Below are 129167 nucleotides of genomic sequence, written 5' to 3'. Positions count from 1 at the left end.
TATTTTGGTAGATTAATTTTTAATTTAATTAGTCCCTTAATAATTAATATAGAGTTAAGTAATTCAATAATAACTTTCTGTATATATTATTAAGTTATTATATTTTTCAATTGCTAAATATTTTTAGTTACAGTTTCGTTACATGTTATCTAATAAATAAACTTTACAGTTTTCATTTTACTATATTATGTAATTACTAAATTTTGTCTTAAATACAAGATAATGGTATCTAAAGATAGATCACGAAATGCAGAGTTATGAGTATGCATTACTTTTACAATACAAACGAGTGACCGGACATAATAACAATAATTCAAATGTAGTAATAATACTTAAATGTACTTACAATTAACTTCAAACCGGTTTTATCTTAGTAAAACATATTATTTAAATGTCATTAAATGCAAATCTAATTCGACAGGCGGTTTGTCAGAAATAATTACTGACATCTCAATTAGATCTCCGCTAAATAGATTTCTTGAATGGAAACTTCTTAATCAACAACTCATTGTATTTAAATATGTACATATGTTAGCGATTGGTAGATTACTTATATGTTGATTGTCTTTAGATTTTATCCCTTTTGTTTCTTCCCTGCTTATTGTTTTCTATTTGGAGCATTCAGCAATTATTCAAAATTGTACAACAACGAACTCTAATACTGTAGATGCTAGCAGTTTTTCTCTCCACAAAGGTCCGATCGAATTTGTCATTTTAAAAAAATAATACTTTATTAAAATATCGCAAATCTTAACATAAAAGTTGGTTATTAATTAATAAAATAGCAGTAATACATAACAAAAACAATTAAATTGTAATACATGTAAACAAATAAATACCTTATTCGTATCCAAAATAAAATCTCGCAGCGGTAATTGTTTTTTGTTCAGAAAGAGTTTCATAAATATTCATGTCGGGGTATTAGCATGCAGGGAGGTAAATCCCCGTTGGTTGCGGCCGTGTATGGCAGTCATTATTTCGCCATTTGGACACAAAAACACCGCGCAACTCACCGGCTCGCTGCCGATACGATTAAAGATAATGTTTACATGCTGAAGGAACGCCGTAACAAATACTACTAAAGAGTCGTATTTAGGATAATTTTAGTTGCTCATAGATACAATATAGTGCATTTCACTCCTACCTGGATGGTTTAGGTATCAGAGTAGTGTATTGGAAAGTAAGCATTGTGATGCCCATTTTGAAGAACGCAAAATCCAGAGTTCATTATGCGAATGAAGAAAGAGTGACAAACGGCCAAGACCGATTTCAGCAAAAACACTAACTTACTTCTCTATCTTCAACGGCCTGAGCCGAGGCTCCTGAGGGAGCCCTAGAGTCTTGTAACTTTTAAACGAGGTTTAAGCTAAGCGCCATCTGCCCCCGGCCACCTCAAGCCCGGTGAAGCTGCAAATGCCTCTTCAAGGCAAACAGTGACCACTCAGTCACAATAAAAAATATCTATATGTTGTTTGTCTTAATTGAATAAAGCAGAAGAAGATATGCAGTAGGAAAAATTATAAAGTTTTCAATATATATTTCTTAAATAGAACAAGGGTACACAGTTCTACCTAAATCTTTTTAAGAACATTTAAATAAATAAAATTCACAAAGACTTAGAATCGCTCGAGCGCGTCCCTGAATTAATAAAGGAAACCCACGCCCACTAAGAAAAGGGTAAAAGAAATTATAATCCTTTTCTTTTAAAATGCAATGAGGTGGTTGTTAAAAACGTTTGCGGGGAAATCTAAAATGCGTCTTCCCCGGCAATTAGTGATCCGGGAGAAATTAAAACAATGAGAATAGGGTCCGGGAGCACGCGATGCGCGGCCAGCCAGTCGGGGACGAGGGTAGAATAGAATACTTTTTTACTCTATTGCTTATTCATGCAGTGCAGATTCATAAATATATTCTTTAACTAGACAAATGTACAAGCGATACACCTGACCCATTCGTGCAACAAATGTTATGGCGTACCACAGTTAGAACTGAGTTTCTGTGAATGTTCCGTCAATGGAAATCAATTTAATATTATACGTCGCACAGAATACACCCATGAACAAATAATAAATGTATTACGTACGTATACACACAGATTATGAAATTACTGTAATATTTTGCTAATGTTTCGTAGATAAACTCACTACAATAGTGTTATTAATATAATCATAGATAATCGCATAATGTTCAAGTAATTTGTGTTATTATTTAAAATGACATTATTTGTCTTTTCAGATTTTAACTCATGGAAAACTATTGATGTTAGAGAAGGATGTTTTTTGAATTACAAATTAAGCGAATACATCGATGTTTTGTTGCGATATATTTGAAATAACAATGACTGCCAGCGCTTGTTACCCGATTGTCATCGGAGATGTCTATCGCAAAAGTACGTCATCATTGTGAGATAATAAAGGTGAATGACAAAGTATTATTTGAGGTTATTCATACAACTTGGGCACGATTCTAAGCAATCTCAGCGGGAGTCCGAATTATCGGCAAAGGGATCCAACACAATTGGATTTTTGGTTAGGAAACCGGAATAATACAATCGGGTATCGTCCTGAAATCTCCTATTTGAATCGCTTAAAGCCTCAGCGTGAATCGGAGTGGGAAGTGTTATTTTTCTCACTTTCAGCTGAGTCACCTTGCGCGTTCGGCGTCGGAAAAACCTCGCCACCGTTTTCACAAGAGGAATTCTACGTAAACTAAATAATAAACAGTATTTCAGTTTGTAATATGTTTCATATAGAATCTCTACTGCTTCAGGAAATAGATTTAAAATCGAATGCAAACTTACATCTTTTTATGGAATGTCGTCAAAGCACATTTACATTTGCAACATTAATTAAATACATATCTTGACACGAGTTTATTACGCAGCAAAAGTTGTTGCAAAAAAACTTATTCTTAGTTTTTCACACTTGATATACTAAGGTAACAGTAATAGGTAGTACACGATTGTTACCTTAACATTGTTTAGTCAGAAGAGGAAGGGGGCAGGAGGGGGCAGTGTTGTAGTGTCGGGCGGTTGGCGGCTCGACGTTCCCACGCGCCGGGGTCACGCCTCGCTCTGACCACCGGCCAGTATTACCTATACACGCCTGATGAAACCGACTTAACGGTTACAACTCACCACACCGTGAGATGTTTCAATAGATGTGCTTTATTTCATGAAATAAAAACAAAATTGTTTATTTTCTAAAAGACTAACACATATATGTTCAATAAAGACGTGTACAGTGTGGTACAAAGATTAAGGCGAGCGAAAAGAGTCCTCTTTACAGTTTGATGGTACAATTTACTATTTCAGATTTGGAAGTTTCAATTTATTTTTAAATATCGCAAAAATCATATTTCATACTAAAAAAAATTAAGATTTTCTTTTTTTATATTTTTATTGTAATTCTAACACCACCCGTTACAATATTAAAAACCAATAGAATTGGTATAATATCCCACATTAATATCTCTTTACTTAATGTAAAAACAGTGAACTAACTCTATAAAATCTATATTCACGGATGAAACACATTTATAAAAATATATTGCTATCCCTCTCAAGTATCTTTATAGAAACAGAGACAGAAATATGTTGTAATACAAGTGTTACTGCAGTAGAATAACATGTTATGAGTATCAAAACGTTAAGAACATTTCGTAGAGTCGTAGAAAGAAATCAAAGCGTAGCCGCGGCACGATCACAAAGCCCGCGTTATCCCAGTTGAGCGCGTCTTTGTGGTGCCGCTGTTGTCAGATAAACTTAATGCGTGTACACTGACATAACATTACTATGTAAATATAACATTATTTTCTTGGAAAATATTTATGGCTGCTTCCATTAACGGCTATATACAGTTTAACATAGTTTCAATCTAGCTGTCTCCAGATTTTTTTTGTCTACTGAAAATTATCATAATAATCATGGCAATAATTTACCACTTTATAGACTTACTAGCTGTCGCCTGCGAACCCGTCCACGCGAAATAAAAAAATATATTAAATAACCTATTTTTCTTCCTGACAATGTTCTACATCTCTGCTGTGCCAAATTTCATAAAGATCCGTTGAGCAGTTCGGGAAATACCATCTAAGAACATCCAACCATTCATCCATCCATCTAAACTTTTGCATTTATAATATTAGCAAAATAAGATGTAAGAAGAGAAGAGGATAGAGAAGATACATTAACCACGAATTAAAAACAAACTTCTAATGACGAAGTCAAAGATTTCAATTGACCAGTCAAGGTCGACAGAAAAGTCTTTTATGTCCAAAATATGTTGTAACAACAATTAGAATGGCGTTCCACATTGGAGTGGCGAAACGTTTAATTCTATTATGTTCCGACCTCATCAGAGAGGGTTAATGTGGGCTCGCTTCGACGCATATTGATGACAGCTATACGTCATCGCCACAGGCCCACGGGCTATTCAGGCACAATGTTTATCATAAACTTTTAAGTTTAACACCATCGACTAGACTTTTTATCGAGTAATAAAATTAATTAGATACAATTATTCATTACGTACAGACAACCTTTAACCGGTATTAGCTGTATCAGATAATAAATAAATAAAAACACCCTAAAATAATCACAAGAATGATGGACTGCTGTTTCTTTCATAATTTCGTAATGTTTACCAATAAGATTCAATTATATTAATTAAAAAAATATCTGCTTTTAAAATTTTAAAATTTACGTAAATATTTCAAAATAATTAACTTTAAATATAACTATCTTCACTGAATTTCATACATAAAATAATTCATTTATAAAATCATAAAATCGTTCTTAGTTTTATTCTTAAAACTTCAAATGATTCATTTCAATCTACAATTACGACACATAAATTAAAAAAAATCAAATATGAATTTACTATGAAATTGGCTCCAACGCAAGTGTCAAAAACATAATACATCCGTCTACTTAACGCGGTCGTAATTTTTTGCATATAGTGAAAATATAGTTACCTCATTATGATAAAAAATTGGATGTATTTAATATTATAGATAATTAGCTACTGGCATAAGCCAGGTGAAGTCTTTTGCCTACAATCACCTGTCTATTTCTTTTACAATTTTTTTGCAAAACCGACACCTTTATTTTAAAATATAATTTATCAAACGATATAAAAATTATATCTTTTGCTATTATACTTACCTATTATTTACGAATAATTACTTTTATTAAATTTTATTACGACACATTTAATTCTCTAAAATGTAAGTAACGTGTACTAAACATTCATTTGTAGAGGAATCAAAAGTTTCAGAACAAACATTAGTCGCGTTAGTGCCGGTTGCTTGATGAATTCGTTCACTCGAAATATTTTCATTTTTATTATTTCATTTGATTCGGGTTTATAAAATGGTTCTCCATGTCCCTCTGGTGCGTTAAATGTAGGGTTACCAGATAATGTTTATATTTTAGGGATAATATTAAATTTTATTTTATAAACGCAATGTGAAAATCAACACTGCGTGGTAAAAAAGCATCGCATTATAAAAGCGGTATCATATGAGATACATTGCAATGCATTTGTTCTATTTGAGCTCTTTTTTAACGCTCGATAAAAAAAGCGGTACGAATGAGAGTTTACGGTTGAGCACAGCCTAGGAACAATAAATGCAGTTATTTTGTTTTGACAACAACTTTTACATAACATGCCATGAAAATTACCCAGTGCATGCCAAGTCGCAAGCAGTCGCTAAAATCTTCATAAAAAATTTATATTTTAACAATTAAAATCATTTGTCCTGTGAAATCTTTTAGCTTGGTGTCACTAATAACGTGTCAATATTTTGTCACGAGCAGCATTAGGTCAGCGACGTGAACTAATGTCGTCATTAATTTGTTGCTAACAAAATTAACCAGGCGTCGGACACCTTTGATGTCCTGTAACCGAGGCGCGTTCCGAGTCACGCGGCGTGTCTAAACAATATGTTATTCTGAACGCTAATAACCGCATTAACATGTGAACACGTCTCTAATAATTCATTTACATATGTAATATACATATACTTTTTTCATAAATCAGACATTATATTGCCTCAGGAGGTAAGAAGATATTTGCTAACATTTAGTCTTAGCTATAGGTCTAATTTTGAAATGTGAAATGACTTTAGAATAGTATTTCATGTGTTATTGTTATAAACTGTTTATTATTTGAATAAAGTTGAATAGAAACAATTTCCTTAAATAAGGCTTCGATCGACCACCGATTATACGAAGTAAAGGTATTTTTGCTCGGTGTACGCAGCGAGCGCACAATATTTTAATTGTAAACGAAAAGCCACGCCTCCTCGTCACGCGAGATCGCGTTCCGACCACCACCGAATTTACACACAAACGAAACTAAAAAAAACATTATTCACCGATAAATAACTTCTACACGCACTATACAAACTACAATTATAATCTTTGATCAAACAAAGCCAAGTAACAATACAAAAAAATAACAAAAACTAATTCGTAGTTCATGGACTTTTGGAATCGACCAATAGCAACAATCGATTGTATATCGATTACATAATAGATTACAACGTCTATAAATTTTATTTCATTAAAAAAAACGCTATAATTTCCTCACGCCCAATGGGAAAAAGTTTATTAAGGTTTGTGATAAAAAAAAACAACGTAGACTCGTGCAGCCGCAGTGGGCGGACCGAAGACTCGGCTCCGTTTCAACTACAACCTGTTTTTGTTTTAAATGTTCAAGCAATACCTCTCACGATTCATTTTATATACACCTGCCAGCAACAATTTGTTTTTTATATAATTTTGTAGAAATGCAGTCAACATAAAGTTTGTAACGTATTCCATATGATGGTTGCGATTAGAATATTGAGGGAGTTAAATCACGTTTCCCTTTACATTTTTACTATACTTATTAATTATTCAATTTATCTTGTGTTTTCGATAAGTATAATATGCGGTAATAAATAAACTTTAATAAACTATCTAAGAAAAGTAATCTTAGTGCAATATTTTCATATTTTTTCTAACTTGAAAGACACGCGGCCGAAGCGTAATCTATAAGTATACGACCTATAATGTTTATCAATATATTCTTATGTCAAATAGATACAGAGGTAATGAAAGAAGAACGTTTCAAGGGTAGGTATATAAATAGATAGCCAGCTGAAAACTTGTCTGTTTGTAGAATCTAGCCATTGAAAGACTGATGGTGGAAAATTATATATAATTGAGCGATTACTGAACCGGCCCGGGGCGTCTCAGCCCCGTAAGTCCGGACGTAACGTACTGATTATAAATGGTACCAGACATGTAATAGCATCGATTTCGATCCAGGATTCAGCGAGGCTTATTATGTTAAGTGGGGACCGAATGCGGGATGGGTGACGGCGTAATCGTCCGTAATCATAGTGTCGGACCAGACTGATCCGCACCAAGTGGGAGTCGATTCTATCCGTCACCGCACTACTTCTTTCATTTGTAATTATTCAAAGAAACATATACTGTACATAAATGTAGCAATAGTAAAGTTTTTCTGAATAGAGTCGGCTTTCAGATTTCTCTTCATTTCAGACTTAATATTTTACAGATTCACTAGAATAGAATAATAAAACTCACTTTTTATGATAATATTTAAGATTTTCAAAATTGAAAAAAAAAACTTCTATAATTTCGTATATAAAAAGGTTTAGCTCGCGTCCCATGAAGAATCTTCTAATATAGTTTAGTAAAACCTCTTTGAGCTCGCGTTCCCTTAAGGGTCAGCCCTTTATTTCTGCAACAATCGCTCGGAAATTGATATTGATGCGCAAAGGGCAGGTTTTCCATAAAAATAGGGTTTATTTGAATAAAGGATGACCGGGCCGTGCGGACCATAGCCTGCCTACTTAATAACATTGTCGAGCCGGGTTGAGGGCTTCGGGACTTGATGGATATCTTAAGATAGTCTATAATTTTAAACTCGTATCTGAATAACAAACATGTCTACTACTTTAATATTGTGCATTGCAATTTACCTTATAGCTAATTGTGGATATAGGTAGCGGGTAAATAACATGTTAAATGAGAGTCTGACCCCGTCAAGGTCAACGATAAACGATATTTAATATTAGGCAGGACAATTGAATACTCGGTGTTGAAAATAAAACTGATAGACATCGATTATTCATATCAAGTTTCCATTACAATTGACTAACCGTGGGTTTCTGAAACCGAAATCCCCATTTAAAAGACATTGACTTGTCGAAGACAATGACAGAGATGACAACATGTTTTATACAGAGATTTTGATTTCAGAAACCAACGGTAAAAGCGTTAAAGCATAACAAAATTATAAGATCTATTAAGTATCAAAACGGACTGAGTGGACAAATCGACGGGAACGCGGAAAGAATAAAATATTAACGTCAACGGAAGATATATCGGCAAGTAATAGGCGTAACATTAGAGACGCGGTGACCCCCGGGAATAGAATCCGGGACTGACACATGGCGAGTGAGTCCGGCGGCAGAATTAGTTTTACCCCATTTCACGGAAGTTCGCCATGCCCAACGCTCCTAGCGGCCGTCAAAACAAAACTTAGTTAATGGCGCGCTTGACGCATTACTGAAATTTAATTTCGTTACATTTCATTTATTTCGAAACTATCACGAATTCCGACCGATACGGTTATTATAACACCGCGCTATGAATAATAACCACATCAATTTTAGATGCTGGATAAAATAGTACTTTTTGTACCTGCAATAAACAAAAATATTTTAAATAACCATGAAATCGTTGACGTCCATTTCTAATATGATTTCTGTTGGACAAATCACGAGGTCTTATTAGATATTCATAAATATAAATTTCTTCATATTTACTCGTTAATGGACAAAGTTGTTTATTACTTTTCTTTAATATATAGTAATGTCTCTTTTTTCAAAATTACTTTTATTTAAATAGTTTTGTTTGTTCTACGAAATAAAAATAATAACTTTGTTGAAAGTATCGAGTTGTTAAATCTGTATCGATCGTTCAAATTGCCGTTCATTTCAAGAACCTTGAAACAGATAATTTACATTTTCTTACTGTGTACAATAATTTACATGTATTTATATCACAAAAGCTATCAAAACAAATTATTACTAATATTTATATTGTTTGCTTTTAAATTGATTTTTATACACATATATATTTTTGAAATATAAATGACAAACGCAAATCTTAATAAATCAAACTTTGTACAAGTTGTTTTAGGATTTCCATCCCTCAAATTCTAAGGGAAACTTATTAAGTCGTCATTTCCAACATAACACTTATGCAAAACATACCGAAGTATGCTGCTCATGTTAATAACAAACGTAAAATCTTTACCTCAGAAAGCTACAAAGTAAAATTAAACTAATTATAAAGGAATAAGGCACGAAATCGATTGTATATTGCTATAAAGTAGGAGCAAAGAATTGACATGTACACCGCAGTTCAATTAGGCTAATGGGATAGGGCTCAAAGGGATTAAATTAATTAGTAAAGAAGTTTTGCTCCATTTTGTAACGCCGCCTTTGTTTGTTACTATCTTCGTATATTTTTCCACTTAGGAAATAGAATTCAACAGGTGTTTCCAACTAGATTAATTGATTAATTTTTAGTGTCTAGTACTAAAATTATACTAAGTAAATTGAAATGTCTCCCTAGGATAAAACTTATATTTCGCTTATTTACTTTCTGAATAATTCTAGGTTCGATGTTACAAATATTTAAGAATATTTGAGAATATCTAAAGAATTTCTAATGCTGTCTAAAACGGCTAAATAGATAGGTAAACTAATATTATGTTTTTATATTAATAATATATATATTAAATGACAATCTTATACGTTTAGAAATTCAAAGAACCTTTGTATTGTTGGGGAGAAAATCCGTAAATGTATTAGTGTATTGACGCAACACTAGCCTTACTAAAATATCGACGTTTATGTCCCCTCACTATTCATTCTGACACTGGACTTTGAAACGAAAGAACGTCATTCACGCCAAATGATCCTAACTAATAATGTCTAAAAGTATACAGTTATAGTAATTAAACAAAAGCAAAGGACAGATCGTTTAGGCGCTATAAGCACTTCTAAAACGGTCGTAACACCTAATTAACGATATTAAAATACGCCGGAGACCGCAGAGAGGCGCGTTGCATTCGCACGTTGTAAGCTATAAAACGCAAACGCTACCCTCCTTATTTATACGAATGAGAATTTTAAATTAACTGCGTAAAGCATCCCTAGCTAGAGCGGACGCTGCCCCGGACCGCTAGAGGTGTTCTGTCGTGTTCCACTTGGGCCTATTGTTAATATTTTATTTACTAGCAAAAATTTAAAAATGGAATATAGTATTTTACTAAATAGAAATTATTAATGAAGAAGAAATTGAAGTAAACGCTTTTTATCGTCAACTTTAACCAGATCTGATGGCAAAGTTGTTAAGTAAAATTACCACTTACATATCTCCCAGACAATACTTTTTTTTATTACTGGCTGCATGTCATAGCAGAGTACAAAGGTATATTCATTGGATCAGTGTGTAACATAATATGAATATCGTAAGTGGGGAGCATTATGTCGCGTTCTTGTAAACAAGTCGCAGCCACTTGTCGCTGATATATCTTAGCGCGGTCAGCGAGCCCGCAATAAACCTCGCACCTCCCTCCCCCCTCACTAACCCCTGTCCCGGACAATGCTTTATTGTTTATACCAATACACATTCCGGACCGTTTTCATATTATAATTATTATATTCGAATTGTTGGAACCTTATTTTTTTTACAATTATACCCCAAACTTATATGTTTAGATAATTTAAACCCTATTATATGTTTATGTAAACAGAGTAAGCGGTTGTAAACCACTACTTATTCTTATTCGAAACTGTTTTATAATTAAGCATAGAGAAACCCATAGAGTTTGCTATAAAAATGCTTCTGTGCTACTTCTTGTGTGTTTATAATGAAAAGAAATAAAGTAAAAATACTGGGGTAGCATCAACGATCCATTTTATTGAGTAGCAAGAGTTATGCAGCAAAATGTGACCCGACGCGACAACGCTCAGTAACTCGGGGGCGCCCTCCTATCAATCATTGAAGGATTTTTTGAATTTAATAAAATAAAATTTGTATTTTGTCATCGGTACTTCCCTTTCATTTCAGACAGGGAAGGACTCAGTGTATCATAAATTATATTCCTATTATTTATTATAATATTATTATTTATTATTCCTATTTCGTACTACTGTATACGTATTACATCAATAATATTGTATATATTTAAAAATAATATAAAAATAATACAGAAAGTTATTTAATTGAAATGAACTTACAAACATTTTTAAAGCGATTCAATTTTTAACGAAGGGATTTTAGTGTAGTTGCTTTTCCTATTTTTTCTAAAAAATAAATGATTCTATAATTTAACTATTAAACTAAGCATTGAGATACATTTTTTTTCGATTTCAAAATTAAATTCAATTACTATTAAAGTCAAATTTATATTGGTGTTATTTAAAATTTACATTTATATCAAGTGCCTCCCTGTGCGCCGGCAGGAGTTGGCACGGCGGCAATGCGGCGCATCTGTTACCGCGCCGCCCCGAGCGCCACCATTGTGACTGCAATACCGCGAAAGTGAACTGAACTCAATGTCCTTACACAAATACAAGCTACCCAAATATTTTTTTTAACTAAAAAAATTCACGTAAAATATTAAGGGGCCAATCTTGCTCATGAGATAAAGGTAACTATATAATGCGCTGTCAAACCCCCTTTTACGTACTGCATTTTTGATGTCATTAAAAGCTTTTTTTATATTAAAAAATCCATTTTCTAAGAAGATGGCAACTGAAATAACCAAAGCAATAATAAAACTACCGTGATCATAACTATACCTCTTACTTGATTATTTTTAATTTTTATTTAGAGAATCAATGAGCATCTAAGGATTGCAACATATTTGCAATCTACAAATTATTAGAAGCCAAAAAAACGTAGAAAATCTTTTATAGTAAAGAAAAAATTGATGTTACATTCGCTTTATTGTATGCGCATTAGGTCTGCTGCCTCTAGGTCTTTATTGTCGGTGCGGAAGAATGATATCTGTCCAAATATACGGCCCGTAAAGATACGGGGCTACTGAGCAATGGCCACTCGTTCCAGCTTGTTTTCATGCTACATAACATTTCAAACAAAGTCTTTGCCGTTTATAAAAAAAGTACAGGGTATATGGTAATGTTCAAGAGTTTTATTGTTTTTAAAAATGATATATAAAACCTTCGTGTAACTGTAGCTATATCTGGCACAAGATAATATGTCAGCATATAGTATTTGATTCAACAATATTTAAGAAAAAAAATCTTCGAGATTACTAATAAATCTTGATGAAGAAATCATTAGAGTTAGAATATATTCTTCAATCAGCATCCATATTAATTTATATATCTTAAAAACTACTTTTCACTACTGTTTATACTTTTCATTGTCGTTAATTAATTACTCATATCTCACTTTTGACGTGTCACAGATAACTGGCTGTTTATAAAAAACACAAAATTCCAGCCGGAAAAAGAAGTAAGTCCCAAAGCGTCAAGCGATAAGGTATAATTTGGAGTCACATTACGCGACATGTGCGCTAAAGGGTTCTTGCTCATTAGCTTCAAATGTTACAGTCGGAACAGTGGCTGCTAAAATAACATTTTTGACAATATTAAAAACAGACATTGGACTCAAATTTCATAGTATTGTGCTCGGGATGCCAATATGAATGTATGATTGACTAAACTTATTAACATCAATAGATATGTTATTTTTAACATTCTGTTGTTGCTTAAATTTTTTCAAGTTTGACATATTTTTGCCACCCTTATTTATTGGATGCTTGAATCCATGTTTTGGTCTTACTTACACATTCCCACCTTTTGATCCTTTTCGACATCCAAAAATCTAGTACAAGATTTTGAGGAAAATAAACGAATTTTCGTGGATAGGTTATAATTATAATTAATACCGCCGGCAACGCATCTGCGGCTTCTTTGGTATTGCTCGTTTGCCCTCTTCTCTTATAAAAAAAAAACAAACAAAGACCAGACGTATTATCAGGAAGACAGAAAATTAAATCAATAGCATATTTACATTTCCTGTGTATAAATAATTAATTATTAATGTTGATTTGTACGTCTGTAACTGAGGTTGGCCTAATTAGGCGTCGTTTCCTGTAGATTCGTTCGGGCACCTGCGATACCTGCGAACGACGCTTCTATCGAAGCCTACTCCGCAATTAATTATGCGAACTGATTGCTATTCATCACGACTCAGCAAAAACTTCATTAAATCAATATTATTTTGGTTACATCGGATTTGCAATCTTGTAGTTTTTCTACAAGAACATTTCCTTAAAGAAATATTTATAAAATTGAAGTATATATTTTTACTTCACAATTCTTATATGAGTAACTAGAGTGGAGTTTTTTGACCTGGATCGGTGATAGAGTCCTTAGAAGCAGCGGTTGAACAACAGATATTTTTTAAATTTATGAACTTGCCTTTATCACTTGAAGATTTTTCCTAGGTAAAGGCTATCTCGTGATTATGAGAATTTCCTTAATTTTTTTGGTAGCATAATTTCAGATAATCTGCTTCCTAGTTATTTTTTCCTTCGAAGTAACGTAACGATTAGTTAGTAGTAATCTTCGTTTACTCCTTAAGGCTATATATCCGTTATAGTAAATAAATAACAAATATTTTTGCACATGAAGAAAATGCCAATGCATATCCAACCTTGGGGCATTAATGCGCATCTTATACTTGGAATAGTGTTTTCAATTTTAACCTGTGTTTTGAATTTTCATGCAAAGTATGTTCTTTCGTATTTAAAGTGTGTTGGCGGGCGTGCGAGCTCGGTGCATCTCGGTTGATGCACTCGGCCACTTTTTGCGCCAACAGCGCGGCAACACTCACCCGCTTATTTGCGATCATTAATCATTATTTGGGCCCAGCGTTGGGCCGGCGCGAGCGTTTCGCGTTTTGAGAAAATAACCCTTTTTTGTGAGCTGGTGTAATACGCTCGGTTTGCAACCGCCACGGATCCTTGGTGCGTGGCGATTCACGCTTATTATGAATTAACTGTTTGTACTTTACACTTTTGTTTTACTCGACTGTTAGTTATTTTAAAATACAAGGAAAAACACAAGACGTAGTTTTATTCAAAGTCGCGCACTCTTTGGTAAAATACATTCACTTTGCAATTCATTTAACATATTTTTATTAGGCGATTCGTTGCTCGTTTGCCCCCTTCTCAAAAAAAAAAAATAATATTCGTATTTATATAAAAATGTTCGATACCATAAAATATCTTTCATATCATTACAAATCATACGATTACTGTGGAATTTTAAACTATAACTTAAACATTTACTTTAAAAGTAAAAATCCATTAACAAGTAAAAATAGATCGACATTTCGATAGTAAAAAAAAGCTTATTACATAGATAAAGTCAAATGAACTTAATTTATTTGTTATCTGTGTATTTAAAAACAAAATGTCGGTCCGTGTCTGTGTGAGATCGGTATCATCTGTGGGCATGTATATGTTTAATTTTTATTCTACAATTAGGGAAGATAAAATTTACAGTGGAGAGGTAATGTTGGCAATTTTACTGCAGCTTACAATCATCAACTACTCTGCCCAGTTCGATTGTAATTATACAGTGAAGCTGAAGGTAGGGTTATCTAAAATCGCTTAGTTCAGTGGGAAACACTAACCATTGGTTTCTGAGACTACAATATATGTATAAAACATATCGTCATCCCTGTCTTTATCTTTTACAAAACAGAGATAACGATATGTTTTAAACGGGGATTTTTGTCTCAGGTTGTTTCAATTGCACGGTGAGTTTCATCGGAATTAATGCGAATTTAGTAATTTTGAAAAAAGAATAAAACCTTTTTAAACAATAGCCATTTTATGATTTATGTGATTATAATTGGTTGAATTAATTCCAAGTATGCGTGAATTTACGTATAACGAATTTTATTTTAGCTACAGTTTAAATTGTTAAGAGTTATTTTTTACATAATCACGCTTTTTATTAAATTTTCTATCTCAATTTTGGCATTGGAATACCAAAATCATGATATTACGCATTTTCGGTGTACCCAAAATGAATTATTGTAGATTAACCAATGGATACGGTTGCCTTATTGACTTTATAAAAGCAAATGTTCCTGACAAATACAGTGACAGAACTTAAAAAGTCAAAGCATTGAACTTTTACCAGCGGTAGATTTCAATGTTAAGAATTCTATTTAATCATTAATTCAGTAAGCAACATATAAACAAACTAGCTGTCAACCGCGACTCCATCCGCGCAGTATTAAAAAAAAATATAAGTAGCCTATGTGTTCTTTCAGACTACGTTCCACATCTATGCCAAATTTCAGAGTGATCCATGCAGCCGTCCATACAAACATTGGAATTTATAATATGCACAAAGCTTTTAAAATTCTTAAGTATTCTCTATATAAATACTAGCTGTCGCCCGCGACTCCGTCCGCGCGGGATTAAAAATAGATGTTGTCCGATTCTCAGACCTACTCAATATGCTCACAAAATTTCATGAGAATCGGTAAAGCCGTTTCGGAGGAGTATGGGAACGAAAATTATGAGAATTTTATATATAAGATAAATGCATTATGCATACGTGCAGATAACGTGACTACTTTCAATTATACTTACGCCATATTAGAAGCATATACGCAATAATTATCTATCAACATCGCGATGTACATTAATTACACGCGAGGGTTATTTGTATTCAGTCTTCATGCAATTACTTTTCCTATTGCTAATTGTAACAAGTTTTGTTCAACACTTTCTTGTTATTTTTGTACAAATCTTCTGTGTAATCCTACAACTTTTGAAACGTACTTATTAATCGGATAAAGAGGTAGAGAAGATCTCCAGAGTTAAGTAATCACTGCCGCCATGAACAATTATAAAGTAGTCTAAATGTAAAATAAATTAGAATTTCTGTTTTTTTTCAACGTGCCTAGTTTGTGTTTACATATATCTAAAAAGGTCCCTGTTTTATATCTTACTAATATTATAAATGCGAAAGTTTTAATGGATGAGTGGATAGATGGATGGATGTGTTAGAATGTGTCTATAGAACGGTTTCATGGATCTCACAGAAATTTGGCATAAATGTAGAATACAATTTGGAATAACACATAGGCTACTCATGAAGTTTTATTTATTCTGCGCGGAAGTCGAGCGATAACTAGTTTCCAACAAAAAAATATGCTGAAATAAACCAATTAGTTGAGATATCAATTCGTTTTCCATAATATAGGCTACGACTACAACATGTAACAATTTTGTAAAGGATTTTACGTTATGTGTATACGTACCCTTTTATTTTTAAATAGCTAATGGCGGAAACGGACTTTGAATAGCTTATTTCTAAGTACCGTCGCACTGTTGAATACTTAAATAAGTTTTTTAAGATCATTTAATTATTCCTTTAAAATGTGTCATGAATATTCAACGACATCGTAAGTTATGGCTTAAAAATGCATTTTAGTAGAAAGTGTATTTTTAAAGCAAAGAACTTCTGAAGAAGAAATGACAGATTTTGTATTTCAAAGTTCATATCAAATGGATAAATTAGTAGTCAACTTATATACCTTAATTTTAATAGTAAAATAATTTTTCGGGTTGGGTGACTTCACACATATCTTTGAATTTCTTCGTTGATATATGCAGGTTGCATCACGATATTTTTCTTTGTCATAAAAACGTTGGATAACATAGTCGGATAAAAGCTTAGATATTAGATGTAAATGTGGGCAAGGTACTTAGTAAAGTATCCTATAAGGTTATAAATTCTAGTACAAACTAGATCTCGAGCTGACGTTGTTATCCTTTGTGATCGTATACGTAAGGGAATTAGTGAATGTCGCGCAAATTCCTCGGACAAGGTGACACCTTGACCCAGATTTATTATTAAGACCTCGCCGGACAAGACAGTGGCTGATTGTTAGGTGACAAATTGCCTATCTCAACTTCACACCTCACATTATCTAATACAATGTTATATTGGCTACAATAAGTTTCATTATAGTATCTTTTTGTACGTCTAGAAGTAGCGTAAATATAGATTATACATTGTTTTGTAAAAATTATCTCCGTTAGTTGTTGGTGCACTAGATTTTTGCCTATTCTTTTTTTGTTGGGGCGACGCTATGCCGCCCTGCTACTCCTCCTGGCATGTTGTAGCCAGAGACTTTTGCGTTATTTATTATTAATCATAAAATTCTTACGCTAGTTACTTATAACATACATGATTCCTTACTTCTAATTTAAAAAACTTACTGCTATATAAAATAAAATTAATGAAACGGCAATTTATTTAGTTTAATAAATTTAGTTATTATCTATAACTGTGATTTTTGTCTGTTAGATCGATGTATCTTAGATAGAAATTCATATATTGAAAATTACTATACAGTTCTTACCCTCCACACAGCAAAGGCATTGACGGTAACCATGACCTAGCCATGATTAAATAACTTTAGAGTGATGTCTACATTTTATTTGAAATTAAAGATACAAAAGGTTTCGTTTGTTGAATTAAAATCTTTGACCATGTAATACAGAGAAAAGAAGCGGCGTCGTCATTGTAGGCTGTAATTAAATCGACCACCCACCACAGCGACCTCGGGGCCTTGACCGACAGCGCTAATGAGTTCACATCGACGCTCTGGCGACGCCTGATAGCCCGCCATACCGCCACAACCTCGTATTTGTTTAAAAAAAAATATTTTCAAAAGGCAAAGTTTCTGTGGCTGTCACGGCATTTATGCTTTGTTTTTTTTTTATTAAAAAAAATATTAATACTCACACTATAATATATTTATTTTATCTGTATAACAGTAATAAATGTATTAGTAAATGTAATAAATATTTTCAAGAACGGTAAGTAAATTGAAATACCTAAAGACAAATACTCGACGCCATATTGTTGCATTTCTCATGCAATGTCCCGTTCACGAAACAAAAATCAAACAACAAAAGGAAAATACCGACAAGCCGGTTACTAAACTTTTTTCTTTATTTCGAAGAACTAACGCGAGCACGACGATCGAAAAAGGTGCTATGTCGCTTCGGAGGCTAAACTTAAATCCACTATACGTAAAAGGCTTAACTTTCTTAAAACTGGTTTTCTTAAAAGACATTTTGTTTTTCAATATAGAAGCATCGAGAGCTCCGCCTACACTCGGTTTTAAAATTAGAACTCTTGCATGACAAACGCCGGTAACTTGGCGTTAAATGCCAAAGAGTTAAACTTTATTCACAGGTGATAGAGCATATTATTCTACTGTATTTTATTCTCTGTAAGGTGGGTCGAGCCGTAAACGCCATTGGCCCAATCATACTACGTGCAACAAACAAGAAACATCGGAGGAAACGAGACGGCGCTATTCAACTTGCATCTAGTGTTGTACTCAAACTGGTTTTCATCACTTACGTACAACAATAATTTAAGATTTATTTCCTCAAAAAATATCTAAAATATTATTCTAAAATTATATTTTGGTACGGAAATGAATAAACAATCAAAAACTAAAATTTGAATTTTTCTATTCTAAATTCAAACATCAAAGAAAAAGACAGCAATATATTCGATACAATGAGAAAGAAAGGGAGAGAAGACTTTTGTCTAGATGGAACAATTTACTTTTTAACATTATGTTTAACTCGAACATCAAAACAATTTGCACTTTATCTCTTTAGGATAAGACTTGATTTCATTTTTTTATTAATTGTTCATAGGACCTTTAGTTAAAAGTAAATGTGTGGAAATGGGCATGGCGGCAAGCGAGCAGTGACGACTCGTTTAGTCGACAGTTGACAGTCGCCACGCTATACTGACATTCCGATAGAAGCACTGATAACAAATATTGATATATATTTTTTGCTGTCCGTACCTTAGTGGTTTGTTATATGATTGGACGAGATCGAAGTGGGAACAGATAGTTTTTTATTAATTTACTTTCAACATTTATGATAAGTGTGATAAGTGTAGTGTTGTGTTTATAATAATGACTAAAATAAAGTTGTTTTAGACATTTTAGTGGCCGAAGTGGACTTTTATGTAAGTTAATATTTTCTTTATGAAGTGATTATAAAAGATTTCAACGCGTTTTCACTAACATGTAAGTAAAAAGATTTTAAAATACATAGTCATTATTGTATAAGTTTATTTCTTAATTATTAAATTAAACAGTGTTAGCTGCATTACTTAGTTAAAGAATTAGCTGAGCACTAAAAAAAGGGAAGCCAAAAAGCACAATTACTGACCCTAATTGGATTCTTACTATGGTTATAAACGTTCATTGGACATTTATAAGTTAGTAATAACGTAAAGGCCAATATAAAGTACCTCACATATCACAGTTGACCATATTGCATTCCGGTATGTTTCATGTTTAAAAAAATATATCTCTTTGTACCATATTTTAGGAAATAGTAGTAATATTAAATAGGATTTTCGGTAATCCAATAGATAACAAATAACATAAAATAATGATAAAGTCAAAGACATTTTAATAATCCTCTGTTAAATAAAACTCTTAGCTCCGTAGCTGTAAAACGATAGTTAATATCAATGAGAAATCACTGAATTTTAAACGCACGATATTGTTTGTATGCTGAGCGAAGACAGATTACCGTCATGTTATATTTAATATAATTTTATATTAAAAGCTGTTTATGCATAGGTATGGTTAATCTTAAACTATTCGAGGTTGCCAGTCTTAAGAGACAACAGATCTGGTCAAGAACACAGTGGATGCACCTTTGTTTCGTTTTTCAAATTGTTTTTTTTATAACAGAAGGGGGCAAACGAGCAGCGGGAACACCGAGGTTTTTATTTCGTACTATATTGAAAACTGACCTACAAAGACATTACCTAGAAAAACAACTGAGCATAGTTAAGCCAATACATATTTTTTAAATTTCGTTATACATATGTGATCTTTCTTTACCTTGCCTACAGCCTATAATCTCTCTTATATAATTGCAAATGTTTGGATGGATGGATGTTTGTTTGAAGGTATCTCCGGATCAGCTCAACAGATCTTGATGAAATTTTGTACACGCGTAGAACAGAATCTGGAAGAAGACATAGGCTACTCATTAAGTTTATAATTCTGCCCGGACAGTGTTGCGGGCGACAGCTAGTAAACAATATTTCTGCAAGTATTTGAAAGAACAAAGTATACACTTAATATCTCTTGTTTTTTAAATAACGCCAATGTATTACCAACCAGTATCATAAATTAAAGATTCCTTGGTAAATTTGTTTTTAATTTATAAAGTATAAAAATACCTAAGTTATGAACTAGGTAGTTGTAGGCGACCCGCCTCCACGGCTGGGCGGTTTACTTTGGACACGCCCATCGTCGTCTCGTCGCACTATATACAACATACAACTTGAATAATTTACATATAACTTGGCATATACGAACCCCGCAATATGCTTTATGAAAATAGTTAAGAAATTATGAAATACCTCGTAGCACTTATTCGTAGCATCATTCTAACTCTTTATTTGTTCTCACTAAAAACATTGAATTGAAATATTTGAGCACGATAAGATATTGTAATTTTTATATTGTTTTTTGTTAAATGGATAACATAATTATTGTATGACATAGTAAATCCACATAGTAATGTTTTTAAATCGAAAAATTACTTTAATCCTTTATAACATACAGTATGCAGGTTTACAATTCCATGTAAAAAAATCTGTACCCAAATAACAAACTGACTATTTTCTTAGAGACTCATAGAGTTTTGATCTTTTTTTATTCTAAACAATAATATCCTCATCTTTTAATTTTAGAATATTAAGTAAAGGCAGATTAGACGGACACCTTGCCTAAACGCATTCTCTTCAAAATTCAATTTTAATTTAAAGTAAATGAATTTATATAAATTTCATACAACTCTGGCTAAAATAGACATATTTTTGAGAGCTTCGACTATATAAAGTTAAAATAAAGACTTGAACACTATTTCCATCATATAAGTTATAATTAACTTGTAATAATTAATAAAAAAAACAAGTTACAAACAAACAAGTAGAGTGAATAGGCACTTATTAAGCTAGAGCGTATCATCTTTCAACCAAATCTCCGCTAACACCAGGTGGGATAGTGGTCAAGCACTGGCTTATCAAAGGTAAAAACAAAAAGTTAGAAAATTAAATTATGTTGGATAAGTTAGTTATTATACATAAAAAATAGTATAGAAAAAAATGGTTAGTACATATTTCTTTATAACTTTAACATAATGCTCCAGAAGTTATAAAGAATTCGGAGACAACACGTAATAAATAAAGTATACAAGCCGCGACCCCCGCCCGGCGCACATGCTCTGAATTTATAGTAACATTAACGTCGCAACCGGCATGTAAGTGTTTTCACTGTACGCCCAAGAAAATGTTACGAAACCTCAGACACATTGAGTTGATAAATATATAAGTTTCATATAAGTTACAGCAAAGATACTTTACATGTAACAAAGTTAAATACATTAACGTTTTGAACTACGATAAGCCTCCCGATGTCCTGAATTACACTTTAAAATAATAATAGCGATAATTGACGTATTAGCTTTTTCCGACCATATTAAGCGTGTAACAATCATTGACCTCAAAATTAGACTAGAATGAAAATTAAAAAAAAAAAAATTTTAGGATTACCTAATTGTAAAAATCTTTGTTTGTTAACCTCATAGGTAGTTTAAATTGTTATTTCATCTTAAATAAATCATAATGGGATACTTATCTAAGTATTACAATCCACTTTACCCAGTAAGATAGAGTTCCCTCCGCGATCCATCACGAATCACGGCGGGTCGCTTGTACTCCAGACATTTACGAGCCGAATTATGACGTATGCCTTCCGATACACACCACTCCGGCACTATGTCACTACTCAATTTAATATTTGTCTTGTTACAATTATATTAACATAAGTTATATCAAATTTTCCAAAAATAACACAGAATCTATATTAGAGGAACACTTTAATTAACAGGGAATACAATTATACTTATAACATACAATTATACACACAGTTTACAAAAAAATAGTGATAAAGAGAAAAGATTGGCAGCCTGCGATCGATTTTAATACCAAAAACCTTCTGATAGGTAATTTCTAGATAGAACTGAAATGTTTTGTCCCCATTCCTAAAAAATACATGTCAATAGCTTATTTGTGTAGTAATTATCAAACTCTAATATCAATTATAATTCCCTTCGTTTCTATCTTAAATTATTTTCCTTAAAAAAATACGTAGAGTTTATTCATGCTTTATCTCGCATTTCTATTTTTATAACGTGTAATTGGAAATAGCAATAAAACCTTTTTTCAGCTGCTTTCATTAGAAGTCAGTTCTCAATCTTGCGCGTAGTAGCCATGTCACTCGGCTCGATGTAGAAAGTTAATTGTGAAACATAAATACGAGTTCTCCGTAGGTACGATGCAATTTCTAATGGTGTTGGCGCACCTTTGCAGATTTTCTCTTCAATCCTTTTTTGTCCCATGTCTTGTCACCTCGTAAGCTTATTAGGCACACGATATGGAGGTGGTAAACCTGCTTTACTGACAACTATCGTCGATGGAATGTGACTGTTGACATATCACTTAAAGTAGGCTTTCACTGATGGCATAAAAAAGCATTAAGTTATGCAATAAAAATGTGATCCAACTTCTCGTTATAGTTAACTTTAATCTATTAGAATTTGTCTTAAAAATGTCCCTCGGTTTTTAAAATATTAAACAAAAAGTAGATTCACAAAAGTACACAGCTATTCTCATTTTAATGTCGGATACTTTTTACGCAAGTATGTTAAATGCGGTTTTATTTTACTGCATTTTTATTCTATTGAACTTAGGCGTGTCACACTGTTGCAATACTGTAATACAAATTGTATGTAAATATCAAATCAAACTATTTGATGGAAAAAACCATACAATAATAGACCTTAGAATAAAAGTGTGTTACAATATGTCTATACCTATAAAAATATAAGTTCCTTATACTTTTTAAATAAATACAAATAAAAGACATTGTGCCTGGTCCGAAATCATCTTGGATGTCAGTTATTGCGTGCGGGCGTTTTAATAATATACAATAAGCTGACCAGTCTCCGGCTCTGATCATATGAACAATCCTTCGCAATTATTGTATAAACAGATATATAATGACGTCACAAAGATAACTCATGCTAGGCATTGTAGCCACAAAAATAGAATAAAATATGCGGCATGATGGAGTCTTGCACCAAAGTCCTTACTAGACTATACACTACACTTCGATATTGCATATTATCTTACTCCGCTGGCGCAGCGACACAAAGTGGATCTTGGCCTACGACCCAAGAGATCGCCAAAGTCCCCTGTCTTGCGCCTTCTCCTGCCAGTCCATCGCTTGTGGGTCCTTCAGGTCCAGCTCTACTGGGTCTCGCCAGGGGTATCTGGGACGGCTGATGAGTCAGCGGCCATTATTATCTTGTATAACTCAAATTATCATTAAACAAAACTTGGAAATTTATGAGTATTACGAAATAATTATGTCAGTCAATTCAAATAGTTAGTATGAATTATTAGTTCCAGAGTTCATTGCTCTGAGAAACACATATGCACAATGTTCTTGTCACGAACACTCCCATAATACAATATAAAGGCTTGTACACATGTTATACAATACATATAGCATGTCGGTACGTCCGTGAGCACGCAGTGCTGTGGGCGGCATCCGCACGCCATTCTATTCCCCGAAGAGGAAATCGTTATGGCCGGCAAATTGGACCCTAACCACTAGTTTCAGCCGCGGCCCACTCCCGGCACGCAGATGTTATTTTATATACTTCAATGCTGACTTATATACAAGTTAGATATGACGTGTTCACATTTATAAAGTTCTAAGAATTTTTTTCTTAAAGCAAAAAGTCGACATGAAATTATTTTGTCATAAAAGTTATAAATAACAATTTAAAAAGAAATAAGTATTCTAAGGTAGCTTTCATCTGATACACAAATTTGATTTTTGTTCATAACAAAATCTTTCTGCTCTCTATTTCCAAAATTTAATCACTGCATAATTTATTATAGAGTTATATGAATTTCATAAAATTGCAGACGATAATTTAAGTACCAATACAAAAAATAAAATTCGCTATTTCAATAAAATTTAGGAACATTAAATTAGGTATATTGTGATTCGCAAGCTCTGAGGGCTTTGGGACGTCGTTACTTCAAAATAGCGCCATAAACAAATTCATAAGTAGTCCTTGCTGCCGGCTTTATGCGTTTTTAAAACGGCACTCCCCGTGGGATAAACGGGAAATGTAGAGCGTAGCGTAAAACCTGCGACTCCCCTGGAACAAGGGTACGAATCGTGCATTCACGAAAATTCAAATTATCTGGCGCCTTATGTACGATATGAGCTCTTTAAAAGGTAATATTGAAAAAAACTTTCCTAAAAATTAAAACTGGTTTCTTTTACCTTTTACGAAGTGTAGTGCGTGTAGGAGTCAATTTAATTTATCATCCCCCTCTACCATTGGATTTAAGTAGATTTATCTTGTTTCATTGTTTGTGTAGTAACTAGGCTGGATACAGAAGCTAAAAAAATATTTTCAATAAGCCGTAAAAGTACGGGTACATTTATCATCACTTCTTTGTTTGATATACCTTTTAGTAAGAAATTAAAAAATGCTCGCTTTGATGTGTTAAAAGGCTTTTGATATAATGGTATAGGAGCACTTCTTAACTGATAGTGTCTACATAAATTCATCAATATACTACGTGTTTATTTAAAATACACTCCAAATAGAGTCTCATGTCAATACATGAAAAAATATATGCTTGGTGACAGCATTAATTTATCAAAAGGAAATTACATTTCATTGTCCGTTGTCGCACGAGTGACGTGTACAGTAAATTTTAATTCAAAGCACACACGTCGGCCGGCTCGCATTAAAATAGGTTTAACCGGCAGCCGGTCCGTTTTGAAAAAAAAGTATAAAACAAAAAGGCGCGATCCCGCCATACCTCGGGGCGCGCCGCAAATACCACTGGAAAAAATCGTATTTCGCACGCGGTTTGAATTTTAATTGACATTCAAGTTGAGTGGGAAGCCTACTGTCGGCATACACGTAAATGTCTGACTATAGAATCGCGGTGAGGCTTGTAAATATGGGTCCAACAAGTTATAAACGAAAAACTTTCATGATTTCAAAGAAATGGTAGATTCAATATTCGTACATAAAACAATCAAAAAACTATTAATTTTATCAGTGTTAAAATATAATCAACTGCTGGATATAGAAGCATCGAAATAAAAACTCTTATTACTATTAAATAATTCTGACAACAAGAAAAAAGAGTATACTTCTAAAGAATTATAGTAGTCTCCAACCAAGATCTTGTATCATCATTAAAACTATTTACGTGCAGCAATTTCATGTCTTTTGTTATAATTTTCACACAGCATTATCTTTCTATTTTTCCCGTTTAATATTTTTTTTAATTTTCACGCAGTCATTTACATCGTCCGTCTCTGTGACATTCAGTAGAGTTCATGACAATTATAATAACTTTATTGTCGAGCCAGTATTACGTGCGACTGAGTCCATGATGGCCGCTAAATTATAATAAACAATTCTGTGCGCTCATCACCGCTCCGGCCACGAAATTATTCGACACAAAACCGCGGTAATGTCGAACGTCCGCGGATAATTGCGAAATAACCACGAGACGGCCTCCTGTTACATTTCATTTGGCGTCCCTCTTGATTTGAGGTTATGTTCGACACGAATTCGTGCACAAATTAAGATTGCTCAAATTCATGTTAGATTATTTTTTGTTTTATTCCTTATTTTACATTTATTACAAAAATGACTCGTAGTAATATATTATACGTTATGCAATATTAGTTATAGGATAGTAGGTACTTATATAGGAATACCGTATGGAAAAGGAAACACTTCAAAACTCATACGAATCGAATGTGGCTACTTTAAAACTAAAGCACACACATAGAATATTAAAAATACTTCTTTGTTTACAGATACCATGATTCATATTGGATTAACCACAGACACCCTAAAAAATTAAAGCCTAAAAAGTTCTTCGAATGCAGGCAAAATGTTAGCGCATGCCGCGAAACGGAAATCGCAGACAACACGTGAATGATCGGCCTGTGGGTGGTGGGCGACCGTGGCAGAGATGCAAGAGATATGCAACACCGCCGCGCTGCCGCTCGATAGCAACCCTCTGGTGCGCAAGATAAAATGTGAAGAGTTCCCTGTCAGGAAGCAGCCGAGGGTCGGTATGGGTGTGCGCGATGAGATGGAGGACGAGTTCGCGGTTAAGACGCGGAACACTCCGCCGATGGGACCGGCGGCTGGGGTCGATGCTCGCATGGAGCACGGTGGGAACGGGTTCTGGCTGGCCGCCGTAACTGCCGCTGGCGCGCCACACCCTATGCTCGATACCTGCACCGAGACAGGCTTCATCAATAGCCAGCCCTCGATGGCGGAGTTCATGACGGCGCTACCACAGTTAGGGACTGGCGAACTTAGCCCGCAGCACACCCCTCCCGGTTATGGGCCCGACCTGCCATCACCTGGCGGCGGGCTTAATGTCCCCGAGTATCCCTGGATGAAGGAGAAGAAAACAACAAGAAAAAGCAGTCAACAAGGTCAGTACCCACCATGCTATGTATACTTATTATAAAATAGATGACTACCGATAATTGATAATTTGAAAATGACAATACGGCAACAGTATGACACTTTCATGATAATCTAAGCATTCGTAGCCCTATCTACACATATTCTCACGGAGTTTTAAGAATATTACGATAAAATATATTCATTTAATAGGTATGTAAGCATAAGCAGTTAGCTCACATCAGCATCGCTTAACGGTGACGTGCAACAGTACGCGGTGGCTCACGAAACGACCACGTTTCGTAAGTGCGCCTAACTGCCGCGTGAATAGCGGCCGAGGAATTATTATTGTGCCTTTCAACGGCAACAACAAATGGCCATTCAACCATTGTGTTCTGGTTCACGGTCCCAGAGTTTCCTTAATGAACATCAAATTATGAACTCCGAAATATATTGAATTGTGCGGCGCGACGACGTCTCGTGTCTGTAACTGTTGGCAGTGGGAGTGGGTTAGAATGGGGGGGAGTGATGGCCGCCTCTGGTGGTATTACTCGAGGCACCGACCTGCCACCAACAGGCCGTGTAACGGAACGGATATTTGTCATGCACTGTAACCACAAATTATAAGTGAGAATATTTTATAACATGAATCTTGTACGTTTCTTATTTATATGTATAACACAAGCTTGTCTGCGGCATATTAGTAAGATAATATAATTTATCCTTAATATTATCCGCACCTTTTCTCTAAACATATTGTATCAAGTCTAAAAATGTCAGTAAAATATAGACGTAAAAGGCTAATACAAAGTGGTTATTTATAAAATATGTATGTTTTAATTTGAAAAAGTTGATTTCACTGTGATGATTAAAGTTAAATTCATGCTCGATCAGAAACAAAAATGATGTGAAGATTTTATTTTTTTATGGGTCCTTTTGTAGCAACGAATATGGATTGAATTAAAACGTACGTCAGCCAATTTTTTAGCACAATCAAACGTCATAGCGAGTAAAAGACGGAGTGACCCCAAATTTGTCGTCGGTGAGACTTGTAGAACAAAGCGGGCGCGTGATCCGTCATCATCCGTCGGCCGAGTCTCACCTGGCCATACATCATGCGCCATATTCATCTCCCTTGATATAATTATTGTCAATCTCTTGTACCTTTTACCGAAAACATTTTTATAAATGGAACATAATAAACTAAATAACAAAGAAATACAAAGGTATGGTGTGAACTTAACAGAAGCATAGATTAATGTAGCTTCATGTATCTATATAACAACCAACTATTCAAAAAATAATGATTGCTATAAAAGTAGATATTTGAACATTAAAATGTCAAAATTGGTAAATACGATTTACGAGAACATAGCACATATAGCTGGCAGCCATCTCCAAAATAGATAAAACTGGATCTCTTTATTGATAAAATCCTTAAAAATTAAACGCTAAACCAAATCACTCTAGTCATCGCTAGCACTTAACACATTATAATCTAAAAGTTTGCATATAATTTAAAAGCGTGTGATATGAAATATTTGGTTGTATAACAATTACAATGCGGAGTACGGCAGCGGCCCCCCGGAGCGCACGGCGGGGGTCCGGCCGGGCCCGCCGCCACTGAGCGGTGTTAACGCCACAGACCGGCCACTGTGGGTTTATCTCTTACAAATTGACACTAACCTTACTCATTACAAGGTTCTCGAAGGCTTTCACAACTTACGGTAAAAAATCTTCTTTACAATTTACTTTGAAATAAAAAAAAACATTTAGTAATACTATTAACTAAAATACTACCCGGAAATCTAATGTATAAAATCGAAGCATTAATCAACTGGATTGGAATTTCGTTTTTAATTACTATCAACAATTAAATGTTCCAAATCTAGTACATGTTTGCCGAACATCCTCCAAAGAAGATCACTATTATCAAAATCAAAACTTTCTCATCACATTAAAATCTCAATCGCATTCCTGTCTGTATTTCGCGAACTCAATAACCTGCTCGCGAACGGCCGTGAACCGTACCAGAGTACCGGGATACCGGCGTACCAGACTATCGTGGTACGGGGGGTAATCTGTCACTGTCAGCGCTATCGAGCTCGCCTCTATGCAGCCGCTACAACACACCGTCACAACGCTTTTATACCCGCTCCCAACTTAGATATTGGATTTACAAAGTTTTGACTGATTCCCTAAAGTGACAACGTATCTTACGCTCTCACTGAGTGCTACAAACGCGGTAGACGTATTCTATGTTCTTTCTTTACTTGTTCTGTTTATTTGCTGTGTCACATTTGATGACACTAAAAACAATCAAAGAGAAGAAACATCTTGCCTTCTCACTTCTTATACTTTTTGTATCAATATTAAAATCGATATCCCACAATTTTATTTCGATTTCTTGGCTAACATCCATCACGTTTTAGCAAGCGCTGTCTTCTGACAAGTCTAGTGTGTCAATATATCTGATTGACTTCATATCTCCCCAACGACTTCTGCCGACACTGTCAATCATTTTAAAATAGTTTTGTTCATTTTTGCTTATTGCAAAAAATAAAACGTTTCATATTATCGCAATTCAACTAGGAGTGGATAACGGTGCAATGCCAGCGACGCATCTTTAGTTCGGAAATTTGAATGATGTCCTTATTTTGGAAAATGATGAACATAGCCAGTTTTAATTACTATTTGAACGACACTGATCCTTAGCCTCAAAAGTCACTTATGCAGGATAAATGGGAAAAAGTTCAGACTGAAATATTGAAAATAGACGCATAGACAGTCCGATGAATTTTAAGAAAATCTTAACCTTTGTGTTTGTATTCAACGTTTTGACCAAAAGTCTGTCACCAACACAAGTTCACATAAAAACTATTCTGTTGCACGGTAAAGGTATAGGTATCTAGGGACGTGAAATAAATTGTTCGCCGGACCACGCCTCCGGGTCCTATCTCGAGAAATCGAAATTAAAATGAACGCCCTACCTCGATCGATCATTTCGATTCATCTTTAATACAATGCCGTATTATTTTTACACTGTCTCAATTTGTTCGGGCGCGTCTGACTGACGTATGATACAGACTCTCCTTTTATAAAATTCGTTATTGCTATTAAAATTGCGAGGACCGTTGCGAAGCGATGGAAGTGTATTAACTTTTTCTTCAATGCATTTTGGCTAACAATAATAATTAAACTTCTTAAGCTGAAAGAGAACCCTATGCTAAAAATTATTTTCGCGCGAAAGAAAATAAATATAAATTATAAGTACCAATAAAATAATCCAATGTGTTGTTGTAAGAACGTGTACTTTAATTAATTTTATTTTAAAAGTACAGTGCTCCTGATAAACAATAAATTACTGATATAATGATTTCTATATATAAAGATTCCTTATTTTTACATTGAATAGTATTAACTTATCTACCATCACGTAAATAAACTTCCTTGCTTCTTTACTTAGGCGAAAAACGCCTTACGTTATTATAAAAAGATGTTTATCTAACCATTTATATTTCTACCCTTCCGTTACTTTGGTGAATTAACCCTACCCAAAATAAAGTATTTACCTTGTAAAATAATAGGAGAGGAAATCGCGTGAGCCATCATTTATATCGCGCTCTGTAACTAAACAACTGAAATATTTACTATAATACGAAGCTATTATACGTAATGATGATGGCTTGGGAATTTTGTCATTCCATGCCTTTGTTTATGAACGATCCTTATTAAATATCGGCGATCAATTTAAACGTACATAAAACCTGATGTGTTGACATTATATAAATTCCCACAATAACATACAATGTCGGACTTAACATGAATATCAAGTTATCTGAATTTTAATATGAACGACATTAAAAAGAACCAACAGCATAGTGCAGATAGTACAATTTATCAACATTTTGATGTTGTTTTAAAAAGGCTTAAAACGAAATAAACAATTCTGATGCAAAAATAAGGTCATCAATCAAATTTGAAAAGTAATATAAAGTTGACAATATGTTGAATTTGCCATTTTAATTTTTAATGAAAGCTTCTGTTTACTTTAAAAGTGCAAGTTATATTTGGCAAATTTTAAAAGACGAAAGAATAGGGCTGATAAAAAAATGTTTACACTTTCATTTTCGTTTAAACTTTTCGAAATTGAATTAAGCGTGGTATAGACAAAAAAAATTGCAAAGCGTAATAACTCAGGTAGTTTGATCTTTGTCTATTCCACCACTAACTTGACCATAGACAGCAATAAATCGTTCGGCGAGTTCTCTTTGATTTATGTGAAAAATGACCGTAAATTTGAGGTTGAGTCGATAGACCCGGGGCGGATTCTCAACTTGTCTCCAATCATGGAATCTCACAAATTATCTGTTGTTAGGCAGGCTCAGCAATTTACTAAAATGTATCTTACTAGAAGTAATTTTGAAATTAACCAAATCATACAGCCAACGAATACATAGACAATCATAAACAATTAGAACAGGATGAAACTTTTTTATATGTGTTAATTAAAAAAAGCTCTTTTAAATTCATCATGGTAGCTATTAGATGTCACTAGTAGAATTTACATAAATTATTCATTTTATACTTCTTTCAAAATTTATTAATACCGAAATAAAGTTTGATCATGGATTACTGCGCTTTTTTTATGAACTTTTCGTATAATTATTATAAATATTTTAAATAGTAGTTAAGTGCGTTATTTCAGCAAAAGACTTCAACGACTACATCGTTAAACATTAACTTTATTTAATTTATTACTCATAATAACTTAGTATACATTTAATATCACACCTGCCAATACGAGAAGTTAACCCGGTAGCGAATACTAAATTCCAATATATCCTCGTATAATGACGGTATTCATTGGCTGTCAATACATCGTCGGTTATGATTTACGCCGGTAGATGGTAACACTTTCGCCTTCGCGCCGCCGCCGCATCATCCCCGGGGCATAAATCAATGCGGAGAAGCGGCCCGTGCCCCTTTATCGGTCACCGAACGCCCAACTTCTGAAGGTTAATTTCGAACGTGTCGACTGACGAATCCTGTGTGACTTTAGGTGCCAAAATTTATTTCAAATATTAATTAAATAATTAAAATTAGTATTATAGTTAAGTGGAGGATTGAATCGTATTAAATAGGTAACAAGTTTTTGATAATATTTCGCACTGTGGCTAATAACAATTCGATAAAAATAACAAAAAATTATAGAAACAATATTTCTTAAATGGTCTGCTTCTAATACATTAAACAATAACCAAATAAAACTTAAATCTATTAATACTAAGTAGCGATGTCTTTTTTAAAAACATGAAAATAATAAAACCTTCATGGAGTCGACCTCTGTATACCTTCCAAAAACCTGTAAAATAAAAATAAGCTACGATGCTCCACATCAAATCTATTCATCGTGAGCAAACGGAAGCCGCTGCAAACAAACAAATAAAACATAATCCGAGTAAGCCGGCATAAAGAACTGGCCACCAATCAATAAATCACTTTCGGCGAGGGCGGCCGGCGCCGGCCTTTGTCCTTTACATTGTCGGCGTTAGTTTAACAGCAATTAGACAGTACCTGCTCTGTGTGAAGCGATGTGCCTAATCCTATTACATGATCGAAGATTCGTGGGAGGCCGTCCCTATTGTAACTATTTTTTGAAATCTCTAATACTTTAATGAATTCTAATGCTCAGTATTGGAAATGAAAGTCCCATTTTTATTTGTATGTGTTTCATTTTCATTAAATGATATTTTGTGACTTTAAACTTAAGTTTTGAACTGTAATTTAACATTAATAAAATAAAAAATATAAGTATTAGTATCCATAATATTTTGACCCTAAATATATTAAAAAAACATAATTTAGAAGTATCATAAAACATGACGTAAAAGAAAACAATAAAGATTTATTTAGCGAGGTAAAAGCAAACGTTGTTAACATATTTTGCATAATAACGTCGGAATTTTACAACCCTCCCACGATTCTCAAGTGAGCCTTTGAGTAGTTGTAAACTGATTTATCATATCAGCCACTGTTCGCCAAACAAGCATCATCTTACACGCATAAAACCCCCATATCGCAAACACGAAGAGCATTGTCCGACCGCGCACAACATTCTCGACAATATGTACTTAAACTTGGGGTCCATATTTGGTTTACCGCGATAGCATATCTTCGAAACATTACCCAGCATTTAAACGGCTTAACTCAGTTTTCAACACAAAGTAATATAAATCTTAATGATTGGACTTAATGGTGATATTTGCTTGAACAAGATTGTTTGTTAATGTTTTGTAAGGGGCAACAAGGTCGACGTACAGTGGCTTGTGAGACGAGGGTGCGACTGGCGACGTATCGTGCTGTCCGGTTTCCGGACACGACACCACTCACTCGTAATTAACTAAGTTTCTAAAGTCTCTATAACCGTTTATTGATAAACTAGACTATCTTAAATATCGTCTAACTTTGAATTGTTGTTCTTAGTTTTCGTCCCATACTCTTTCAAAAATATTCATAATAAAATAATCTTGAAAAAATTGTAAGAGCAAATTAATTCTTTGTCTATGTTTATAGGTGTATTATCCAATGTAATAAGCCATGCATAAGTTTAATATTGCTTATTACTATAAGTGAAATATACATGTAAAACACGATTAAATTTTCACATCTCATATCCACATATGACCAAGCCGCAAGAGCATATTAAGCACAAGATTATAAATCAAAGACGAACATCTTAGAGCCAACCCGCGAAATCCGTTTAATCATTTCACACGTTATTAATAACTCCTTTGAAATTAAACAATAAATTTGGCGGGGCTAATCGCCCGGCGCGGTCGCAACCGCTCGCTGACTAAACATTTATAGAGACAAATTGTAGCGCCACTAACACGGCCTCTACGATGTATTAATCTTAGCGTAGCGCTGCTACGCCGTACCGCAGTGGGGCGCCTCCCGCCACGTCTATCGTGTGACAGATAATGATAGGAGGAATACACCTACGGAAAAATAGCGAAAGAGACGTCGTAATTAAATGAACAAGAAATTGTAAAAAAGATAAGTACATTAATAATCGTTCAAAATGTATTTGCTTTTTACATCAACAACTCGAATTGTAATAATGATATGGCCAATAATTCACGTTAACACGAAGGCAAATTCGATTACGCCTTCCTTGAATTTCATGTAATGTAAACAAAATAAAATGAACCATGTAGGATAAAATGTTGTTAATTCTATTCGCAACTATCCATGATATCTATCAAATGTATTATCAAAAAGCACCTTTACGGATTAGACAATAAGTCGATAACTGCTAGATGTTACAAATCTTATCGGTACGGGAGAGTGATGGTAAGGTTTCCTCCCCATTTCCCTCGCATGATATATGGCGTGGCGGCGAGGCGGGGGCTGGGGCGACGGGGCGGCAGGACGCCGGTGGCGAATGCGACACAACTATTAGTGCATCCGTCATTAGTCACCGTCAACGCAGCGTTTAGCCACGACTGTCGACCGACGACCAAGCGGTGGGTAAGCGTCGAGGTCGCCTGTATAAACTACATCTCCCAAGGGGCATAGCATCTTACGCTTTTGTTATCTATCCTACTGGTCTTAAGGAATATTTCTTTTGAGATAATCCTAAGATAATCTTCCTTGTCACACGTCATACTTGCATACCGGCATATCAAGGTCGTAAAAGACATAAAAACATGTTATGACATAAGTTCAAAGACTAATAAAAATGACAACAGTATATAAAACATTAGTACCTAAATTATAAACCATAGGACGAGAAGTTTTATAAAATTACAACTAGAAAAGGTTATTTTGTTAATTTTAGCATCCTTTACTATTACACAGTTTGATGTTAAACGATTTTCGCCTATAAAACTATAACGCGAAGCGGTAGAGACGTCCAAAGTTCGAGTGCATCGTTAACAAATATACACGTCTTGGAGGGCTCGTCACGAGGGTGTTAATTTGCTAAGACTGCACGCTAATGAAAGCCACGGCTCACCGACATCCCCGATCCCCGGACCGATAAACGCTCGCAAGAATTTTACCAGGAAATTGGCCCTTTCAGACCACCAACTCTTGCCTTAGTAAGTGGGATAGTATAATACATAGGAATTATCAATTATAGAAATTTAAAAAATCGTAATTATTTACTTATATCCCTCATATAAGAGCATTTCCCACATATTCTAGTTTGGACGTCAGTTAACCCCTTAATAATCTCAATTCGTCTTCCCAAGACGATCTTTACTTTTTTGGTTATTACAAATCAATCGTGTACCACTAAAAGGCAGCATCAACAACTGTTACGACTCCGGTCTAATTATAATATTATACTAACTTAAATGAAACTTTGTAATGAATAATGATTACAACATCGTCCTAGTAAAATTTTAAATGAAAATAATTTCTTTTATTGAAATTATAAATGCAATATACAACAAAATTTCATTCAACATAAGCTATAATTAACGGGAAACACTTTAAAACACACGCGGTCACATTCAAACAAGACGAGACGTGGGGAGCGACGAACGCGGTAATATCGAGAGTGGCCAATCGATTGCCGTGAGGGAATCACTCCGCTTTGAAACTAATTTGATTTTAGCATATTAAGGGTGGGAAGGAGGTAGGGGGTATGTCTAGATATAAGGAGCGCGTCTTAAACCCACCCCGCTCGTAATAACCGAAATGATGTAAGGTGCGCCCTTAATATCCATCACACGCGTCCGTATTTGCTTATCTATGACAACACGGAAGTTTAAAAATCGTCTAAAGCCACGGAGGGCTACGCACACTGTTTACTTTGACACACTTAAGTATATTAATTTTTATAGGCTATTATATGATAAGCAAGATTGACTTACCCATACTCTAAAACGTGGATGACTTAAGAATTATTGATTGAAATACATTGAAAGTTATTTTAATCAGTGTTCTCTAAACACAAAATATTAAGTATTTAATCATTTGAAAGAAAAAAATGAAAATCGTTTATTTGTTGGATTATCTACCCAAAAATTCTTTATTTAAATATATCGTCCAATCGATTTCCTCCTTATCGTTTCTGTCTTACGATTGCATTTATTTTGTTCATCACTGCTTAAGCAGCTTTATATGTAAAGTACTATTATACAATTCTGGGTACTTGCAAGTTTAAACCTATTGAGAGCAATGCGGGGTACACAATCAAACGGCAGAAACGTCGCGCGGAAATAAATGTTGGGAAGGAGGGTAGATACGGCTAAGTGAGTGCACGCAAATGTTACCGGCTCTTTGGAGACCTCTCAATCGGATGTAGGGCTACATAAATAAAGTCGGATGAAGGTGTTTCTTATCAAACGTTTCACCTTACTCTCGGTAATATTTTTATATGTTAAATTTAGCGCAAAGTTTATATATGTACTATCCTTAAAAAATTAAAACTAAAATGTTGTAGTCAAATCATATCAAATTATGTATGATGTATAAATGACAATGTATAAATTAATTATGTCAAGTAAAAATTCGTTAAAGTTTCGCCGACTTTTTAATCTAAAAACGGTAGGTTTAACAAAATTTCGCATACTATAAAGAAGTCTTCGAATTGATGACGAAACCAAAGGTTTTGTAGCATTAGTTTCTGAAAAAATCAACAAAAAACCTAATCTAAAACTAAGATTCATCACTTCATTGAGTAGGTGCAGTGTGTAGGTGAGATTAAATTAAAATTACAATACTACTAAACTAAACTAATTTAATTTATTTAAACGACATCTTTACAAATAAATAAAGGAAATTGTATTTTCATTTGAAAGTGTATAAAGTATCTAATTCATCTAAAACGCGAGCTTTGAGCGCGGGCTGTTTATTGAACCGCGAAGCATTTGTAATCGTTTAATACCCCAGTTCTTTATCAGCTGTGGGGGAGTGTATTGCAACCCCGACCCCCGGCCCCCGGCCCCAGTTCCCCGGGCCGCAGCCGACACTAATCTATAACCTGACGAAATCTATCTGATCATCCTCCTGGCTAATATTTGGATTAAATAAATTTAATTACAAGTAGTTTAATTTTAGACCACAATATGAAAAGCATAAGGTATACTTTGGATGCTTACTATTTTGTACATTTAAAAAAACTTTACCGAATTTAAGATATATCGATATTTTTTACCCATTCCATCACTATGCTTGGTCATTATCATCATTATCAAATTTAAATGAAAACACAAGTTTTGATATTTTCTTAAAGTGCTAATATTTTCTCATAAAATTGGACACCCTAATGCTCGTAGCGTTATTTTCAATGAAATGGAAAAAGAACGAAACAACTTAAATCAATTCGATAATTACATCATTTGCTTATCAGTTGACCATTACCGAAAATCGAATTTAACATTACAGCGTCCGAGACCGTCCTAACTGTAAGAATCAACGAAATAAAAACATCTTATCGATGCCCTGAAGTCCAAACTGCCAGCAACGCACTTTAAAGAACTCATAAATTCTTGCCATTGCAAAAAAAAAAACATTCAGAATCTTATCGTCTTCGATTTTTAAATAACGGTGCGCGATCGGTAGCTCAGTTGGGTACACGGTTTTTGTCCTCTGTTCCGCTTTTTCCGGGGGAAGGGAAGGGAGGTTTCTTTTCGACAATTTAGAGGCAAGCAGATAATAAAAGGGCCCTCTAACTGCTCCAATCGCACCCTAATGAAAATTTCAAATACCTCATTTCAGTATCAATAACTTCTATTTAGCTAGACACGTGATACTAATAGATAAAATTTTATTACTAAGAATTATTCAAAATTGACACCTACCCTAGAGTCTATTGTTATTTAAATTATACCATTTTTGCTATCATAAGGTTTATTGTTTTTCAATAATAAAAACTGATAATAGTGCAAATATAGCAACAACATAAGTTTGCTTTCACAACAATATCTAACAAAACAAGAATGCTGGACAGGTAGTTCGATATGGAAGCCAGACAATTAAAAAAATGTAACATAAAATTTTAATAGTACTACTCCTTTCTCATACATCAGAGATGTTTTTAATACCCAAATACCTCTGTATGGTGATCTTGTTGGCCAGCACTTGACCCACTTATACTAAAGCGGGAGCAAATCGAAAATCGATACGGCAACGACCTCCTGCCGCCACAACGCTGACACCTCAACTCCCGCGCTTACCGTCCTTGCTTACCTTGCACCTCTTTGTCTACATACTCCGCTACGCTATTGATACCTGTCTATGGTTATTAGACTTATATAATGAAATGATTGGTTAATACAAATAACTTTGAAATTCTTTTATATAAACTTTCATAGAAGTCCTTATGTTAGTTACATCTAAAGATTGTTGATAATTTTAAATTCCCGCTCTTAGTCTTTTAAAACATTACTTACCTAGTTTTGATAAAAGAATTTGTTGTTTATTTATAGTGATTAATTTATTTTCCATTCTGCTACTACGATTTGATTAATTAAATTAATTAATGGAATATATAAATTACATTTGGTGTGATTTTCTTGAGATAAGCGACCTGAAGTCTTTTGACCATTTCGATTTTCGTTATTTATTTTTTAATTTGACTTGTATATGAAACGAATATTTTAACATATAAGGAATACATATAGTCATATATATTGATGATTATTTTGTGTGCGTCACGGACGTAGTTTTTGTGACGAAGGTTGTTCCCCTCGTCCACGTGGTGGACCTTAATTGCTCAGCTGGGACTATACGTCCACGTATTGTTTTTAACTAAACTAACTACTTAATATAACCCTCACATTTGAATTCATTCAGGAAATAAAACTAACAATTAGGTATCATCAATATAATCCCTGTCTATTCGTTTTTTTATCTTAAATTCTTCCCTAATATTTGGACGTAAGACGTTTTTATGAAGACGAAATTTGTCTTATCTGGGCAACGTCGATCAAGAAATGTTATAGACCTAAATGTTAATATGTAAAGTTTAAGATCTTTACTATCACATTTTACACACCGCCACAAACATTCTGATTAAGGCGTCTCAAACTTTACCAACCGCCGAGAAAATTAACGCACAACCGCCATATTGAGATTGTTTCAACTCGGAAATTATGTACAGGCGAGCACATGTCCTTTCTCGGAACCCGCCAACTTCCATGCGTATTCGAATTCCTGTATGGAGTAGAAATACGGCTTTATAGGAGTAAAATCATACTTTCTCCGCAAGGGGCGCGAGGGGTCCGCGGCACTAATGACCGCGGGAGGCGAGGTGCTGTCTATACTATAGCTGTGTACAGTCGGCACCACAAGCACGCTTTATATTGCGTTTAGCTCACCCACACTCCACCAACACTCACACACGCCTCTCCCTTCGAGAGCGCTTCGTTGTTTTTTTTAGTTATTATTTCGACGTGCACTATTTTTTTGATGTGCGGTCTGGTCTACCTTGCGGTTAATTTTTATACAGAACGAAGGCTTCTTCTGTGATGTAAAACTTCGTATTATTTTAAAGAAGCTGCGTACTCTTTGATATAGATTCGAAATTCCAAAAGTAAATGAAGTTTGCTTTGAAAAAGCTTTCAACAAGACTATACAAGTTGGACTCTTATCATTCATGTTCTGTCATTATCACCATTGAGTTTGAGGTTTGAACCCTTTTTTCGAAGATGCAGATACAGGGATCATTTTACAAATGACATTACAAACAGTCGAGTTTCCATTGATGTTGTAATAAATTTATCGTGAGAAGGTTGGCTTGTATTGAATTGTCTTCGGGACCAATTAGAAGGGCCTGTCGCGGTTTTGCAAGTCACGTTCGGGCGTGCATATGTTAGAAGTCGGCTTCCGTGCGGAACGCTGACTCACTGGACCTGTGTCAAATCTCAATGGACACGAGCCGGCCTTCTGCTGGCCATGTGTATACTGAACAATTATTATTTTATAAGTATTTATTACAAATTATAAATGATTTAATTTCAAAAGTGAATGAAGAAAGACTGATAAGAAAAAGATATGTGGGTCGAAAAACTGTACGTAAGCTGTACGTAAGTAGTCCTACGGTTCCATGTATAAAAATAAAAAGGACGTATGTAGATTGCACTTGTTTTTCGAGTAAATTGATCGCAAATGTAATCGTCCCTATTCGAACGAGCGCTTTTTTAACGCGCGCTACAAAGCGTTCAAATAGTAGAAATGCATTTCTACTATTATACTGTACTGTATGCCGAACAGAGGTTCGGCAACGCTTTTTAAAAATTGTATTGTTTTACAGTACTGTGTTACATTTTGAGCGCTGGGCTAAGGTAACAAGAGTTGTTTTAAAGCGTTCATCGCTCGATAGTCGCCATGCCGAAGTTTACGCGGCGTCATAAAATCGCTAGTGTGAATGCGCTCTTAATCTGTTACCATTCTAAAGGAATCACACTTCATCTAGTGCTACCTACATTTCCGTCTATGACTTTTAAATCCTCGATCCTAAATCAAAGATTTAAAAGTATTTAGCAATCTACTTTGTACTAAACATAAAATATTTATAGGAATTAATTCGTGTAGAGAAGCAATTTAAAATTTCAAAACCTTTTTTTTTAATATTAAATCGTTTTCAATGTAAACGAATGACAAGGGAAGTGATATCTCGAGCTTGTGACTGGCACCGCGCCAGACTTTGATGTCAATACTTGATGATTGAATTACACAACAAACAACTAACGTTAAAATAACACAAAAAAACTTCTAACTCTCTATGATATAATACTTTTCGACGTCTCTTTTATTAATAACTAAGAATTGTGACGATTAAAAATACATTTTACATATTATGATAGTAATTTATTAAACAATATTAGTATTTAATTGGTATATTTAATTTATAAAGATAGCTAGATGAAATATTTCTATAAATTCGTATTTCTTATGTTTTTCGATAGCCAGACTAAAAAAGACATTCGCACGGCATACATACACAAATATAGGGCGGGTTTATGGTAGGTAATTAATTTCCGTAAACTCTCCCTATTTGTTCTTGCCCTTGACAAAATTATTTCAATAATATCTGCATCTTACGAAAACTAGACAAGATTAAAATAACACCTCTTCGTTCCTAGTATACTGACGATTACGAAAATTTAATTAACTAAATAATGAAAGAAGTAATACTACTTAAATTTGATTTTTGATGCTCTTTTCATTAAAATTACAATTACGAATGATTGGATGTAGAACATAGTCTGGAAGAACACAAGCATAATTAAGTTTTTTTTTTAATTCCGCGCGAACGGAGTCGCGGACGACTGTTAATGTAAGAACAACGCGTATGACATTTCCATTCACATGTACGTACAGTTATTATTAAGAAGTAGCAATGTGCTCACAACTGCACATCACATTACTGTTTAATACGACACTAGCTTATTATCAACGTGATGGAATAAGTTAACTACATAGACATATGTAGTAAATAATCAGTTTTACTCATTTTCTTATATAATATATTAATAATTCTCGAGTATAACTATAATATGATAACCTCAATGTTATAAAATAATAAAAAAAATCTTCTACCCAAGCTCGTAAAAAAGTACGGATTTTCATTCTGATTTACTAAATGCAATTAAAATAAAACATTCGAAATGAAAATCGTACGATAGTTAATTAAATTTTACTAAAACTAAAGAAGTCATATCGAAACCAACCAAAACAGAATTTGCATGGCATAAAATCGAATAGAGTGTAAAATGCTTAACATATGATGCTTTATTCAAAAACGTTATTGGTATAACGCATCATCCATCAGTCGCGCGACCATCAGTGGGGTGGAAATATTGCAACGAGCAGGATGCCTGTACATATATCAATGCAAGATAGAAAAGGAAGGGTATAGAAGTTTAGAATTTACATAATCTGCTCGGGCACTTTATCATAGAACCACGTGGCGGTGACTACTGCAGGGATTATATCGCCACTTCTTCTGCCGACTCGATTGCAACACGCTTTCAAGTTTTACCGAGCGTGTGTAATATTTCAAATTACTTATATCCAACGAAGAACAGCACATAATAAAAGAGGCCCAAGTCGGATTAAAAGAAATAATAAAGCTAACAATTAGATTAAACGTTCAAAGTCCAAAATCGAAGGAGCGTAATGATTCAAGTTTTATACGAAATGATAAATATCACACCGACAGCCAAACTCGTCCAAAAAACGCTTAACTTGTCCCGGCTACAAAAGGAAAAAGCCAGCGTCTTCCGTTCGACCGGGCCAAAGAAAAAATCTTCGCGAGGGATGCCGGGCCTTCCATTTATCATATTCCATATTCATTTATTCGTCAAGTTCTGGATTCATTTATTCGTCATGTCTTGATTTCGTCTCATTTATTATTAAAAATGAACTGTCCGGAGCACGCCGCGGCTACGACATCAGGCCCGGACACTGTTTCAATCTTAGAATAATTTCGTGCTGAATTAGGTCGTTGCACGGTCCTCTTTTTTGCTACAGAACCGACACAAAAGATAAAAACTACAATCAAAATCAGAATAAATAAAAATATAGTGTAAACATATAACTTATTTACGTATTTGACACATATTGAAAAAAATCGAAAAAAAATCTCGAAGTATTTGACACATTTAAGCCGATATAGAGGTCAGTGTTGGGGTCTACCGGCGCGTCGCCGCTGACCCAGGGGTCCGGGATGATGGATAGCGACGCCTATCTGTAACGCAGTATATCAACCAAGCCACGATGAATACCATTTCACCTGGGTATGTCTTAATTCAATATTATAGAATTTATTAAACGAAAACATTCATTTATATTAAAAAATGTTGTCACTTTTATAAACGCAAAAGTATGTTGTGAATTTAAAGTTTAAGTAAATTTAAAGTCCAAGTATTAAGTAAGTACTTTCAAGAGTATGTTGAACAGGAAATTACTAAGTATACATCACTACTTAACATCCGCTATGATCGTGGTCAAGCGCTGACTTATTCATTGTAAAAAATACATAAAAAAAATCACATTTATAAGAAAAATATCTGAGGATATGAGTGGGGGTCGAACTGGGAATATATCCATTTGTAGGCAATCTCAACAATAAAACGTCGGTCTTTGTGTTCGCTGTCGACGCGACGTAACGCGGCCATTCCGCCGACATAACAAATGAGGGCGCATTACGAGTGGCCCGCACTACATACGTCACAACATTTAAGTCCATGCAATGCTGGGACAGGTGATGTATGATTTTGAATGTAACGACATTATACTGCTAATAGTTTAATGATTTTCATATTTGCTTATGTTTTGCATATTAAAGACTCAAAGGGGTTTCGAGTTTATAGGTAATTATCAATTATCAACATGTCAGAGTACAAGTCTTTATGTTCTAACTCGTTTCGTACTTTCCCACCGAGATGTGACATCAATTTTAAGTGCGGCGGCAGTAAGTGTCACATAGTAAATGTGACATGACAACATAGAATTGTAAATTGTAAAGATATTATTACAAAAACGTTATCACAAATTCTGAATCTCAAACTTACATAGATACATATTAGAAACGGTTTGTATTAGTTCACGTCAGTCCAAGGTCAACGTTCAATACTTTCATCACACACCGTCTCGAAAACTTCAAACAAACGTAAAAAAAATGCCAGTATCGAGAGCAGGGCTTTGATGGGCATCGCGGGGACCCGCCCCGGGCGCCGGCGCGACAGGAACAAATGACCCCCACGCATCATAATAAATAAAACAATTTGTTGTTAATTAGATTTCGTGAATTTAATTTTCATGCCGGTAATTGGTCGGTGGCCACAAAGAGCCGGCGCTCTATCGGTGATGGATGATCGAAAGGCGCCTTCGTACTATTTGCCTTCGACCGATCCGATGTAATTAGACGCTTCGGAAGTTTGCCCGTGCTGTCGACCATAGACATGTTACTGTTACCTGTTACTACACCTGTCATACTATAATACGCCAGTTTTGACAGCTGAAAAGACGAAGATGTCCACATAAAAATCTTACTAACGTGTATTATAAATGCCAAAGTCCGCAAGGACGGATGTTTATATTTGTTATCACGTAACTTCAAAACGGTTGAACGTATCTGAATAAAATTTGAAATACAGATTGATGACTCATTGAAATTAAGCCAGTTTCTACGCAGATGAAACCGTTGGCATCAAGTTGTATAAAATAATAGGTATTAAATCCGGTAATCTGTTAGTGTAACTATTTGAAAAACGTACCTCTGGCATAACTTTTTCCTAATTGTGGCGTCTGGAATTTTGATTATTGTATTTTAGATAGCTTACCCTACATATTTTTATTATTATTCAATAACAATTCTTCAGTTAAAGTAGAACGGAGCGAGAAAACGAGGAGAACGAAATGACAAATCGGTATACGCTTGCATTTATATACTCGCTACAAAACGGCGCGGAGCGTAAACTTTAAAAAAATAAACGCCGAAAAGAAAAAATCTTGAAAAGTCACGGACGCTTAACTTTCTTCCCCCGTTTTATTTTCGTTCCCTCTTTGCAATCTGTTGTCTCTACTTCCCCCGCATATTTTAAAATAGCACCGTCCCGTTCTATTTAACTGATAAGTTATTTTCTTTTTTAAACTGCAGGAAAATCGAAGTCGTTCACTGGGCGAAATTAAATGCTGCGAGTCGCAGACACGAGTCATAAAAACAAAATATGCTGAACGTTAATCATGTTATTTATATTTATTTTGGTTTTAATGTTAGGATTGTTTTATAATTGTTTATTATGACTTTAGTAAATTGATTTCTTTGTTTAATAATGATTAGTTCTATTACTGAATCTCATCAAAAGTAAAGACAATTTTCACAAAACCCGTTGAGCAAACAAGTTAGTAAAATAACCATAAACACGAAAAGTTATATTTTTTCGAGCAATATAATCAAGTGAACTAGCGTTATAAGTTTTTATTTGCAAAGAGAGAAACGTTGCAACACAGGGGTGATAGTTGCAACCTCACTGCGCCCTCAAGTATGGTTAGCAAATAACGAAAACTGTGAGATATATTACAATTTTGTATCCATCCCTACATGTTCTTTGTAATCAAATACTTAATACCACGATATGAAAGTTCCTACAATCCATAATTACTAAGACAATAATTTTTATGACTTGTATAAATTGTAGTCTTGTCAATTTTACAAAGCGATTTTGTATTGTCTTAAAATTACTTATTCAACAATTTGAACTATTAGTATTAGTGTGAGTTTTTCTCAATGCCTTTTATAAACCATGTCGTATTTTGCACGTGACCGTACCACGATGCAAATGTAACGGGCTGCCTCGTCACCGCGAGGGCAACGCCGCGTTTCTTTGAATAAATTGCTAACCAAAGCCTGATCCCGAATGCAATTCGCTTTTCCTGGAAAGCATACTTCCTACGACTACCATAATTTTCATCGCACACCTGGATTTCCCGCTAACTATAACATAGCAAAAAACATATAATATCCAACGCTCACCTTAGACTTTCTTACAACAGATCATTACTCCACAAATATCGAGATCGAGGTGAAAGTCCATATCTCTTTACATATTTTACGATCATACAACGGTATACTTTGTATTTATTATGCGAAAGCGTTATATAACATCCTATATATCAAGTTCAATACCAGGGCTTTTCCTTGTAAATCAATGAAGACTATTAACGAATCTCTTAATTCTGTCTGTTTACATTCAAAAATTATTAATTATACATATGAACTGTCGCACGCGAATCCTTCCGTGCGAAATTAAAAGAAACAACTTAATTAGTAGCTATTTGTTCTACCAGACTATGTTCCACATTCATGACAAGTTTTATCGAGATCCATTGATCCGTTCTAGAGATGCCTTCTAACAAATATCCCTCCATCTAAACTTTCGCATTTATAATATTAGTAAGATGTATTTTAAATGAAATTATAAAAAAGTAATTATGTAATTACGATATTGTAGCTCTAGGTAGTTGTTAAAGTCGGTTTTGTATTATAGTTTCTGAATTTACTCATCCGTATCAAACAATTTTTGTTTGAAATGAAATTCTTGAATATAACATTACCTATCTAATGAAATTTACCATAGCTTACGCAAAAACTTATAGAACAAAACCGTCGGAGCAACGATGAGTCGCATCGGATATTGATATGAGTGACTTGCAGTTAGCGCCCTTTTGTCAAAACAGGGACGATGTTATGCACAACTAACCCAAGCTTTGCTCCCCCAACCGAGCACAAGGATTTACTTAGCAAATATTGTCATCGTTTATGTTACATCTACGTTATCATTTCATTAAGTAACAGGTTTTCTATGTAATAATCTGATTATTCATGTAACTTAAACTTGAAGAAAATTGTTCAAGGTTTTTTTTTAATCCCCAATATTGATTTTTAAGTCCACTATGTGGCCTTTGACAATAGGTATTTATTTTATACGTAATGATCTTTGTTTAAAACGCCAATAGCCTAATGGATATGGATTCGAATTCTGCTATTTCACAATCGCAACCCTAACACAAGCCAAGAGCTTATTGAAACTGTACAAGTATTTAGTAAAATTCTGTTCTTGTTAGGAAAACGCGAATTGTGACCCCTATATTTGCTTTTCTTGGTATTATTATATTAAAAGGTAAATAGGCCATTTAGGGCGTACTAAAACATTATTTAAATATATTCTTGTAACTACATAAAGTCACTATCAAACTAGTGTTATAAAGTTGACACCATAAACTTGGCCAGTAAAATGTCCCTTCTTCGCATTGAGGCGGTAAATCTTATCGGGCGACAGTAAACGGGCCAAGCGGACAAAAGTTGGATAGGCCACAAAACCCCGCAAATTGCCGCGGGAATGTCCATAAACAAGTGAAGGAAGCGCGTGCGGAATATTCAAGAGCAAAGTTGTCCACTCCGAGTCCAGTGTATAGGCAACACTTGCATGTAACTGCCGGACTTTGGATATATACGTCACCGTGCATTGTACCCTTAATGAAGCCTCTTGCTAGTTTGCGATGGCCTAACTTATTGTTATCTGAGCGCGTTATGATTGCCACTTTAACTGTTCTCGGCCTCCTTACACTTTGATAAGTTTGTCCATTATAAAGTTAGATGGAGATAGATAATGTTGTACGCTATCTATAACTATTGTATAAATTAAAACTATTAGAACAACATGAGAACCTTTTGCGTAATGATCTTTCCATAAGATGGGTTTAAAAGCAATAATTAACAAAAGACTGTGCTACTACAACCTTGACAAGATTTTTAGTTTAATCTCTATATTTTGATGGCATCAGTCTTACATTATTTAGGTAGATAGAGATATAAGGAAGAGTAAAACATTTTGTGCCAACTCTGGGTATGGGGAAAGATAAAATGATGATCATAATTCTTACATTCTTTGATGAATATCCGATCTAGCGACTTAATTTGAACATGTCTTAGTTAAACCAAACGATCACCTTGGTACAATATCTAAAATTCCTTTAGTGCTCTTATAACAGATTCTCATCAAATCTTATACTGATATGTACGGCTTAATTTTGATAATTTATAGATAGATTGCTTTAATTTTTTGTCTAGGAACATGTTTTGTTAACATAACACAAGGTCCGTTCTTGTTCACATGGTGTACAGTGAGTGACAGGCCGGTCGTGTTTGTCGCCCGCGTCTTTCAACACGACGTCCGACGACACAACTTTGGCGGATACGTCTCTACATTTAGACATCTATCTTCGGCACTGCCTCTAAATAAATATAAACTCATACTGCCGATTGCCATCGCAATACTAGATATTTTTAACGTTCATTTCCTATGCCAGTGTTTTTCTTGATTCTAAATATATTTTAATTATTACTCGTAAAATATAAATTAACAACTAAGCATAGAATTTGCCCGATGTAAATTATTGAAAGTAATTATGATTTTATACTCTGAAAATATCGTTGCATGTGAATAAATGTGTTCGGTAGTTTGTTCCAAAGTTGAGGAAAATAAAACGCATACCGACGATTGTATAGACTTCCGTTTACCAGAGCTCGCCGCCGATCGGCAGGTTTCTTTTCTTCTGTAACCGGTGAATGAGGCTAATGATGACCGACTACGGTCACCAGGTCAATCTACTTATTCAGGATAGTTTCAATTTAAAGAATGTTAAAATTTAAATTTTTAAATATTTAATCTAATAATCTAGCTGGCACACAACTTTGACATTAACCTTAATCGTATTAGTTCTAATATCAAAATAAAAATTTAATAACATTTCTAATAAATATTTCAATATTAATTCAGCTGCAAAACAGTTATATTAAATAAAAAAATTAAAATAATAATTTCAGAAACAAAAATTTATGGTGCCCATACATTTACCCGGTACCTACAAACGGTCATTCATCAAGACTGTCAACGACATCTATTGACAGCCATCTTCAACTGTAAGCCGACACGGAATTTATTAAACGTTTTTACTTTTGATGCTTTGGCTATTAGCAGTATTGTGCAGTATTATAACAGTTTTCACATTTTGCAATAAGTTTCAAGAGAAACTTCCAATTTTAACGTGTTAATTATCTAAAAAAAAACTATGTTGCGATAACATCAATGAAAGTAGTTACGATTTTGGCAGAGTAACAAAAATCTATTTATAACGACTACAGATTCCTGAATAGATTTACAAAGTACCATTTTATTGTTTCATTTTACTCGTTCATTCTAAAATCATAATATCAGAACATTTTTCATATGGACCAGTATAGTAATATACAATATCGGCAACATTTGGTCACTCACCAGACTAACTCTATAAGAATGCTAAAGAAAAATAAACCATTATAACAACATTAGTCATTGCGTCATCTCCGTGGTAGGCCGAAAAAAAACTAACAATCCTGAGCCGAATTCAAATGAAGAATGATTCTTATATGAAAACGAAATAACAGGATGAAAGGATACGAAACAAGCACAATAGAGGAAGCGGCTACCGAGCTGCGAACCCAAACACGAAGTAACCTTGCCATATATTAAAGCTAATTAAAAAAAATAATAAACAATTATTAATTAACCTGATATATAAACACGGCTAAACACTCACGTATATACGTCCGGTGGCGGCACTGACTAGTTTCGAGCCCATCTGGGGCCCTTCATCAGGATGAGTGGTACTGGTAGTATTTCGCGGACGCGGCCCGTCGCTCACTAGTCGGTGCCGCCACCGGACGTATATACGTGAGTGTTTAGCCGTGTTTATATATCAGTTTAGTATAATGCCTCACGAAAGTTTGAATAATTTAATTATTAATTAACATTACCTGCCACACAGAAACATATCATGGGCACTACACGTAGTTTCATCAACACTAAGAGTTTGCTTGTTGGATTTTAAAACTTAAGCCCACCTATCATCTTGCTAATATTATAAATGCGATTGAAGGATGGATGGATGGATGGATGTTTGCTCAACGGATCTCGATGAAATTGGGCATATGTACATATACTAAGTATGGAAGAACACATAGTCGAGTAGACGGAGTCGCGGACGACCGCTAGTAATATGTATCAAAGACTGATATTTTAAAAATAATAAGTCTTTGGGTTTAAAATTAAAAGCATAATATAAAACGTCTCATAGAGCTATCGCCACAACACCATGACATAAAATATGTTCGACATTCAAAACTGTGACCTTATCTCGTAAAAAAACGGCAATTACAAGCTACCCTCGCTATCAGTGCGAGTGAACTCCGCTAAGAAGCAACGGGGCAATGAAATTAAAAATATGTCTTAAGGGCAATTAGCTTTAACTTTTACAGTAAGTGCCCTATCTGGCTGCGAGGGTGCCTTCGCCTTTCAATTGCGGGAACGTCAGCTTTCCTTTCGCTGAGTTTTATGAACTCGCCGCGCCACGCTGTTTTAAAGAGTTCACTTACTCTTGTTTTAGCTTAATACTTTAAATTCCTATTAAATTGTTTAATTGTACTACCGTTTATCAATTTCAAATGCCATCTTAATGACTGGTCGTAGACGTAACTTGCTAGAGTGTAGAACACTTTATGATTCTTCGGCCAACGCAGTATCACAACATCGCAACTTTTTATGTTATAATTTACTTTATTGTTCAGTATCAATTTGTTTCTTGTATAATTTGTCAGTAAATAAAATTCCTTTCATAGCATCAGTAAAAGTTCACTGAGCAAAACAAAAGAAGTAAGTGGACAATCATGCCGCGTCGTGCTCTAGGTAAAAATTTAAACACGCTTCACGGGAACGAATTGACGGAGTGTTTTACAATAAATTTCCATTTAAAAAGCCACAAGCAGCCGAGGGGAGGGTAGAGGAGGCCGCGGGGAGGGAGGCGCAGCTTCCGCCGCTTTTTTCCTTCATTTCCTTAAGGCCGCGTGGCTAGCGCCGCCCGCCCCGCGATCGAATTAAACGCTCGCCTTTTCTCTATTTACAAATGTACACTTAAAAACATTTCTTATAACAACATAAACAGTTGAAATATGTGAATATCAATAAGTAAACCTTCACTCTTTTCGATGGTGGTGACATTTTTCAATACCCAGCTATAATCTTATTAAAATTAAAACATAGATAGACATTAAGCCTTTTATCTTATAAACTCTAAAAAGTTAATATTTAAAAAAATGTTTAAGTATGTAATGTCTATAAAATTAAACATATAGCTTTATACAAATGTTCTAAATTCACAAACAAAGACAGTAGCAGAATCATAGTCGCAGAGGTGATAGTGAACGTCGTATAAAATATCGGCGGGATAATAATTAAAAGAAGCGATAATGTCCCCAGCGCGGTGAAAAACGAGCGCGCCATCCTTTTTATTTGATAAATAAAATTTATTTCCAAGCGCCCATGCCTTCCCCGCTTCTTTGTGGCTTTTAGCTTCCTATAACCGCTATTCTTTATTTTAAAACCGCTTAACAAATATTACAACATGAATTTAAAGGAAATTTTCTCATAAGTTCCTAGTAAGTATGTTGGAACTCAAAAGATATTGTCATTTTGGGACTCAGATCGAAACATTTAACAACTTTCTTAATCTTTGTCACTATTAATATTTCTTTACCTTATGCAATTACATATAAGAACAAAACAACTATAAATTGACCACGGAAAAGATATAGATATTGAATTGAAATTATAAATGAAACTTGACATATAAATGTTAAGAAAGGAAATCTTTCCCCTGCATCACCTGACGTCCAGTAACTAATGAATAGAAAAGAACTCGTAAACAGTACGTTTTCGAGCAGACGTCTTCATGCGATCCTGCGCCCCTCAACTATTAACCTTCCCGCCGCCGCTCTCTCCGGGGATTGCGCTAGGGCTACCATTTTTTAATGAGAGTGATTTGCGAACGACCCAGCCATACTTAAAGAAATTTGTCTTATAATAATATCGGTTATGAATATTCTTTCTACTTTCGATCTATTACAACGAATTTGTAATTTATTTGAATGTTTTTTTCTTCTATATAATTCTAACTACAAAACTTAAGAACAATAGTTACATAACATATTTTAAAGAGTTTAAATAGACGATTACTTTTTCAAAATATGGATTGAAAGTAAAACATAATAAATCTAAAATATTTAATATGGCTACTTAAAAGTGATGTATTAATATTTTCCCGTCGTTATTCTAATGAGTAGTATAATCTGTTGATAAAATACATGAAATGAAGAACCATGGTAACCCTAAAACGCACCGCTTTAACTGCGCACTAAATATTCTCCCGGCGACAATTGCGATTATGAAAAGTGCACCGTTATTTATATCCTACGCCGTTTATTTTTTGTCGCCCCTTTCAAGGGCAATTAAATACCGCCAGTCTTAAAGCACTTTGCATATTCCAAGGAGTCGAAGCTTTATTATCAACTCCCTAATAAAGATAGAAAAGGTCGACATTATAATTTTTAAAAGAATTTCAGACCTTTAGCGAACTACGGCGAAGTTTTTATTTAAAATCCCTTTATATATTAAAGTTATTATATATTATAAGGTCCCTTTTTCGAATATCCATTTTGAATTGCTCAGTTTGAAGCTACGAATAAACAAAACAGCCATTTTTAGTACTGATAATGGTATCTTATGTCAGATTCTGATAGCGTCTCCCCTCTGAGAGTCTAAGCAACAACCACCCGTTCCCAAATTGAACCGCCTCGGATCTGTCTTCAGTAATCCATGCTTATAATTGATGTGACAATGTCAAATAGGCCCCCGATTCGGCTAATCGGAAAAATACAAATCTGTCTCCTTATGATCGATTGAAGTGTCTTCGATGTTATAGTCAATGGTACATTTAACGTATTTGTTACATTTATTTTTTTATTATGAAAAACAAACTAAGGAGATAAAGGTCTTAGGTTAGTGGGATATTTTACTAGGATACGAAAATTTATTAGTAAAGCATAGAAATCGAGTTGTGTACTGTTGCTTAAGACAATTTCAGGATTCTTAATTCCTGATAATTATTATACCTATAATGATGAGAACTAACTTGATACTACATTCTGTCCTCAAATGATTTTCATACCTATTGTTTAGAAATATTTTGGGAGGAAAGCTTGAAAAAATAAAACTATATTTCCATATGAATACATATTTGAATTACATTATCCGATATAATATAGGTACCCAATATAACTATTTCACACCATTACGTCTCGTACAACGCTCTAAACGAGAATGCGACGAGATATGGCGGAAAAATTTACTTTTTTCGCTCTTGAAATATTGGATTTTTACATTTATGCCTTTCACACCTCATAACGTAATATTTCTTGCCGTTTTCCCCCTTTGATAACTTTTCTGTTGCAGTGGCAACATTCAAAATAAATGTTTGGCAGTTTATCATAAGAAGTCGACACATACAGGTACTGAGAGGTACACGCTTTTTACTGTTTATGTAGGTACCTACTTTCCTTAAAGTGTTAACGTTGAAGTAAATAACTTTGGTGACTTTCGTAATTACATAGTAGTGTTTGAACGTTACCACACATCAGCACGATTATATGTATGAATATAGGACGAAGAAAAATAATCTTGGTTATAATAAACAAAATTTAAATTCACAATCTTTGCTCATTTGTTTAAATTATTAACTGCGACTTTACTTTTTTAATCCTCTAACATTGTATCAAAATCAAAGAGTAAACAAGCAAATTAATTAAAGAGCTAAAACGAATGTTACCTCGAGAGGTCGACAGGAATAATGTGACCGCAGCATTTAGCGAGGGGCATCGAACGTACTCTAATGGCATCCAACCGCCAACTGGCCACCGCATTAATCCTTTACCGGCTCAAGATTAATTATTCAAACTTGGCCCGGGCCTCGTTTCGCACACGTCCTTCGCAAATTGTTTACAACTACGTCGTATCGCGTCGACTAAATGATCATCGCCTCTTTAACTTTAACGTCTTAACTCTAGCTCTAGGAATTATGTATTTATAACGTAGAAACAAATCCAGCGTCCTATATGGTCTAGTATAATATTAATTAATTCATTTGTTTTCAAATTTGACATGACAACAGTGCGATTATTAGAATCCAAACTGCTAATATATTACAGTGGTGTAAAATGTTCCCTAATTTTACCTTAAGGTTCAAGATTTAAGTATGAATTTAAAAAAATGATAGTCACTCTCTTTTCCAAAATAAGAAATAAGATTTTGTTTTCTCTAAACAATGTAGTATTGTATTATTTAATTGAATAAAACAAGGGTAACTGTGCGATATGATCAAATGAAGTGCGGACAAGGCGACTTCTGACTTGACCGATGTAAGTGACCCTAATCCGCAGTAAATCTTCGCCGCTGCTTACCCCGGCCGCTAGAGGGTTAAACGAGCACACGTCGTTCTACAACCATTTATTACCCTACTTGTTTTATATCTGAACAAGGGTTTGTATTAATATTTTAAAACCTCGCGAGACCCTTTTGTGTAAGTTAGCTAAAGCGGGTGTTAAAATCTGTGTGTTACTGAATTGTTTATTCACATTTTTAACAAACAATATCATCAATTCCATTATACCAATTATATTATGAACAAAAGAAAAAGCTATAATTTACCGATATTTATTGTTAATGCCATACACATCATTATTTCTAGATGAAGCCCTTCCTTGTGTTTTTTCCGTGTCATGAAGAGTCGTTCAACATTCTTGAATTCCTAATTCATATTCTTACAATCCACTTTTAACCAAAATTTGAAAAATTCAATTGCACCATAATTTATTTTTCTAGAGTAGCAACCCTAGCAAAAGATAGTGTTGTTCAGTGATGCGTAAGGATAGCATATCGAGATAATGCGAACATTATACGCGGCACCTCTCAAGCTCGCATAATCGCCTCTCTTACTACGCTAACGCAAAAACACAAAGCCAACTTGCATCCCACATATTCATAATAGAAAGTACAGTTCGGTATAAAATATTAGGGTGATATTAACTGTATATACACACCGTTAATATTTAAGTTTAAGTCGTTCTTCAATCTTAAATTAAATTTTCTTGACATTTGCATGTTACCTTTCTGCTGAGTCGTCTACAATCGCTTAGGCCATAGTCCTGTCTGGTAGAGACAGAAGAAAAGATTGGCAGTGAATCCTGTCATTTCACTGTTTTTTAAAGATATGATATAAATAGATACAATTCTGTAAAACATTTTTCTCGATAACAGAACGCCTGAACTTATATTTAAAACAGATGACCAAGGGCTATCGCAATTCAAATTTTAGTTAACTGATGATAATTTAATGCAGTTAAGTTGCGTACGGGCGACAGTTATTCCAATAGTAATTTTAGGTTAGTAATAATTCTATTTCTTAATATTATTCTTAATATTTCTATTTGGTAATATAAAACTGCTTTCGGTTAAAAAAAATGGAAAGTGTAAGGAGTGATTCCAACTTAAATTACAGAAATAATTCTTTACATATAATTAAAACAAACATTTAAGACAACTATGTACTCAGCGCCATTACATCGTATGATAGTTATGCGGGGCGGTAAAATGCAGCCGAGTGGAACCGAGACTCGTGTTTAGTTTGATTGACAGCAGCCCCCGGCCAATAGCGAATACGAAACTGACGAATTACGTCAATCAACCGCCGCCACCACCGAACTGACCGAGTTACTACAACATTCGTAGCAAAGCATTCTATCCCTTATTACGTTCAAATACGATACACCACAACTACTATAATTATACGAATGCACGATATACCGAGTACCCGCCACGCGATCGCTAACCCCCCATTATTCGCCGCCCTTTTGTAATTTGAATTTCGAATTCCAATTCTTATTTGTGGTATAAAAAAAATAAAAAGTATAATGTTTCGACACAATGGCGTCAAGGGCGGTTCTCTGACATGCGATCAAGTTATTACATTAAAGGAAAGCTTGCTCGCGATCGCCGCTAGCCTGTTATTTAAACTTTCCAGGAATCATATAGTATAGAAGATTAATACGAAGCATGACATTCAATATAGACCGCGATAAAGTCGACGATTATTGAAAATTACATGCATTACATGGAATATTTTTAAAGTTTAATTACGTAGTAGAAAATATTTTCAAACTAAAAATATGATTGCTCGCGCTTTACTAGTGTACCCATGGAACAAAACTGATCGTCACAAAATCTACTGTACATGTATACCTACTTGCAAGTAGTTAACATACAGTATTGACTTATTATTGTTTTTTTTTTCAGAAAATGGTTTACCCCGGAGACTGCGAACAGCCTACACGAACACACAGCTTCTAGAGTTAGAAAAGGAATTCCATTTTAATAAATACCTATGTCGACCCCGACGTATCGAGATAGCAGCATCCCTGGACCTAACTGAGCGACAGGTAAATAGTTTTTATATCTTCTCATCATGAATATAAATTACATCATTATCTAAGAATTTATTTCTTAAAGTCCAAAAAATCAGCATTATATCCATACATTCCAAAACATTCATGTTGATAAATTTCATAATTTATATATGGCATAGAATTATGACCGACCCATCATTTAGTTTTAACGTTTTGTTTCAGGTCAAAGTGTGGTTTCAAAATAGACGAATGAAACATAAACGTCAAACCCTTAGTAAAAGTGAAGACGGTGACGATAAGGATTCAACAACGTCCGAAGGAGGGAAGAGCTCAAAGGCACGGGACAAATTTCTCGACGACGATGGTCCTCTTTCAGGGAAAAAGAGTTGCCAGGGCTGTGAGCTACCACCAGGGGCCTTATGCTCGCCTACTGAAGATTTACCGGAGCTCACGTCGCGAACGAGGAATAATAATACGCCCAGTGCGACAAACAATAACAGCTTTGCGAGTGACGGCGCTTCGAGTGTGGCTTCATCGTCTTCTCTAGATAAACTAGCAGAAGATGACTCTAGAGATGCGCATCCAACTGCAACGCTCGCTCCAGTACCGCGAAACTTGGCGAAACGAATAAAACAAGAATCCAGAAAACGTTCACCGTCGTTGGATGCGACGGGTTGCAAAGTATCACCGTCTTCTTCGAAGGATGGTCTGGTAGTGCTCGGCGGAATGCCGGACGGCGGCAAATTTTCGTCGGTAAGCTTAACGCCATCCTCAACACCCGGGACTCCTTCAGGCATACACCAAAGTCCTCTCGGTCATTACCCTAGGCCATCGCCACCGAACGTTCCGCCGGGAGCACCACATCCTCAAGCTGTGCCTAATGCGATGCCCCCGTATGTAATACGTGGTAACGTACCACCAGGCCAATTCGGACCCCATGCAGATTTTCGTATGGATTCGAAACAGTTCGGAAAGTTAGCTCAATACCCTCAAGGCAATAGGTCTTTTGACGCTTACGGGCCAGCCCTCCAGGGTGTTGATCAACACACTTACACGCGCAGTCAGCAACACACTAGACCTCAAGAACCTTCTCCGTCTACAAGACCAAGCAACGGAGTGGGCAGACAAGCTTACCCGCATGAGATGTATCAAAACTACGGTTACACTGCGTATGGCAAGGAGCAAGCGACATACGGTCACCCTGGCTACGAGCAGCCCCAGGGATATCCCGGCGACCACATGACATACTCAAACAGTCACTACGGCTATCATTACCATGAGAGCGGGCAACATGAACACACGCACGGTTACTACGGTGCAGAAGGACAAAAGAGTGCATCTAATGAATACGGTAGATGGAACGAGGCAAGTAACTACAGCCAGCAAGCAGCTGTCACTCCGGCGGCGTACGGCCCGGCGGGCTCACAGCCGCCAGCACCGACAGAGGCTTACCCCAGCGGGGCTGAATGCGCGGACGGCTACGGCTCCTTCCAGCAGTTCTACGAAGCAACGCACGGCTCGCAAGCGGCCGGGGAAAACTCCAATTCGTCGTCAGACTTCCATTTTTTGAGCAATCTCGCTAACGACTTCGCACCCGAATACTACACCATTTGAGATAAGGACTTCGCCGAACAGGCGAGCGATCTATTTGTTTGAAGCTTCAAAATACGTTTAATACAACTTCATCATAATGAGAAATGGTTTTGAAAGAACTCAGTGGCGCCATAGGCGATATGGACTTCGTTTACTGTATCTTTGTACCGATTGAATTAAATCTATTGTTACTAATTAATATATTCTAAGTAAATTTGTAAAAATAAAATGTACATATTTATGAAATCTTAGTAATACTTTCTAATAGATTACATAAAATATAAATATTTTTACTGATACATACTCGATTATTGCTAAGGTGCTGTTATCAATAGACACCCGCCACTAACAACAGGCTCTGGTTATAATTAATAATGTAAATATAGATGTATACTGTTTCTTATTGTTTAATATGACGAACAATCAGGTTACAATTACGCAATGTCTTTAAAAGCTTGGTATAACAGCTTTCGCCGTCTGTTGGCGTCTTACGTGTTTACAAATTTAATACTCATGTAAATTTTATATTTAAAAATTAAATTTTACGCATCCTCCTCGACCTATCAAGTGTTCAAGTTAATAAAAATTGTGTAAAATTAAAATTTTGATTTGAAAACTTACATATTAAAAAAAATTGTTTAAAAAATTAAGGGATAGTCGTTGCCTTATTTAGTTAATATTATTTTGTGACTATAAGACATAATGTAGATATATACTAGTAAGGTAGAATAATAAGCGACTACTTATAATGTAGATACCAGTGCATCATTTTGGCCTATTGAAAATAAATAATTTGGTGTCGCACACGCTTTTTACTTTTTGTTTTCCCCCAATATAAAAAAGTACTTACAATAATAATATAATACGATAAATATGGTTTACGTCACATTAGTAAATTTAAAAAAAAATCTTCACTATTATTGAAAAGTCTTAAATCTAATATTAAATAAGATATTGAAAACGAATAATTTACTAAAATGCATTATTAAAAAGAGTCCTTTTAGGCAAGGTTCCGAAGATACTGGCAGCATTCCCCCTTTGGATAGCTAAACTAATTCTTTGTCCGAGGTAGCTGCCAGCTCTTCGGTCCCCTGTGAAGTGTTATAATTTCATCCATCACATTATCCAGCTAGCTAAGCCCAAGCTTAGTATAAAAATACCCAGTCTACATCAGTCTAATTATCAACCCTTATTGTGGCAAAATTTCTTTAAAAACTAAGTTAAAAATTATTTTATGTATGGTATACTACACAAAATGAACATAAGGGTTAACATATTTTGGAATAGACAATAATCCCCATTGAAGCGATAGCCTTTTCTGACCCTTCCATTTGCAATCTATATCTTCCCTAAGATTGTCTATTCTTGCAACGATTATGTGGCAAAGGTATTGGTATCACATATAATTTCAGACTTGCACAAAGAAAATAGTGAGTAATTACAATAAAAGTCAATGTTAATTTTAATAATTTTTGATTTTTAACAAAATTATGTTATTGTGATAATAAAACTTGACATGGTGTTGAGCAGTTCATTTTCAAAGAATAATATTAAATAAATATGAATAATCAGAAAATCGACTTTCAACTCAATACTAGTGCTAAGGTTATCTTGACTTGAGTTACAACTAAACCACATTTAACTGTCGACTGTAGTTTGTTAGACTAACAAAGTGTTAAATAAAAGCATTTAAGTTTTCTCAGTAAATATTATGATGATGAGGCTTTCTGGGTCTCAGCCTGCGCTTGCAATTTCATTTCCATCATCATGCAAATAGCATCCTTTACTTTTGTCTTCTCTATACCTAAAACTTGGATTTTTTCCATCTGTTCTGTTACAAACGCAACTTTCCGTTTGAAATAATCTTTCGCTCCATCAATATCCTGTAACAGTCAGATTACATTCATACAAACACACAGATTCGTTATAATGGTACACTGTTAAACAATGGTAGATGTCAGCAACAAAATTTGTTACAAAAGTGGTCGGGCTCAAACAGTGAAATACTATGACCACACAGAAGACAGGTGTCAAGTGAATGTCATTCCACATTTCATCTGATAAGTGAAGTGGAGATGGGAATTGCAGATGTCTATGGGTAAAGATTACTTTGCTATAACCAAAAATTCAGACGGGCAATTGCTCATTTACCACCTTTTAATACTTGTTACGATCAAAACCAATCAATTGGACATGAAAATTTATAAATATCAAATTATGTTTTAGCAAATTACAAAATAAAATTTCCAATACATTTCCATTTTCCATTTACATCAAATATTGCAATGATTACCAATAAGAAATAACTTATTATAAGAATAAATAACTTACTTTTTGCACATAGTATCCAGTTCCAATATCAATAATAACATTTTCAGTATCTGCTATTGTTCCAGACACATACATAGAGCTAGTCAGAGGAACGAGGATGGTCTTCCCCTTTGTAGACGGAGTTAGCTTCTCAACAGTTTCCCCGGAGTCCACAAATTTGCCTTGTGCTATCTTTAGCGCTTGTAAAGACTCTTGGAAGACTTGAAGATCCTAAAAGAAAATAAGTAATAGGTTAAAGAACTTATGGTTCCTTTCAATACAATACATAGTAATATATTATGAAATTAAATTACATGATCCACTTGCTGTTTAAGTTGAGCCAACTGTCCAATATTCAGCTTTGACAGGTCAATCTGCTGCATCCCCGGTGCCGGAGCCATTGAAATCGAAGCCATAATAGTATAATTAAAATTTCTATAGCCCAAGTATATCAGATAACATTAATTTAACAAGACAATTTTCACTGCATAATTATAACCTCTAGTCTTAATACTCCAAAAACAACAATGCTCATTGCTCACCGAAAAAGAATTTTCAAACTTCAAAAGAAAGGGCAAAGAGTAGGTATAGGCACTGAAAACTGACTTCTATTGATACGGACGGGACGCTTCTAAGATGTAACAGCTTTTGTTTGGTTCCGATTTAAAAACGCCTGTAATTACTGTTGGTTGAATTTCTACCTTTATTATTAGTTTGGATTTTCACCACTGCATACAATCGTTACCATCAGCGCCAAAATGGAGAAAAATCAAATAGGCGTAAATACCATGGCATATAGCCTATCCAAGACAGAAACGTCAAAAAAACCATAGACAAATTGTTTGCACTGCATTTTATATACTCTTTGTCAAGAACCACTGACCCAAAGAGTAAATAAAATACCTCTAAACATGGATAGGCTACAAACAATGGTATTTTGTGTCATTTGATATAAGGTTTCTAATTAATAATCTAGATTTCAGATACCTTGGTGGCCCATAACTATATATCACAATATTTTCTATAAAGGATATAGATTACACTGTCAGGAACTTCAAAACTCCCATTGCAGTCAGAAAAAAGAAGAAAGTAAAGCTGTCATTTCCAAGCAATGCTTATCCATTTATAAAGATCAGTGATCTAGAACATTTCCTTTCCTTACCTTATCTATCTTGTACCTACTCTTTGTTCGATGCAAATGCAACTGCATTTAGGTAATAAAAAAAAACTGAAAGTAGACTGTCTTTCCAAATAAGATTTATACAAAATAACAAATATAGGTAGGGGACAAACTGAAGAAAGTTAATGTAATCAAGAATAAATTTTTCAACGTATATAACGTTTGCAGATATAGCTGTATAATTTGAAGAACATAATATAAATCTAACCTCGTTACACAATGTCTGTTATTAAATTGGAAACTGCCGACAATTTCGTTAATTTTATTGGGTGAGACTCTAATTTTTTCATATTATTAACATTTTGTTACATAACCTCTGGGGGTGTTTAGATAACATGAATGTTTTCTAAATATTTTAACAACAATAAGTGATGTATTTTTAAATTTTTAAGTTCAATACTAAATTTACTTTTTCAGCTCCCCTCAACTAACAGTAGTACATTTTTCCACTGATTGGGCAGAACAGTGCCCTCAAATAACAGCGGTGCTGGAAGAACTTTCTGCACTTCCTGAAATTAAGTCAAGTGGTAGTAAATTTGGAGCCTGTGATGCTGAAGGTCTCTCAGAAATCTCACTTAAATATAAGGTTTGTATCTCATAAAATAATATACTGATGAAAATGCTTATAACATAACAACAAATGAAAACGAAATTAATGATGCTTAAGATAGTTCCCTCTCAAATTAAATTTTTAAAAATTTGTCACTACAATAAATTCAGAAAGACAATATTACATAAAAATAAGAATAAAAATATAGATAAGAAACATTGTTCATACAATAACAATAGATAACCTACAAAACAAAAACATTTAAGAGAGTTCAAGCATATAGCAGATTTGGTCTTTTCCGAAGTCCATTTAAAGATAGTTTTAACATAGCGTTTTCTCATACTAAATTGGACTGTGATTCACACTAAAATATTATGTTATAGATTTGTAACATAAATTTAAACCCTTTCCAACATTTACAGGTTGATTCAGTTCCAACAGTGATATTATTTAAAAATGGAGCACAAGTGGATAGAGTGGATGGGGCTGATGTATCACAAATTACTTCTAAAGTAAAAGCTCAAAGCCTTGGTAAATCTGCTCCAGTTACAACAGCTAAATTGCCACTGAAAGAAAGACTTGAAGCACTTATTAATAGGCATAAGGTGATGATTTTTATGAAAGGTGACAGGCAGAAACCAAGATGTGGATTTAGCAGGACCCTCATTGAAATTATGAATGAAACAGGGTATGTATAAACACTGCTTTGTAGGTCAATTAATTTTAAACTACATACACATTTTAAAGTAATTTAAAATATGGATCATATATGATTTTTTTTCTTTACAGTGTACCATATGACACCTTTGACATCCTAACTGATGAAGAAGTCCGTCAAGGTCTTAAAGAATACTCTGATTGGCCAACCTACCCACAATTATATGTAAAAGGCGAACTAGTTGGAGGATTAGATATAATTAAGGAAATGAAAGCTAATGGTGAATTAGAATCTACTTTAAAAGAATAATGTGTTCATGTGGTGTAATATTTTTTTTATTTATTAAATGAATAATTTGGGTACTGAATTTTTCACTCGCTTGTAATGTTTTTTTTAATCCTACAATTTTTCAAGATTGTTGTTGATTTGAAATTTATTTTAAACCATAGGCTTTTACCATTCAATTCAAATTCACCAGTTAATAGATACCAGCATACTAGAATGAATGGTGAACTTAGCTTGATCAATGATTTTAGTCTAAAATTACAAAGTATTAATGTAATGCAATTTGCCTACAACTAAGAAACTAGGATTTAACTGTTTTTTTTTTATTATGATAGAAGCTAGTACCATTTATTAATGAAAATTATTAATAATATAAAAGTATTTTTGATTTACAACACAAATCCAACAGAGGAACTAGGTAGACTAAGATAATCTTATTAATCTGTGGTCCTGGACTTATATCTGTCATCACATGTTTAGTCAAGTGTCAACAAGTCATTCGACTTTGAAGTTTTGCTAAGATTTTATTTACGTGATTTTGTGATTTGATTGTAAATATTTTGTTGACGTATGCAATAATTTGCTATTGAAGTGTTATTCCCAGATAAAAAGAAAATGGACAAACCAAATTCTTTTCGTGCAGGTATGGTAATTGCAATTAACTTTTTGTCATAACGCGAACCATAGCTATTTATTTTTCTAATATTTGTTTTTCTATAAAAAAATAATAAAACGAATTGTTCCAGAAATGTTAAGCAAAGCAAGAACCGCAGGCGATGGCATGGAATCTGCTGATAGTGTTGTTGAAAATAAGTCCAAACCTGAATATAAGCGTAACATGTCAATTAACAGTACCGATTCACTTTTACCTACACGTCTGATTCAACTATATCCATCTAAAATAGTGACGTCAGAGAAGAAAACATCGCATATATACACTAAAAATACAAAATTTGTCCCATATGAACCCTATCCTGGTGCAGTTAAACCAATTACCTCACGAACACTGTCTAAGAGTACAAAAAAATCTAGAAATAACATGGATATCAACACATTGATATCACAGATGTCACAAATGGATACAAATTTAAATGAATACAAACCTAGACCAAAGTTAGCTTCTCTTAGTGATAAATCAACAACAGATATTGAAAAAAACGACACTGATAATGACTTGAAGAAAAAATTGGAAGATGCACAAAAAGAAAATGAAACCTTAAAGGAGCAACTAAAGCAACAAGTTCAGGTATTATAAATTTAAATTTTACTATCTGTTGCTTCCGACTCCGTCCACATGTAATTGAAAAGAAATTTAATTAGTAGGCTATGTGTTCTTCATCTATGCCAAATTTTTGCAAGTGCAGCCGTTCTGAACATACCATCAAACAAACATACATCCATCCATCTGAACATTCGCATTTATAATATTAGTAACATTAAGAAGTATGATGTCCTAAACATACCAATTAATTCACTAACTAGATAAAATTATATTTATTTCAATTCAAGTCAAATGATGTATATGTATTACTTTTAATGTGTAAACAATGTGTTACATACATTTTTAGGTAAATAAGGAACTAAAAACAATGTTAGTTGCTTCTATGGGAGAAGACCTTGAAATACAAGTTCAATCATTAAATGAGGATAAAAAACATCTAGCAAATGCTTTGATTAATTCCGCACAACATCTTTCAACACATCAGGTATAGAAAATTCACTTTTGTTATTTTATATATATTATATATTGAGTCAACTATTGTATGAAAAATTGACATAAATTTTTTATATTATTTAGGAACAAACAGAGTGGCTTGCTGGACAATGTGAGGTATGGAGGAGTAAATTTCTTGCTAGCAGGTAGAAAATAGTAGTAGTGTTTTGATATATATCATATAATTATAATTTTATCTTTAAATACTAAAGTAATTTTTTTTCTTAGTTTAATGGTAGAAGAGCTGGCTAATTGTAAGAAGTTACTTAATGAAAAAACAGTGAATTTACAACAAGCCATTAAGAAATTATTAGATGAGAGATGCAGAACAAGGGATATGATGCTAAGCACATATAGAAATTTATACAGTCTTCATGAGAAATGGCTAGAAAATATAGCTATATCAGACTATATTAGTAATACTAAGATATATAGCAGACCAATAGGTAATTTAAACTTCACAGCGACATTACCACATTCAACAAACATTTTAGACATGGCATCGGTCAATTTGAAATTATCAGAAAACATAAGTAGCTCAGTTGATAAGCAAGATATTAGCCATTTTAATATATTACCTTCGGCTACTGAAGCAGAAATATATGCTGAAAATGTAAGTATTTAGTATAATATTTTTATTCATATAAATTGAGTTACTTTTTAATAGACCTGCCTTATATTTTATTTTGAGTCTTACATAACAGACTAGTTAAATATGTTATATGCAGGCAATTCAATATGTTCTATTTTCTAGCTTAGTAAATGCCAATTCATCACTATCACATAACATTATAAATAAACACAATAGTACAATGGAATAGCCTGGATGTGATTGCTTATAGTAATAAGGCCTCGCTTTTCATTATCCGTTTAAATTTGTTTTAGTAATTTTTTGTGAATTTGTTATTAAATAAGTTATAATAAATAATATTTTTTTAAGGTCATGGCAATGCCACTAGAAGTAAAGAAGGCAAATGAGGATCCAGTGAATGCCTTAGTGAACCATGCATATAACAATAGCACTAATGTTGCCCCACCTGTTGCTTCCTGCGTACACTGCAACGGAAGAGTTCAGTTACTATAATAAATTTATAGGGAATATTTTGTATTAGGATAATTTACTTACTCATTATGTGTAGTATTTAAATAATCAGGATATTATTGGGTGTACAGGTGCATATAAACCTGGGTGTTTTCTGTTGGATTGGTTGGCTTTGCTGTAATGGACCAATGGGATTTTTTTTTTACAATATACTCAATCAGACCAATGGGGAATATGTTAATTGTTAGACAGAACATCCCAATAGTAAACACCCATTAGCCTATTGTTACAGGCATATTATAATTTCTATTTATATCATTTTGTAATGCTCTAAAAGTTTAATTTGTATTTTGGTTTCTTAATGACCTTTTGATGTAAATATATTCATTTTTTATTTGCATAATATTTAGAATAACGGGTTAATATCAGCTTTAGTAGTGATAATTTTACTATCATAGAATATTAGTTGTTATTAATTTTAAATTTTTGCACTTATTGCTTTTTGCCATGAATTTGAAGACGACAAATTAATCAACAATTAATTTAAAGTAAAGACTTTGCTGTTCTGTTTTATTATTTACTTCTTTTATGTAAACATGTATAAACTAAATTGGTGGCATTACAAGGAAATGTAATCTTTTATATTTGCGTAACAAATATATGTTAATTTGCCTATTTTTCTCATTATTATAAAAATGTTTTTTAGTTTTCCGTTTATTTATATCTCTAACTGATGAATATGTAAAAAACAATGTCACTAGACCTATAAAGTTAATATCTTAATTCATATCATTCTTTAGGTCATGTATATAAGACCTATAGATATAAAATTAGTCTGATTTGAGATGTTTTTTTTAAACTATAACAAAAATGATAAGTCTTAAACATTGAACTTTGTTTTAAAAAGATTGGTAATTGTTGGTACAATGACTGAGTTTCTGTCATGACACATGTAACGAGACATATAGTTGTCTTTGGTTTATCAAAGATAATGTAAGAGATGGCAACACGTGTCAATACAATGTCATTGAATATCATCAGCATACAATGTCTCTTTGATTTATTAAGCCACAAATAAAAATGTTATAAAAACAATACAAAACATATTATAACTTGTTTTTCTATTTATTAACAATATGGTTTTGTTGTTGATACTGATGTTAGGTTTGACTAACTTCTTATAAATCGATACTAAAGTAATTTTATCATTTCTTTTAAAAAATTGTACAATATACCTTTAGACATGATTAATATTTTTATGTTGTGTTCGCGGTTGTGATAATTAAACGAGATATTTTTTTTTTAAATATAATTTTGTTAGAATGTTGTCAATGTGTTTTGTAATTATGGTTGTATATTCTTAATTTTTTGTTTTTCACAAAATATTGTTTTTTTTTTTATTGTTCGAATCTTAACTCATTTTTTTTCTCGCGAAATTAATAATAGCTATGTACTTACTATAATTTAATTATATTGTTAAATAAATAATACAATCATTTATTAATATAGAAAATCTTTATTTTAAAAATAATGTAACAATTACTTTGTAAATATGTATTTATTGCTTGTATAATAAAAAAACTTATCACAAATAACGTTTAATATTTTCATGGGACAAAGATCATACCTTCACCCATGTTTTAAGAGAAATGGTTTGACTATTACTCTATACTCGTCTTCGCTTATTTAAATGGAATCATAAACATTATTTCAATTGAAATCACATGAAGTGATAGAATTAAATACGACAACAGAGTTTTCTTCTGACGAGAAAAGTTTTTGTCTGTTTCTTCTTTCTACTTACTGCTTTTTTCCGTGAACTGTCTTCTTATTTTTTATTGTAGGTATCCATGACTTCTGGGTCATTGCGAATGGGTTCTCACTCTAGTCATTGACTTGCTCATTTGGGTATTAAAAATACTAGGAGCATATATTAGCAAAAATATCTTTTACGCTATCACTTTGTCTTAAGATTTAGTTGTAATGTACTTACATTACGGTACAGTAAAAGAATTAAATACACTTCCCACTTAGGATCAAATATCGTACAACCATCTTTCATCATAAGAGAATTTAGCAAGTATGTATGTAGTTTTTGACGTAATTTACCGATGCCTCAGATGACATTTTATCGTAGGAGGATATGAAATAAATGTCCTCGACTGTACATATAATAAAAATGTGATTATAAGTGCAAACGATTGGAGTAGTGCAATACTTCCTCGCCGGTGTAGTTGTATGCGAGATAATCTTTCACGGAGACGTATTTAGCGCCGCCGAACCAGTCCACCATTGCTATTTGAGCTATCTTCATCTTAGCCACGAACCAGTTGTGGTCTACAATATAATAATAAGAGATTATATTAACTTAATATAAAAAAAGATAAATTAATAAATAGTAAAATCATGTACCAGGGGGAAAATGAGCCATAGCTGGATGCCTTTCAAATAACGCAGCTTTAGCGAATGTGTATTCCGGTGTACCTTCTTTGACCTGAAACAAATTTAAATCCAATGGCATTGTTTTGATTAAAAATAGTAAACGCGTAAGAAATACACTGAATATGTAATTTTGTTATTTCTTTTAAAAATTACTAATATTTTAACAATTGGATTAAGGATATAGTTGGTCAATGACTTATATTTGTCATTGTTAATATGCAATGAAAAAAATATATAACCTAAAAGTTTTAAAAATTAAAAAATGTAATAAAATCTCTTCTTAATAATATACAATCAAACGAGTGTACGATTATCGGATTAAAGAAATAACTCAAGATAATTAAGATAGAAATTATCAAAATAATATCAGGTTATTGTTAAAAACATAAATTGTATTGTTTGAGGTTATGATCTCAAACGATCCATTATTTTATCATTTGCGAGATAGTAAAGTTGATAAGGGGGACGTGTGTTAACTCATGTAGAGTGCAAATGTAAACACGGCTAAACCGATAACTGGCTTATCTGAACAGACGTTGCCACGGTTTTTTATGTCATTGGATATTAAAAAAAATCAGCGTCCATGCGATTTAATGCATTTGGACACATGTGCGAAACTAATTGATGAGCTTATTAAAATTTGATACAATTTTATAAATTCTCTAGCAGTTGCCATTGACTTTTCTGCGCAGAATAAAAAAAAACTAGTAATAAATATAACCTAGGTACAGCGTGTCAACAGTGAAACAACTTTTCAAATCCGTTCAGTAGTTTCAGAGGCTATCATATTATGAACATTAATATTCGGATTTGGTAGGAGCTACAAACATTTTATTTTATCGTCTACTTAAATATTCAGATCGCAATAAATCTTGGCTAATTTCCAATTAAAAAAAATACGAACACAATGTTTCGTATAACAAGCTATCGCCCGCGAATACTTCAAAAATATTTAAATAACCTCCTTCTTTTTGAAGTCGGCTAAATAGTTTAAGAGTAGGCTGTGTGTTATTCCAGCCTATGTTCTATATCAGTACCAAATTTCATCAAGTTGCCTTTGCGGAGATAGCTTCTAACAAACATCCATCCATATAAACTTAGCATTTATAATATAGTTAAGATATTAATTACCTTCTTCATTTTTCCTGACAGCATGAGCCTGGTGCAGCGCGGGTCCTCAGGGTCCCACTTCTGGCTCTCGCAGTATCGCGTCTCTTCGAGGGACACGAGCACTGTCGCACGTGTGTTTTTCTGTTAACAGTCTTATTGTTACTCAGAGTCGCTTAAAGCATGCTCAAGCAGCCCCGCATTGTATTTTTCGTACTAAATCTATGCTAAGGGATTTTCTAAGGGTTGTCTGTGATTTTTTTAAAGTTCTACATATTCCAAGTGATTATTTATAATTGCTTTTGCTCAAATATTGTGTGTATCGGTTTTTTAAAAATGAAAGACAGGGATGACGATATATTTTATAGAGAGATTTTGGTGTCAGAAACCCACGGTAACAAATTTAAAGTAATTCTTACCGCTAAATCGCGTGCAGTAAAGTCCAACGGTGACATATAAAAGTACGGCATGCCGGTAGAATTTGCCATAGAACCGTCCACTATGGATTTAACATTTGTGAAAGGAAAGCCCGAGATAGCCGGTTGCGTTGATATTGTAGCGATAGACGCCCAATCTGTTAACAAGATGTATTGTTACAAGACTAATGCGAAAAGAATGCAAACTGAAACTATTTGGATTAAAATTAGTAAAGTCACAAAATACAAGCGATTTGTTTGCTTTTAAAAAAGTTTTTTGGAATAACTACTAAAGCACCATTACATATAAGTCAAAGAATTTCAAATCCTAGTTTTCTTCGATGCGCCTAGTACGAAAATTTGTGACAATCTGTTTTGTATCGTCATCGTCATCGTCAATTATGTCAAAATCAGTATGAGATTTTTGGTGTAATTACGCCAGATACGCTGCACAATTTTTTAAATCAAATTTTGTCGATGACGAAACGATTGTCACAAATATTCGTGCTAGACCCACAGTAGTCTGGAATAAAAAAGTTGTATGATTTATTGCTATTATAAATAGACGGACGTCGCGAAATAGGTACAATTTTTCGGATTCAATACAAGAATTTTATTGTATTTATAATTTTACAAACTTGGTATTTTATCTTAGGTATTAAAAAATGTTAGTGTTATCATAGAAACTGAAAAGTTGGCTTGTGCAGTGGAATTTATTGTCCAAAAATAATCGCTTAAATTCTGAATGCATTTTACCTCACTTATTTTTGAAAGTAAACATTGTCCGATATCTATATGCTTGACCTCAAAATGTTATTAAATATGTACAGTACTTATTACTTTATTTGGATCGAAATTCTTTATAATATTAGAAAAGACATAAAAATACATTACCACAATTATGCATAACATATCGTGCCATCTCAACCAGTTTATTATGATCGGGTGGACCCGCCTTCTTGTGGTGAGTTCTCCGGGAAGAGATTTCGTTCTCTTGGTCTTCTTCCAGATGTCGCTGGGTAGCCCAAGCTTCGGATCCATACAAACTCAAAAGGCATATTGCTACAGTTAATGACCACTTCATCCTTATATTTTTAATTACCTGCAATAAAGATATAACGAAGTATATCTGATGAGTATATTTTTAAATTTAAATTTTTGTTACTTAAAGAATTGAGAACGTTCACCCTTTTTAAGTCGGTTAAAAAATCGTCATTTTTAAATACGTTAACAATGTTATGATAATTGGTTACCGCATACCCGTTTTTTCCTTATTGGTGGGATTTTCCTGTTTATTGCATTTTCAAAGCTTTCATTTAGACATAAATTCGATATAAGTTTTGTAGACTAACTAAAAAAACGTATTTTTAGTTAAAGTTAAAGCATTGATAAACGGCAATTATGTGTTCATTCTGCAAAGATTCCTCTTTCTTTTAAAACTTTTACGTGCAAAACAAAACAAAACACTGGCGAATTTTATCCGCGCCATAGTCATAAAAACTGACATTGAATTAGCAGTTTCCATGCAAAGTTTATTGGAATGAGAATAAATTAACACGTAGTTGTATTGTAGGTGTGTTTTTAAAAACATTTAAAATGCAAAACACGTCGCAATGTTTTGATGAATTCAAGTTTAATGTCACGTATGTACATCGATTCCTTATATCCAATGCAAATGGAAAGTATTGACTATGCTATTTTTATAAAACTGGTTTCGAAGCCAAATACGAACATATTTACATAATATACTGTGCTTAAAATATAAATGCAACAGATTGTCCAATTGTTTACCTCATAGAGTAAAACTTTTTAATTAACTAGTTTACAAGTACCCTAAATATAAATAAAAATTGTTTCTCGACTCTGTAGAGTTAATTGTAATTAAACAACTCTCTAAAAGAGGTGTCGTTAAATAATTAAAAAAAACATGAGAAACTCACGAGCAAACTGAACGTAGAATGTTAAACAATTACAATATAGAGACTAACCTGCATAAACATTAGCCTGTCGTTTTACTAAACATACGTGCAGTTTTTACAATGTTTTGCCAAGGCAAGAACACGTGGTGAATCAAATAAGAAAAGACAGTCATTCACAATTATTGTAACTTCTGAACTTTACGGAAAGGAACTTTTGAATAGTATCTCCGACTGACATAACGTACATTAACCACTAAGCTTAATGAAAGGTTAAAATAACCAACATTGTTCAAAATAAAGTTCTTTTAGATTCCGCGTTCTATTTATAACTTTATCTTGATTGAATTTTGAATTAAATAATTTGCACAAATTTTTCAAATTATGATCAGATTTCTTTGTTCATTATTTTTATACACGAACTTTTGCATTGCTGATTAATTTAGTCATTACATAGTCGTTATCAAGGTCGTTTTGTATTTGATATCTAGATTAAAAGTACTTAAAATTTTCTATTTATAAAACAAGACTTGCTATATTATTTTCGAAAACATCATTAAAAGCAAGTGAAAAAACATTTTTTTTATTTTTAACCGAATAAAAGTTTAAAAAAAAATTCATTAAATTACCTTATAACTACGTAGTTGCAGTATTTGTTTAGGAACAAACACAGATCACTGCCAATAATACTAATTATGTTTCACCGAACGACCTATAACGTTCGGTGCTGAACGGTGACAAGTCAAAATTGAACTAAACGCGCTTTTCTAGACGGAAGTGATAAATTATCCAGTAGTGAGCAAGTTATAGCAAGTAATGAGTAGGGCATGTAAACGATTGATACTGTCATCTGTCACTGTCAAAAAACGACAGGCAATTTTGACATTAATTTTTTTTCAGACGTAGCATCCATTATTTTAGGATTAGTATTGGGGTATTATAAATGTTTAAATGCAGCGATTGATCGTGAATTGGCATTTTTTGCAATATTTTAAGATGTGAATTTGTTTTAGTATTTTAAAAACATTGCCCGTACGTTATTTGTCTAAGTGATTTTGTAGCATTACGGTTAGATCGTTTTCAAATACAGAAATATATTTCTGCATGATTTTATTAGCTTTAAATATTCTTATCTACCATAAACAAATAAAAGTACAAAAAAACAATAGTATTGTTTGTTGAATAGCATATAATGAAAAAAATATTATAATCTAGTGTATTAGCGTTGTTGCGTGCTCTTGGCGATTTGTTCCTTGAGCATGAGTATACTGGCGCGCTGCTCGGGCGGCAGCAGCGCTATCTGCTCGTCCGACAGTTGCAACACTTGCATTATCAGCGCCGCCTGCACACACATAAATAATTAACTTAATACATCTTTTATCGCGGCATTCTGAGACCAAAATCCTTATATTAAATATATTGTTATCGTTGTTTTGTCAAAGATAGTGAGAGGGAGAGGAATAAGACAATGAAACATACCTTTTCTTGATCCGAAGCACCAGATGGTATTCCTTGTATTGTTCTGGCTTGAGCCATGCTCGGCATGCCGGGGGGCATTTGTTCTGTAATACAAATATAGTTTGAGTTATTCAAAACTAATTCGTCTGCACGTTTTCTTCAAGACTTTGTTCTTCATCTGTGTCAAATTTAAGCGAGATTCATGCAGCCATTCTGGAGATACCTTCTAACAAACATCCATCGATCCACCCATTTAAACTTTTGTATTTATAATATTTATTATTCTATTTAATTAACATTAAAATGACTTACGGGGCATCTTGTTTTGAGTTCTTGGATCATTAGGTCGCACGCGGGGATCCGCATTAAAGCCTTGAGCATTCGCGAGACGGGGATCACGCGGGAACATACTGAAAATGTTGTCATTAATTAGGTAAATCATTATATTAAAGTCATTAATTAGGTACTCCATTCCTTTAACACATCCAATGCCACTGGCTGGCCTGGATATTGCTACTGACAATGATAAAATGGTGGCATGAAATGTGTTAATAGTGGAATTTGATACATTTTTAGAATAAATCCATTGTTTTTACTCATATTTGGTCCACAAATACTATTTTATACTTTTCCTTGTTGCAACATATATATCTGTAATTGTAATAAGCCTTCGCTATAAACACCACAGTAAAAATATAACACAACATCAATATTAAACAATGATTTTGACTTACTTTTCTCGTGTCTCCTTAGGAACGGGATTACTAAAGAGAAATTTGAATTTGTAACAAAACTATTCAATTCATCTATTACGAAAAGAATTAATAGATAAAAAAAAATTGTGTATTTTGTACTACCAATAAAAAACATATACGCTCAGCAAACATACTATAAAATAATTTAAAAAATACTTGTCTTGATTGAGCGGAGGCGGCACGGGGTGTGGCGCGGGGTGCGCGGGCGGCAGACTGCGCATGTCCTGGTCCAGTAGTGGTGGTACCGGCGCACGCGCACTGCGCAGGTCCACGTCCATGCCCGCCATATTTGCCATGCGAGCTATTGAGTACAAAGGAACATTGCATTTTCACTCATTGCAACCACTACAGACCTATTGAGTGGTCGTAGAAGTAACTTATAAAATACTAGCTTTTACTCGCGACTTCGTTCGTTATGAATTTAAAAAAGGAAACAAGTTAAAAATCCTGTGTCCATCTTCTGGTTCTAAGCTTTCGATTTAGCTATTATTAAGTTATAGTATAACTAAAACAGTTTCTTATAAATATATACGTTAATTTTAGTAGAAATTGTGAATCACTCTGTATGTATTAACTAATGTGTGGTTTCCAATACCGGATCTTTGATTTAATAAACATATGATATATAACCTAACAAAATCATTATGTTACAAGCACTTACGGTTGTATTGATTAGGTGTAGGGACAGGATTATTCATAAGTGGTGGCACTGAAAATATAATTGAAATTTATGTTGATTAAATAAAAATAAAAGGCTAAATTACTTAAATTCACATAAATTTTGTATTACTATACATAAAAGTAAATCCAAACTATAAATTACCTTGTGGTTGATTTGATGGCACATAGTTGTTAGGTATTGGAGGCTTGTCGGGCTGTAACACTGGTGGTACAGGGTTGCTGGGATGTAGCATACTCTGAAATATAATTATTACAGTAATCAACTTTTCAATATTCACATTTGAAGTGTATTGCCAGTACTATGACAAATAACTGAGATTATAACATGTTTTATGTTAATGTTTTGGCAAAGTAAATGCATAAAAAACTTACAACAGCAGTGACTGGGTCAACGATCCTCATAATCACTTGGGCCTGAAGTAAAGCATATGCTAGTTGAGGATTTTGAAGCAACATGTTTCGAGCTTCAGATGGGTTATTCTGTAAATACAAATTATTACAGTTTTTATTACAATTCTCTATTTAACTAAAGTAGGACTTAAAATTTATTAAAAGAATTTTAAATAGTGGTTTTGATTTAAAAAATAAACTTCAAGGTATGAAGTAAAAGTAAAATATGTGAACATACTTGAACACAAAGCTTCATTTGTTTCATAAGTTCGAACATTTGCTCTGGGGGTAGAGTAGCCACTGCTTTACTGATGGCCTCTGGTGCTTTTTCTGGATCAACTGCATCTCCGTATGGATTTTCTACCTATAAAACATGAAACAAGTACTGACATTTATATCTATACAAGATATAAAAAGTAAATAAAAATTCATACCTGTGGTCCCTGCATTAAGGCTTGCATTTCCATTCTTGATTTTTCTGTACAAGCATTATCAACTCTAAGTGATCGCCCACCAATTTCATAACCATTTAAGTTTCTCATGGCGCTAAGTGCTGTTTCCTGATCCTTGTATTCACAAAAGCCATAACCTTTGGGTTTTCCAGTCTCTCTATCAAACACTAGTTTAAAAGACAAGACCGGCCCCACTTCGCTGAATATATCTTTAAGCTTTTCCTCCGTAGCTTCATAAGGTATATTACCCACTAGAAAATGATAAAAAATAGTGTAAATACAAGAATTTGTTAAAATATTTTAAATGTTAATAAGTATGAAACTTACCAAAGACGGATCTCATGGATTTATCCATAATGCTCTGTTCTTCTTTTTCTTTACTTTTATCCATGTTTACAGGATTATATAGGTTATTCAACAAATACTTAAAATCCTTTAATTAAATCAGCAATTAGTAAAAATATAACCCGCCACAACAAACTTTCTCTCTTCTGATCCGTCACTGTCACTGCACTTGTCAAAGTCAAAGAGTAATCACACAAAAAAACAGAATTCTCGTTATCACATAAACTAAATAGTAAATATTTCTCTTCAAAAACATATTTTTGTCTAAAACAACACATAAAAACAAGTTACTTTTATTTTATGCATATTTAAACTACTAAAACTTTGTAAACGCAATATTTTGAAACATCTAAAAAAATATTTTACATTTTATTAACGTAATATTCATGATATCGATGGTATATCCGATTTGCATTTTATATACTCTTTGGGTATCTGAGTTACTGTAATAAATTGTAAATTGTATTTTTTCAAAGCAGAATGCACTGCATTTTCATTATTTTTAGAACAGCTCATATTCTTGTTTAAGTTTTCCTCCTCGGGAGCTCGGGAGTGTCAGTTAAACGAACTTACAGTCATCAGGTATCTTCAAAGTAAATCGGTAAACAAGTGTTATGCCGTGACTGACAATTTCCATATTGAAGTGAACCAGTATTGATTGTGTTTATTGCAATAAAATTAAAAGAATGTTACGGGAGTTTTAAAAAGGTAATCGCCTAATTATATGCCCATAATAGAGTGGATTAAACGTAATAAATAAAATTATCGGAATGAACCTCGATAACTCGTCAAGAGAAAATTCCGAAGCCTTGGATTCCATCGGTACCGTAAGTCCGAGAGAAAAATATCACAGTATGAGAGAAAAGAAATTATCGACTGCTTCACTAACAAACTCCGAAGGAGCGCGGCCAAAAGTGGTAACCGTGAAACATCCTGAGTCAAACAAGCCTAAACCTACAGCCAAGAAGAACAAACCCATTCAAGCCGATTTAGATGTCATCAAAGAGTTTATGCGATGCCGTGAGGAAGGCGTGAAGCGGCTAGATTTAAGCAAATCAAGCATCACATCTCTACCCCCCAATGTCAGAGACTTGACACATTTGGTTGAGTTTTATTTATATGGAAATAAACTAGTTGCTCTTCCTGCTGAATTCGGTTGTTTAACGAATTTGCAAACATTAGCATTAAATGAAAATTCATTAACAAGCTTACCTGATTCTCTTGCAAATTTAAAATGCCTGAAGGTATTGGATTTGCGACATAATAAATTAAGTGATATTCCTGATGTTGTATATAAGCTTACATCATTGACAACACTGTTTCTTAGATTTAACAGAATTCGAGTAGTTTGTGATGGCATCGCCAATCTTACAAACTTAACTATGCTAAGTTTAAGAGAAAATAAGATCAAAGAATTGTCCTCTGGGATTGGTAAACTGGTTAATCTGGTTACATTTGATGTCTCACATAACCACTTGGAACATTTACCCCAAGAAATTGGTTTTTGTGTTAATTTGTCTACACTTGATTTGCAACATAATGAATTGCTTGATATCCCTGAGACAATAGGCAACCTCCAATCACTAACTCGTCTTGGTCTTCGTTACAACCGACTGACTGCCATTCCTGCAAGCTTAAGTAACTGCAAACATATGGATGAGTTCAATGTAGAAGGCAATTCTATTTCACAACTCCCTGAAGGGTTGCTTGCCAGTCTTAATGAATTGACTAGCATTACCCTCTCTAGAAATTCCTTTATGAGTTATCCCTCTGGAGGACCTGCTCAATTTACTAATGCATTTTCCATAAATCTAGAACATAACCAAATTGACAAAATACCATATGGTATATTCTCCAGAGCTAAAAGTTTAACCAAACTGAACATGAAGGAGAACTTGCTGACATCTCTCCCCCTTGACATTGGCACATGGATCAACATGGTGGAGCTTAATTTAGGCACAAACCAATTGTTGAAATTGCCTGATGATATTCAATGCCTTCAGAACTTGGAGGTGTTAATACTATCCAATAATTTATTAAAACGAATCCCACCTAGTATTGGAAGCTTAAGAAAGCTTAGAGTTTTAGACTTGGAAGAAAACAAGCTGGAAGTTCTACCAAATGAGATAGGATTTTTGCATGACTTGCAAAAATTGATTGTGCAATCCAATCAGCTAACTACATTGCCTCGATCCATTGGTCATTTGATTAATCTTACATTTCTAAGTGTTGGTGAAAACAATCTTCAGTATTTGCCAGAGGAAATTGGCACCCTTGAGAACTTGGAATCATTGTATTTGAATGATAATCCTAATTTATGTAACTTACCATTTGAGCTAGCTCTTTGTGTGAGCTTACAGATAATGAGTATTGAGAATTGTCCCTTGACTGCTATTCCACCTGAGGTGGTATCTTCAGGTCCGTCATTGGTCATTCAATATTTGAAGTCTCAAGGCCCATACAGGGCCATGTGATATCAGGAAGTGGATAGCATTATCAATGAGGGCATTTAAACTTGAAACAGCATAATTTCTTCAGAAAATCTATAGCTTACCTTGAATTTTGTCAACAATGATTAAAAATAATACATGTTATATGGATGTGTAGTTGCATTAGTTGTATTTTACTTTATCTCTAAATGTTTCTAACGTTTTACAGAAATTTTGAAGAATTGCTTAAATTTCAATGCTCATGTCAATATTTATACCAGTATTCAGTTTATAGTTGGTAATATTTATATCTGTCTATGCTATAATCAATGTTTTTATTGTTTAGGCTAAACATCTCTTATTTACAATTAAATAATGTGTAAGAAAAATAAAAAAGAAACAAAAATAAAGATCAATGTTAGTATTTATGTTGATAACATATTTATGGTGTACATATTATGTAATGTGTAATTAAATGTGCATTGTATTTGTAACCATAGGTTTTATAAGTTTACAAACAGTTCTCTTGAGACAATTTCATCTTTACATTTTTAATTATTACTTTAAGTAATACATGGTGGCCAAATTATGACATTCTTAACTACAACTTGCTTAAAATACAATCAATATGCATGTGGTAGTTTTTATTACATTGAAGAATTTTTTATGTGGTCAGTGCTTTAAAAATTACATTTAAAAATATATTGTCTTTAATTTTTTTCTGGAAAAAACTGAGCAACATCTTTTCGTATGATGTGTGTTTCGGGAATGAAAACTAATGGCAATTTGGAAGATAATACTTCCAATTCATCAAGATATTAAAATAATTGTTTAGAGAACATACAATGAAATTTTTGTTTAGCTTTTTAATATCAACTGATCTAAGATCAATTGTAGTATAAGTTTATATTTTTCTAGTTTGTTGCATTTATTAATTATATGTCGATTTTTGGACTTGTGATTAAGTCTAATAGTTTTTTTAATATACTTTGTAAACTTACCCTAAAATTTTACCTCCTGAAGGGCTCTAAAGCACAAAATTGTGATGAATATAAAATAGAACATATCCTTTAAGGAAATTTTCTTTATGCTTACATTAAGTGGAGGACTATGGCCTTGCTTTTATTCTGAACTGGTTAAACATTTATAATGTATCGTCGTAAATTTGACATGTAATGTTTGTTGATGTGGTTTTCAAATGTTATAAAATATAAAATGTTTTAGTATTAGATTTTTCTACTGTAGTAGAGTACAATATTCTTATGTAATATTGAACGCTTTGCCCGACCTTCTTACAATTTTTTGTAAATATGATTTGCTTGGACATTGACGTATTTCGTGTGCGAGTCAAATGTGAGCACTTTGCACATAATGCCAATTGTCCTGTTAACTTTAGGAGCTGTAACTATTTGGTATGTGGATAACGTTCATTAGTACGACCGGTGTATGAGTCAACTGAATTTGTGTCAGTGCATTTATCATAAGTACCTATTTCTTGCTATACGACTATAGTATAAAATATTTGCCGACGTATTTCGGTTATAATTTTTTTTATATGGTGTTTAGATTGATTTTATCCACTCCACATATTTGATTTTGAATTGTAATATTTTATCCAGTGTTTTTCATTTTATCAAAAAATTACGTATTAATATTTTAATCAACAGTTATCTAGATAACTGATTAAACACGTATCTTGCATATTGTATCGTTGATTTTGTAATATGAAGTTACATTATTCATATTAATAGAGAAATTCAACTCAAACTTTTTGTGTACTATGTCACGGAAATATTTTCACTATTGCACTATTCATTCAAAAAATATTTTAATTTTGGTAATTTTGAAAACACTGAGTAAACTTTTCCGGTCTTATTTCAATCAGGTAATAAACGAAAGAATAGTCATAATAAAAACGAAAGGTATAAACCTAAGTATTGTTAATTGAATTTTTATGTATGCTTTTTACAGCTTTATTTAGAGTTTAGACATTCTATATAGGTTTTCCACTATTAGCTATCGTCTTAATGACATGTAATATGTGTTATAAGAAATAAATGAATTATACAAATGTCTTTATTAATTTTTAAAAAGCTCCTAACATTTTTAGGTCAGCAATATTGATACTAGTGACTGAACATATATATAAATTTTTTTAACTTATATCCAAACACACCTGGCTGCAATATTTACCAATTTATAAATAACGTAAATTAAAAAAATAACAGCATTTTGACAATAATTATCATGGGGGAATAAAATAATACAAGAATTTAAAATTTAATAATTTATGAAGTGCAAGTAGAATTATTACACAAGTTTTATTAATTAAATTGCGCATTTTTATATAAATAATTGAATAGTTATATACACGTTACATTGTAAATCAAAGCAGTCTATAAAATATTTACGAAAAATCGATGCCATGTATTCGGATCACACTAAATGCTTCGTTACCCTTAAGCTATGTTCTTCACATACAAAAATATTTTGACCTAATAAATCACTATAAAACACACGATTTCATCACATGTCTATCTAAAGACAGTACACAAACTAAAAAATACAATTTAAATGAAATCTTTTATATAATACATGAATACCTTTATATAGATCAAGAAAATATAAAATTAACTTATATTAGACATGTCTGAACTTAACCAAACGACACATAAAGACTTACAAGAAACACTCAAATATTCCAAAAAATATAATAGCTGTTTGCAATATATAAATTCCACAATTCCTTAGAATATTGCAATAAACTTATTGTCTAAGTTTACCAAAGTATAAGCATAGTAAAGACATTGTAAAAAAAACTTAAGCACTCACAACTATATTCATACTAAGTCTAATTCGGACTAAAGAAATAAGAGAAAAAAGCCAACAGTAAATATTATATGAAGATATCCAGAAAGCGGTAGAAATTTAATTATACTAAGAGAATAAAAAAAGAAAATAATTAAGTTATGGTGCATAAAAATAAAGTTTTTAAAATATATAATAATATAAATATTGTGTTATAAAAAATCAGTTATAAAGTATGGCTAAATCAATGATTAAATCCAATTTTAGTTTGTCTCTTGAACTTTAGTTATGTGCCAATGTACCAAATATATCAAATTATAAATAACACATTCTGACATGTAATAAATTAATAGAATGACAAATAATTCAATTTAAAAATTGTGTTTTATCACTTGTTTTCCCTTATGTATGTATTTGTTTGTTTCACATACAAATCAGCTGCAAAAATATAAAAAAATGGGTACAATATAAACAATACCCATTCTTGTCAGTATATATAATTTATATAGAAATTAACAATTGTTTTATGATAATAAACCTACCTGTATAAAATCCTATTCGCAACTAAGTAATGTGAGTATGTAATACACAACTAGCTTCTACTGTCAGTCCTTATTAAAAAGTTGCAAAAGAATACATATCAAAACTTCCAATTTGAGGTTTCATTTGCATATAAAAAATAATATCATTAATCAGTTCTATTGAACAGTAACAATTTGTTTCCAACCGCATGTCATTTCACGATGCAAACTAAAAAGTGAAAACTTATATCTACTCATAAATCTTTGGCATTTTATATATCGCTTACAATATATTGAAGTATAACATATTCATGTGATGGCATAATCAATAAGATTTATTATATTTTTTTATAAACATAAGCAAAAACCTTAAGGTTTGTGTGCCGACCCCATATGACTGGGATAAGGCCAGGAAGATGATGAGATTTGTTTTACTAATACTTCAACAGTAAGGCCAACATGCATGCATGAGTGCATTTGTATATAGCTGTCATAAAAATAAGGCATTACAATAATTATAAAAATAAAAAGACCAAATTTTGTCAGGTCAAATTGTCAAAAACAAAGAAAATCTTTGAAAGCATTCCCTGCATTTCTTATTAAATTTATATATTTTATAGCAGTAAACTGTAGAAAAAAATACAGACGAATTAAAAACCGTCTCCTTTTTAAAGTTGGTTAAAAAGTATTAAAAAATATAACAAATCTACTATTTAATTATGTATACAAAGAAATGTGAAATGAAATTTATGGCACACATTTGTCATATATAAGCTTTTTAGATATAATAAAAAATAAATATGTTGTATTTTTGTGCAAAAATCGTAGCATCATAACTGTTAAACAAAATATTGGTATAGAAACATATTATTACTGTCATGTCGAGATTCCCGAGCGCATGTCATTAGATATTTTGGTCGCTGTTGCAATATTTACATGATTAGACACTTCCTCTGATGTCTCTTCTGTGGTTCCGGTCTTAAAACTGCGCGTACCGCTTCGTCAAATACCTGAGAATAATAAAATCGGAACTTTTTGAAAAATTATACATTGCAATAACTATTTTTTTTTTAAACAATGGAAAAGTATCTGATTAGGTGGAATAGAATAGGTCAACTTGATAATTTCAATGATTACACAACAGTAGCATAAAATATGGTAGATATATAACAGCATGTCAAATTAAAATGAACAAAAATAAAAAGATTATATTAAAGGAGTACTCAATGTTACAAATTAAAATACTTTTGTACAAATTATGAAATTTATAATTATTCTCACCTGCTTTAATCCACGCTGTGTTAATGCTGAACATTCCATATATTTGACAGCTCTAATTTTATTGGCCAACTTCTGACCTTGTTCCCTCTTTAACGGAGACATGCCCTGTTCCGAGAGCAAACTCAATGTCTCTCTGTCATCTCTTAAATCAATTTTTGTTCCTAGTAACAAAGAGAATTAAGTTTATTTAAGAACATATTTTTAATTTTATCTCATAAATAGTTGTTAATCCTTCATTAATAAGTAAGGCTTAATGTTAAAATTTTGAATGAAAATTACACTGGACAACTGGGAATTATAAGTTTATAAGAAGGTAATGTAGAAGTTTAGTATTTCATTTATTCAGTATACATATTTCAGTTGATCTGATTGGTCCATTAAACATTAATAAAATATTGGTTTATCATAACATTACTGAAAATGTCAACTGCCCAAACCACTTTCACTTATAACATTTAACTTTCAATTAAGTAATTTATGAGTTTATATTATTTCAACATATTGATTACCCGTATAATTGTATAAAGTGAAAGTTCTTATATATTTCAAAACATTTACATAAAAGAACCAATTGATTATACACTTTATATAATAAAAAAATACACTTACCAACCAAAATAATTGGTGCGTCAGGACAGTGATGTTTGATTTCTGGATACCACTTAGATGTAACATTTTCATATGATGAAGGACTGAAAACAACTGGTTTTAATATCTACAGCCATTATTTCTAAAATATGATATTTTTATGATTATTATTACCTTGTTACACTAAAACATATAAGGAAGACATCAGTTTGTGGGTAGCTCAATGGCCTCAGTCTATCGTAGTCCTCTTGTCCTGCTGTATCCCAAAGGCCTAATGATACAGCAACACCATCCACAACCATGGGGGCTGAATAATTATCAAATCTAAAAACGACAAATATTTAAAAATCTCATAAACAATAAGCATTATGACCACTAATGTCTTTATACATATCATGTTCGATCTTTACTTATTGTAATTAGGATCCAATATGAATAAATCTTTGCTTACACTGTAGGCACATATTCGCCCGGAAAACTGTCCGTTGTATATGAAATTAACATACAAGTTTTTCCAACAGTCCCGTCACCAACAACTACACATTTGATAGGCCTTCCTGAAGACATCTAAAATAAACAAATAATTGATAAATAAATGCCAACCTATGAGTCACGGAAAATCCAAAATGAAATGTAAATATTCTTTTTATTACCTTGAAATGAAGTCTTATAAATTACGTTCACTAAGTTTAAATTATTGTACGTGTTGTTAAAGTTTTGTACGTGCTTTTCAGTTGTTGATTAAGAATTATGAATCAAATTCCTATCACAATATAGAAAAAACGCATTGAATGATGGATGGTGTATTTTAATATCCATAGATAGAACACATTTTTATGGTTATCGTACGTACAGAACACAGAATGTAATTTTCCACATATCGATGTTGATTTTTTTTTTAATTTCTTTTTCTTATTTTGTTTTTATTTCTATTGCAAATAAAGTAAAAACAAGCAAAAAAAATAGCAGTTACACTGTTTTATCTTAACATAAAAATTTACTGATTGCAACACTGTGGTCACCAAGTGTCATACTCTTTGAAATCATTCATTTTTGAATTATCAATCAATCATTTTATGTTCATTCAGTGTTTTAAGTTTTGACTGGGGCTGTGGTATTTTCTTTGTATTTTTGTTTTATTTTAATTGAAGTTATACAAAATGTACACAAATTAATTTTCTCTCTTGTATTGTATAAAATTTTCTCTTTATAACAGTATAACACACTCTTGTTCGCTAAAGTATTTCCTGTGCCAATAACAAAAGGGTAAGGTGTAGCTAAGGAGTAATCAAAATTGATAACGCTTCACAAGCGAAATTATGAATCAGCACTTAATCGTAACAATGTTTCACGAACCTGAATGTTTATTTTTAGATGGGTGACTCATGTGTGGAGACTCCAGAAGCTCCAGCTTGGTTATCTAAATTGGAGAGTCAGCGCGAAAAATTGAGTAAGGCCCGGCTTGGTCACGATAGCGGTGCCGGCGCTCCTTGCAATTCCTGTGGTAAGTTAAGATAATATGTAGTAATGTACTTTAGATGTAATACAATACCTAACTTTAATATTATATATCCAAAAAGCAGTTTACAGTTACTAGTTATTACTTGTCTTTTTACCGCCTTTTTAATAATCTGAACGTTTTTTACAGGTCCTACATGCCCAGGCCTAGATCTACACTTTTGGCGAAAGGTATGCCGAGCATGCCATTGCAGCAAGGATGTGCATGATGTGCAAGATGATGACCTGTCTGGGTGGGCTCAGTTTGAACTCCTTGGTACTGCTAGACCTAAAAAGGCATCATGTAAGTAATGGTTAACAAATTAAATAGCAAACCGATTTCTTAACTCTCAGTATTGATTCCATCTATACTTCTTTTTTTCTTAATTTTTGCATATTAATAATTATACATAAAGTTTTTATATGAATATGAAATGTAGTCCACTGAAATTACTGTGTTTAACTCAATTTTTTGTATCTCTGGTTAATTTTTCACTTTTCTTTACAGTACCCCTGATCAAGATTCGCGGTGTGACAGACAAACCCGTAAAACTAGATTGGGTACCTCCAAATGCCTCTACAGAACTGGTAATTATATTAAATCAAGATAATTAAATGTATCTTTTATCTATATAAATTCATTTATGATAAAATAATTACAAAAAAAAATTTCCACCATAAAGTCAAATTTTATTGTTGAATTGTTCTTATCAATCACATACTATTCCAAGGCATCTATGCATTTTCTTGGGATGGTTCAAATGTTTTGTTTTATTCATTGAATATATACTTAATTTTTTTTTACAAAGTAATACACATTGACTCCTGCTTTATTGAATTTAAATATAATAAAAGTTTATTATTGCGGATTAACATTAATAAAACATGCCCCCAGGTATCCGAGTACATGTCATGCCTGGGTCCACTAGCACCTGTGTCAGGCTCCGCAGCGGCTCGCAAGCGTCGCGCGCAGCTCCGCACTCAGCTGCCGCCGCACGATGTAGCGCTCGCCGCAAGGCATCACGCTACTGACCAGGAAAAGTCTGAGCATACGGTTAGGAAATATTTAGTTATCTAGAGTCTACCAATAAAATATTTTTAAATTCAATCTAATAATGTTATATTATTTTGCAGGAATACATCACGCGTATCAAAGACCATGTTGTGGGAATGGGGAATGTTGTTAGAGTGGGTCCTTTACAAAACGGTGAAGTATATTCAGTTGAAAACAGCAAAGCACATGGCACTACCAAATCATATGCTCTGCCATTAAAAATATCAAATGTCTCCCGAGGAGTAAAATATAACATTATACCAAAGAATGCATCTGACAAGAAGCTTGTTTTGGATTCTCAAGGCAATGTTGTAAGCAGTGCAGCTAATTTGCCTGATTACAAATCAAGCCCGATACTCAGTAGAATTGTGAAAGACAAACTCAACATAATGCATATTGAATCTGATAGGATCAAGAGTGCAGTTGAACATGGTCCGGTATATGACAAGCTACTCAAGAACTTGAATGACTTAAATATGCCAGTGAGTAATGATGTTTACTTACAGCCTATCAAACTATTCCGAGATGAGTATAATAAAAATCCACAGTTCAGGGATGAGACAAACGAGTTTGTATGCAAATCTCTAGGGGCTCAGATAATGTCTGATCTGTGGCCCACAAGCAATAATAACTTAAAGGGTACTGCGAAGGTACTTGATAGTCGGATACAGAAAGGAACAATTTTCGCTCCAAATGGCGAGATATGGAGTTGGAAACATGAGCCGACTACTCCTGAACTCAGCGGAACGATTTGCTCTACTAAAATAAATCCGCAATACTCGACCACCTCCAAACCTATGAACCAAGTAGAGCCTCAGCAGACCGCTCCATTGAGGGAATATCTTAGAACACATTCCGAAGAGGATCTTCCTCCGCCGCCTTTACCTAACTACAGTACATACCCTGGATCCTTACCACCACCAACTGCCGGTGACTTGAATATAGAAAACCAGAACAATTTACCTGAAAATACATTCCATAGCATCTCACATCCAGTGGCCCAGTATGCAGAACAAATTGATCCAATACTCACACAGTTTGCCGACATGTCCTTGAGCCCCGCAGAGATGGAATTTAATAGGAAGTTGTACAATGAAGGTGTGCCGTGTCAACGTTGTGATAAGTCTATGTTCGCGGGAGAGGTGGCCGTGAAAGCTGAGAGAGCTGGCCAAGAAGCTATTTGGCATCCACAGTGCTTCACTTGCTGTAAATGCGGGGAACTGCTGGCAGATCTTGTGTACTTCTTCTATAAAGGTGAAATTTACTGCGCCAGAGACTTGGCTAACGTTTTAGAGATACCTCGTTGTGCGGGTTGCGACGAGTTGATATTTACAAGGCCTTATACGGCAGCGGAGGGTCGAGCTTTCCACGTTCAACATTTTTGTTGCTACCATTGCGATGCTCCATTGGGTGGTAAAAAGTATGTGCCAGATGATAAGACTGGTCTGCCGATTTGTCTTTCGTGTTATGACCAGTATTATGCTGAACGTTGCCGAGCATGTGGTGGTGTCATTGGGCCTGAGCAGCAAGGGGTGTCGTGGAGCACAACGCATTGGCATGCTGATTGCTTCATCTGCTCGGGAAGAATGTGTGGCAAGAGTCTTCTTAGCGGCAGGTTTGTTGTTAAACAAGAAATGCCTTTTTGCAGTGTGCCTTGTGTTCAGAGTAGAATTAAGTAAAGGTTTATGGAACACAATTATAGGTACATAAGTCCATATTGTGTCTATTTGATATATTTTTGATATTATATACTTAGATATATTTATACATGTTTTATAAATGACAAGATATATTGACTGATGGTATTCATAATTGATTGTGCCATTGTTCACGGCTAAAATATTTGTATAAAAACATTTGAAGTTTGAAGCAAGGGACCAAGATTAGTATTGAACTATGTGACTGATTTATATATTAAAAGTATTAATGTTATCATTTAAAATTGTTATCAGAATTTGTTACAAACTTTCATAGTTGAAACATAATAGTCAATATAGCATATTTTTAAGACCTTTAGAATAATTTACAGATAAAGAGCATTTATATACTATACAATATGTTTAGAGCTAATGTTGTTCTAGTGGTTTGAACTTATTTATCATTTACTACATAAAATCTTGTTCAAAAAATAAAATTTTTAGTTATATAACAGAACTATAGTTTTATAATAAGAGTACATTTCATATTTGCATGTATATCCTCGTTTGTAAGATTATATATGACATTTATTTTTCATCAGCAGTTACAACAATCTATTTCAGTGATATTGAGTGGTGATATAAATATTTTGGTACAAATTACTGTGCCATTATTATAATTGAATTTGTATTTATAAAATTAAATAAACAATAAATATTTCATACCTAATTTTGTTGTCTTTTATTTATATCTAACTAGCATTTGCCCACGACTTCAACTGTGCAGAATTTAAAAAAAAGGTGTAAAGTGACATAATTCCAAAATAACTCACATTTAATTTGGAATTATGTTATATATCTGTGCCAAATTTTGATAAAATTTGTTGAAGTTTTGCAGAGTTATCAAGCAAATTTTAAATCAAATGTATTCCATGCGAACCATACGCATTTCCGGGATCATAGTTAGCCTATGTATTCTTCCAGATTGTGTTCTACATCTATACCAAATTTCATCAATATCCATTCAGCCATTTATTCGCATTTATAATAGTGTTCTTTTAAATTTACCAACAGTGTGGTAACACATGGCCTATTTTCAGCTATAGATTAATTCATTAATTGAAATAATAGTTCTGCTATTCAAACAAAATAAAAGAGACTGATTACAGTTTTATTTAAGTTGTGTTACATTGATTTGTTAGTATTCGCAGCACACTTTTTATTATAGTCATATTTTTAATAACCAATTGGAACATATATTAGTAATTTTACATTAAAATACAGGTGATTTTATTACTGATTTGACTAAGAGGTTACATTTTGTACTAAAAAATTTAATTGAAAATTGACAGTACTTATTTAAAAGATAAATAAAATCAGACAAGACATGTACCCTAGCATATTCAAATAAGAATAAAAGTAATATCGAATTCAAACAGATATTTTCAAATTTCCGAGGTTATTCTTCAGCTTATTAAGGTTAGTCTGTATTGCGTCTTGTTTGTTTTCTAAAGCTGATATATGTCCTTCAGTCCTCCTAACTTCTTTGGTGATATATTCCATTCGTTTGTTGACGTTTTGTTTAGCTTCTTCTAAATCTTGTTTAACCAATACAGGACCGATAAGTTTGTAAACTTCTGCATCTTTCTTAAGCAACAGGAGTTCCTCTTTAACAGCTTTGTTTTCATTCAATTGACTATCTAACTGTTGTTTCTGCGATACAGCTTTTTTATACTCCTTTTGTACTCCGCTGAATATCTCCAATTCCTTTTGCATCTTTTTCTGTATTTCTTCGGCCATTTTAACTCAAAAAATACTACTATAGAATTCGTAAATGTATTTAATAAAGTTTTAATAGATTTTTTGCAAACAGATTTTGGATTTACTCCTTCAGACTTCAGTAAATTTTAGGTTACGTGTCAATCGAATCAAAACTTTTTTAAGGCGGTTTAGTGTAATTGTTGCCAACTTACAATTACAACCGAATAATTTTTGTCAAATAAAAATGGATTTTTTTCATTGCGGATAACTTTACCTTTTTCAATAGAGAAGACAAATGAAATTGAAATTAAATTGAAATAAGAGAAAACCTTTAATGTATATAAGGTTTTAATAAGCTAAAATTAACAGTAGAATTCATTTTAGTAGCATTAGATACATTGACAAAGACACTAACAAAACAGATTGTCAATGACATTGATTTTGACAGTCAATCTTTGGAAATTGGAAATACAATTTGGGTAAAATTGGGTGGGGACAGGTAGAGTACGTTATCGGTTTAAATTTTACTTAAAATAGTAGAGGATTACATTTTTTAAAGTAAATAAACAAAATCTATAAATTAATAATTTAATTAAACTACATCTGTAAGAATACATAAAACTATTGTCATTATAGGTTTTCACCATACTCGAGTGTCCACATATAATTAGCATTGGGATCTCCACTTTTTTCAGCTTCTTTCTTTACATTTTCAGTCTTTTTTAGAATATTTTTTAATGTTTTACGAAGTTTTAACTGGGATGGAATACGTTCATCTTGTATTCTTTCGAATCTCTGCTTTACAGGTTTTTTCCCAAATCTTTCTCGAACGAATTTCTCATAAAGATCTTCATTTTCACCTTCTTCATTCTTTATTTTACTATTCCGCTTTACATGATCATATTCTTTATTATTTTTGTAATAATCATAAAAATCATCTTCCTTATTGTATTTATCTTTGGGATTAACATCTAAATCGTCGTCTTCGTAATTGTGGTAGAATTTTTGTTTTTGAGCTTCTTTATCATTGCTTTTTTTCGTTTCATAATACGGTCCATCGTATGCGTAAGACAAAATGTCTTCAGGCAGTTTTATTTCAGGGAGTTTTAAAGGTAAGTCATGGAATTTTATATTTAACTCATCGTCATACGTAGGATTTATTGGCGACAATGTATCTAAGGTACCTTCTTTGTCTTTTTCTTCGCTTGAAAGTTCGATCGGTTTGATATGCGAAGCTGTAATATTGCTGGTATTATTTTTATTCACTTCATCTGCATGAATGTAATCTAAAGGAATTCTTTCGAACTGCTGTTTAACGTTACCCTTTTTTTCCAAATCATCACTTTGCGCCGAAAATTCCTTGCTCTTCGTATGGATGTTCTTAACTGGAGTAAGTGACACTAATTTGCTGTTATTTTTTAAACGTGAATTTACATCTTCTTCTGAAATTTCTTCGCTGGACTCGACGCTTCCATTATTAAGTTCTACTACAGGTTTTATTTCTTCATCATTAATGAGAGTTTGCTTTTCACTTTTGTTGTCCTTTAACTCTTCTTGGGAACGAGAATCTGTATATACTTCTTTACTTTCATCACTTTTACTCTCATTACTCACTTCTTCGCTTGCTTTTGGTGTCTCCAAAGAGTCTGTGGTATCTTTAGTATATTTTTCACGAGAAGTATTTGGCAATTCTTCTACATCACCTTTATTTATTTCAAGATTTATGTAATCTTGCTTTGGTACTATCAGTGGTTTATTTTTGCTACTAGAATTATTTCCTTGATCACTATAAAGTTCTATAGATTTTCCTGTGTACTCTTGGCTGGCTTCGCTGTTGTTTTCTATTGACGAATCATAAGATTTATCAGTCTCCTGATTTTCATCACTTCGATTTCTCTTTCTTGGGGTTGGATTCGCACTGTCTCTGTAATTTTCTGTTTCTTTACTTTCTTTATTATATTCAGAGGAAGTCGAAGCGTTTGGAGTTTCTACACTATGTTCACTTTCAAAACTACTTGAGCTTTCTTCACTTCCGCTTCGATTTTCACCCGAGTCCTTTGTTTTTGCTTCATTTTTCAAACGATATTTGTTTTCAACACTTTTTTGTGATTCTTCTTTAGTTTCATCATTTTGTGGGCTTGGGTAAAATTTAGAATCAATCGCTACTTTAGGATGATTATTTTCCTTGATCTCTGCGTCATTAGCTGGTTTTGCATCATCGTGATGAATTGTCTCGATATTAAAATCTGCTAAGTTGGAACTTTGAACAATTGCACCCGTTTGTGTTACAGGTAAAAATAACTCTTCCTTACTCTTACCTTGATCGATATCAAGATAATCTATAGGAACTAGTAGGATTTTTGGTTTGGGAACAATATCAGAATCGGATGAATTGATGAACCTCTTTCTCCTTTTTAAGCTATTTTGAACATGTCCTTTTGACTTTTGTGGTAAATTTTCCTTTTCATTTTTCTTGTAAATATATTTCAACAGAGTATCATTGTTATGATTTTGTTTATATTCAGATTCTATAGTAGATTGTTCTTTCAAAGCCGTTTGGGTATCATTACCAGCAGATTTCTCTGTAATGTTGTGATTGTCTTTTTGTGGTACTTCAATGATTTGTTCTTTGATAGTTAAATTAGACACTATATTATTAATTTGATCTGTAGTCGTGTTATCGTTACTCTTTATTTCTGTGGCATTATATAATGTAATATTTTGACTTTCATTTGGCGATACAACTGCGACAGTTATCTGTAAATTGTATATTATCGTAAAATGCATACAATTCGGAGTATTTTTTTGTGTGTGGTTGAATAAAACAATGGTGCTATTGCTATTATTTATTACAAAACTGTGTATTTACAAAAACTACATTTAATGTTAGGGTTAATAATACAATATAAAACTTTTACTATAAAATAAATAAAAACAACAAAGTTATTAACATTTCTAAAATTTATGTGTATACGCTTTTTTCCGTAAATTTGCAAACTATGATATATTACTGTTAAACTATTATTATATTTAAATATACAGCTACGGCTTAAATAAACAGGCAAGAATATCATTCATTCAACAAAATTGTTAATATTATAATTTAATCTATTAAAAACGATTTTATGTAGCTTAATTATCTGTCGGTCGTAACAAATGTTTGTTTTACTCGTACCCATAAAAAAAATATAAACATAACGTCACTTGGCGAGAATATCTTGTTTCGCATATTTTTTCTTAAACGATTTTTATTTTGAAAGAAAGCTGTTGAGACATGTTCTAGTATCGCTAATTTTAAAGTTAGAAGTTTCACGAAAATAAAATAAAATTGAAGCTATCATAATTATTTTCTTCATATTTTTTAAAAGGTTTTTGCCACACCTTTAAAGTTTGGTAAAGTAAAATACAAAATTTACACGCTTAAGTGACGTTAAGTATTATTGTTGTCTACGGTAAGCTTCGCTAAGGTTACAATAATAAAAAAAATACACTCGCCGATTCTACGTTTGTAAAAAACATAACTACAAAGTACCTTATCTACATAAATACAACAATTAAGCTGTTCTATTCTATTTTCTAAATACATTTTGTACACATTTATTAAAATCTAAAATATAAATTAATGATCCAATAATGACTACGCAATAATGCCGATATTTTGCTTAACATTATTGAGCAGTTATTAGGTTTATACCACAAACATCGGAAATAATTAAAAAAATATTACCCATCAATCTAAAATAATATGAGGGAATAAATATTTTAGTAAGATTTTGTGTCATTACTTTTTATTTTAACTTTCTTAACCATTTGTTGTAATGATGATTAAGGATTTTTAAATAAATTCAAGGTCTGTGGTAATAGTTCAGATTAAAGAGAATGACTTATTTAAAAGATATAAAAATTAATACGCTCTCTTTAAGTGAAAGCCAAAATAAAATAATTTTGCGTTCACCGCTTCTTCACAACTTGAGTAAAGTGACATATAAATTTTTCAACATTTATAAAATGTAGAGCAAAATTATTTATTCATAAATCTTTTAAATATTTAACTAAACTATTGAGTATTGACTCATCATGAACTTCGCACTCTCTACCAGAAAGTCACTCGCTTCTTTAAAAAATTGTCTTTACTATTTTATACGGTGAACTACGTGTATGACTATTGACTACAAAGTTTTTACTAAATACTCGGTGCAGGAGTCACTACTTTTTGCCCAAAAACGGGTTGTACGTGAAACTACTCACAAACTGCTTCGCCGAGCCGTGGAACGGAACTGGGTCCGCCCATTTACTAAAGTCCATTTGTGGTATTATACCACTTCTGCACGGGACACGAGGGTTTCTGTGGAAACAAGGCAATAAAATTTATATTTATCCAAATAAAATATCAAAAGGCTCTAGTACGTTTTATGATATTATCTATGGATGTAAATTTTAGGTTATACTTACAATTCGTGATCGGGTAACACCATTGGGTAGAGCTGAACAGTGTCAATGATGTCAGTGTTGTCACAGATGACACGAGCGAGTCGAGATTTCCTTATTTCTGACAGTTGTTCGGGAGTAAACGATGAAGGTTGGTTAGGTAATTCGAACCTGAAAACAAGTATCAATGTAAGAATATATATAAAATTTTACTACAAAATGTATAAAAGATTTCCTTATAAATTAAAATGTTACCAGAATCTGTCACCACGTCTCGAGTAAGAGAACTGAGTAGCGATAATGCACGCAAATGTCGGACCCAACATGGATCCCGGGAGAGGACGTTCGGAAACGCCGCCTGACCACAGATCTACATCGATCGGATGCTCGAATATAGTTTCATATTTGCGTACGGTCTCGTTAGGCATAGATCCAAACAATTCCTCGAATGTGTCAGCACCCGACAGACCGCAGAACTTTCTGAACTCCATGTAACCGGGCAGACCGAATTCACGACCTCTCTGCATGTTAAATGACACCAAGTCCATTCCGAAGCGAGCACCCACTTTCTTGAAGAGATGGTTTGTTACTTCTTGTGTGATGGAGTCGTCCATGGCCTGTGCCACCTGGTTCATCAATCCCATAACATATTCATCGAGAACTCCAGCTCTGTATAAATCGTAGGGTCTTCTGATAAGATCCGATAACCGTTTCGAAGCTGGAATATAAATATTTTTTTATTACGAATTTATTTTAGTATCATAATCGGTTTAAACAATGATAGAATTTGAATTAAAGCATGGCTATTAAGTTAATATATCGTACCAATAAATTTATGAGCCTTCGACCATCTCTCGACGGCTGTTGGTAAAAGAGAATGTCCAAAACGGTAAGCAGCGGCCGCAAAAGACGCGATCACATCAGGGTTCACCTCCGGATCGTATCCATTCCAGAAACCCTGTAAAAATTCTTTATATAATCACTTTTAATAAAAAAATAGTAATAAAAAACATTTGTCTACATCACCGTTTACGAATGACAGATACCAAATTGTCCCGTTCATGTTTTTATTCAAAGTTTTACCTGTTTCTCCAACACCAAACCGAATTTTTCCATAACATCTTTTCCTAAGAGAATGGGTAGAAATTCGTTGTATGTGATGTGCTGTATCTCGGCGATGTTGATCCTCCTGGCCTCCTGGAAGAGGGTCTCGTCGTCCCAGTGCGGGTTCACGGCGGCCAGGCCCTCCGCCACGCGGTTGTGTTCGCGCGCCATCAATGTGTGCATTACAGTCAACACCAGTTGTTCATTCACACGAATTTCACCTTAAACGTTAAAATTACACTTTTATTTCCAACTAAGTTCTAAGGTTTGAGCTAGGACATGGTTCGAATGGCAGGATTCAAACCCACATATGTCCGCGCTCTAACCACAAAGCTATTGGCAAGTTATTAACCTGTTGGGTGTATTAGCTAATTCTAATAAATATTATCCTCATCATACTAATACTAGCAAATGAAGTAGAATGCCATCTTTCTATATCTCAAGGCGAGACATTTTGCGTTGGCGGTAGTGTTGCGAAGTTAAATTTCAAAATTATCATCTACTAGTAGGTGTATATTAACGCCTACTCTACTCTTTTAGAGGTTAACATACTTTACAGACAAAAAAATATAACGGTACGTGTTTTTGACTTATTTATAACCAGTTTAATTTTAAGCTTAATTTTGTTTCAATACGTACCAGCTTCAAAACAGTACATATTCTTGTTAGGTCGAGTGCAGCCCTCGTCGGGAATGTCTAACTTCAGCGGCAGTAAGTCCTTGAGACCGTATTCTTTGAATACTGGGTTCATGCGAAGAAGTCCACCGTAGCCGGTACGAAGTTTCCTATATTAAGGATACAGTAATAAACATTAAACATTGAGGAACCCGTGGAGTGGAGTAGTTAAAAAATTTATCTTTTTTGCTTTTCATATTTTATAATAGACTTATGCAATTATCCCTAAAATATAAAATAAAAAACATTTTGTGTTTGTTTATTTAGCACATTACGTCTTCGAGATTTTTTATACTACATTAACTTGTTTTACTTCACAAAAAAACTTTCATTAGTGAGAAGTCGCATACTTTTCGGATGTTTACCAGATAGTATCGGAATTAATAAAAAGAAAGGTACAGTTACTTGATTTACTGATTAACATTCACCGATTAAGAAAGTAGTAAACATGTTCATTAAAATTTTATATGAAACGAAATGGCGACTTAAATGATGAACTGCTTAAGCGGATACGTAATTAAAAAAAATTGCCCGAATGACGTTACTTCTTATTTCATTCAGAAGAAGTAAACGAATAAATGGACCTCCCACTTCAAAATTATTCAATCCATTTAGACTACAGTTTACAAATGAACATACCTATAGTCGAATTCAATGAAAAAGAGAAATTATAACAAACCTATCAAAACAAATTTGCTTTTATTAAATAACAGACATGTCTCTACACAACTGGAACATTAAAATTATCCAAAATAAATGACATTGTAAGACAGTAAAATGTATAAATATAATTTCTCATTTCCTTAGATGTTGTATATACATACATAGATACGGGCCTGCGAAAAACTTTACCCACCTATTACTCTAATAATTAATTTATTTGCAAATCAATAGTAGTTAGACCTAAATACAGTCATTGCTAACCTGGCAAACTTGTCAGTGACGCCGTACACGGTGTTTCCGTCGATCACGCCAGTCAAAGTGTTAAAAGGATTTCTCGAACCTAAACACAAAATACGTTTAATTAAAAGTATTTAAATAATGAAGTCATGAAAGAAACAATTCGTTTTACCGTGGGTTTCAGAATCCAAAATCCCTGTTTAAAACATATTGTTATATCTGTGTTGTCAAAGATAATTACAGAGATGATATGTTTTATACAGAGATTTTGATCTCAGGAACCAACAGTTAACAACACAAATTACAAAGGTTTAACTTAAAAGAACAGAAAATTTATTATAAGAAATTAGAATTTATAAATACAAACAATAAATATATTATGAACGTGTAACAGTATTATAATAGTAGTTTAAATTATAATAGAGGAAGAGAGAAGAGGATCTCTTGTGTCGCAGGCCAAGACCCACTTTGGGTCGATGCGCCAGCAGAATAGTGGTATAGTAAATTATAATAGTCGATTTAACAATATTACTAACTTTACCTAAAGCTAGAACAGTCCCGTGACTTAAAATACTCGATTTAACTTAAATGTCAAATAGGTAGACTTAAATGACTATTAGTTTTAAACTTTACTAGTCTGACATAAGCTAATAGCCTAGCTTAAGATATTCCAATTTAATTTAATCTGACTATTAATATTAATACACAATTTATGAGAACAAATAGCACAAAATGTATGTAGATTATAATTTATGTACACTTTACGTTTATGATATAAAAAATTACATAACATTTCAACACTAAACAACAATATATGTTAGATTTGAAAATTACATTTTGTTCTTAAGTAATAGAACTTAGGAATTTAATCATTGCATATGTCATTTATTTATTCAAACGCGTTGCAAACAATAATGCAACAGTTTGCAATGGTTCATGTTTGATCTTCTCGGCAAATTTCTTAACATAGTTTACACAAGTGTTATTTATTGCTATTTGCATAAGTGAGTATTATGTTTTAGAATGCGCTAATGACAGATTACACTGAATCGCATGCGTCGATTTATTATAGGTAATTCTGAAACTTGTGATCTAATTCATGAACCTAATAGGTAAATAAATTTACTAATATTAGAATAAAGTAGGAGATTTTTAGATTTCTAAGTAGAATGTCATGATTTCAGATTATTAAATAATTATAATAATTTAGGGTTTTTTTTAAATAACATTAGTGTTTATTTATTTATATTATTTTACCTTTACCTATATTACCTTTTTAATTCTAAATTATAATAAATAAGATCATAGAGTACAAATTGACAACCGAATCTATAAAAAAATATAGATAACCATAGATAACAAAGAGAGAGGCACAAAGTCATGTTGTTTATCATTTTTGGCGCCGGTAACAAAATTCCGGTAAGCCCAGAAAGAAAAAAAAAACAATATTCCGCGGCTTACGCAACCGGGAGCGCCGGCTACACGCTCCACGTAACGGATTCACTTTCGCCTCTCACCGAACCTCACGATGACCCAGTTAGGGTTGTCAACAACAATGTCATTATATTAATAAATGAAGGCAATACTTTGTACTCCTTTTTAAGGAAATTGCGCAAACGGATGACATGAAATTTACTTAACGGAAAGACACTGAAGTTCGTTTCTGTACCAACGAGAACTGTGTATATCCAAAACTATATTATTGATTGCCGCACAGTCATTAAGGGGACACTAAGGGAAGAGTTTAATATGTTTTATTATGATAAATCTGTTTCATCAGGGTATTTTATGTTAAAAGTATACGTTTCGATTCTGATTATTTAATTTTTTTCTAATTTAATCCGAATATTGAATTAATTTTTTTTTAAATATATTTGTACCAGTGTCAGCCCTAGTTAGAAGTGAGACCGGTCACACGCTCTAATGTCTCACCACGGTCGATTGGATAAGTTAACATAAAAAAATATAATCTAACCTCTCACTACACTGTCTTAAGTAATTTATGTCACTTTATAAACGTGCAGAGTGTTATTTGATGCGGTAATTGTGCGTCGATTTAGTCATCAATTAAATTAATTAATATTTTATAGTTAAGATATTTTTTTTCCTAAACTATTCTTATTAATTTTAGAATTGAATTGAGGAATATTAAAACTTAAAGAGTAAGCTCAAATTTGTCTATAATTGAGTAAAGCTATAAGGTAAGTCATCAGTTTCTACGTAGATTTGTTTCATCTTCAAACAGATGCAAATTTTGTAGTACAATTTTGAGTTCGTAGCTTTAAATTGGATTCAAATACTCAAGCTGCTCTGTTGTTTAAAGTGATAAGTTCACACGGTAATATAATGTTGGAAAGTAAAAGTGATATTAGCACTTTACAGTGTCAGTTATTTCGCAAATCGACCGCATACGACCGCAGCCGATTGTGGTCTGACGAGAACTTGATATCAAGTCTGACGAGCTGCCAGTCAACGGTGCCGTGCGAAATGGCATGATAATCCGCACAGAACAATTGGACCGCACTTTACTGTCTCTTAAACCTTGGACGATATCTTACATGCATTGTTTCCAATGTCTTTGCTTTCTATGTCTATAGAACAATATAAATTACATACTATGTATCACAGCTTAGCTTAGTTTAAGAATGAGAAATCTATACTATGGGACTTCGTTTCTGACAAATGAATCACACTGATTGCGTCATTTGGATTTTTAGGCGATGTTTTAAAATAGTCGACAATCAAGACGAAAATAGTTTTTTTTTTATTAATAGGAACATTTTTATGATATAATTGACTTACCGAGCCTGCAGCCGGGCCTGGGGGACGGGAAGCCACGTACGAAGTCAATACACTTAACACCGAAGAGCCGGTAGAAGTAATCGTCATCTGGTATCCTGATTTCATTACAGTAGGGGTGCTTCAAATGCAGGGGTCGTTTGCAGCATTCCTCGGGGTCATTCCGGTGAACAGGGTCTGAGTGAAAGCGAATCATATTATAATATATGTCAAATAACGAAGCAGATCTTCTGCTTTAGAAGGTATAAACTGCTGCAATTTTGGTCGTAAAGGTGCCTGAAAAATAGCTGGACACAAGCTCTGCTGCGAGTCGGAAATCGTCTTAAAAATCAGTCCTTTAGCATCTACATATAACTGGACTCCAGCAACCTTGATCAGATGATGGGCTTCATCCTGCATAACATCATACCAACCGAGGTTTGAGAAAGAGTTGTCTATCAAGTGGCATGGATTGTGGACTTACCGAGCGGTGTACCGGTGAGTGTGTAATCGTGGTCCATAAACTGTCCCCAGGCGATAACCATAACGGTGCCGGCGTGATCGTGGAAGCCGTCGTCGGGGTGCATTGTGCGTGATACCACACGTGACAGCGGCAAGTCTCGCCCCGAGTGAGAGATACGCGGCGCGTTTATACCGTCAGAGAACAATGGACCGATCAACCTGACAAAAATATTATAACATTATTTCTTATATAATACGAAGACAGGTTGATAATGTATTATAATAACAGGATAATTTCCTTGATTATAAGTAATTTAAGAGGATAATTAATGATGTAAGTCTTACATATTGGTCAATTCTTCGTAGTACTAACTTTTTATTTCTATTACTCAAGTCGTTAGTGTAAGTCTCGTTACAGAAGTTACGCGTAAACTGCAGAGCACTTCTTTCTTAGAAGTAAATACGTAATTCTTGTTGATTTTTAAATTTGAAGTAGCTAAATTTCATTGGTAAAAAATTACAATACCTTTGGAAGGGAGCCATAGTTGCTCCCCAAGTGGGATGCTGCAGATTGTTGCAGAGGCCGTCCAAACGTCGGTATTTGCCGGCGCGGCATTCCACGTGAGAGAAGACAGGCGGGCACACCTCACGGATAAGAGTTCGCGATGTGTCGATCAGAGGTAAACCTTTCTCGATCTCTTCGTAAGTTAGACCATATCTGTGAAGAAAAAATATTTCTATCCATATACATTCCCGTAGTAAAATCATTGGTAGGCTTAATAAACCGGAACGAAAATTATGTATAATAACAATAGGTACACTTACAAGTAAACCCATTTTTAGGGTTCCGTACCTCATAGGAAAATAAACGGAACCCTTATAGGATCACTTTGTGAACTTTGTTGTTCTTCCGTCCGTCTGTCAAGACCCTTTTTCTCAAAAACGCGTGAAGGTATCAAGCAGGAATTTATTATGTTGTATATATTTATTATATATCAGACCCACTGAGAAAGAATGCACTTTTTACATTTGCCTTTTATTAGAAAAAAATTTTTTATTGTTAAAATAATTTATGAAAATAAAAATATAATTAATCGTCTCAAATTATTTAATAAGAATTATTTAAAACGCAGTTTATATTAAATAATTTGGTATAATATTAATTTTTTAATTGAAGTATGTTAATTGGCCGCGTGTTATATGTAGGTTAACATACAACAAAAGTAATTAAATGTCACGGTTACACAGTGTAATAAGTTAAAATTTTAGAATGTCCTAGTTACCTTTAAGATGACATTGAATTTTGACATTACGAATTTCTTAAATAGAAATTTTAAATTCTAAGGATAATGACTTCAAACAATTTCAGTACAAGTCAAAAATTGAGTCATACACTTTTCAGTTGTTGATATTACGTATTCAAATCGTAAAATATAAAAGATTAATTTGACTATGTTTTAGGTTAATCAACTCTATCGGCTATTATTAGGAAAAACACAATTTCTTTTAGTTTTAAATTCGTTACCGTACATTAATCTTCAGTGGTAACATTTTGGTATACATATGATCGAGGCCAACGACAAATATGGAATGTATATCAAGGTTCATGTAACATAGCATTAAATTTATATGTCGTGTGTACTTCATTATAGAGTACTTTATGACTTATTGAGTTGCGTCAATCAATCCGATTAATGGTTTAAGCCTATAAAACGTTTTGCTTATATGAAAAGCTGGCAAGTGTAATTTTTTTTAAAATGTTTCTATTTCTTTTTTTTAAAGTTTGAAATTCGAACATTTCTCACCAAAAGATTAAAAACTATCGGAAAGAAACGTATGAAGTATAATCATGAAGAAAAAGTTCAACAATGCCTAAAACTTTACGGTTATTTTTGAAATTAGAACATCATGCATGATTGGTTTTTATAAAGGTCTTCAACAATAAATGTCTAGTAAACCTGAAACCATATGCCATACAAAAATTTATGTGACTATCGTAAAATTACAGAGTACAAAATGGAGTGACCGTATTTGTAATGCAATACGGTTGTGAACAAAATGTGAGCACACGTGTTAAGTGATTAACATAATTATGTTGCGTATTGTAACATTGACCGAAAAAAAAATGTATTTGGTCAGAATGTTTTACGTTCCATGAAAAAGAAATTAAAAACGAGAAAGGTCATGATCTCAAAAGTATTAAAAATTGAACTAGTTGAACTTTACGTGTTGTATACTTTTAATTTAATTTTTAGCTTATTTCACGGTAGTGTTACGAAATGACAAAGATATGACAGGGTCATAGGAAACGAAAATTTGTAATTCCTTAATCAATAAACTAACAAAAGTATGTAAATAAATATAGTAACGATAACCTTTTATTGAATGGTAGTTAACCAAAAATTATAACTGTCTTGTAAAAAAGTAAGTAACCTTGGGTTTCTGATAACAAAATCTCTAAATGAAACCTATTGTCATCACTGTTATTATCTTCAACAGGCAAAAAAAAAATTAAACGGAGGTTTTGGCTTCAGAAACCCACGATAAATCTACTTAAATGTTACTGATTATAATACAATAAAAGTTTAACTTCTATACTACACTCTTATTCTTGACAGTTGCAACCTTCAAATGTTAAAGACAACAATAGGTCGAATCAATCATTTTAGAAAACATAAGGATCTATACTAAGATCTACATATGCACACTCTCAAATCATTAACAAGAATTTAATAGACCTAGATACGTCAATCACGTGAGATTTCGTACATTTATATGACCTTCTAGATGATATGCATTGATAAGAATAATGATATAATGAGCAAGAGCTAGATGTATGAAATTTATTTTATACACTACTAGCAAAATAGGAGGTTAAAAAAGCATGATCAACGTTACATTTTTTTTTGGAAATCGAACTTTAAGAAATATGTTCTTAACTGACGTACTAATTGTTATAGTTACAGGAGTCGATTATTTATAGCCTAAATCCTAGGCGTACAGTCAAACTACATTTGTTAATGCATGTTCTATCCGGACACCTATTTAAATTACTTATAAATGTCAAAGCGTAAGATTCTAGTTATGCACTTGCGGTTATTATATTTCCTTTTCAAACTTCAATTAAATTTGATCATATAATCCTTGGATTAATCATAAACTAATTTTATTAGACATACATCCGGCAAACTATGACTCCTGTTTAACTATTATCAACGATGACATTTAAAAAATGCCGCCTCTTACTCTTTAAATGTCAGTTTACAGCTGTTCAGTTGCACAAGTATTGACATTGAATAATTAGTTTTATAAAATCTTTGGACAAATGAAATAAAAACGAAAAAGAGCAAAATAAAGTGTGACAAATGAAATCAGTATATAACTTAACGAACTCCGAAGTCAATTCACTGTGACCATAATTTGGGAAGACTAATTGGCACTCAGTCTTTTAATAGACTACACAGGCGACCCTTAGTGTAGAATTGATGTCATAAATCTGTACTAAAGATTTAAAAAACTACTACACAACTCTCAAAGGTGCACTTGTTTTAGAAGATATTTAATCATAACAAATGATGCAATAACTTTTAAAATAAACGCATTGCACACACAAATTCCATTCTTATAAACCGTGGTATCGTGATCAATTGTTCCAAATTTTCAAAAGCTTTACATTTGATTTTATTCCGGATCGTGACCGATATAAGATGACCTTGGCTTAATCAATCAGTTCAAGTCAAAGAAGACAAAAGTACGGATCTCATGGCCTGGTCATAATGGCCAACCTTGTAGTCATGTATTGTCATTAATTTCAACCAGGATAGAGTATAGTTTAGTTGGTAAAGCCAACTAAGTAATGATACGTCAAAATACAGACTGGTCATTATGTGTGCATGAATAAGGAATTCAAAGCTTTATTATCTGTACAGATGTTAGTTTAATTAGCACACATTATTTTGGCAATGACCATCTTATATCGTAAGCTTCTATTTCGTGTCTGTAATGTTATGATGTCTTTGCTTCAAGTACTAGTAGTGTCAATTCAAAATTAAGTTGCTTTCAAAATCACTTACGTTCTAGCTAGTTGTATTGAGATATCCAGCACTAGTTCGCCGACACTCGCGAAGTCCTCCGGTTTCCAATCTCCCTTCGGTTGAGACACCACTAAATAAAAATAATAAAAAATAAAAATTAAATAAATTACAGTTTTTAGAATTAAAGTTAACATTTATTTTCGACCTTATTATGATTAAAAAACACATAAACGTGAAAAATGACTATCATTTTATCACATTTTTATCGTTAGTGTTTTGTTTTCTGTATAAATTGTTTATGTAATACAAACTGTCCGAATATGAAGAAGCCTTTCCACCACATGACTTCAACCTATTCTTAGAAATTTGACACAATGCGCTGAGGAAACGAAAGTCAACTCTTATGCTGACCACGAGCCACAGACAGGAGAGAGATACATTAAAGAGAGAAAGAGAGAGATAGTCAGAAGAAAGGGATATGTACTCGTACTATATTCACTTACATTATGTTATAAATAGCAATCAAAATAGCTGTAAATTATTAATAAATTTAATGTTTGCGGTACATTTGGCACTTATCTATTCAAACAAAGTGTATTGAGGCGCCCACATTTTCACACAAACGCGTTATTTGCAGTTTGTTTCTCTTTACTATTATCGCGGCACAGTTATATTTCACAACTTAATATTTTAACCGGACGCTAACATTGTTTTTAGGAAAATGGGTTACAACTTTTGTTTTGTAAATAGAAGATTTTTTTTAATGTTTTAAAATGACTGATGAAAATTTTAAGTTGTTGTTTCTCGTTATGTTCTAATTAGGTCTCAAAACTTTAAATTTTATTTTATAAGTATGCTTGTATTATATATGTAGATACATTACGCCAAGAAAATCTGTAATCTCTGTCTATCTGTTACGGGCGAGAGTGTTTTGTTAATAATTGCATCGCAATATGAATTTTACTTACGGATCCTGTTCCTGGCATCGAGGTAGGCCTGGTTGATGGCTTCATAAGTGATGCATCTGTGCTGACCATCGTAACCGCTAGAAAACAATAAAAGAAATTAGTGCCATTCCTTATTGGTTACTTTGAAGATTATTTTCATCATAACTCTAGTATAAAAGAAAGTTTTATATAGTCACAATTGTATAAAACAATTTTAAAAAGTGATTGTCAAATAAAATGGGATCCATAGAAATGTCAACGAACTTTGACATTGTGTAAAGCTGTTTACGATCAGCGCTAAGTGTTAACAAATCTATTCAAAAATTACGCAAAAATTTCCGCCTGACGATTTACGTGAATTGAATATTTTAACATAGATTTATAAATAGAATCATGTCAATAGGTTTAATGGAGCAACTTCGTTAGCTTTTATTTTTTTTTTATTTTTATGTACTATAATTTTCTCCATTTTAATGGATACATAAAAATCTTTTAAATTATTACAGTGATAGTCTTCTAACATTTAAATACACTATCTTATTAGTTTCATAAAATAAAAATAAATGAATGATTTTGGAAATATTTGTAACATAGAATTCTTGCCAGTGAAATTTGACATACTATAAATAGAAAATAGACCTACTTACGGGTCTTTGACTACCACAATTTGTAGGACTGAAAGAAAATAAGGAAGTTATCTCAACTGTAAATACGAGTAACTTCAAATCAATTCTAATTTATGCTCTACAGAGTGCTTTAAACATTTCTACTATTTAAGGAGCGTCTGCATATCTGTAAACTACGTAACGACATTTGATTTCAATTTATTACTTTAAGCTTGTTCATTTCGCTCATACTAAGCTTGTTACATAAATGTAATTGCATGTTTCCGTTCAAAAAATGATGCTCGTAAATTATGATGAGTATTAAATAATTCAACTCTATAATGTTTTTAGAAAGTATGTGACGATACGTAACGTATTTGGACGAAATATACTACATTTACCGGATAAATAATTCATGGCTAACTAAAAGAATTCCCTTTCAATTCACATACAACACTTCTCTAAATATACGATTAGTTTTAAACTGCTGTAGGAATATTCATTATATCTGGAATTAATTTTATAATGAATACTCTTTTATCTTAAAAACGGGCGTTTCTCGTTGGCCAGAACGGTCTACCGATTGATCAGCGCAATAGGGTTTTTCCCCCGTTGAATTGAATAAGTGCATCAAATTAAAAACACAAAAATTCCTAAAGACATAAAACAATATAGGAAACGACAATAATTGTAGAGCGCGTTGAAGTCTTTTATGAGTACAAACACAACAACGTTTGTGTAAAATAGTAATAAAATAAAGAAATAAAAATTAATGTCTAAAATATTTAAAAAAAAATCCATCGTTTTTAGAATTATGTATATGCAACTGTGAATATCATATGACCAGGAAGAAGAAATCAAAACCGGAATTCATATTGCCGGTGTATCTATAACTATACGTATAATACGAGCAGGGTGTGACCGATGTAGTAGAAAGTAGACGAAGCACGTATCTCAACTCGATTTGTTGTGTGAATTTCTACAATATGTCAACAAAAGTGGTCGTGTCCATTAGTCTGACGGTAACGGTACCAGATTAAGTCTGCATTGTACATTACGAATAATAATCAATTGATCGATGATTACTTATTTTTTGGCTTTATAATTTCTTAAAGTATTTTTAAAAAATATTTCTAAAATCAAATTTATTGCATGACATGTTTTGTAACGGTAAAGTTACGTATATAAAGAACAATAGTTTAGAAGAATAAATTTCTATTTAAATAAAAATATAAAGTAGAAAAATTATATTGTCAAGTTTTAAATACATATAAAATAATTTTTCTTGGCTAACTTATCACCACTGTTCGTTTCTTTGTAATCCAGCGTATCAATGTTCACACGATTCCATCTTGGAATTTTTCCAATTACAGTACTGTACCTAATAGAGTATAGAGATAATGTGCAGAACAAACGACGTCAGGGAATCCGTTAGATAAGCACCTGACTGTACCAGATAACTCCAACATATGCCTTCTCGGACAGTTATGATGACATACTTGATAACCTTAAAGGGATACAACGCCGATAATACCAATAAATAACCACAATATATATTTATACTTTCTAACATAATTCTATACCGTTTTTATTTGATTTAGTTCCTTGAAACATTAATTAAAAATATACGTATACCTATATGGCGATAGACGTTTAATTTATGAAATTACTAGCGATCACGCGCAATTGCGTCCTTCGGCGAATTAAAAAAAAATAGTAGCCGACATACTCTTTCAGGCTATGTTCTATATCTACGCTAACCTTCAAACATCTATCCATCCATTCAAATATTCTCATTTATAACATTAGTAATATAGCCCTTTAACCAATAGCTTTTTGATTATTAAAATCCACTAAACTCAAGTATTCTATTTATAATACACATAGTATGAAAAAGTAAAAAATAGATACAGAACAGAATAAGGACATTTGAATACTTAAAAGTTATTTCACATAACATCATTTAGTATTTCAAAAACATAACAGCAAGTATCACATAATCATTAACGGTGTTGATTTTTTTATATCGCTTGTACCAGTCTCTTAAGCGAAAGGATTTGAAAGTGAACGTGAATTGCCTAATGTACTGCGTGCAAGATGGCAGCATTGTTGATGGGATGTTACTTCAATTACGTCAGCGCGGGTCAGCTCGTGACACACGAACTGTGCTCATGCGATCAAATTAATCGTTGTTAAACTTTCAGATGATTTATGACTGATAATTTGCAGAGTATTAAATAATATTCATATGACTTTATTAGCAAAAGGAATATATGCTACATAGAAAAATGATCGAAATGAACTTTACTCCAACAACTCAACACTTCCAACTAATCACTATGAGTTTCTGAGTCCAAAATCTCCAATAAAGACATATTGTTTCTGTATTGTCAAAGATAATGACAGGCATGACTATATTTCATACAGAGACTTCGATGTCAGAAACCCACGGTATGTAAAGTAATTAAAGCGCAAAAATCCTAATAGAATCGAATATAAATTTATAATATGTCGAAAAGTGAAGGGCTTTTAGATTTCTAAAGACGCTACTAATAGCAGTAGGCATGAAAGACGCTGTTTACATTCGCATTTATTACTACTACCGAAGGCTTTACGTAAAAAACATTTAAAGTGACGTGAGTTGTGTAATCTAAGATGGTATTATGTTACATGAAAACCATTTAAATGTTCCTAAGAGCGCAGAAACAAGTGAGCTATTAAACCAATGACCGACGATGAATAGAGATGGAGAAATGCGTTAGAAGTGTGTCGCGAGACTGTGTCAAGTTTATTGACGAGACAAACAGTGAGCTGCTTTGTATGCAAGTGATTTATTGTTACCGGCGAATCGTGAATTCCGCCCGTTAGAAATTTGTCTGGGCAAATTGCATATCGTAAGATTCATTCACGATATGACGAGTTATATTTCGATTATATTTCGACATATATATATATAAAGTAATCACAACAACTATAGTGTTGAATTTCCTGTCATATTATTGAGGATTTAGATAAAAGATAGTACAGATTGTACTACATTTTGCTAAAGTATTAGTGAAGATAATATAAAACGAAATTCATTTGAATCGAGCTACTGCGCTCTTCTAACAAATCTTCATTAGCACTAATTTGAGTGTAAAATATAAATAAATATATTAACAGTTAATTTATATTTAGATTAATCTGTTTTCACGCAGGGTGGGCAGCTGTTAAACTCTGTTTACACCTGTCATAATTTACATTTCGATATGTTAATTTGAAAAAAATTATAAACAGATACAGTTATTTTTAATTTTATCTATGTTAATCTGTATATGAACGAAAGGTTTTGACTTATGCCTGATTTTTTAAAAAAATATAAACAAGAACTACAGACTATGTTCTGTTAGTGAGGTGATTTATATCGTCTCTTAAAAGATTATTAGTAACTATCGATATATCGATAACCAATGTTGATATATCGATAGTAGTCTCCATATTTATGGTTAGCAGTAACTTATAGCAGCCAATGATTGTTCTTTGTTTATATTTAAATACTTACAAGTTTCCTTTGAGCAGATTAAGACTGTAGTCGTAAGCTGAGGAGCGGCCTGGGCCGGTGAGGTAGAGGGCGCAGTCATCGTCGGCTTGAATGCTCAGTGGCGCCAAGGCGGCGGCATATGTGCCCCACAGCGCTAATAGTAGCGCCCTGAAACAGATAAAATAATAGATGAAAATATATTGCGATGTTATAGAATCATAATAGAGTTGCAGATTGTCAGTATCAATAGTTGAAAAGGAAATTTTTACTGAGAAGATAATGGTTCAACTGTGCTTGGCTAGCGCCCCCTACAGTAGTTGTTTATAGCTTTATTAATGTTTATTCTAAAATTTAAATTCCTTGACTGTCAATTAAAATCTGCACGCAATGTATTTTGAAATGTAGTCCGTTAAATATTAAATTATTTATTCAACAATAAATGCATATTTTTAATACAATAAATTCATCCTTAATTGCAGAATTGTATCACCAATTGCTTATAGTTTAGGTCATATTGTGTCCACACAGTTCGGCCAAGTTAAGGTAAATTATGAAATCTATATATTCGAGTAGTAATAAACAAATGAAAGTCTCAAGTAGCTTTAGTACCAAAAGGGCAAGTATTTTTACAACCAATATAGCTTTAACTGACCTCAAAATAATCTAGAACTCTTTTATATTCAGCATAAAAAAACCTTTTAAAAGCATTTATCTTTTAAAGAGGTCGTTGATAAATATTCAATATTATTCAACGACCGACAGAACCTGTACGGTACATATCCGTTCGCTATAATCTACGACAACGTACGTACAATATTGTCACGAATAAATATTAGTATGTAACCACGTAATTAGATACAGCACTCCGTACAATCACCAAATGTAGGACGAATGTAACGAAAATCTTTGTGATCGCATAAAGTACTTAGATTCTTAATATATGATTGGAAACATACGAGTATTTGGTAAAATATAATGTATAAATAACTGTACAAAAATAAATATCGAATTAAAGTTGAAATAGCCTATTTTTGTATCTGTTGTTTTTTTGTTATCTTTTTCCTCATTTTTGACAACCCTAATAGCCAAGTTCGACTAATCAAGATGTAGATAATAGATAGAGAAAGAAAGATAGTTCATTAAGTCGTTTTCTATTCCTTCTTCTTACTTCTTTATCTCCTAAAACTATCACATCTTTAATTAGCCCGATTATTAACCTCGCTCGTTTGCCTACAGCATAATTAAACATATTTCTAGTAAGATAGAAGCACTTTTATTATAAATTTGTAAGATTGCGAGTATATAAACATGTCAATAGGTGTTGACGGATTTAAATAATGGCTTTATCGCTGGTTTCGATTTGTATTTGACAAATAACAGTAATTATATTCTTGGAATCAATGACTTTGCATTTACATAAAGACGGTAAAATCTAAGTGAATATTGTACTTACGAACTAACGGTGTAGAAATATCACGACGGTAACAAAATGGGTTAATCATATTTGACAAAATAATCTACTCAAAACAAAAAAGTATACGATTATTAGCTAAAGATGAAAGACAAGTAAAATTAAACAAATTTTATATATTTCAGAAAATATAAACACTTTTTTGTATTACAAAGACATACATTTTTTTACAATTTTGCTTGTTACCGCAAAGAGGTTTTGATGTGTATAATTACACGATTTAATTTATTTACAAAATTCCACGTTTCAAGAAAAACCATTTAAAAACTATGAGTGTTAATTGAAATAAATGGCAGATATTGTCCTGTTGCTTTCAATTACAAGACTAATATGTTATTTTTATAAATTTTTCACATAGAATTTAAAACAGAATTACTATATAAGTTAACTCACGTAGTATTTGTTGAGAGTCGACTTACATTACATTTAAGGTGTTCATTTTTTGTGCTACATTTGTACCATATATGAAATCCGTTACGGATTCGTTACTGTATACGTGATTAAGCTATTACATATTAGTTCAAACCCAAATTGTACTTTAAGATTTATTTTAAGCTTAATTTTAAATACAATTGACCTGACAATAATAAAGGTTGAATTTTTAAAACCTAATTCCCAGTCCGCAATACAGTCCTATAATTTGTATAATAATATAATTATATCATTTTTAAATTCCTAGTAAAATCTTTAATGTCTTAAATTTTTAAATCTCTGCAATAAACACCACTAGAATTACCACACGGGATTATAATTTTGTATAACATTGTCAATACACCTACTATACAGGGTGATTCTTAATAGACGGATCAAAAAGTGTGGATGGATCAAAAAACTTTGTGGAGGAAGAGAACCTTAATAGCTATATAATATTTTGAACAACAGCCTTAAGCGCCAATTGCTAAATACCATTTTAACAACTATATATCCTCGGCTGTCATTTTCAATTGAGAGTTTGAACAAGTGAATGTATTTTGAAGAATTACGAAGACCTTGGTTACTTCATTGCTCGTTTAAATTAATTTTAAGGTACGATTTCTTCATATCTTTATGGTATCATTTAGAACTTGTTGGTTGAAGGGTACATTTACTCGACTTGCCTAATCATATAGCTGGTACGAAGTTAGCATGTCAAATTTAAGAGTATTCTTGATCCCGTACGATCCAAAACAAATGCCGGATACTAAGAGAGGGAAGTTTAAATTCTACTTAATAATATTGCGATTAGTTGAAGTTTATTACCTCTCTGTATATTTTTAGTTGGAAAACGGTTTGTTAATACGTAATCGAGACTGGTCTAACTAAAAAGTGAGTTTAGTTCAGTGAAAGGAGAGATCCCGTCTGGTTAGATCGTGGACTATCACTGTCGGACTGTCGAGTTACGAGTTTAAATGGGGACCTTCTAAACAGCACATTGATTTTACACGATTGGTCTATGAGTCAACTGTGTTATGGAACTATTTTAGAAATCGAACGTATCAGTTATTACGAGATTATGTTATGATTATAATGCATTGTCTAATTGTATAAAGCTTTAGTGACTTTTTACTACAGTTAAGATATAAATTTTATGTATATTAAACGACTACATTAGTACAGTAGTATATTTTTAAGTTATTTATTTAAAAAAACATTATGCAGAGAGTTTAAGTAATATAAAAATCATATACATATAGGTCATGTCTTGTAAAATAATTGTTTTTTACGATAACATAAAACAAGCTGTGCTGTCTAAATGAACTACATTTCCTTGAGAAGTGAACTGATGTATAAATTACGAGTGTATTGATATGAACGAAATCAGAGTAAGGTAATCAACATTAGTACACAACCACTAAAATTATTAATGCATGTAGCACACAACCACGAAAGCGAACAGGAACCGAAAGACATGAAAACAATGTGAAAAATGTAGAAAATGCATTTTCGAATACGTAAGTATTTACCCTTGCAACAGCGAATTAAGTTTTACTTTTATTGACTCAAAACTATACAGTTTCCCTCACACGTATGCTATCAAGGTTACAGTACCGCCCACATCCTTGGTCGTGCCTGCGTCAGTAAAACCGTCGCAAGGGAGCCTAGCTGCTAAAAGGTTCGCTCGATTAAACCCAACTCTTGCCATATTCGTATAAACATTAAGTTCGCCGTAATTCCGGTTCGATTTCGATAGTGTACTACATGCATTAAGCCTTCAGTATTTCGTTCACTTATAAATTACTTAAACAGTAAACATAACAGGATGTACGTAATAAATGCTTAGAGTACCTTCGTTTAATATATTGATTTCCGTTAGATGTGAGCGTTAAGTACTTTGTAACCTCGCTAAGTAAATGCCATCGTTAATATGTTTTTTGTCCTTTCACTCTTCACTTTAATCAAAGCCGACCCTAATTGTTTATTAAGTTTTTCAGATTTTCAATATTTAATGTTAAATTATTACTAATATTCAACATGCATGTATTTGGAATGTTGGTAATACTATACATGGTAACTAAATTATAATAAAAACTTGAACAGCCACGTTTTTTTTTATATTCTAGTCTTTTTAGGGCTTTTTAGTTTTTTAAAGTTAATATTATTATACAATAGTTTCAAACATTAAGATTAAAATTCACGAATCAAGCAATTTTATTTTCTTTTCCAAAACATCGATAACTCATTTTGTTTGAAATTAAAAACAATACAACACCGCACCTGTTAGTCACAAAAAAAAATCATGTTAGTTGAGTAAGTGACGAATTTATAGCGTTTCTATTAGAACTAGTTGTCGATTTCACCATATGGAGTACTTTATCGACCTACAGAGCTAACTATTGACCGGTGTATGTAATTAAAATAGCTTTAAAGACTTTTTACCGTCGATCACCTGATCTTACACTGACCAGTTTTTTACTTAAACACTTCAACTTTGTATTTGGATTTATGTCGCATTAATGACACGAATACTAAGAAAACAATTTGGAATATCACGGTTAGTCTATTGCACTGATTTTAAGGGCATCAAGAAAAAGAACCGAGGCGCATTACATTGTAAAGATTGCATTAAAAAGATTGAAACTATATTTGCTTTGTACATTATGCACATGAAAATCTATAAAATAATTAATCAAAATTGCAATCAATATTAAGGTTTCAAAAGATTTTATCATGGTCGCCAGCAACAAAACTACTGTTGCACGAATGAGTCGGCTCGTCTAGTGAAACACCACGACCACATGGAAGACGGGCGACAAGTGGAACTAACTCTGTATTTCGTCTGATAACTGTGTCTGAAGCCTAATTTTAGTGTCCTTTCCTTTGCCAACCTTTTCTAAATTTAAACTTTAATGAAAGCAACAATTTCAATGATGTATTATGCAACGTTAAAATTTGTTGATGCGCCAAATTATGTCATCAACAACTTCCTTAGTGCATCACAATTAACAATTTACTATTTTATCTTATAATTTTTTATTTATGGTCTTTTATAATATTTTAACAATATTTTGTCATTAATTTCTTCGGAATGTTTCTCTTATGTTAAGCATCAGGAGTGTATAATAATGACCACCATAAAAGTTCAATGACCTCGTGAACGTTGTCAGGAATTCAGAAATGGTTCATGTTAAACCATATGGTTTAAACCTAACATGATATAATAATGAAATAAGACACATTCAAACATTTTTAAAAAAACTACGTCAAACATGGTCTTTTAACATAACATACTCGTAAATCAATATTACACTTGTGTGCTCTTAAAATGGAATATTCCGATTAATATTTTATAAAGTAAGTACTCCTGTACATAGCAGTAAACACAGTTATAAATTTGTGTTTAATTGGGCAGCATTATAAATATTGCATTACACAATTTAATTGCGATAAAGCAATTAATATTTAAGTCTTGTTATGTAACAGTGAGCTATGTATGGAAACGATTGGCTTATCTAAATGCAGGCCCGCATAATGTACTGCACTAAATGTCGCCGCAACTTTTTTTACTGACCAAATACTTAAATAACTTCGATTGCATTTAATTTTAAATTTATCAAACGGTTTGCTATTTACTCTCATTTTATAAAAAAAATGTAGCAAAGTTAAAAAAGTCTATTTCATAAAAAACATATTACTAAAATGTATATTTAATAATTAGTCCGCTACGCACAAAAAATATTTGAAAGTTAAAAACGCCGATGTCTAAAAATAACTGAACGGAAGTGAAATTGGGTCATCCTGTATAATGAGATGCATCACAACTGAATAAAATATTGTTGCGTAGACATTCTCTACCACCCACAACGTTGAAGAATTCGGCTTTTCCATAAAATTGAAATGAATCATTTTGCTTCTAATCTATTAGAGTATCTTAGTAACAACTTAGCAATAAACTTTAGTTTCGCGCTTAAAGATTTTTCTTGAATGTTCATGCTTACATAATTTGTTGACGTTTTTATATAATAATAAAAATACATATATATTTATTTTAAGTGTATTTTGTGCAAGTTGAAACATTCGAAAGGAATGCTGCTCTTAAAGATAAAAGTATCCGTAAAAGTGAAAGCAGTTTTGATATATAGCTTTGTTTACAAATAATACTGTTTGATACAAGATCGGGTAAGTCTGATCTTATTATTTTAAGTAATAATTTTTACCTGAGTATAAATCGTGAAAGTGTATTTGTATATGATCAGGTAAGTAATGAGTATACAAAACTTATGACTTATGTATATAGAGTAAAACATAGTAACCTACACAAACTTTACAGTAGAACATCTAAATTTTAACTTGTATATATGTATGTCTATAAATATTCAATAAATTTATGAAATAATTGTATTCTTTTCATAAATTAGCTCCCTCACCTTTCATCATTTTTACTATTGTCAGAAAATTATTTTTCGGTTATTAATATTTTCTAGTAAATGCGAATTAAGTAATCGCTACGCAAACGTATGTAGACGTTCGTAGCGCTGCAGTTTCAGTGTCGCTACAAAAGACATCAACGCGTGTTTTATTTAATAACTAAAATTATTTATTATCCATTAGTAATATTTAAAATAAAAACTACGTTATTTTATTTTTTTCATAAAACAGGAATAATTTAAAAAATACCTTGCAATCATCTTAACACAGTTCCAGCTCACAGTGCACTTGCTATTCACTGAATCACTGAAATCGAAACACTTCACAGTAGTTTAGTTCATTGATTTATTTATTGATATCATCATTTATACGATATGATATAATGTACGCGTGCGGCCCGTGCTGCGTCCGCGCTTATACTGACGTTGCTTGTAGCGGCGAGCGCGTCGAAGCCTGCGCCATGAAAGTTTAGCACGTGACGCGCCCCAACCACCAAGTATTAGCTACAGCCTTCATTGCACATTCCAATTTCCTCCCCTACTGTTTTTGTGCTGATTTCATGGCTATTTACTTTTCAATGGTATACTATAAGATGATGAAACTATCATAAAAGTGATTGCTGCTTAGCAAAATATCGTCGTATACACCGTGACAACGGTCATTTGATAAAATATAATGTTATATATATTTCATAAATAAATAATATTTAGTAATAGGTATATAAATATCTACATAAACTATGTAAGTAATCTTACATAGCTTTCTAATAGATAAATTAAATTAATTCACTATTTTCATAATTTATTCTACAAACCTAAAAAAATATTTCTACAAATGAATATAACGTTGTTAACATTAAATTCATTTAAATCCTGATCCCTTTAAAAATAAAGACATGTAATATTAGAACATGTAAAGTACTTGCGTTTGCGATGTTGCAATCATCGGCGTGCGCCAAAAACTCCAATTTATTTTATTCAAATAAAAATGCGGTATGCAACACTAGTCTTTTTCGTAACCGCAGATGCAATTCTGAAGGTTTTTATGCAAGTTACATCCCAAGCGACTGTCGGCCTGTTCTAAATGATGTTGATTTTTTAAAACTATTGCCAAATTTAATACGGGTCGTCGGAATTGGTAATCGAACAATTATTTTGGTCACTTCCTTGTTTACCATTGTTATGGGCCAATAATTGCCAAACTGTTTTTTGGTTAACAACTTGCACACGTGGAGGGACATGTGATGAATTTATATGAAGAGTAGTGACGTTTCCCTATTTTTATAATTAATGTGGAAGTTAACATTTATAAATTATAGAGATTGACTTCATATTATAAAGTCATTAATCCAAAAAATACAGTCAGATACTGTTGAGCTTAACACGTATTTCAACCCTTTGACCGTCGGTAATTGATATTACTGACGTCATCGTGGTTACAAAAGAGTATGCTTTAATAATTAATATTTATTAAGCAGTATTCATATTTCAATAATCATGATTTCTGTTGACTTATATCAGCGTATGAGATAAAGGTTCAAATACTAAGTTAAGCCCTTAGTTTTTTTTTACTCAAACTGAAACTTGGCATACATTCATATCAATATAATATTATCAGATTTTTATATGAATTACATTTTATAAAATTACAATAAAATGTATTGCCATTGACATTAACGATGCTTGATAGAAATAAGTATCAGCATTATTTGCATCGTAACGTCAAACATTATTCAATTTAAGAATCATTATAAACATATTTCGATTTGTATATATTTGCTAAAAGATTAAAGATAATCCATTTAGTTAACCGGCATGTGAGAGGCAATAAACATTGATTTGTTATGCAAAGCTTTTATCTATAATGACCATATGTTAGTAAATAGTCTGTGTCAAAAGATTTCACTGTTATGTATGCGAATATGCCTTTCACAAGCTCATCACGTGCTCTGCCCTCTCATCTGTAGCGTCGCGGTGGGGTCAAATCGGTGCGACCGGGCTTTGTTACCATTTCTAGAATATCACACGTAACATTCGAGCGTTTGTGTAAAGAATTTACAACCGATAAACACGCGATTATAATTCCTGAGTCAATGAATGAAATTGTTTGTTCTTTTTTTTTGGGAAAACGTTGTAGGTAGGTTGTCGTTCTACTATATTTTATGAGCGTGTAGATGGCAGGCAATAGCTTTAGCTTATCTTAGTTAGTTCTTTTATACTTTAATAAAGAATAAGATAGTGATTTCTAATTATGTATAACAAGAAATGTGATGAACTAAGTTGTGAGCATTTGTGTTAATTTATATTACAATGTTGAAAATAAATAAAATTGCTTCTCTCCGATGTTTGGACATCACAGAAAATAGAACGTTTTGATTATCTTATTTACAAATTGTTTCGTATTTATTGGAGCGAAACAGATTGCGGTTATGAATTTTACAAATATTTCGTGGTATTGAATTTATTACTGAAACTCATTTTTTATCATTGTTTGTTACACTGAAGCGGTGCTGATAATTTAAACTGAAGAATCATATTAAACCTTTTAAGAGAACAGTATAACCGAAGCCTTATTCACAGTTTTTTATTGGTCACTAAGGGAGTCCTTTAGTTAATTATGAATGATACATCTACAATAAGGGTATGCTTAAGTAATCCTTAAACGTTTCTAAGTGCGGCAGATAATTTGGAAATGATCCAATGTAACGTTAGTTACTGCATTCGACAACTAGTATAATATATAGCATAGTTTTATATATCCGATAATTCGTAACATAGCAATCAATATATGGTATTGACACGATCAAGATTGACAGGATGTTGAGAAATACCGGCGTTTGCACGTTTTAGTTCAAAGATTTTTATAAGTTACATGAAAAAATATCGCACTATAAGATTTTTAAAGTAAGTATATACTGTGCCTTAAAATATTTGTATTATTTTGCAGTATATAGAAATCCATAATCCTGCAAGAATAATTTAAAATCTTAATTTAAAAAGAAAACTAAAACAAATACTAACATCGGTTTCAAATAAGTACAATAGTGATAAAACTATTCGCAAAACTAAGTGAAAAAATTACTTAATTGATCCACAAATTACAATTAACATAGTTATGTCAATCTTTAACAGATATGTGACGCATCTTGTCCTCAGCACTTGAACGAATTAGCGACATTCTTGTCCGAGCCGCATAAGGCATTGCGACACTGTATGGGAACCATCATTGTCAAGTAAGTAGAAGTCGTTCTGTATCCGCACATGTCAGAAAAAGTTGGCAAATAAACGGATGTTAGTCATTGTTACTTTGTTTAGTTTACTGGAAACCAGTAATGACAAAAATTAATGATATGTAGAACGAATATTTTTAATTCAGAGTTAATATCGTTTTAGCGAGTTTTAGAAGAAAAAAATATCCAAATAATGATTAAAATGTGTTCGGAAAGTGGTTAAAAGCCTTCAAAGAAGAATTTGTTTTGGACAATTCGTTATAATTTATTAAAGGAAAATAATAAGAAATAAATAAAGTCAGTTAATTGTTTCCTTTACTCTTAATCGTATAACTTAAGATTAATTAGTTACTAATTTACTTTCAAATGCCAGCCTTCATCTTTGAAAATGTGTTTCAAGATCAGGAAGTTTTTGGGTTAATTAATTTTTTGCAATATTTTATTACATTTACTAACTAACTAATATACAACTCGCCCGAAACTTTGTCCGCGCTGATTTAAAAAATAATAAATCATGACTATGATGACTACTATGACATATTTCACTAATATCCATTAAGCCGCTATGAAGATATCTTCTAACAAATCATCCATACACTCATCTAAACTTCGGTGTTAAATGTAAGTCAGATATACAACACATAAAAATTTTATTCGGCATTCAAAGCGTCAAGTTTTAACCTGCTCACAACTAAGCTCGATCTTTAACATTAAACCTTTATGTTGTTACGGTGTGCAAAACTTAATGAATGAAATGAAATTTATCACCGATTTGTATATTTCACCTTTAAATACCTAATTGTTTATAATTCTAACTTAAAATATTCTATATAACGCTTTTATAATATCCGGTAATACTTTTAAGTTTTGTCACAAGATCATATCTTGATATCCAGTACCACCAAGTTGGTGCAACTTTCAAAGTCCTCTATAATTAAACGCAAACAATCACGATCTAAGGAATGTATTTATGACTCCGTGATGTGAATTATTGAGCATCTGAGCAGCAAACAACCTTCATTGATAGCCTGTGCAATCTCATTTTAAACAACTCGCACGACCACGCCACTTATGTAGTTCGAGGTCAAATCATTAGGCTGGTTAAACTTCAACCTGTATTACAAATGTTGTAACAAGCCTCCAGGACTTAGTACAGCCTTCGTCAATCAGCACTTCAATGATATCGACTTGTTAATTGTGAAACCGCAAATAAACTATTAATTACATAGATAATGTCAAATCAGTCATCTGTTCAAAATAATCAACATAGAATAAAAAAGCCGACAGTTTTTATGATTAATATATATTAAATTAACAAACTAAATACTTAAAATGGACTAGTAATAAAAGAGAAAAACTTATAACTTCCAATCTTACTAATATTATAAATGCGAATGTTTAGATAGATGGATGGATGTTTGTTTGAAGGTATCAAGTACGGCTGCATGAATCTGGATGAAGTTTGGTATAAATGTAGAACATAGTCTGGAAGAACTATGTCTTCTTAGTAACTTTTATTTTTTTCCCCCCGCGTGGACGGAGTCGCGGGCGACAGCTAGTACTTCATAAAACAGTTACCTGAATAATGCAAGTATGTTAAAGTTCTTTGTTTGATTTGCAATGTTATCTTCCCGCGACATAAAATGCTACCCACAAATTTATTGCACGTAATCTTACTTACCAATTACCGTACATTATTGACATCTAATCACTTAAAAGATAATTAATCACTTGTTAAATATTACTCGAAACATCTAAATGGGTTTAATTTTGGGGCGCGGCTGACCTAGTTTTTAATTTAAAACCCGATCATGAACGCGCGATCGTCAGCTGCGACATTGGCATTCTCAGGCGAACGAAAGTAAAATTATTTTGTCACAAAAAACCTCCGAATAACATCTGAATTTAAAAAAAAATTAATTTCTCTTTTGTTTTACTAACAAATTAAAACATTTTGCCGTAGTATAATATTATTTTTTACTGAGTCGTGGATGTTCTATCCTTAGTCATAACTTTGTAAGGAGGGCGACATAGGTAAGGAAGCTACTCTAATGTATTTCTATCTAGTGAAAATGGTTACATATTTTAAGGGATCTCTTAATATATATAACTGTATTCGTCAGATGGATCCATTTACGGAGAATGTTTACAAATCCAAATTCCGTAGACAACAATGGTGATGCTGACATCTTGCATAACGGCAGAGGTCTCTCAGTTTATAAATTGCAATGTTTCACAACTAAGATATGCTCTTACCTAAACCGATTGCGGAAAATCATTCAATAATATAACGGATCATTGATTTGACCTATTTGACTGTCGATTTGAACATTCAATCTACAATTGCAATACTAAATTTGATTTTTCTTCCGAATTAATTATTTCTCTAACGTACTACAACATTTTTTTCCTGTAGATTGGAGACGCATTTGTATTTTCATTTGTATATATTCGCATTTGTAATTTCTTTGTAGATTTTCATGGAATTTAATGGTTACTTAAATTACTACCGTGTTCCTCACTTTTGAAAACACACAATAATATCGGTGGTTAATTTAGTGTAACTAAATTTCCAATGCCCTCGAAATGTTTGTGTTGAAGTTTGTTTATAAAACCTAATTACCAAATTCTTCTCAATTTCTATTTGTTTAATTACGACATATTTATTGCATTAAGATTTCAGTTGCTTTGTATTTTTTGTATCGTAAAAGTTTGTTGACAAGTCGACCTTAATAAAGTTTAGTCAATTTGAAATCGGACTAAAAAAAATCTATGTCTACACAATTTTAAATATGTATTTAAATATATAAGCATTCAAATATTACACAGATTATATATATTCAAATCTGTAACAACCTTGTACTTTTCGGCTTTCAAAAGTTTTTTTTATAATATTTACATTATTTTAGTATTCAACTCGGTTGACTTTAACTTACAAAAGTGCTGTTATGAATTTTACATAGTAATATTTGTGAACGCCGAATGAGCAAACAATTGACGATGCTATTTAAATAAATATTTGTTGAAGGTTTACCGTTTCGTACTGCCAAAACAGGTAGAAAAACAAAATACAAAGATAGCATAGGCGTCGCCAGCCGATGATCTAGGCTAGGTCAGAAGGAGTACCTATTTCATTTTTAATTCATAGACTTTTAGTTTTCAACTCCCCCTTTCGTTTGCGACCATGAGAGACATAGTTACTACAACCTAAATGTATGTGTACTGAATGGGTACTAGAAAATCTAAAGCAATTTTCATCGTTAAAAGCGGAAATGAAACACAGGTTAACTCTAAAAAGTATGATAGCCAAACAAAAGTAACCTAATTTAATTAAAGACAAATTAAAGCACTATACACTTATCTACACTGTAATGAAAATTCCATTTGTCTATCTGACTTTCAAACGTGTATAGGTAGGGCTATTCGATATAAGATTTCGTAAGACTGTGGATAGTTGCCGGCGGTCAATATTATACTTGTGATTGCGTTGATACTTGGAATTCTCTGTGTATGTTGATGGAATTTACTATTACTAGGTCGTGATTAATTTTAGTTATTAAAAACATAAAAAAGAGCGAATACAGATTTTAAATTCGAGAATGATAACCGTTTTTTTATATTTATAAATTGTTCCTTTAAATAAGTTTTTTTCGGAGTTTCCGAATGAGAGGATGCATGGAAGGGGAAAATATTTTCATTCTGTGCATCCTCTCCTCCGTCGATTAAAGGTAGGCAACACGTATGCAATTGCGTATGTCTATGGGCAACGGTCACTTCGCTATTCATCGATTTCAGGTGGCCGCTCGCTCGTTTGCCACCTTATGAGATATAAAAAAAACTACTTGAACTAAATTCGAAGTAATAAGGAAAGTGACTTCACCGTGTATGTTTAGGCAAAAGAAGAAAATCATGTAAATGTTCTTTGTTCCTGAAATATTTACATGAAAACGTATAATTAATTATTTGTTAGTTACAACGTGCTTATTTATGTTTAAAGAAATTTCGCGCTTTTTTAACTTAATTTTAATGAAAATGACAACTTCGTGTATAATTTTTTACTTAAATTAAATATGTAATATTATAATTTGAATATTGAATATTTATTAAAGTTACATATTTGTATTCATACAATCGCATCAAAGATATGTGCTAATATTCTCTTATCTATGTATATTAACATGTTGATGTAATAAATTAGCGCCTTTTAAATTATAATAATTATTAAATTATGACTGAAAATTACATAATTATATTAATAATAATAATAATTTTCTTTTTTAAAGTTAATACTGTAATAAAAAGTAAGTATTAAAGCATTTTTCATTGGTATTTTTTAGACTCATAACGAGTGATTAAATCAGTTTAAATGATCATTAACGCGTTATTTTAAGCGCCGCGTTCATATTATTAGGAGAACCATATTAGATCGTGATACAAGTTATGTATTGGTGTTAAATGACATAAAAGTAGGCTGACCTTAAATGACGTATCAATTTTAACGAACACCTTTATTTAACAGTTATTATGGTACACATAATTGGCTACTATTTAGGAATGAACAGTTGTTAGGGTTTCAAAATAAACTATGTTTAGACATTTTAAAGTAAAACACTTCGTATTGTTTTCTTGTGTATAATTATTAAAAACCAAAATTATCCTAAGATAGCTTAGCTAAAATTTTTACGAGCTGATACTGGATAAATTGTCAGATTTTTTATAAGTTGGCTCTAAAATGTTGGCAACATTTTATGACTGGTTAACTTTTTTTTAATAGTCACGACGTCTAATTAATCGAACTTGGACCAGTAGCATGTATCCAGAAACATACTTGTATGAACATATTAACTAACTAACTTATGTTCATTTTGTATAGTATACCATACATATATACAACTTTAAAAAAATATACGATCACTATAAAATAATTTTAAGCTGTATTTTTTACTTTGTTTTTTTTTTTTCATTTTCTTCAAAAAAGAAATCTTGCTACAATAATGGTTAAACAGTAGAATATGAAATATAGTCGACTATATATTTCACAATAAAGCAGGTTTAGTACTTTATTGTAATTTTGCAACACCTAGGTATACTAGGACTGGGTCTATTGTAATCCATTGTGGTCAACTGGTGTGGTGTGAAATTGTGTAAACCTTTGATCTAATTTTACGCAAGAAGGAAGTAATGTTATAGTGGCAATAACTTAAATTACAACATAATGTTCACACCTATTTTTGTTTGAGGTATATGCAAGTAAAATTGTACTTTAAACCAATATTTGTGGAGCAACTACGCAAATAACCTAAGATTATTATAATGAAGGATAACTTATACTGAAAAAAGTTAAGAGAGGTATAATGTAACTTACTTAACTTTTTTTAATGCAGCAAAATGTCCCATAACATGTAAAAAATATTAAGTATGTGTTTTTTTTTCTGTGGTTTTTTCACGAAGATCGCTTTAAGTAGTCAAATGTTTTTAGTAATGTAAGATGTTGTAGACTTTTGTTTAAAGATTCTCATGACTTAATTAACATATCGAGATTTACAAACATGTTTTAGGTTTGTCGCAACAATGTATATTATAATTACCAGACTAAAAAAGTAGCTAAACTCGGACGCGCTGCGTATGTCTATGGTTTTGCAAGTTTTTTTTTTAATTTAACTTGTAGCAATGTAAAGAACAATTCGCAAGCTGTGTGTGGAATAAAAAATTACAAATTATATGTAAACTAAAGTGTTAAATTTATAAGATTGCTATGTTTTGTTATACAATTTTGTAGTCATATTTTTACATTTTATATGAACTCAATTCGGTAACACTGCTACTGTTGAAACAATCAGTTTTATACTATGAAACAAACATATCTATTGTTAGGAAGGAAATAAGACACTGTGCTTGTATATCGGCGCAACACTAGCCTTATTCAAATACTAACGTTTATGTCCCCCTCACTAATCAATCTGAAACTTTCTGAATTCACTGAATACTAATTAATAATGTCTAAAACTATAAAAGTAAACTTACTTACTTACCGTACTTTTAACATACATTACGAGAGAAAAAGACAAACGTTGATACATTTTTACATGTGTCAAATAAGAGTTCTCTAAAGAGTCTTTTGGATGTCTTTTTTCCTGTAAAAAGTTTTGTTTTGAGAGAGTATGTCTTATGTAGTCACTTTTATGGCCGTTATTTTAAATTCAATTGTATTATTTTTTACTACTGACGAAACTATTCTATCAATTAAATATGCATTTTAAAAATCTTAGCCTAGTAACATCAAATTTAAATCACTACAGAAAACGTAATCGTTCCATTATCTAACATATCAACCAATACACATTTTAAAAGCTAATAAAAATAATCATTAGAATAATTTAACAATGCGTGAAGAAGCTATTAATAGTATTGTAATGTAGTTTGAAAAGTGGATCAAAGCTTCAGTCATGTGACTACGAAGGCCGAAGCGGGAGACGGGGCGATCAACCTTTCCGTTGCGAATCATAAACTGTGCCGTATACATTATGAATTAATTTATTAGAAAACTGTCCACGACTAAGCCTCTTGGAACGAGACTCTTCCTTAGGCGAAAAGTGAAAGATAAACATGCGATAGAAAATAATTTATATGTGTATCTTTTTGGGCGCAAAAGTTTATTAACTATTTTCCAAAGACAATTATTTCACTAGAAAATTAATTTTATCTACAAAAAAAAAATTTAAACAAATAAGATAACATAAAGATTATTTTGCAAACTCTTTGTATAAAATATATCGTCATCCCTATTATTATCATTGGCAAAACAGAGATAACAATATATTTTAAACGAGGATTTTTGTTTCAAAAATCAACGGTCTCGTATTTGTTTAATACCGACTACTTATATATCTATATTTTAAAATCATATAAAATCATTAGGCACATAAACATTGTATCTTCATTTTGGTAATATATCGTAATATTGTTACTTAGATGATACTTCGCAATCATTAGTTGCCGATAGAAATTTCGCACGTATTTATTCCTACGTTCACGCGCTTGCGCAACCTAGTTATAGCAACATATAATTAAATGATAGAAATGTATAAGCATTAACGAACTGAGATATCATCAGTACCTAGCCTTGTACCAGTTACGAGATTCAGTTGTTAATCCCCGATCGAAAGTATTCTTACGTACGTTACTCCGAATCACGTTTGGTTTACATGGAATAGATTGTGTTGTCTCATCACTAAGTTGTAGTAACTCAACCAAAAGATAATAACTACTAATTCTTGAAAGGATTTTTAAATTAAAAATATGTATCGCTTACTCGATTAGCAAACAGGCTGTTTAGCTGACAGTAATAAATTTAATATTGCGGGCGACTGCTAGTAATAAATTTAATAAATAAACTAATTATAAATAACTTAAAGAGAGTGATAGTTTACTTTCTATTACTCATTAGCTTTTACCCCAGTCGGGTTGATGTCGCGTCATCACCCCGCGGACCACGCGACGAGTGCGGTATAAATGGACTGGCCCGAATGTACCGTAACGTATCTAACAAAAAAGAAAATATAATTTACTAGCTGTCGCTCGCGACTCCGTCAACGTGGAATTAAAATATGTGTTCTTCGAAACTATTTTCTATACTTATGTCAAATGCCATCGAGATCCGTTTACCTGTTCTGGAGATACCTTCAAACAAACATCCATCCACCGATCCATCTAAACTGTCGCATTTATAATATTAGTAAGATTTATCCATGATTGTTCCATTGCGACCTAAACAGTGAGGTGTCATTCGACTTTTCATCTTCGATACGTCACAAAGATACAAGCAACTGGATTAGTTTTTTGTAACTATTATGTAAATCTTATAATTTAAATAATACAATATATAGGTAATCGAAATAAAATATATGGACGCGTATTGAGTCCAAGGTGAAAACAATTGCATATACTAGACGTCCTTTCCAAAGTGCGACGCTATTTCACTACGATGCAGCTGCGAACGTTTTACAAAGCACAGACTGTCTTTTGTGAAATACAAACCATAATTGGTCTAATACCACAGATTAACGGATAACTACTTTAGGCACGTGCATACTTATTTTGACTTGAAATGTGACTTAAAAGGACTTGAAGAAAAACAGATAAAAGATAACAAATATAATCTACACAAATGGACTATGAATATAATTCCTTCTATAATTTAATTTATATTCTAAAATAAATTGAAAATACCGCCTAAAACTTCTATAACATTAACAAAGACTATAAAATATCAGAGAGCTTAATTTGAAAATTAAAAGAGCCGGATAACGTTGGGCGATTAGCTAGTATGTAATTAAAGTTTGACGAAACCTTACAATTTCTTAATCTACAGTAACACAATGCATAGAAACATGTATCGAGCATGTGTTAGTAATGCGTGTTGTGGGCGCGCCCGTTGTGAGTGCACCTTTCATAACGCTAGTTTCACACTAGTGCGGAACAATGAGACAAAGCAATAACGTACAGTACTGACAAAACTGTAAGCCTAGATAGAGAAGGATAGATTGTGCGAAAGGGACGATCGATGAGCCGACCCTGCTTCAGAGGAAACGGACAGGGGTGACGATGATATGACATATTAAAAGTTATTGTCAGTTCCATGTATTGACATTTTGATTAACGACATATTCAATCGAATATTACTTTTAACTATTATAGGTCAGTGTGTGTGATCAAACAGTAGTGTTACTTGACTACTGCTCTGCCATATTGTTCTGCCCTCGTGTGAAAGTGGCCGTGTCACGATCGAGCGTCATGTAGCAAGGTTGCCCAGTTTTGACTAATTGGTCGGAATTATTAATTATCCCATAGATGAACTATTATTGAATAATTGCTGTACTTTGGTGTAAAAATCACTTTCTTTTTCATCTGTGCTTAGGTCTACATCTAACCGAACTTTAAACAATGAAGTTTTCTCTGATTGAGTAATTAGATGAATCCATTTTATAAAAGTTGGAATATTAATAAGGAACTGAAATAACTACAAATCATTAACATAAATTAACATGTTACATGACAAAAGTATAATTTTATAGTGGCGCTAATGAATGCAGTTTAAACCTCGAAATATCGAAAATTGTGAAAGCATCGATCGACTTTTATTTCTAGATGTTTCGACAATTGCCAGATTCTATCCGAGTAAAGCAATGTAAATATTTTTAAAACTATTCTAACGTCAAATATTGTGACAGATTATAAACATAGATCACATTTAGATTTTAGTTTTTTTTGTTGAAATTTAAATTAAATCGCAATAAAATGATAAAAAATATCTCCGGGTCATTGGGACCGAGTTTTAGGAAACATTTCCGATACCGCCTACGTAAGATGTTTTACATATTTGTAATGTTAAATAGCTACAATAGAAAGTAAACTGGTTACGTAAGTAATCATCATAATATTGGTATTTATCAGCTAGAGCGTTGATTACCAAACTCTCCGTGAAAATTCCACGTATGGTAATTAAAGGAATTCTCTTAAATATTTACATAAGATAAACAAGTCGTAAAGATAATTTTTAAACTGTAAAAATATTATGGAAAGTTAGGATTAGGTAAAAAAAGAAATGATTTGTTATAATTTACGTAACTTAATGTTTATGATTTCTTTAAATGCATTTTAATATCAGACAACTTATAAGTAAACGATTTGAATATTCTTAACGCCTTTTTATATTATTTCTATGTTAGTTTAATGCTTATATTTTAAAATTTACGTGACCAATAAAATATGTTTAAATTAAAAAGTTAGTTACTTTGTTTAATAAAGAATACACTAGCTTTAGCCCGCGACTCCGCGTGGTATTAAACAAAAAAAATTAGTAGTCTATGTGTTCCTTCAAATTATGTTCTACATCTATGCCAAATTTTACCGAGATCCCTACAGCCGTTCTCGAGATACCTTCAAACAAACATACAAACATTCGCATTCATAATATTACTAAGATACTCCAGGTTTTCAGTTGGAATAAAGTATACACAATTATTCTTTAAACAACTTACTACGATTTATTTGGCTCTTTTATTTAATTATCGATATGTTATGTTTTGGTATCGTAATTCGTAAACATTTTCTAATAATATAAATCAAATTTAACTGATAATAAATCACTTTTTCTCGATTTCTTAATTACCTAATTGATTGCTCACGGATTTATTAATGAAACATAAAAAACTTGTTATCTTCGGAAATCAATTCAATTTCATTTCATCTAATTAATTACTTAAGAAAACTTTCGTTAAATCAAATTTATTTTTCACTTCATTTGTTACAACTATACTCAATCACTCTCATTTAATGGATTCTAGAGTTTAATTTAAATGAAAACTTAATTAAAATCACAAATTAATTTACATCCTTATTTCTATGATTACATAAAGTTTCGTTAAATTAATGTTTAGATATAGATATGTGTCAGAATTATGCCCCACTGAGACTCGTTATGAGTGTAGAGTACATACATACGTTGAGGGGCTTTTTAAGTATCAATTATTCAAGTCTTAGTACGGCAGTTAACTAACGTTCTTAATTTTGTAAAACTAAGCATTCAGACTACATCATGTCAAGTAACTACAATAGTGAAATTCGTAATTTTATAACTCCATGACCGTAATTAAAGTACTTAAAAAAGTTTCGAGCTATCTAAAGGAATATTGTTTCAAGTAACCTTGTTCCATTCATATAATAAAACAAAGACTAATTCAAAATATGATAATGATCGTAAAGCCCTAATCTTTCGTAATACTGTCAAGCGCAAGCCGCAAGTTCGTGGGTCGACTGACAGATGGGCGATTGTTAGTCGCGATTAACCGTAATGGTGAATGGATACGTGATCAAGTTAACACGAACAATAAGTGCTTTAGTATGCTTACATAACCTACCGCAACATGCGAAGATTAGATCATGGAGATAAGAAATCATAATTTGTTGTAAGTTTAAAAAAGTATGTTTGTTTTGTTGTATTAGTTTTGGTGACATTGTCATCTATAAACAACGAAAGTCAAAGGAATATTAAGATTGATTAAAAAGTAATTTAGGATAGGAAATTGTATAATGCTCTTACCTATATTTGATGAATTTCTGTCGGTAACTTGAAAAATGTCATCTTGTTTTCGACAAAGTTTTTATTTCGTGACGAAAAAAATCAGTGTTACAATAAGTAATTTAAAAATATCACTAAACAGCTTTCACATGATTTAATTTAAAAATTTAATAAGAATTAAATTTGCACATAAGACTTCTTTCTATTCTTCTATTATTCTTTCAGAAAACTGCGCATTTCTTTTCCACTGTGATGAAAATGAAAATAGTCAAATCACTATCTCTATAGCTGGCTTTCAATTTAAAACATTTTACATCTTTTATGGTTAAATAAAATGCTTTAGGCTATATCGCACCAAAAAAAACAGATAATAGTGTGAACTGGTGATTATAATAATTGTCTCAACTTCAATATCAGCATTGGTAAAACAATCGTGAGAGATTATTTTTAAAGAAAGTTAATTTTGCATATTCGTAACTTTGTCATCCATTGTTTACTTAGCGTGCGAATTTAATTTAATAAAATATTCACTAACAAACAAAAAAATATGAGTTTTTTGCCATAGATACAATGATTAAAATCTTACTAATATTATAATATTAATGCGAATG

The 129167-nt window shown here is 32.7% G+C and overlaps 11 protein-coding genes across 15 annotated transcripts; 5 read left to right on the top strand and 6 right to left on the bottom strand.

Annotated features, from left to right (window-relative positions):
- The first annotated feature begins 18923 nt into the window (after positions 1-18923).
- Positions 18924-57970, top strand: pb (homeobox proposcipedia). Of its 2 annotated transcripts, none has more exons than XM_013318737.1 (4): positions 18924-19158; positions 26150-26782; positions 55499-55641; positions 55831-57970. In XM_013318737.1, the coding sequence occupies exons 2-4, from the start codon at positions 26308-26310 to the stop codon at positions 57220-57222; spliced, it is 2010 nt and encodes a 669-aa protein (XP_013174191.1). In that variant the 5' UTR covers positions 18924-19158; positions 26150-26307; the 3' UTR covers positions 57223-57970. The 2 variants fall into 2 exon arrangements, with proteins under 2 accessions (XP_013174191.1, XP_013174192.1); XM_013318738.1 differs by lacking the exon at positions 18924-19158 and adding an exon at positions 25823-25880.
- A 687-nt stretch (positions 57971-58657) lies between these two features.
- Positions 58658-60010, bottom strand: Pfdn5 (prefoldin 5). Its single transcript, NM_001312322.1, is given in 3 exon segments — positions 58658-59084; positions 59533-59742; positions 59826-60010. Coding segments are annotated over 3 exon segments (486 nt in total). The 5' UTR covers positions 59928-60010; the 3' UTR covers positions 58658-58910.
- Positions 60011-60704: 694 nt separating this feature from the next.
- Grx3 (Glutaredoxin 3) lies at positions 60705-62260 on the top strand. Of its 2 annotated transcripts, none has more exons than XM_013318336.1 (5): positions 60705-60791; positions 60860-60960; positions 61109-61277; positions 61664-61929; positions 62031-62260. In XM_013318336.1, the coding sequence occupies exons 2-5, from the start codon at positions 60911-60913 to the stop codon at positions 62206-62208; spliced, it is 663 nt and encodes a 220-aa protein (XP_013173790.1). In that variant the 5' UTR covers positions 60705-60791; positions 60860-60910; the 3' UTR covers positions 62209-62260. The 2 variants fall into 2 exon arrangements, with proteins under 2 accessions (XP_013173790.1, XP_013173791.1); XM_013318337.1 differs by having other exon boundaries at positions 60709-60725.
- A 396-nt stretch (positions 62261-62656) lies between these two features.
- On the top strand, positions 62657-66370 carry LOC106122619 (golgin-45). The gene is made up of 6 exons (XM_013318704.1): positions 62657-62827; positions 62931-63430; positions 63753-63890; positions 63983-64044; positions 64127-64511; positions 64839-66370. Exons 1-6 carry the CDS (start codon positions 62800-62802, stop codon positions 64980-64982), a joined length of 1257 nt encoding a protein of 418 aa, XP_013174158.1. The 5' UTR covers positions 62657-62799; the 3' UTR covers positions 64983-66370.
- Positions 66371-66476: 106 nt separating this feature from the next.
- Positions 66477-71622, bottom strand: CREG (Cellular Repressor of E1A-stimulated Genes). Of its 2 annotated transcripts, none has more exon segments than NM_001312198.1 (6): positions 66477-67277; positions 67353-67434; positions 68514-68633; positions 68909-69063; positions 69800-70000; positions 71445-71516. In NM_001312198.1, coding segments are annotated over 5 exon segments (699 nt in total). In that variant the 5' UTR covers positions 69990-70000; positions 71445-71516; the 3' UTR covers positions 66477-67125.
- Positions 71623-71982: 360 nt separating this feature from the next.
- On the bottom strand, positions 71983-75025 carry CstF64 (cleavage stimulation factor subunit 2 CstF64). 2 transcript variants are annotated; one of them, XM_013318325.1, is made up of 11 exons: positions 74885-75025; positions 74540-74808; positions 74344-74469; positions 74088-74195; positions 73858-73951; positions 73696-73743; positions 73191-73335; positions 73014-73043; positions 72592-72689; positions 72301-72383; positions 71983-72163 (listed from the first exon to the last, which is right to left on the bottom strand). In XM_013318325.1, the coding sequence occupies exons 1-11, from the start codon at positions 74946-74948 to the stop codon at positions 72041-72043; spliced, it is 1188 nt and encodes a 395-aa protein (XP_013173779.1). In that variant the 5' UTR covers positions 74949-75025; the 3' UTR covers positions 71983-72040. The 2 variants fall into 2 exon arrangements, with proteins under 2 accessions (XP_013173779.1, XP_013173780.1); XM_013318326.1 differs by lacking the exon at positions 73014-73043 and having other exon boundaries at positions 72041-72163.
- Positions 75026-75343: 318 nt separating this feature from the next.
- On the top strand, positions 75344-79373 carry Sur-8 (leucine-rich repeat protein shoc-2). The gene has a single exon (XM_013318625.1). The coding sequence runs from the start codon at positions 75673-75675 to the stop codon at positions 77374-77376; it is 1704 nt and encodes a 567-aa protein (XP_013174079.1). The 5' UTR covers positions 75344-75672; the 3' UTR covers positions 77377-79373.
- Positions 79374-81354: 1981 nt separating this feature from the next.
- Positions 81355-83363, bottom strand: Mtl (Rac family small GTPase Mtl). Its single transcript, XM_013318327.1, has 6 exons — positions 83183-83363; positions 82981-83096; positions 82704-82853; positions 82551-82633; positions 81942-82102; positions 81355-81670 (listed from the first exon to the last, which is right to left on the bottom strand). Exons 2-6 carry the CDS (start codon positions 83094-83096, stop codon positions 81593-81595), a joined length of 588 nt encoding a protein of 195 aa, XP_013173781.1. The 5' UTR covers positions 83183-83363; the 3' UTR covers positions 81355-81592.
- A 265-nt stretch (positions 83364-83628) lies between these two features.
- On the top strand, positions 83629-87427 carry Tes (testin LIM domain protein). Its single transcript, XM_013318576.1, has 6 exons — positions 83629-83795; positions 83904-84033; positions 84178-84330; positions 84535-84614; positions 84922-85080; positions 85161-87427. Exons 2-6 carry the CDS (start codon positions 83904-83906, stop codon positions 86757-86759), a joined length of 2121 nt encoding a protein of 706 aa, XP_013174030.1. The 5' UTR covers positions 83629-83795; the 3' UTR covers positions 86760-87427.
- Positions 87428-87869: 442 nt separating this feature from the next.
- Positions 87870-88666, bottom strand: Pfdn6 (prefoldin 6). Its single transcript, XM_013318577.1, has one exon. It carries the CDS (start codon positions 88515-88517, stop codon positions 88149-88151), a length of 369 nt encoding a protein of 122 aa, XP_013174031.1. The 5' UTR covers positions 88518-88666; the 3' UTR covers positions 87870-88148.
- A 2677-nt stretch (positions 88667-91343) lies between these two features.
- On the bottom strand, positions 91344-114684 carry cysu (peroxidase homolog). The gene is made up of 14 exons (XM_013318739.1): positions 114497-114684; positions 107953-108099; positions 103828-103904; positions 102899-102989; positions 99352-99543; positions 98848-99044; positions 98388-98561; positions 95610-95688; positions 94650-94795; positions 93990-94231; positions 93732-93864; positions 93162-93624; positions 92931-93077; positions 91344-92823 (listed from the first exon to the last, which is right to left on the bottom strand). The coding sequence occupies exons 1-14, from the start codon at positions 114505-114507 to the stop codon at positions 92685-92687; spliced, it is 2238 nt and encodes a 745-aa protein (XP_013174193.1). The 5' UTR covers positions 114508-114684; the 3' UTR covers positions 91344-92684.
- Positions 114685-129167: the final 14483 nt, after the last annotated feature.

This window comes from Papilio xuthus, unplaced genomic scaffold, assembly GCF_000836235.2.
Source record: "Papilio xuthus unplaced genomic scaffold, Pxut_1.1 DF826923.1, whole genome shotgun sequence".
NCBI classification, from domain to species: domain Eukaryota; kingdom Metazoa; phylum Arthropoda; class Insecta; order Lepidoptera; family Papilionidae; genus Papilio; species Papilio xuthus.
The sequence above is the reverse complement of the archived record's forward strand: the minus strand, read 5'-3'. Positions and strand labels throughout refer to the sequence as shown.

Bases quoted from the DNA above. Each gene is read 5' to 3' on its own strand.
- LOC106122619 (XM_013318704.1), top strand. From the start codon at position 62,800: ATGGACAAACCAAATTCTTTTCGTGCAG. The intron at 62,828-62,930 runs GTATGGTAATTG...GAATTGTTCCAG, and splicing joins ACCAAATTCTTTTCGTGCAG to AAATGTTAAGCAAAGCAAGA. The intron at 64,512-64,838 runs GTAAGTATTTAG...TATTTTTTTAAG, and splicing joins CAGAAATATATGCTGAAAAT to GTCATGGCAATGCCACTAGA.
- pb (XM_013318737.1), top strand. From the start codon at position 26,308: ATGCAAGAGATATGCAACACCGCCGCGCTGCCGCTCGATAGCAACCCT. The intron at 26,783-55,498 runs GTCAGTACCCAC...TTTTTTTTTCAG, and splicing joins AAGAAAAAGCAGTCAACAAG to AAAATGGTTTACCCCGGAGA. The intron at 55,642-55,830 runs GTAAATAGTTTT...GTTTTGTTTCAG, and splicing joins TGGACCTAACTGAGCGACAG to GTCAAAGTGTGGTTTCAAAA.
- CstF64 (XM_013318325.1), bottom strand. From the start codon at position 74,948: ATGGATAAAAGTAAAGAAAAAGAAGAACAGAGCATTATGGATAAATCC. The intron at 73,952-74,087 runs GTAAGTTTTTTA...ATTATATTTCAG, and splicing joins TTGACCCAGTCACTGCTGTT to AGTATGCTACATCCCAGCAA. The intron at 73,336-73,695 runs GTAAGTGCTTGT...TGTACTCAATAG, and splicing joins TACACCTAATCAATACAACC to CTCGCATGGCAAATATGGCG.
- Pfdn6 (XM_013318577.1), bottom strand. From the start codon at position 88,517: ATGGCCGAAGAAATACAGAAAAAGATGCAAAAGGAATTGGAGATATTC.
- CREG (XM_013318660.1), bottom strand. From the start codon at position 69,989: ATGAAGTGGTCATTAACTGTAGCAATATGCCTTTTGAGTTTGTATGGA. The intron at 69,064-69,799 runs GTAATGTATTTT...TCTTGTTAACAG, and splicing joins ATATGTTATGCATAATTGTG to ATTGGGCGTCTATCGCTACA. The intron at 67,278-67,352 runs GTACATGATTTT...ATTATATTGTAG, and splicing joins TATGGCTCATTTTCCCCCTG to ACCACAACTGGTTCGTGGCT.
- Sur-8 (XM_013318625.1), top strand. From the start codon at position 75,673: ATGAACCTCGATAACTCGTCAAGAGAAAATTCCGAAGCCTTGGATTCC.
- Mtl (XM_013318327.1), bottom strand. From the start codon at position 83,096: ATGTCTTCAGGAAGGCCTATCAAATGTGTAGTTGTTGGTGACGGGACT. The intron at 82,854-82,980 runs GTAAGCAAAGAT...TGTCGTTTTTAG, and splicing joins GGCGAATATGTGCCTACAGT to ATTTGATAATTATTCAGCCC. The intron at 82,103-82,550 runs GTAAGTGTATTT...CTTTGTTACTAG, and splicing joins CGCACCAATTATTTTGGTTG to GAACAAAAATTGATTTAAGA.
- Tes (XM_013318576.1), top strand. From the start codon at position 83,904: ATGGGTGACTCATGTGTGGAGACTCCAGAAGCTCCAGCTTGGTTATCT. The intron at 84,034-84,177 runs GTAAGTTAAGAT...CGTTTTTTACAG, and splicing joins CGCTCCTTGCAATTCCTGTG to GTCCTACATGCCCAGGCCTA. The intron at 85,081-85,160 runs GTTAGGAAATAT...ATTATTTTGCAG, and splicing joins AGGAAAAGTCTGAGCATACG to GAATACATCACGCGTATCAA.
- Grx3 (XM_013318336.1), top strand. From the start codon at position 60,911: ATGTCTGTTATTAAATTGGAAACTGCCGACAATTTCGTTAATTTTATT. The intron at 60,961-61,108 runs GTGAGACTCTAA...TTACTTTTTCAG, and splicing joins AATTTCGTTAATTTTATTGG to CTCCCCTCAACTAACAGTAG. The intron at 61,930-62,030 runs GTATGTATAAAC...TTTTCTTTACAG, and splicing joins GAAATTATGAATGAAACAGG to TGTACCATATGACACCTTTG.
- cysu (XM_013318739.1), bottom strand. The intron at 94,796-95,609 runs GTTAGCAATGAC...TCCTTAATATAG, and splicing joins GTCACTGACAAGTTTGCCAG to GAAACTTCGTACCGGCTACG. The intron at 94,232-94,649 runs GTACGTATTGAA...TTAACGTTTAAG, and splicing joins TATGTACTGTTTTGAAGCTG to GTGAAATTCGTGTGAATGAA.